Genomic DNA, 144,179 nt, shown 5'->3' with positions numbered 1-144,179 from the left:
ATGGAGGAGTCTCTTTTATGTTTTGGGGCTGGTCTGCCGCATCTGGCACAGGGTGTCTTGAATCTGTGCAGGGTACAATGTAATCTCAAGACTATCAAGGGATTCTAGAGAGAAATGTGCTGCTCAGTGTCAGAAAGCGTGGTCTCAGTCGCAGGTCATGGGTCTTGCAACAGTATTATGACCCAAAACACACAGCTAAAAACACCCAACAATGGCTAAGAGGAAAACATTGGACTATTCTGAAGTAACCTGTAACATACCTGGCGGCGTCCTTGCATAGTGGTCCATCTCCCACTGTGCAAGAGCGCGCACTTGATCTCCTGTCCAGAATGTCTCTCTGGCTTCCCTCCATGCTGTCTGTGTCTGTTTCTGCTGCTTAAGGGCGGCGCCCGATCACTTCCTGCTTTTTGTACCTGCTGTGGGTCACACCCCTTGTGCGTCCTCAGCCTATTGCTGTCTGTCACCTGGTATATAGCTCAGCTGCTACCATCTATCCCTGCCTGAGCATAGTGTTTCATTCAGTGTGTGCATGCACTCTGAAGGTGCCAGGTCCCGTTCTGTGTTCTCTTGTCTGCCTATCCTGGAGGCTGTATTTCCAGGCCTGTCTGAACACGCTCCTAGCCTGTTCCTCCTGCCTTCTAGGGGCCGATTACCTAGACCCGTTCCTGTATCTTGTCTGACCTGTCTGAACATGCTCCTAGCCTGTTCCTCCTGCCTTCTAGGGGCCGATTACCTAGACCTGCTCCTGTATCTTGTCTGTCCTGTCTGAACACGCACCTTGCCTGTTCGTCCTGCCTCTCTGGGGGCCGTATTCCCAGACCCGCTCCTGTATTCCGCTGCAGTGTCGGTCTCCTCCGTACACTCAGTTCCAGTCTGAACTCTCTCCTATCCTTTACCTGTTTTGCCTCTATGTCCGTTCCCTTCCTTTTTCTGTAGAGTCTGAACTCGTACCTAACTCCTGCTTGTCGTCTCTGTACTCCCGTTTGTGAGTTTGTGGTCCACTCGCTACTTCTCTGCTAGTACCCTGTGGGTGTCTGGCTCTGCCTTTCCCTTCCTGTCTGTTCCGTGTGAACAGAGCCCTGTCCCCCCTACTCAGCCTAGCCTGCTCTGACTCCTTTGCTCACCGCTCTGGTGGTCCTGTCCTGCCCTGCTTCTGCCTGCTGCTCTGGCAGTCCTGTCCTGCCCTGCTTCTGCCCGCTGCTCCGGCAGTCTTGTCCTGCCCTGCTTCTGCCCGCTGCTCCGGCAGTCCTGTCCTGTCCTGCCCTGCTTCTGCCCGCTGCTCCGGCAGTCCTGTCCTGCCCTGCTTCTGCCCGCTGCTCCGGCAGTCCTGTCCTGCCCTGCTTCTGCCCGCTGCTCCGGCAGTCCTGTCCTGCCCTGCTTCTGCCCGCTGCTCCGGCAGTCCTGTCCTGCCCTGCTTCTGCCCGCTGCTCCGGCAGTCCTGTCCTGCCCTGCTTCTGCCCGCTGCTCCGGCAGTCCTGTCCTGCCCTGCTTCTGCCCGCTGCTCCGGCAGTCCTGTTCTGCCCTGCTTCTGCCCGCTGCTCCGGCAGTCCTGTCCTGCCCTGCTTCTGCCCGCTGCTCCGGCAGTCCTGTCCTGCCCTGCTTCTGCCCGCTGCTCCGGCAGTCCTGTCCTGCCCTGCTTGTGCCCGCTGCTCCGGCAGCCCCGTCCTGCCCTGCTTGTGCCCGCTGCTCCGGCAGCCCCGTCCTGCTCTGTTCTTGCCCACCGCTTCGGGCGTTCCCTCTCTGCTGTGGTTGTCTACCGCATCTGCGGTTCTGTGACCCAGTCTGTACTGGGTCTTAACCTTTCTGTGCTCCAGCCCGTCCTTTCGGCCAGTACCTCCCTGCCTGCATACTCGCCTGTATCCACCCATCTGCATACCTGCCGTGTTTGCTTATATCCACCAGTCTGCGCCAGCCTAACCAGCCTGATCCAGTAATCCCTGTGTGGGTCAACCCCCGTGTCCGGAGTTTGACCTGGAGTAGCACCTGGTCCCTCTGCCCGGTTTCTCCCTGGTGCACTGGCGTCGTATGCCGTCGTGCCATCTTGGTCGGATCGGCCAGATACTTAGTCACGCCCCTCCAGGCACTCTCCGGTTCATGGTCCAGTGGAATCACTACAATCACACGCACACGCCGCTCAGCCCGGGCGTGTGCATAACAGCATGCTCAGGCCATGGTTCCCGTTGAGCCCCACGGCCTTCGCTCTCTGAGAAGTTTTCCAGCGAATACATGCATTAAAATAAATATATATTTTTTTTCCTTTAGCTGAGTTCCAGGCGAATTACGCACCCGTCCAGATGGATCTATCTGCTCTCGTTCCCGCGGATCCGCTACGTTATTATGGGGATCCTAGACAAAGTCGTGCATTTGTGGAGCAATGCATGCTACACTTCAAGTTCTACCCTCTATGTTTTCCCACCGATCGAGTTAAGGTGGCATTCATTATGTCTTACCTGGCGGGTGATGCCTTGGAATGGATCAACCCCCTATATGAAACACAGGATCCGATCCTCCTGGACCTAATGGCCTTCCTGGTGGCCTTTCTAATGGTCTTCGATGATCCTAACCCGGAGGCTCCTGCTGAAGCTTCACTTCCCAATATCCCGGAGCAGCCCCAATGGGTAATGTGTGTGGGTAGTGCAATAGTCCTCCAGCCCAATGAGACTACTGCCCACCCAGAATCCTCACAGGGTGACTACGCTTTCCGGAATACTTCTCCCAACCTCAAGAGGCAGTCCAGACGTGCTAGACGTAGAGGCAAGCCGTCACGCCAGGGTCTGTCCTCCCTGAGACCTCCTGACCCCAACCTTGAAGTTCCTACTGAAGCTTCATCTCCCTGTATCCCGGAGAAGCCCCAACGGGTAATGTGCGTGGGTAGTGCACCAGTTCTCCTGCCCGAAGAGACTTCTGCCCATCCAGACTCCACACAGGAGAACTTCCTGCACCCGGCATCAGATGCTTCACCCACTTTAACCGGTGTGCATGTCCAAGGATGCTCCAAAGCTGTGGTTACCTCAGAGTCTGTGCACCTCTACTACCTGGCGGAGGACCCCCTGTTGCCTCCTAAATCCTCCGGGATACCACTCGATGACAAATGGAGAGAGAATTCTCTACACCCGGTACTCGATACTTTGTCCGCTTCGTCCTGTGAGCCTGACAATGGGTACCCCAAAGTGGTAGTTACCCCCGAGTCTCTACACCCCTCCGACCAGGCGGAGGACCTCCAGTTGTCTCCTGAACCCTTCGGGGTGCTACCTGGTAGCGAAAGGACAGAGACTCTCCTATACTCTGTACCTGATACCTCGCTCGCTTCGTCCAGTGAGTCCAACCTAGTGTACTCTGAAGCAGTGGTTACTCCCGAGTCTCTACACTCCTCTGACCAGGCGGAGGACCTCCAGTTGTCTCCAGAACCCTTCGGGGTGCCACCTGGTGGTAAATGGACAGAGACTTTCCTATATCCTGGATCTGATACCTCGCTTGCTTCGTCCAGTGAGTCCGACCTAGTGTACTCTGAAGCAGAGGTTACCCGTGAGTCTCTACACCCCTCTGACCAGGCGGAGGACCGCCAGTTGTCTCCAGAACCCTTCGGGGTGCCACCTGGTGGAGAATGGACAGAGACTTTCCTATACTCGGTACCCGATACCTCGCCTGCTTCGTCCAGTGAGTCCGAACTAGTGTACTCTGAAGCAGATGTTTTCTCTGAGCCTCTGCACTCTTCTGACCCGGCGGAGGACCTCCAGTTGTTTCCTGAATCCTCCGGGGTACCACCAGAAAACAAAGAGACAGTGACTTTTCCTCATTATGTACCTGATAACCCGTCTATTTTTTCCTGTGAGCTTGACAAGATGTACCTCGAAGCAGAGATTACCCCCAAGTCTCTGTCCCCCTCCAACCCGGTGGAGGACTTCCAGTTGTCTCCTGTACCCTCTGGGGTGCCACCTGAAAATATGTGGAGAGAGACTTCCTTGTGTGCTGTTCCTGGTACTCCACCCGTTTCGTCTGTTGCTAAGGGTGGCTGGATGGGAGGTAGCATCCTAGCTACCCAGAGGAGACCAGTTTTTCCGGTGGACAGGGGAAGTGATCTCTTCGAAGTGAAGAATTGGCCCTCGAATTCCCTGCGGAAGATTCTGGCAGGCCTGAAGAAGAGGGGGCGTAAAGGGGGGGGTACTGTAACATACCTGGCGGCGTCCTTGCATAGTGGTCCATCTCCCACTGTGCAAGAGCGCGCACTTGATCTCCTGTCCAGAATGTCTCTCTGGCTTCCCTCCATGCTGTCTGTGTCTGTTTCTGCTGCTTAAGGGCGGCGCCCGATCACTTCCTGCTTTTTGTACCTGCTGTGGGTCACACCCCTTGTGCGTCCTCAGCCTATTGCTGTCTGTCACCTGGTATATAGCTCAGCTGCTACCATCTATCCCTGCCTGAGCATAGTGTTTCATTCAGTGTGTGCATGCACTCTGAAGGTGCCAGGTCCCGTTCTGTGTTCTCTTGTCTGCCTATCCTGGAGGCTGTATTTCCAGGCCTGTCTGAACACGCTCCTAGCCTGTTCCTCCTGCCTTCTAGGGGCCGATTACCTAGACCCGTTCCTGTATCTTGTCTGACCTGTCTGAACATGCTCCTAGCCTGTTCCTCCTGCCTTCTAGGGGCCGATTACCTAGACCTGCTCCTGTATCTTGTCTGTCCTGTCTGAACACGCACCTTGCCTGTTCGTCCTGCCTCTCTGGGGGCCGTATTCCCAGACCCGCTCCTGTATTCCGCTGCAGTGTCGGTCTCCTCCGTACACTCAGTTCCAGTCTGAACTCTCTCCTATCCTTTACCTGTTTTGCCTCTATGTCCGTTCCCTTCCTTTTTCTGTAGAGTCTGAACTCGTACCTAACTCCTGCTTGTCGTCTCTGTACTCCCGTTTGTGAGTTTGTGGTCCACTCGCTACTTCTCTGCTAGTACCCTGTGGGTGTCTGGCTCTGCCTTTCCCTTCCTGTCTGTTCCGTGTGAACAGAGCCCTGTCCCCCCTACTCAGCCTAGCCTGCTCTGACTCCTTTGCTCACCGCTCTGGTGGTCCTGTCCTGCCCTGCTTCTGCCTGCTGCTCTGGCAGTCCTGTCCTGCCCTGCTTCTGCCCGCTGCTCCGGCAGTCTTGTCCTGCCCTGCTTCTGCCCGCTGCTCCGGCAGTCCTGTCCTGTCCTGCCCTGCTTCTGCCCGCTGCTCCGGCAGTCCTGTCCTGCCCTGCTTCTGCCCGCTGCTCCGGCAGTCCTGTCCTGCCCTGCTTCTGCCCGCTGCTCCGGCAGTCCTGTCCTGCCCTGCTTCTGCCCGCTGCTCCGGCAGTCCTGTCCTGCCCTGCTTCTGCCCGCTGCTCCGGCAGTCCTGTCCTGCCCTGCTTCTGCCCGCTGCTCCGGCAGTCCTGTCCTGCCCTGCTTCTGCCCACTGCTCCGGCAGTCCTGTCCTGCCCTGCTTCTGCCCGCTGCTCCGGCAGTCCTGTCCTGCCCTGCTTCTGCCCGCTGCTCTGGCAGTCCTGTCCTGCCCTGCTTGTGCCCGCTGCTCCGGCAGTCCTGTCCTGCCCTGCTTGTGCCCGCTGCTCCGGCAGCCCCGTCCTGCCCTGCTTGTGCCCGCTGCTCCGGCAGCCCCGTCCTGCTCTGTTCTTGCCCACCGCTTCGGGCGTTCCCTCTCTGCTGTGGTTGTCTACCGCATCTGCGGTTCTGTGACCCAGTCTGTACTGGGTCTTAACCTTTCTGTGCTCCAGCCCGTCCTTTCGGCCAGTACCTCCCTGCCTGCATACTCGCCTGTATCCACCCATCTGCATACCTGCCGTGTTTGCTTATATCCACCAGTCTGCGCCAGCCTAACCAGCCTGATCCAGTAATCCCTGTGTGGGTCAACCCCCGTGTCCGGAGTTTGACCTGGAGTAGCACCTGGTCCCTCTGCCCGGTTTCTCCCTGGTGCACTGGCGTCGTATGCCGTCGTGCCATCTTGGTCGGATCGGCCAGATACTTAGTCACGCCCCTCCAGGCACTCTCCGGTTCATGGTCCAGTGGAATCACTACAATCACACGCACACGCCGCTCAGCCCGGGCGTGTGCATAACATAACCTTCTATGAGCCCTGACCTAAATCCTATTGAGCATCTTTGGAAAGAGCTGAAACATGACGTCTGGAAAAGGCAACCTTCAACCATGAGACAACTGGAGCAGTTTGCTCATGAGGAGTGGCCAAAATACCTGTGGAGAGGTGCAGAAGTCTCATTGACAGTTACAGGAGTCGTTTGATTGCAGTGATTGCCTCAAAAGGTTGTTCAGCAAAATATAAAGTTAAGAAGAACCATCATTTCTGTCCAGGCCTGTTTCATCAGTTTATTTTATTTTTTTTATTCTGTGGAAGCAGAAAAGCAATGTCTGACTTTCATTTGTTCATTTTCATAGATTTTTAATTTATTATTACTTTTGTCAGATTCAAGTTATTTCTGTGACCATTGTGGGTTTTTCTTTCATTAAACGAGGGGTACCAACAGTTTTGACCACGTGTGTAGTGTAAGTGTACATGTGTGTCACCCTGGCCTGGATGCCACAAGTGTAATTAAAGCTGTGTCTGAGAGCAGGGGGGAGGTTCTCTAGTCAGGGGAACATTAGCATGCAATGCCTCCTGTCTCAGGCCAGTAGGGGGAGCAGGCTGCCCCTATAAAAGCTGGTGCTGAGGTCAGGGTTAGAGAGAACCCAGATGACCTGTCTCAGGACTGAGACGTGTCTCAGCAGAGCAGGGACAGACAGTTGCACTGCACCTAAGAGGAAGTGTGGCAGGAGGAGAGCCACAAGCCAGAGACAAGAGGCGAAGCAAGCCTGTCTTGGCAGATAACAGACTTAATCTACCAGACTTTGGTGTCTGAGGCTGGAAGGATTCCACATCCCCCAGCAGAGAACCAGTCCGCAAGGGACTGTATATTCCTTGGCGTAAGAAGCCTAGAGGCCCTGCCACAACAGAAGGGACCAGTAAAGCCATACAAGGCTGGGAGCAGAAAGGAACCCACGTCGCAGGCCATACAGGCGAGAAAACACGGAAAGCTCGGAAACGTGGGCTGTTACCCTATCAGGAGGAGATAGCCAGAAGGAGTGCAGAAAGCACGGTAGGCCTACACCCTCACCCTGACCAGGGCCAATTTCCCCGTTGCTCTCAGACATCCAGGTCCCCTCCTAGCCGGGACTGTTTGTGGGTCAGTTTACCTGTTTAGTAAAGACCCTGGACTGCAACCTGTTGTCTGTGTGCTCCTTGCTCCTCCAGCACAATCAGCACTGGGACTCCCACTACCATCACTCCCAACATCCATTATACTGCCCTGGGGCCGCACTCTTCCCGTGGAGAGTCACACTACCCTAGCTGCACACCTCATCAGCCCCAGCGGTCTGCATGCAGCGGCGGTTCCTAATAACCGCAATCCACGGGTGGCGTAGTCGGACATTATCAGCAGAACATAGCAGACTACCATTGGCCTGACCACCCTGAGCCACAGAACCGGGTCGCCACTACTACCCCCATCGTCTCCCTATTGCACGGATCCGAGTGCCCCACGGCCCAGGGGGCGAGTCACATGTAATACACTGACTCACCAGTGACGTCTCTAGGTGAAGTCCTTCATCTTCGCTTTTCTTCTTCATCTGGCACAGACGGCCATCACTTCTTCCAGCCAGGAATCATCTCTGCAGAAAATAACACACAGTTATCAATAACTGATCTCTTCTAGGGAATATTCCCACTCCACCCCCCGACTTCCACACTACACCAGTTGAAGAAAAAAAGCGATATAGTGCCGCCCTGCACAGTAACAGGAGCCCGCTTTTGTCCTATCCCATGGAAAACAATTTCCTAAAAAGTAAATTATATTACAGAAGTAATAATGTCTCTAATTGGACTCTAAAATAATAATGTTCCTCACTGGCCACCATAAACTAATAAAGTATGTTCCTCAATCTGGCACCAAACAGTAATTAAGTCCCTTGTTCAGCCTGGCACCCCCATATATCCATCCTGGCCCCCCCTTCCCTGCATATATCCATCCTGACACCCCCCATATATCCCTTCTGGCCCCCATATGTCCAGTGTGACCCCTCCATATATTTATCCTAGCCCACGAGTATCGAGCCTGCCCCCTCCCATATACCCATCCTAGTCCCCCATGTGGCCCTCCTGTTCCCCCCATATATCCATCCTGGCCTCCATGTGTCCAGCCTGCCCCCCCACATATCCATCCTGGCCTCCATGTTTCCAGCCTGCCCCCCCATATATCTGTCCTGGCCTCCATGTGTTCAGCCTGCCCCCTCCCATATATCTGTCCTAAAGCCCCATGTGTCAAGCCTGCCCCCCCATATATCCATCCTGGCCTCCATGTGTCCAGCATGCCCCCCCTACATATCCATCCTGGCCTCCATGTGTCCAGCCTGCCCCCCCAATATATCCATCCTGGCCTCCATGTGTCCAGCCTGCCCCCCCAATATATCCATCCTGGCCTCCATGTTTCCAGCCTGCCCCCCATATATCCATCCTGGCCTCCATGTGTCCAGCCTGCCCCCTCATATATCCATCCTGCCCTTCCCCCCTGCATATATCCATCCTGACACCCCCCCATATATCCATACTGGCCCCCATATGTCCAGCGTGGCCCCTCCATATATTTATCCTAGCCCACGTGTATCGAGCCTGCCCTCCCACATACCTATCCTAGCCCCCCATGTGTCCAGCCTGCCCCCCACATATCCATCCTGGCCATCATGTGTCCAGCCTGCCCCGCCCCCCATATATCCGACCCCCCCATATATCCATCCCCCTCACATATCCATCCTGGCCTCCATGTGTCCAGCCTGCCCCACCATATAGCCATCCTGCCCACCCTTTCCCATGTGTCCAGCCAGGCTCCCCCTTATGTGTCCAGCCAGGCTCCCCCCCTTGTGTGTCCAGCCAGGGTTCCCCCTTGTGTGTCCAGCCAGGCTCACACCCTTGTGTGTCCAGCCAGGGTTCCCCCTTGTGTGTCCAGCCAGGGTTCCCCCTTGTGTGTCCAGCCAGGGTTCCCCCTTGTGTGTCCAGCCAGGGTTCCCCCTTGTGTGTCCAGCCAGGGTTCCCTCTTGTGTGTCCAGTCAGGGCTTCCCTTGTGTGTCCAGCCAGGGCTTCCCCTTGTGGGTCCAGCCAGGGTTCCCCCTTGTGTGTCCATCCAGCTCCCCCCTTGTGGGGGCCCATCCCATTCTGCATCCACTCATATACACACAGACACACACACAGACACCTCTTACCTTCCTGCTCTCCCGTGCGGTGTCCTCCTTCTCCGGCGGCTGAGTTGCGCGCCTCCTTCACTGCAGGCGCATGACGATGACGTCATACGCCGGCCGGGGAAGGGAGACGCGCAGCTTCAGCTGCTTCACTGGGACGTGTGTCGCGGCGGTTCAGGTAATGAACGCCGCGTGAGCGCGTCCCTGCATACACTGTGCCTGCGCTTTTAAAGGGCCCGTGCCCCTTAAAACCGCAGGTTTTTTTATTTTTTCATTCTCTTCTCCCCCTCTCCTCTGCAGAAGGGTACCCCGCCAGCCCAGTCCCTCCCTGTTGATGACTTATCCTAAAATCAGTCATTAATATATAAGTCCTGGACAGTCCCGTTAAGCTTGTTTTACCTAGTTATAAAAGCCCTTTAAGTCCTCATTATAAGGTAAGGTATGAATGGATCTAATTAAATTCTCCAAAGAGAACTATTTATACATTTTAGTCACTGTGAGCTTTCTACAAGATATTGCGGGCAGTATATAGCGAATATACGGACACAGAGCCATTCGCCGGCTCAGATTGCCAATAAGCACCTTGTAAATATGAGACCTTGACATCATAGGTTACTTGGCTTAATATGAAATTGTCCCTCATGTGTACCGCATTGTGGGCAGGGACTATATGTACATCACTGCAGAATATGTTGGCAATAAAAAGTCAACAGAAATGAATATCATGCAGATCCTCACCAGGACTCCAGCAGTGTCACCATCCTGCCACCATACAGCTATAGAAGGACAATAAACCTGCAGGGTTCTCCCCTCAGTTATTTTTTCCTTTAATTTTATTATCTGTTTCTTACTCACAGTGAAAGAACAGTCATCAGATATTTTATTGTTCACTTTTTATTTTACAGTCTCAGCTCTGAAGAATAGAACGTCTTATGAATAAATGACAGCTCACTTATTACAGTGGTGGCCAAAAGTATTGGCACCCCTGCAATTCTGACAGATAATACTCAGTTTCTTCCTGAAAATGATTGCAATCACAAATTCTTTGGTGTTATTATCTTCATTTAATTTGCTTGCAAGGAAAAAATACAAAAGAGAATGAAGCAAAAATCAAAACCTTGATCATTTCACACAAAACTCCAAAAATGGGCCAGACAAAAGTATTGGCACCCTCAGCCTAATACTTGGTTGCACAACCTTTAGCCAAAATAACTGCGAACAACCGCTTCCGGTAACCATCAATGAGTTTCTTACAATGCTCTGCTGGAATCGTAGACCATTCTTCTTTAGCAAACTGCTCCAGGTCCCTGATATTTGAAGGGTGCCTTCTCCAAACTGCCATTTTGTGATCTCTCCACAGGTGTTCTATGGGATTCAGGTCTGGACTCATTGCTGGCCACCTTAGAAGTCTCCAGTGCTTTCTCTAAAACCATTTTATAGTGCTTTTGGAAGTGTGTTTTGGGTCATTGTCCTGCTGGAAGACCCATGACCTCTAAGGGCGACCCAGCTTTCTCACACTGGGCCCTACATTATGCTGCAAAATTTGTTGGTAGTCTTCAGACTTCATAATGCCATGCACACGGTCAAGCAGTCCAGTGCCAGAGGCAGCAAAGCAACCCCAAAACATCAGGGAACCTCCGCCATGTTTGACTGTAGGGACCATGTTCTTTTCTTTGAATGCCTCTTTTTTTTTCCTGTACACTCTATGTTGATGGTTTTTCCCAAAAAGCTCGACTTTTATCTCATCTGACCAGAGAACATTCTTCCAAAACATAGTAACATAGTTTGTAAACATAGTTAGTAAAAGCCGAATAAAGACTTGCGTCCATCAAGTTCGACCTGTTAGTTCTGTAATTGCTAAAGTTGATCCAGAGGAGGGCAAAAACCCCAAATGATTTGGCCAATCTTCACCTGAGGAAAAATTCCCTCCTGACTCTGAAACCAGCAGTCAGAATAAATCCCTGTATCAACTTACTATTTTATTTTATTTTTAAGTATATGCTGAAATCTGCCTGGTATCTAGAAATGCATCCAGTCCCCGCTTGAACTGGTTTAGTGAATCTGACATCACCGTCTCCTCACTCAGTGAATTCCATATTCTCACTGCTCTTACCGTAAAGAACCCCTTCCTATGCTGGTGCTGAAACCTTTTCTCTTCCAGTCTTAGTGAGTGCCCTCTTGTTACCGTAATATCCCTCCTTTTGAACAAATCCCTGGCAAGGTCTCTATACTGTCCCCTAACATATTTGTACACATTTATTATGTCCCCCCTCAACCTTCTCTTTTCCAGGCTGAATAGTCCTAGTTTTGCCAACCTCTCTGGGTATTGCAGTCCCTCCATTCCTTTTATTAATTTTGTTGCCCTCCTTTGTACCTTTTCAAGCTCATTTATATCCTTTCTATATATTGGGGCCCATAACTGAGCACAGTATTCCAAGTGTGGTCTGACCAGTGCTTTGTACAGTGGAAGAACAATGTTCTCATCCTTTGCAGCTATACCTCTTCTGATACATCCCATTACCCTGTTTGCCCTTACAGCAGCGGCCTGACTTTGGGCACTCCAATTTAGTTTGCCATCAATCAAGATGCCCAAGTCCTTCTCCATCTCTGAATTCCCCAATGATTTCCCATTCAGTGAGTACTGGTGACTTCCATTTTTCCTTCCCATATGTATGACCTTACATTTCTCCTCGTTAAACCTCATTTGCCATTTAATGCTCCACCTACCCAGCTTATCCAAATCCCTCTGTAGGTCTTCACTATCCTCTTTTGTATTAATTGTTTTACATAACTTTGTGTCATCTGCAAATATTGATATTTTACTATTTATCCCGTTGACTATGTCGTTAATAAAGATATTAAATAACATTGGGCCTAGTACAGACCCCTGTGGTACCCCACTAGTGACGCTTACCCAATCTGAGTATATTCCATTTATAACCACCCTCTGCCTTCTATCCCTTAGCCAGTTAGCTACCCACTTGCAGACATTTTCCCCCAGCCCCATCATTCTCATTTTGTATACCAACCTATTATGTGGCACGCTATCGAAAGCTTTTGAGAAGTCGAGATACACGACATCCACTGGTTCCCCCTGATCTACTCGAGAGCTAACCTCCTCGTAGAAGTCAATCAGGTTTGTTTGGCAGGAGCGATTCCTCATGAATCCATGTTGGTTCGGGATTAAAAGATTATTAGCATCAAGATGCTCCATAATTGCCTCTTTAATGAAGCTTTCAAAAATTTTGCCCACAACGGACGTCAGACTCACCGGCCGATAGTTTCCGGCGTCACTTTTCGCTCCCTTTTTGAAAATTGGCACTACATTCGCCTGTCGCCAATCAAGTGGCACAGACCCAGTCTCAACAGAGTCCTTAAATATAAGATATAACGGTCTGTCTATCACATTACTTAGTTCCCTTAGTACCCGTGGGTGTATGCCATCAGGTCCTGGTGATTTGTTTATTTTAATGTTACTGAGGCGTTTCTGTACCCCTGCTTGGGTTAGATTTGTCATACTTAGTGGAGGATTAAGTTTGTCACTTCTCATTTCTCCTGTTAGTTCGATTTCCTTTGTGAAAGTTGTCGAAAAAAAATTATTTAATAGATTAGCTTTATCCTCATCTTTCTCTATGATTTTGCCTTCCTCACTTTTTATCGGTCCAATATTATCCGATTTAATCCTTTTACTATTTATATACGTAAAGAACAGTTTGGGATTTGATCTACTTTCCCTAGCAATACGTCTCTCTGTTTCCTCCTTCGCTATTTTTATTTGTTTTTTGCAGGTTCTCGTTTTTTCCTTGTAACACATTAGTGCCTCCTTACTGTTTTCCTGTTTTAATCTCTTGAATGCCTCTTTTTTGCTATTTAACGCCCCTTTTACGTTCTTGTTCAACCATATTGGTTTCCTCTTATTTCTGGCCCTTTTATTCCCATACGGTATATACCTCTCGCACTGAGTATTCAGAATTCTTTTGAAGGTTTCCCATTTACTATTCGTATTCCTTTGATTAAGAACTTTGTCCCAGTCAATAAGTTGAAGGCTTTCTTTCAGCTGATCAAACTTCGCCCTCCTAAAGTTTAATGTTTTTGTTGTTCCCTTATTGATAACCCTACTGAAGGGCATTTTGAAGTCGATAATATTATGGTCGCTATTACCTAGGTGCCCCCCTATCTGTACCTCAGTTATTCTATCAGGCCTATTAGTCAATATTAAGTCTAACATGGCCTTCCCTCTCGTTGGTTCCTGCACTAGTTGGGAGAGATAATTATCCTTAATATTTGTCAAGAACCTTTTTCCTTTCTGAGATCTACAGGTTTCTGTTTCCCAGTCAATATCCGGGTAGTTGAAATCCCCCATTACAATCACTTCATTATGTTTTGCTACTTTGTCTATTTGTCCTAATAGCAGATTCTCATTCTCCTCTGTTATATTGGGTGGCTTATAGCAGACCCCCAGTAATATTTTATTATTATTTTTAGTTCCCTCTATCTCTACCCACATGGACTCGACCCCCTCTTCTCCCTCTCCTATATCTTCCCTTAGTCTGGGTTTTAGACATGACTTTACATATAAGCAGACTCCTCCGCCTTTCCCCTGTTTCCGGTCCCTTCTAAATAAACTATAATCTAATAAATTTACCGCCCAGTCGTAGCTATCGTCTAGCCAAGTCTCTGTTATACCTACGATGTCATACCTCTCCTCCCATATAAGCGCCCGCAGCTCATCCGCCTTATTGGTCAGGCTTCTTGCGTTGGTCAGCATGCAAGATAAAACTTTGTGGTTATTTAGCATCCTATTCTTCTCTAACGATCTAACTGTACTATCCCCACCCCCCTCTCCACCTTCATTATATTCACTTCTCCCCTTCCCCCTTGCTTGCCTCACATCCCACCTATTTCCTTGGTTTCCCCCCCCCGTCTCTAGTTTAAAAACTCCTCCAACCTATTAGCCATCTTCTTCCCCAGCACCGCTGCACCCTCCCCATTGAGGTGCAGCCCGTCCCTACGGTAGAGCCTGTAGCCGACCGCGAAGTCGGCCCAGTTCTCCATGAACCCAAACCCTTCTGCCTTGCACCAACTCTTTAGCCACTTATTCACCTCCCTAACCTCCTGTTGGCGCTCCTGTGTGGCTCGCGGGATTGGTAGTATTTCTGAGAAAACTACCTTGGAGGTCCTTGCCCTAAGCTTCCTACCTAGGTCCCTGAAATAATTTTTAAGGACCCTCCATCTACCACTCACTTTGTCATTGGTGCCGATGTGGACCATGACCGCTGGGTCTTCGCCAGCCCCACCCAGTAACCTGTCAACCCGATCCGCGATGTGCCGGACTCGAGCGCCAGGGAGGCAGCACACCGTTCGGCGATCCCGGTCTTTGTGACAGATTGCCCTGTCTGTCCCCCTAATAATAGAGTCACCCACTACCAGAACCTGTCTTGCCTGCCCTACACTCCCCCCCTCCCCCTCATTACTGGAGCATACACTCCACCGGCGGTCAGAGGATCTGTCGTGCTCCAATAATGCCGGTTCTGAACCAGCCTTCCTATACTTCTTCCCTCTATCCCTCCTTACTGTTATCCAGCTCCCTGCCTGTTCAGCCTGCACTTCCCCTCTATGCTCCACCCCCAGTATTGACCCATTGAGTGTCTGCTCGGTGAGCAGCAAACTCCGTTCTATGTTGTCGATGCTCCTCAGTACCGCTATCTGAGCACTTAGATCCAGAATTTGGGCTTCCAAGTGCACGATATGCTCACATCTCTCGCAGCAGTATGGATCCTCGAGCGGGTGCTCACGGAATGCATACATTGCGCAAGATGTACACTGCACGGCTCCGTCCAACATGGACGTCATTCTAAATATGGGGATACAGTCAGTATATATATACAAGTACAAAACACAATTATTTATATATAGGTGTATGGACGGGGATCAATTAGGGATGTGCAAGTGTATCAATTAGATATCGGCGGGGGATCAGTTAAGTATGGACGGGGGATCAATTAAGTATCAAGTATGGACGGGGGAATCAGCTAAGTAGGTCAGGTGGATTAATTAAGTAAAAAGTAAAGTAAAGAAAGAATGAAATACAGTCAGCAATTCAGTCCTAAGTCCTCCCTTCCAAACTCCCTGAATCCAAAGTCACTGAAAAACAAGTCACACACTTACTTTCGTTCGCACTTACGCTCCGGACACACGCAGCTCGTTCACACTCGCAAACTAAGAGATTTAAAGTGTTTTTTTTTGTTTTGTTTTTTTTTTCCTTTTCCAGCAATGTACCCTTCACCTCAATGCACTTCCAAAGGACTTGATGCCCAACCAGCTGCCCCTTATAAACCCTTAATTATGACCCCTTCCCCTTAATTAACCCCTTGTGAGTAAATCTACACCTCAGGATTTTAGTGCAATGTAGTTAACCCTTAAATACACAGGTAGTAAACTAAAAAACTAAAACTGTAGTGAGAAAATAGATTTTTAATAGCCCAATAAATCTAAACAGGTAGAAAAGCACTCAGCAGATCACAATGCAGCACTCACCGCAATTCACACAGGTATTTTCTGCAGGATTCCCAATACCTCTTCACTGAAAAACAAGTCACACACTTACTTTCGTTCGCACTTACGCTCCGGACACACGCAGCTCGTTCACACTCGCAAACTAAGAGATTTAAAGTGTTTTTTTTTTTTTTCCTTTTCCAGCAATGTACCCTTCACCTCAATGCACTTCCAAAGGACTTTATGCCCAACCAGCTGCCCCTTATAAACCCTTAATTATGACCCCTTCCCCTTAATTAACCCCTTGTGAGTAAATCTACACCTCAGGATTTTAGTGCAATGTAGTTAACCCTTAAATACACAGGTAGTAAACTAAGAAACTAAAACTGTAGTGAGAAAATAGATTTTAAAAAGCCCAATAAATCTAAACAGGTAGAAAAGCACTCAGCAGATCACAATGCAGCACTCACCGCAATTCACACAGGTATTTTCTGCAGGATTCCCAATACCTCTTCACGCAATTCACACAGGTATTTTCTGCAGGATTCCCAATACCTCTTCACGCAATTCACACAGGTATTTTCTGCAGGATTCCCAATACCTCTTCACCTTCACCTCAATGCACTTCCAGTTTTAGGCTTTATCAGGTAAGTTTTGGCAAACTCCAGCCTGGCTTTTTTATGTCTCGGGGTAAGAAGTGGGGTCTTCCTGGGTATCCTACCATACAGTCCCTTTTCATTCAGACGCCGACGGATAGTACGGGTTGACACTGTTGTAGCCTCGGACTGCAGGGCAGCTTGAACTTGTTTGGATGTTAGTCGAGGTTCTTTATCCACCATCCGCACAATCTTGCGTTGAAATCTGTCGTCAATTTTTCTTTTCCGTCCACATGTAGGGAGGTTAGCCACAGTGCCATGGGCTTTAAACTTCTTGATGACACTGCGCATGGAAGACACAGGAACATTCAGGTCTTTGGAGACGGACTTGTAGCCTTCAGATTGCTCATGCTTCCTCACAATTTGGTTTCACAAGTCCGCAAACAGTTCTTTGGTCTTCTTTCTTTTCTCCATGCTCAATGTGGTACACACAAGGACACAGGACAGAAGTTGAGTCAACTTTAATCCATGTTAACTGGCTGCAAGTGTGATTTAGTTATTGCCAACACCTGTTAGGTGCCACAGGTGCTCTTTCAGCTGCTCATAAAACCCGGCCCTGTAATCCGGACCCATTAAATTCCTCTCAGCACTATGTGTGCTGGAGCCTGCTTCTCCGGATCCTACATCACCGAAGCATGGCACTTCGAGGACACATACCTCCCGTCCACGATCTGTCCGGCAGCAACCTTACATACACCCCCCCTCTGTCCAAAGCCGTAGGGCTTGGCACCTTCTGTCACCATACAATAAACCCTTGACAAGGCAGCGGCATTCCCATGTTGTTTCCCAGGCCTATGCTCTACCCGGAAACTAAAATCTTGTAGAGCCAGGAACCACCTAGTCACTCTGGCATTGTTTCCCTTCTTTTCTCGCATCCACCTCAATGGGGCATGGTCTGACACTAACCTGAACCTTCTACCTAATAGGTAATACCTCAGAGTGTTTAACGCCCACTTAATGGTCAAACATTCTTTTTCTACAATGGAGTAGTCCTTCTCACAAGCGGAGAGCTTCAGACTGAGGTATTTTACAGGGTGTTCTTCTCCGTTAATCTCCTGGGACAAGACTGCTCCCAGCCCGACATCCGATGCATCCATCTGGACCACAAACTCCTTGGAGAAGCTGGGTGCCACCAAGACTGGTTGTTTACAGAGGACCAGTTTCAATTCCTGGCAGGTCGCTTCTGCTTCCGGGGACCACTTGGCCATAGCTGACTTCATCCCTTTCGGAAGATCCATCAGTGGGGCTGCTATCAGGGCAAAGTTAGGGACAAATCTTCGATAGTAGCCCACAATGCCTAGAAACGCCATGACCTGCTTCTTCGAGAGGGGCTGTGGCCAGTTCAAGATCGCCTCGACCTTATTTATTTGTGGTTTTATTTCCCCTCTACCAACCACGTACCCTAGGTACTTGGCTTCCTCCATCCCCATGGCACATTTCTTCGGGTTGATAGTAAAGCCCGCCTTCCTTAGGGCATCAAGTATGGCTTGAACTTTGTCCAGATGACTTTCCCAGTCCTGGCTAAATATGACGATGGCATCTAGGTAGGCCGCTGCATACTGTTTGTGGGGTGCTAAGATCCGGTCCATGGCTCTCTGGAAGGTGGCCGGAGCTCCCTTCAACCCAAACGGCATCCTGACGTATTGGCGTCGAGAAGGCTGTCTTCTCCTTAGCCTCTTTGGACAGGGGAATTTGCCAATATCCTTTGGTGAGGTCCAGAGTGGTGATGTACCGAGCGGGTCCTAGCCTTTCGATAAGCTCATCTACCCTAGGCATTGGGTAGGCGTCGAACTTTGAGACCTCGTTCAGCTTCCTATAGTCGTTGCAAAACCGCCATTCCCCATCTGGTTTCGGCACTAAGACTATAGGACTGGACCATCCACTTTTGGACTCTTCAATGACTCCCAGGTTTAGCATCCGCCTTACTTCTTTAGAGATCACCTCTCTGCGGGCTTCGGGGATCCGGTATGGTTTTAGATTGACGCGAACATGAGGCTCTGTGAGAACCTCATGCTCTATGACCTGAGTGAGTCCTGGCAACTCCGAAAACATGTCTTTATTTCGCTGTAACAACTCTTTGCACTGTTGCTTTTGGGCATGTGACAGTGACTCTGCCACCTTGACCTCTTTCACATCGGCCTCAGCCTCAGCCATTAAACAGGGAGCTTCCGCAGGCTCTCTATCTTGCCATGGCTTAATCAAGTTAACATGGTAAATTTGGTAGGGCTTCCTCTTCCCTGGTTGGTGGATCTTAAAGTTGACTTCCCCCACTTTCTCTACCACCTCATAGGGGCCCTGCCACTTGGCCATGAACTTGTCTCCACTGTGGGACTAGCACAAGCACTCGATCTCCTGGGTTGAACGATCTCACCCTGGCCGACCTATTATACACCCTGGACTGTGCCTCTTGTGCCTTAAGGAGGTGCTCCCTCACAATGGGCATCACATGGGCAATCCTCTCTTGCATCTGGGCAACGTGCTCCACCACTCTCCTATAGGGAGTGGTCTCAGCTTCCCAGGACTCTTTCTCCACCTCCAGGAGTCCTGAGGGTGTCGTCCATAGAGTGGTTCAAACGGGGAGAAACCTGTGGAAGCTTTGGGAACTTCCCTCATGGCGAACAACATATAGTCCCAGTCTCGGCCATCCTTTTCCACTGCTTTCCTCAACATTGCTTTCAAGGTTTTGTTAAACCTCTCTACCAGTCCGTCCGTCTGGGGAGAGTACACGGAGGTTCTCAGTTGTGCAATCTGCAGTGTCTTGCACAATTCCCTCATGACCTTCGACATAAATGGAGTTCCTTGGTCTGTTAGGATCTCGTTAGGCAACCCAGTTCTTGAAAACATGTGGTCTAACTCCCGGGCTATACACCTGGTGGAGGAGTTTCGTAGTGGTACAGCCTCCAGATACCATGTAGCATAATCTAATACCACCAGGATATACTGATGCACTTGGGCGGACTTGACCAGAGGCCCCACTAGATCCATTGCTATGCGTTCGAATGGAACCTCGATGACTGGTAGTGGCACTAGGGGACTGCGGAAGTGGGCCACTGGGGAGGTTATCTGGCATGTGGGGCAGGAACGACAATAACTCTATATTTCTCTATAGCAACCTGGCCAGTAGAATCTTTGGAGGATCCGTTCTTGAATCTTGTCTGCACCCAGGTGACCACCCAACACATGAGAATGAGCCATGTCTAACACCCTGCGTCTATAGGGCCCTGGCACCAGCAACTGTTCTATTACCTCACCCCTTGGCTTGGTTATTCTGTACAGCAAATCCCCATTCACAGCAAAATGAGGGAACCGAGTGTCAGCCCCCGGTTCCTGAGGCACCCCATTTAACACAGTAACATTTTCAAAGGCCCCTTTCAGAGTTAAATCCCTGAGTTGGGCAGTTCCAAAGTTTCCCTCGGACACCTAAAGCTCAGGGATATTGGACTCAGGGGATGCTACTTCAGCCTCATTGCCCACCAGCACACACATGGGAAACTCATCTACTATGTTCTGCGGGTAAGTTTCCTTAGGGGCGATCTGGCTGTCGTCCAAGCAACCAGGTGTCCCCGCTTTCCCCCACATTTCCCAGAATAATGCAAAGTAACGTCCAATTATTATGGGATGCAATAGGTCCTTAACGACCGCCACTTCATGAGATGTGGTGCCACAGTCTGTGTTTACATCCACCTGGGCCACAGGATAGTTCTTAGCGTCCCCATTGATACACCGGACACCCACCACCTTCCCAGAAACCAGCCGATGAGGGAGTGTGGCCCTTATCAGGGTCACCAAACTTCCTGAGACCAATAGTCCAGAGACTTGTGCCCCGTTAACTGACACTGAGCATGCCTGAGGGCCCTCGCCATGTTGACGAACCGCGCTGCAGGCGGGGTAGGCAAAATAAGAGCAACGCCGGCCCATGTTACAGTCCATTGGTTCAGAGGTTATGGGACACCGGGAGGCAATATGGCCAGGGGTATGACATCTCCAACACACTATATTATGGGGTGGGACCTTGGGCAGCAACTCAGACCCCTCCTGAACTCTAGGATGCCCCCCAGGTGTGGCGCTAGCTCCCTTCTTTTGGGTGTCCGCCACCTTTTGGGAACCCCAGTATTGAGAGGCTACGACCCCTTGTTTTCCCAACGGACTCTCAACCGCCTGGTATCTTTCCACCAACCCCACCAAGTCATCAGCATTATAGGGATCTCCCTGGGCAACCCAGGATTTTACCGACTTCGGGAGAGAGTGTATAAACCTGTCTATAACGACCTCTATCTCATATCATAGGACTATCTATCATCTATCTATTATCTATATGACGCGCCCCCTGGGCCATGGGGCACCCGGGACCGGACTTCAGGGCAATGCTGGGAGTAGTTGTGGCGACCTGGTCCCGTGGCTCAGGGTGGCCAGACCAATATTGTGGCAGTCTCTGTATCAGTATAATACAATGTCCGACTACGCCACCCGTGGATTGCGGTCAATAAGAACCGCCGCTGCTGAGCAGACCTCTGAGGCTGATGTTGTGAGGGCAGCAGAGTGTAGTATAACTCCCCACGGGAGGAGTATAGCCTCAGGCTAGTGAGTGTGGATGATAGGAGTGATGGTACACGAGCGCAGCAGGAACGACTCAGAGGCTTTGCAGTGCAGTTCAGGGTCTTTACTGATGGTGATAAGGCAGACCCTCACGGGAGTACTGGCTAGCATAAGAGGCCTGGTCAGTCTGTGAGCAAACTGGAGTTCCCCTGGCCAGGTGGAGTTGTAGGCCTCCCCGACTATCTGCACTCTTCCTGGCTACCTTGCTGTAAGCGAGTGGAAGTAGCCCACGTCCCTGAGTGTTCCGTGTGGTGCTCACCTGTATGGCTGGTGACTTGGGGCCTTCTGATAGCCCCCGCTCCTCGATTGCAGTGCTGGTCCCTTGCTCGTGACTGAGCCTCCGGGCTTCTATGGCCAGAGGACTTGAAATCCCCTGCCGGCGGGTTTCTGCTGCTGGGTATATATAAGTCCCCGCAACCTCGGACTCCTGTGTCCGGTTCTCAGAGTCTTCTGCCAGGACGAACTCCGCTTAGCTCAAGTCCCTGGTCTTCAGCTCCTGCTCCTACAGAGCTCCTCGCTGTTACTTTCCCTGTGTCTGGAACTAACTCCAGGCTCTGACTTCACTAACCCCGCCCCAGATCCAGTTTATATAGGGCAGGTTCCTCCCCTATCTGGTCTGGGACAGGAGGTGTTGCATGTTTAAGGGCTCCGAACCAGGAAACCTCCCACTTGCTCTCAGACATAATATTTCTATTACAGTGGTAACCAGACCCCTGGGGTGCCACATATCCATCTATCTATCTCATATCTATCTATCTATCAATCTCATATCTATCTATCTTCTCCACTTTTTATCTGGTCTCAGGTATGACTTTCATATTACCCACGACTGTTACTTGCCACAGGTGAGTTTTAACGAGCATCACATGCTTGAAGCAAAGTTGTTTTTCCACAATTTTGGAAAAGTGCCAACAATTTTGTCCGGCCCATTTTTGGAGTTTTGTGTGAAATTATGTCCAATTTGCCTTTTTTTCCCATTTTTTTGTGCTGTTTCAATACACACAAAGGAAATAAATATTATAACAAATGTATAACAAAACATGTGTAATTGTAATAATTTTCTGGGAGAAATACTTCACTTTCTGGAACAATCTCAAGGTTGCTAAACACTTCCGGCCATGACTGTGTGTATATATGGGCCCTCAATAAACCATCCCTCTCAACGAAAAGGCCACAGCAAGGGTCAGGAATCGGTGGCCTTCCCTTTCCGAATCTTAGGGAGAGACGGTTGTGCTTCCAGCATCCACCTAGGCTGCCACTCCAGTGGAACTAATAGCAGGGTAGCCAACTGTCCAGAAATTCTTGGACAGTCCATAAAAATAGGGCACTTTTTTCCCTGTCCGTAAAAAAAATGTGATGCGTCCATAATCTTTCTGAAGCTGGAGAGACTTGTTCAGATGGAGGGAGATGTAGGGGCATCATATTGTGTATAGGGAGATGTAGGGGCATCATATTGTGTATAGGTATCATATTGTGTATCTGCATGTGTGGGGACATCATACGGTGTATATGGAGCTGTGAGCACATCATACTGTATTTAGGGAACAATGAGGGAATCATACTGTATACAAGGAGCTGTGGAAACATAATGCTGTGTAAAGGGTCTGTGGGGTCATCATCTAATATACAGTACAGACCAAAAGTTTGGACACACCTTCTCATTTAAAGATTTTTCTGTATTTTCATGACTATGAAAATTGTACATTCACACTGAAGGCATCAAAACTATGAATTAACACATGTGAAATTATATACTTAACAAAAAAAGTGTGAAACAACTGAAAATATGTCTTATATTCTAGGTTCTTCAAAGTAGCCACCTTTTGCTTTGATGACTGCTTTGCACACTCTTGGCATTCTCTTGATGAGCTTCAAGAGGTAGTCACCGGAAATGGTTTTCACTTCACAGGTGTGCCCTGTCAGGTTTAATAAGTGGGAGTTCTTGCCTTATAAATGGGGTTCGGATCATCAGCTGTGTTGTGCAGAAGTCTGGTGGATACACAGCTGATAGTCCTACTAAATAGACTGTTAGAATTTGTATTATGGCAAGAAAAAAGCAGCTAAGTAAAGAAAAATGAGTGGCCATCATTACTTTAAGAAATGAAGGTCAGTCAATGCAAAAAATTGGTAAAACTTTGAAAGTGTCCCCAAGTGCAGATGCAAAAACCATCAAGCGCTGCAAGAAACTGGCTCACATGAGGACTGCCCCAGGAAAGGAAGACCAAGAGTCACCTCTGCTTCTGAGGATAAGTTTATCTGAGTCACCAGCCTCAGAAATCGCAGGTTAACAGCAGCTCAGATTAGAGACCAGGTCAATGCCACACAGAGTTCTAGCAGCAGACACATCTCTTCAACAACTGTTAAGAGGAGACTTTGTGCAGCAGGCCTTCATGGTAAAATAGCTGCTAGGAAACCACTGCTAAGGACAGGCAACAAGCAGAAGAGACTTATTTGGGCTAAAGAACACAAGGAATGGACATTAGACCAGTGGAAATCTGTGCTTTGGTCTGATGAGTCTAAATTTGAGATCTTTGATTCCAACCACCGTGTCTTTGTGCGATGCAGAAAAGGTGAACGGATGGACTCTACATGTCTGGTTCCCACCGAGAAGCATGGAGGAGGAGGTGTGATGGTGTGGGGGTGCTTTGCTGGTGACACTGTTGGGGATTTATTCAAAATTGAAGGCATACTGAACCAGCATGGCTACAACAGCATCTTGCAGCGGCATGCTATTCTATCCGGTTTGCGTTTAGTTGGACCATCATTTATTTTTCAACAGGACAATGACCCCAAACACACCTCCAGGCTGTGTAAGGGCTATTTGACCAAGAAGGAGAATGATGGGGTGCTACGCCAGATGACCTGGCCTCCACAGTCACCAGACCTGAACCCAATCGAGATGATTTGGGGTGAGCTGGACCGCAGAGTGAAGGCAAAAGGGCCAACAAGTGCTAAGCATCTCTGGGAACTCCTTCAAGATTGTTGGAAGACCATTTCCATTGACTACCTCTTGAAGCTCATCAAGAGAATGCCAAGAGTGTGCAAAGCAGTCATCAAAGCAAAAGGTGGCTACTTTGAAGAACCTAGAATATAAGACATATTTTCAGTTGTTTCACACTTTTTGGTTAAGTATATAATTCCACATGTGTTAATTCATAGTTTTGATGCCTTCAGTGTGAATGTACAATTTTCATAGTCATGAAAATACAGAAAAATCTTGAAATGAGAAGGTGTCCAAACTTTTGGTCTGTACTGTATATAATCGTCTAATCCCGTCTGTCTGTCTGTCCTTCTGTCCAGGAAATCCTGCGTCGCTGATTGGTCCAGCCGCGGCCAATCAGCGACGCGGGATTTCAGAAAAAGATGGCGGCCGTTAGCAGCTCATCTGCCGCACGGAGGTCAGCGGCGATGCAGCCGGGAGATGACCGGCGCTAGCCGCTCATCTCCCGGCTGCTCGCAGCAGAAGTTCCGCGACCGGCGGCGCTGCTGACCTCCCTGCGGCTACCGTCGGGAGATCAATGGCTAGGGCCGCTGATCTCCCGACGGCAAGTGTGAAGCGAGGACCGGGGAGCGGCGCCGCCAGTCGGGATACTTCGGCTGTGAGCAGCCGGCCATCTCCCGGTTCCTCGCAGCGGAAGTACCCGCACAGGTAGCGTCGCTGCCCGGTCCTCAGTAATACGATTCGCTGATTGGTCGGAATCAGCGATATTGGCGCCGCGACCAATCAGCGATACTGGCGCCAAATTTAAACACCGCTCTGCTGATTGCGCCTGGTCGGCCGCATACAGATTCTAGAATACCCGATGCGTTAGAATCGGGACACCATCTAGTACTGTATATAAAGAGCTGTGGGAGCCATCGCACTATATATAGAGACCTGTGAAAAGCTAATGTGTTGATCCAGAGGAAGTCAAAAAACCCCATGAGGCAGATGCTGCTTGCCCAAAATTAGGGGAAAAATTCCTTCCCGACTCCACATATGGCAATCAGACTAGTTGCTTGGATCAACGTCCCATAACAAAATCTAGTATGAATAACCTGTAATGTTATTCAAGAAAGTCACACAGGACCTCCTTGAACTTTTTTTTAGAGAATTAAGTATTACAAGGTCATGTGGTAGAGAGTTCCATACCTCACACAATAAAACATTGCCATCTAACTTCCTTTAGACAAAGCGAATTAGGAGCTTGATGCTAGAGTAGTTGAATTAAAACTGAAAAAAATTATTAACACAGCAAAAAAGAGGAACAGTATTTATTCACCTGCCCAGGTCTCAAAACTAATGCACTAATCAGGATGAAGAAAACCATATAATAAAGGCAGGGGCAGCACAGGTGCAAAATACTGATGAGACAACCAACTCATAACCTACCAATTCTTGGAGGGGGTCATTGCTTAGTATTAAAACTGCACACAAAAAATGGCTTGTATAGGTCACTGGTCACACACAGATTGTTAGGGGAATGGTTGCAAACAACTTTATTAAATAATGGAAAGCAAACGAACCCGGGGTCCGCGATGCAGCCTGGAGGACTGCGGACGAACACCTTCCGGGTAAGAAGGTAAAACAACCAACTGAAATAACAATCCCCCCTGTGTTACTGCACACCGGAACGGGAATAGGGATTCGCACTATCTCCGTTAACTGCACGAGAGATGTGCGACACATAATGTAGCTGTAGCCCTGTTAACTGCACAGAGGCTACGCAGCAGGCGCTAGGATGCGTGTGTGATTCACGCCGGCGTATACATGCTCCCAGCCGGCGTGCTACCGGACTGAGGAGTATCTCTCCACGTGGCTAACAGGCGGTGCCGGGAATACGGAGTCCGCAGTCTGCTCGGGGTGTATAGCGACCCCCTTGTTGGAGCCAGACTGTCAGACGAAGCTACCTGCCTCCCTCCATCTAAGGCTGCCTATCCCCTGCTAAACCTGCCTGTCAGAAGCTATAACAGCAAAAGTACACGTGGAGCCGAAACGACCAAGCGTCCACACAATAACACCAACTCAGCTCAATGATCAGAGCGCGCCGCCATGTTTGTGGGCGTGCTATTTAAATATTAAGCCCTGCCCATCGTCACATTATTGGTGACGTCACCCGCGACCAATCAGGCGGTGCCAGGTCACCGGATCAGCTGACTCCCAAACCACTAATCACGGTCCGCCATGTCACGGGCATGCTCAGTGCAGTGTATCCTGGACTTAGGCTGTAACAGCCCTGTTTCCCTCCGCAACCTATCCTTCATGTTGCTAGGAACAAAGACCCAAGAGACAGCTTGTACATCTCGTGCACCAGCTAGGCGTTGGGACTGATGACGATGCTGAGCAGCATCTGGACCGGAATGGGAGACCACAGAATCCACTGATGATTCTGAACCCATTTCAGATCCAGAAAACACCTGACGCCTAACACAGATAGTGCTCAATATAGGGCTTACAGCCTATTAGTGACCCTCATACTGTTAGATTAGGCAGGCTGCAAAGCACTATCTAAGTGCACCCCATGAGGACAGACCCCCTAGTTTACAAATCCAGCATTGATGGGCTTGTCTGAACTCTGAATAAAAATAACATGCAAAATCTATATATGAGGTTCTGGTAAATATTTTGGCGCTGGTCACGCACAGTGTCTGGTTTACAGCCTATTAGTGACGCCCATACTATTAGATTAGGCGGGCTATGCTCCCCTCATACACCTTACCACGGTGTGTAGTGTGACATGGAGCTAAACCCCCTGTCTTCTTAAGAAAAAGGCTGCGAAAACCCTTCTCTTTATTGATAGTAGAGAAACCTCCATACAGTAGATGCGGAAAACATACGATGAACCCCAGTATTGTACCACATAGATAGGGCTCTTACCGGCTAAGCTTGGAGCAGGCTGTGTGCACAGAGCCCAAGATACAAAACTGTAGGGATGTGGACTGTCTTACCCTGTTCCTGCCCCTGAAGACAACAAACACCTCATGTGAACACTCTCTTGCGGTTTTATATGTAAAAGTGATATGTGTCTTATGTAATGTATAATGGTGATGTAACAGCATGTGAAGTGTTAATGCATAATGTGAGTATAGCATAAGATAAGCTTAGGATACCATAAGACATAAGTATAACATAAACCCTAAAATACAAATTTTATTAAATCTCTTTAAAATCGGGACATGCGGCATAAAGATGATCCGCATCAGTATTGCACTTTATCAAGATAAGTTCCTTTTATTGTTTAGTCTTGTGATCATTTATGTCATTGATACCTCTATGGGTGATTAATTCCAGGGCTGGCTAGGGTTATCCAGGGATAGCCGCCGTGGAGCGGGGCGCCACAGTGTCAACATTAACTAGGGTGTCACCCTCCACTATAAGGCAGGTAATCAGCATCTAGGGTGTTGAACAGGGCTGATTGTAGCCTTTGTTTGGATGCCCGAATGTATCCTTTGGCTTGGAGGTCCAAAGATATTAGGAACGTTCTTGGGTGTTTTTATAAATTTGCACATTGTCACTTTATTCACTGTTGTCACTTTAATCATTTAGTACACACTGAGGATTGATTGTTTGATGTGATATCTGTACCAGTTTCTGGTAGACTGTCAGATCTTTGGTCTATGTAAGTACGAATAAGGGACTTTTAGGGTCTAGGGGCAGCTGCCGTTCAGCAAGGGTGCCATTGTCATCTATATGTAGGATGCCCATCTCCATTGACATGCAGGTTCAGGCTAGGGTATCTATAGGGTGAGTTTTATTGAAGTACAGTGGGTACGGAAAGCATTCAGACCCCTTTAAATTTTTCACTCTTTGTTTCATTGCAGCCATTTGGTAAATTCTAAAAAGTTCATTTTTTTCTCATTAAAGTCCACTCTGCACCCCATCTTGACTGAAAAAAAACAGAAATGTAGAAATTTTTGCAAATTTATTAAAAAAGGAAAACTGAAATATCACATGGTCATAAGTATTCAGACCCTTTGCTCATATTTAAGTCACATGCTGTCCATTTCCTTGTGATCCTCCTTGAGATGGTTCTACTCTTTCATTGGAGTCCAGCTGTGTTTAATTAAACTGATAGGACTTGATTTGGAAAGGCACACACCTGTCTATATAAGACCTCACAGCTCACAGTGCATGTCAGACCAAATGACCAGTATTGAGTAGAAGCCCCCTTTTGAGCTAGTGCATCCATGAGTCTTCTTGGGAATGATGCAACAAGTTTTTCACACCTGGATTTGGGGTTCCTCTGCCATTCTTCCTTGCAGATCCTCTCCAGTTCTGTCAGGTTGGATGGTGAACGTTGGTGGACAGCCATTTTCAGGTCTCTCCAGAGATGTTCAATTGGGTTTAGGTCAGGGCTCTGGCTGGGCCAGTCTAGAATGGTCACAGAGTTGTTCTGAAGCCACTCCTTTGTTATTTTAACTGTGTGCACAGGGTCATTGTCTTGTTGGAAGGTGAACCTTCGGCCAAGTCTGAGGTCCAGAGCACTCTGGAAGAGGTTTTCATCCAGGATATCTGTGTACTTGGCCACATTCATGTTTCTTTCAATTCCAACCAGTCGTCCTGTCCCTGCAGCTGAAAAACACCCCCATGATGCTGCCACCACCATGTTTCACTGTTGGGATTGTATTGGGCAGGTGATGAGCAGTGCCTGGTTTTCTCCACACATACCCCTTAGAATTATCACCAAAAAGTTCTATCTTAGTCTCATCAGACCAAAGAATCTTATTTCTCATAGACTGGGAGTCCTTCATGTGTTTTTAAGCAAACTCTGTGCAGGCTTTCATATGTCTTGCACTGAGGAGAGGCTTCCGTTGGGCCACTCTGCCATAAAGGCTCGACTTGTGGAGGGCTGCAGTGATAGTTGACTTTATGCAACTTTCTCCCATCTCCCTACTGCATCTTTGGAGCTCAGCCACAGTGATCTTGGGGTTCATCTTTACCTCTCTCACCAAGGCTCTTCTCCCACGATTGCTCAGTTGAGCTGGACGGCCAGGTCTAGGAAGACTTCTGGTGGTCCCAAACTTTTTCCACTTAAGGATTATGGAGGCCACTGTGTTCTTAGGACCCTTGACTAATGCAGAAATTCTTTTGTAAACTTGGCCAGATCTGTGCCTTGCCACAATTCTGTCTCTAAGCTCCTTTGGCAGTGTCAGGATGCCAGGTTTAATTTTACTTTGCCAGTAGTTTTTCCCTTAGCCAAGATGGCTTCCATTGCCTCACTGGGGTCATGTGTTTCCTGCCTGTGGACCTACTTAAACTGCATGTGTTGCAATCATGCCTTGCCTGAGTATTGTGTGCTTTTAGCTTTCTACTCACCTGTGCTAGCCCTCTGAATAGAGTCTTGCTGACTTTGTGTTTACTCCTAGTCATCCGCTGAAAGGATTGCTGCCTGAATCCTCTGCTAAGGGGACTTCTGCTGAAAGGAACCGCTGGCTGTTGTTCACTCACGCTGGGATCTCTGAACTTTTGTCTTCCTGAAGAAAACTTCTCCTGGATCTCTACACCTCTGGTATAGTCACCATCTTGCTCTGTGTTTAAATACCCGGCTCCAGCTCTGCTTAAGACATCGCTGTTTCCTCCGCTGCACCTCCTGCATTCTTCAATATCCAGATCCATATTCCAGTTTGTCTTCTCTTCTGCACTACGTGAGTCCACAATCAACTGAGGAATGCCTACGTCTGCTTACTATCCTTATTTCTGTTTGCATATTACTGTACCTAAGTAAACTTGGACTATCGTTAACGTTTACATACCCTAATAGTAATGAAGGCCGTGCCTTACAGATTAGGTTCTAAGAAGTGTTGTTTGGAATGAACTTACCTTCATAAACTGTTTGCTGTGATCTTTTGCACTTGAGTTTAAAATAGACTTTCACACTACTCTTGTCTTAGTCTCTGCTTTTGGCCCACGCCATTGGACTTCAGGGTATCTACTAACATCGTAACAGGCAGTTCCTTTGAGCTCATGATTCTCATTTGGTCTGACATGCACTGTGAGCTGTGAGGTCTTATATAGACAGGTGTGTGTGACGCGCCCCTGGGCCTGTGTCGCGCTGCGTTGCGCACGCGGGAGCTTACCCGGAGCCGGATCTGTTTAGGGTTGTAGTCTCGTGGCGGTGACCCGGTCCGTGCCCAGGGAGTCAAACTGGACGGCAGTCTGTTAGCGGTAGAAAATGGTTGATGACTACGCCACCCGTTGAATGCAGCCAGGGGGCTGCTGCTGCAGGGCAGACCGCTGAGGCCGGTGGAAGGATGGTGCAGCGTGATAGTATAACCCCCAACGGGAGGGGTATGGCCTCAGGGCAGCCGACGTGGATGATGGGGGTAGCAGGAACCACTCAGAGACGGTATGGTAGCGTTCAGGGTCTTTACTGGTAACAACGATAGACCCTCCCGGAATACTTGCTAGCGAACGGGGCCTGGTCAGTCCTTGAGCAGATGGGATCTCCCCTGGCCAGGCGTAGTTGTAGGCCTCCCAAGCTGACTGTACTCTTCTGGCTACCTTGCTAGAAGCTGATGTAAGTAGCCCACGTCCCTGAGTGTACCGTGTGGTGCTCACCCGTATGGCCGGTGACTCGGGGCCTTCTAATGGCTTCCGCTCCACGATGGCGGTGCTGGTCCCACGCGTGTGACCGGGCCTTCGGGCTTCTGGGCCAGGGGACCTGAAATCCCCTGCCTGACGGATTCTGCTGCTGGGTAGAAGTTAGTCCCCACAGCCTCGGACTCCGGGTCCGGTAAAGAATCTTCTTAGTCAGGGCGAGCTCTTTAGCTGCCAGCCCCTGACTCCTTGTGACTCTGCTGCTTCCTATGCTGCTCTTGTCTCTACTCTTCCTGGACTCACTCACCCTGCCTCAGCCCCGGGTTTATACAGGGGAAGTTCTTCCCCTCCCAAGGCTGGGCAGGAGGTGTGGCATGCACAGGATCCCTGACCAAAGGACCTCCCACCTGCTCTCAGACGTAATATCTCTATCACTGTGACAACCAGACCCCTGGGGTGTCACACTCCCCCCTAGTGAAATTTAGTACTCCGGGACTAAACACTTTTTAGAAAAATATAACAAGGTATATCAAAGAACAATAAAATACAATAAGGAAACACAATAAGATGGTCACGGATGTCCGCAACCGGGTGCAGTCTTTGAAGAAAAGCAAAGGTGTCCATTTCACCAACACAGGGAGACGTAACCAGGTAGGGGTCTGTCCTACCCCGAGTCCTTAACAGTCTCTAGTCCATCCTGGGTTACGCTCCAACTATATACAAAGGATTCCCGGTAAATCCACCGAAGACTCCTAAAAACAACTAGAAACACAAAATTACACACAAGCAACAATAAACAGGTAAACATTGTAAAACAACTTAAACATTTAGATCCTCCAACGTGCGGGTAACTGGCCTCTAGTGGCCCTAGTGGACCTACGGAGCTGACTGTCTGGCCCTGAACTACAGGGTGTAGGAGCTGTCAAGGGTAAACTGGGCAGCTGTCTACCGGCTCTTTGTCTCACTAGGGGTACGGCAGGCTCACTATAAGCAGAGGGTGGATTCTCCTGTTCCGCTTGGGTGGAGTCTTCTGCCTCCTGGACCGGCTGCTCTTCCAGCTCTACCCGTTGCTCCGTAGGTTCTTGGGATGATGGTTGGAGGAAGGTGAGTACGGGTACCACAACTGCACCATTGACTTGAGTCCAAGACCGAGGGAAGTCCCCGAGCACGGTACTAACCATATCTTCCCTTTCTTCCACGGGTCGATGGTCTTCCTGTTCCTCCTCAGGGTTCCTCAGTTGTTCGGGGCACTTCTTCAGGTGGTCCCGGGATACAATGGCTGTGGTTTCCCCTCCGTCTTTACTGATGGTACAGACCTTCGGGTTCTCGTGGCTTGAGGGCAGTACGGTGTACGGGTCCTTCTCCCACTGGTCGTCCAACTTGTGGAGCCGTCTCTTCCTCTTCAAGACCTGCTCTCCGGGTACCAGGGGAACAGCGGGAGCATACTGGTTGTAAGTCTTCTCTTGTCTTTCCCTAGCCTGACAGAGACTTCGCTCCACGCTCTCCTGTACTTTCCGGTACTGCTGCTGCCTCTCTGTGTCCCAGTCTGTTTCTGGTGAAGTGTCCTCGGGCGTCAGGACTCCCATTTCCAGGTCAACAGGTAACTTACCTGGTCTTGCCCTCATTAGGTAAGCCGGGGTACAGTTGGTGGAACCTACCGGGATGTGGTTGTATAGGTCCACCAGATCGGGCAACTTCTCAGGCCACAGACTGCGTTCTTCCAGGGGCAACGTTTTTAGAAGATCCATTACCACCTGGTTCATTTTCTCACAAAGTCCATTAGTTTGCGGATGGTAGGGTGTCGTCCTTATCTTCCGGCAGCCATACAGATTGCAGAATTCCTGGAAGACCTCCGCTTCAAAGGCAGGTCCCTGGTCCGTCAGCACTTGGTCCGGGTACCCGTGTGGACGGCAAAAGTGCTGCTGGAAGGCTCTAGCTGCTGTTCGAGCCGTTAAGTCCTTGACGGGGACGACAACCAGAAACCGGGAGTAATGATCCACGATGGTTAACGCGTAGACGTAGCCACTTCTGCTGGGGGTCAGTTTTACATGATCCAAGGCTACCAGTTCCAACGGTTGCCGGGTGACGATGGACTGCAGGGGAGTCTTCTGGCTGGCCCGGTCCTTCCTTCTCAGATTGCACGGGCCACAGTCTCTGCACCACTTCTCGATGGTTCCCCTCATGCCTACCCAGTGGAACCGCTCGCGCAGCAGGAACTCCAGCTTTTTCCACCCGAAGTGTCCAGCTCCGTCGTGGTATGCCTCCATCACCATGGCTGCGTCTCTTCGTGGCACCACTACTTGCCAGAGTAGTTCATGCGTCCTGGAGTTAACCATTCTGCGGCACAACTTCCCCTTGTAAAGGAACAGTCGACTCTTCTCTGCCCATAGTTGTTTGGCTTCCTCTGGAGCGTCTGATTCCAGGCTAGCCTCCGGGCGAGTCAGCATCTCCTTCACCAGTCGGACGGCAGGGTCGCTGTCTTGCGTTTCCGCCCAGTTGTAGTGAGGTAAGGGGTTCAACGTAGCAGCCTGCTTACTCCTTACCCGGTGGGAATACTGGATAGTCCCATGACGGTGGAACGCAGGGAGTTCAACTTCTTCCAGTCCCTCCGGATCTTCTCCTCCGTCCGGCAGGTTGGGCATCCTGGACAGGGCGTCCGCGTTGGTATTGGAGCGCCCTGCCCGGTATTTAATTGTGAACTCGTAGTTGGACAGACGGGCCATCCACCTCTGCTCCAGGGCACCGAGTCTTGCCGTGTCCAGGTGTGTCAGCGGGTTGTTATCCGTGTATACGGTGAACCGGGAAGAAGCGAGGTAATGCTTAAAGCGCTCGGTGACTGCCCATACCACGGCCAGGAACTCTAGCTTAAATGAGCTATAATTCTCGGGATTCCTTTCGGTGGGTCGCAGTTTTCGGCTGGCATAGGCGATTACTCGCTCTTTCCCCTGCTGAATCTGGGACAGTACGGCTCCTAGCCCGACGTTACTGGCGTCGGTGTAGAGGATGAAGGGCTGGCTATAGTCCGGATACGCCAAGATTTCATCCCCCGTGAGGGCCATCTTCAGCTGGCGGAAGGACTCTTCCTCTAGCTCTTCCCATTTGAAGGGCGGCTTCTGGTTCTTGGCCTTCCGGGACTGGCCTATCAGGAGGTCCTGCATAGGCGCCGCCTTTTTGGTGAAACCGGGAATAAACCTTCGGTAGTAGCCTACCAACCCTAGGAACTGCCGCACTTCTTTTACGCTGGAAGGGCTTGGCCATCCTTTGATTGCGGTGATCTTATCGGGGTCGGGAGCCACTCCGTCAGCGCTCACCACGTGTCCCAGGTATTGCACCTTTGGTTTCAGGAGGTGACACTTGGAGGGTTTCACCTTTAGGCCGTAACTCGCCAGAGCTTCGAACACCTCCGCCAGGTGTTTCAGGTGGTCCTCATAAGTTTTGGAGTATACGATGACATCGTCCAGGTACAACAGGACCGTCTCGAAGTTTCTGTGGCCCAGACAGCACTCCATTAATCGTTGGAAGGTTCCTGGGGCGTTGCAGAGTCCGAACGGCATGCAGGTGAACTCGCTAAGTCCCATCGGGGTGGTGAATGCGGTCTTCTCCCGGTCCGCCTCTGCTACAGGAACCTGCCAGTACCCGCTAGTGAGATCCAAGGTAGAGAAGAAGTTAGCAGATCTTAAAGCAGCCAATGACTCCTCTATCCTTGGTAAGGGGTACGCATCCTTGTGTGTGATACGGTTGATTTTCCGGTAATCTACACACATCCTCATGGTGTTGTCTTTCTTTTTGACTAAAACTAGTGGGGCTGCCCAGGGGCTACAGCTATCCCGGATTACCCCAGCCTCCTTCATGTCTCTAAGCATCCCCTTGGCGTGTTGGTAATGTGCAGGGGGTACGGGTCGATACCTCTCTTTTATGGGAGGATGATCTCCCGTGGGGATGCGGTGTTCTACCCCCTTGACTCGCCCGAAGTCTAACGGGTGTTTACTAAACACTCTCTCATACTCTTGAACCACCCGATAGACTCCTTGTTTCTGGTGTGAGGGAGTGGAGTCAGTACCCAGATGTAGTTGCTGACACCAGTCCTCCATGTCTTTCTTAGAGCCGTTACCTTCCTCCGGGTGAGATGGAGGCAAGGGTTCCACAGATTGTATAGAATTTTGATTAGTGGTATATAATTTGGCCAGCGTGGCATACCGGGGCAGGTACACTTCCCTCTCCCCGATATTTATTATGCGAACGGGCACCCTCCCATGGCGTACATTGACCACCCCCCGTGCTGTCAAAATGGTGGGCCTACTGTCTGAGTAAACTGGTTCTACCATTGCCTGGTAATCTCTACCTCTCAGACCAATAGCTGCCCGGCACCAAATCATCATTTCACTTTTTGGGGGCATGGCAATAGGAAAAGGGTCACACATTCTTACGCTACCAATCTCACCGCCGGAGAGTTCCACTTGTTGCCGTTGCATCAGTGCCCGGATCTCTTTCTGGAGCACCCGCTGCTCGCCGGAGCTGGCATTCTTGGCAACCTGCTGTAAAAGGAAAATCACCTCTGCAAGACAATTTTCAATTACATTAGTTCCTAGAGTTATTTTTGGGTGACTCTCATGTTTGTCAATATCTACAATGATCAGTCCCTGTGCGGCCAGTTCGACTCTACCAATTTTGATGGTCACCTCTTTAAATCCGATCTGTGGCACGGGCTGACCATTGCTGGCGATGATACTCAAGTCGTCGTCAGGGTAGCGGGTAATATCCGAGTCATTCCAGTACTGCTTGAAGAGCACGTACGGGATGGTGGTGACCTGTGACCCGGTGTCCAGTAGGGTACTCATGGGAATGCCATCCAGTACCACAGGCAAGACTGGACGTCCTCCCACATATCTGTCGCGCCAGTTCGATGGGCCTGGTGATCTTTTTCCTGGGGGTTGGCCCTCTACCCCAGGTTGTGCCCGTTTAAAGAACAGTACCTTTCCATATGTCCGGGTTGATTGCAGCGGCGGCAGATGGGTCGTCCGTCCTCGCTGTATCGGTCACTGGGTCTTCCTTTGGCCGGTGGGGTCCTCCTTGGTCGACGCCACGGGATGTCCTCCGGTCCGGATGCCAGCTGGATCTTCCCTGGAGTGGAAACCTGTAAAGACTGCACAGTTCGGGTTAGCGCAGCAACGCTTTTAGCTAGCTCTTGGACCTGATGGTGTAGGTCTGGAGCCGGGTCATTGTCCAAAGCCTGCGCATCAGCTCCCACAGGCCCTGCTGACAAGGGCGCCGCCTCCTGGTAGTAAGTGGTAGTGGGGCGTCTGTGGGTCACAACGCCACCTGGTGCCGGTTCTCGGAGCACCCGGATGGCTCTGTCCTTGAACTGTGCAAATTCTAGATGAGGGTCCTGTAAGGCCATTGCCCGCAACTGGGTGCGGTGGGCATTGCAATATAAACCCTCTATAAATTGTTCGGTCAACAGCCTGTCCTCGTTTCCCACTCCATTAGGGTCGGTCTGCTTAATGGCCCTCAGGGCCTCTTGTAGGTTGAGTGCATAGTCCCTTATACTCTCATGCGCTCGCTGCTTGCACCCGTAGAATCTAAGTTTAATCTCGGCTGAGGTGCGGGTATCAAAGGTGTCCTTCAGCCGGGTTAGTATCCCTGCGACAGTCTTCCTCCCAGGTGGCCAGGATTTTACTTCCCTTTTGGCTGCCCCAGTTAGTTGGGCCACCAGGATGCTCACTTTTTGCTCTTCTGTGAGGGGGTACACCTGGAAGAGGCTATCCAGCTTTTCTCTAAAGTCATGCAGGGTATGTGACTCCCCTGAGTACTGGGGTAGCCAAGCTGCTCCCGGGATATAGGGCATGGTGAAGGGCATAACTGCAACAGCGGTAGCGCTGGCGGGGGTTGAGGCAGTGGAGCTCCCCTCCGTATCCGACATCTTCCTCCCCCCTAGTGGACCGTGGCCTACCTTGCGATGATCCTGTTCCGTAGGCCGCGGCTCCGCAGTGGATCGTCAGGGTTGAGGACCTTCCGTCGCGCTCCTGTGACGTCGGCGTCTGCTGGGCTCCTTCCAGGACCTTACGCAACGTCCGGACGTGAGGCGGGGCTTCAGTTCTCGCGCGCTTTCGGAGTCCACGCCCCTCTTCTTCCCGCGCGGCGTCCTCAAGATGGCGTCCAATGGCGGGAAAACTCCACGGATGGCGGGAAGAAGGCCGAAGATGGCGCCGGATGGCGGGAATCTTCACCGATGGCGGGAATCTTCACCACTGGTAAGTTTGAACAGTCTTTGCTTTTCAGGCACGCAGTACCCGGTGGTTGCGGGCACGTGATCCTGTCGACTACGCCAAAGTTGACGCGCCCCTGGGCCTGTGTCGCGCTGCGTTGCGCACGCGGGAGCTTACCCGGAGCCGGATCTGTTTAGGGTTGTAGTCTCGTGGCGGTGACCCGGTCCGTGCCCAGGGAGTCAAACTGGACGGCAGTCTGTTAGCGGTAGAAAATGGTTGATGACTACGCCACCCGTTGAATGCAGCCAGGGGGCTGCTGCTGCAGGGCAGACCGCTGAGGCCGGTGGAAGGATGGTGCAGCGTGATAGTATAACCCCCAACGGGAGGGGTATGGCCTCAGGGCAGCCGACGTGGATGATGGGGGTAGCAGGAACCACTCAGAGACGGTATGGTAGCGTTCAGGGTCTTTACTGGTAACAACGATAGACCCTCCCGGAATACTTGCTAGCGAACGGGGCCTGGTCAGTCCTTGAGCAGATGGGATCTCCCCTGGCCAGGCGTAGTTGTAGGCCTCCCAAGCTGACTGTACTCTTCTGGCTACCTTGCTAGAAGCTGATGTAAGTAGCCCACGTCCCTGAGTGTACCGTGTGGTGCTCACCCGTATGGCCGGTGACTCGGGGCCTTCTAATGGCTTCCGCTCCACGATGGCGGTGCTGGTCCCACGCGTGTGACCGGGCCTTCGGGCTTCTGGGCCAGGGGACCTGAAATCCCCTGCCTGACGGATTCTGCTGCTGGGTAGAAGTTAGTCCCCACAGCCTCGGACTCCGGGTCCGGTAAAGAATCTTCTTAGTCAGGGCGAGCTCTTTAGCTGCCAGCCCCTGACTCCTTGTGACTCTGCTGCTTCCTATGCTGCTCTTGTCTCTACTCTTCCTGGACTCACTCACCCTGCCTCAGCCCCGGGTTTATACAGGGGAAGTTCTTCCCCTCCCAAGGCTGGGCAGGAGGTGTGGCATGCACAGGATCCCTGACCAAAGGACCTCCCACCTGCTCTCAGACGTAATATCTCTATCACTGTGACAACCAGACCCCTGGGGTGTCACATGTGCCTTTCCAAATCAAGTCCTATCAGTTTAATTAAACACAGCTGGACTCCAATGAAAGAGTAGAACCATCTCAAGGCGGATCACAAGAAATGGACAGCATGTGACTTAAATATGAGCAAAGGGTCTGAATACTTATGACCATGTGATATTTCAGTTTTCCTTTTTTAATAAATTTGCAAAAATTTCTACATTTCTGTTTTTTTTTCAGTCAAGATGGGGTGCACAGTGTACTTTAATGAGAAAAAAAAAAGAACTTTTTAGAATTTACCAAATGGCTGCAATGAAACAAAGAGTGAAAGATGTAAAGGGGTCTGAATGCTTTCCGTACCCACTGTATATAGTACTCAATGTTCCAGGCAGTGGGAGGCATTACTGGGATCCAGAGCAGTCGCTCCAGTCACGTCCAGAGCCTAAGGTCTGGCATAGGAGCTGCCGGACACTTTGTGTGCTCTGAAGTACAAAGGAAGATGGACAGGGACCTGCATAGATGGAAGTTGAAGGCCAGTCCCGGGTGCACTGCAGAGGTGGACGAGAAATACAGGATGAGCTAGCAACAGGGCTGAAGAGGAGTTATGCTAAGAAGGAGGATAATGTGAATTGCTGTGCCTTATCCCATCTGTACCCACCTGATGAACTTGAACTGTCAAGTATATGTTTGACTGTTACAAAGAACTTCGTGTCCCCTAAATTGTGTGCGGCGGCTTCTGAGGACAGAAGCCTGAAGGCAGTGGAGGCCTGCGGCCTACAAGAGAGTGTGCTGCACCCCACACCCTAGAGCACACTGGGACTGGGACACCCATTGTCTGTAAAGTGCCAGAGCGAAATCAGACCGACGTTCAGTCACGACTACCGCTCTGTGCCACTTTACAAGATGAGTGATAAGGGAACTTCTCCATCAGAAGAGAAGAGGAAATAATGGTCGCTGCCCAAACTGTGACAAGAACAGGACCACAATGCAACAAGAACTGTCTCACAATGCTCTTGGAACTTTCCCATAATGCATTGCAAATTGAAACTAGAGCAAATACATTAAATCACTAGCAGACAGTGCAGTTATCAAACAATAAAAAAGAGACAGGATTCAAATGCAAGCAACATAATGTCAGAACTGATATACACATAAAGTGACTAGATTCCCTGGATAGCTAAATTCGCTGCTGAGGCAAGAACACGGGCTGCCCAGCACTATTTAAGTGCACCCCATGAAGATAGACACTCTAATTTACAAGGCCATAACATATAGGTGCATCTCACAAAATTAGAATATCATCAAAAAGTTAATTTATTTCAGTTCTTCAATGCAAAAAGTGAACCTCATATATTATATAGAGTCATTACAAACACAGTGATCTATTTCAAGTGTTTATTTCTGTTAATGTTGATGATTATGGCTTATAGCCAATGAAAACACAAAAGTCATTAACTCAGTAAATTAAAATAATTAACAAAAAACACCTGCAAAGACTTCCTAAGCATTTAAAAAGGTCCCTTAGTCTGTTTTAGTAGGCTCCACAATCATGACAATCATGATGAAGACTGCTGGCTTGACAGATGTCCAGAGTTCCAATTTTCATTTGAAATCAAGGTCCCAGAGTCTGGAAGAAGAGTGGAGAGGCCACAATCCAAGCTGCTTGAGGTCTAGTGTGAAGTTTCCACAATCAGTGATGGTTTGGGGAGCCGTGTCATCTGCTGGTGTAGGTCCACTGTGTTTTTTCAACACCAAAGTCAGCGCAGCCGTCTACCAGGAAATTTTAGAGCACTTCATGCTTCCCTCTGCCACAGTATCAAGCTACCAGGGGGGCAAAGGGGGCGGTGGCCCCGGACCCCTCGCTCTTAGGGGGCCCATCCAGGGCTACGCCAGTGTAACTGTATCTAGCATGCCCCTGGTGCCAGCATCGGGCCCCACTGCCCGCCACCGCCGCAAGTTTACTGATGAGAGAGGGAGCGCGGATCTCTCTCCCATTAGTCCCTTCTGTGACTGACGTCTCTGACATCATCACTTGGCGCCCAGCCCGCTGTGCTGAAGATGTGTGCGTGCTGGGTGCTCTGAGCAGCGAGGGAACCAGGAGGAGAGATGAGTACTGTTTATTTATTTTTTGCCGGGTGGGGGGCGGCATTATATTACAGACTCTGCCTATGGGAAGGGGGAGGTGCATTATACTACAGACTCTGCCTATGGGGGAGCATTATCCTAAAGACTCTGCCCACAGAGAGGGGGGGCATTATACTAAAGACTCTGCCTATGGGGAGGGGGGGCATTATACTACAGACTGTCTATGGGGAGGGGGGGAGCATTATACTAAAGCCTCTGTCTATGGGGGGGCATTCTACTACAGACTCTGCCTATGGGGGGCATTATACTACAGACTCTGTTTATGAGCAGGGGAGAGCAGTAGACTACAGACTCTGCCTATGGGGGGACATTGTACTACAGACTCTGCCTATAAGAGGGGGAGCATTATACTACAGACTCTGCCTATGGGGGGTGCATTATACTATACGAAGGACTATGGGGAGTGCATTATACTATATTGAGGACTATCTGGTGCATTATACTATATGTACTCTATTTATACAGTGTGGGAGATAATGTGGGTTCTTTGAACAGTGTGGGGGCCATCATACAGTGTGGGAGATAATGTGGGATCTTTGTATGGTGTGGAGGCCATCATACAGTGTTGGAGCCATCAGCTTGTGGGCTACTAAGGGGTCAGTATACTGTGTGGGGGTACTATACAGTGAGGGGGAATTATATAGTGAATAGGAGAACATCATACTGGTTAGAGCGGAGCTCTACATGGGGGGAGACTCAGGACATTATTAAATCTTAGGTGGGCACTTATTGTTATAGGGGAACTCAGGTTATCGTGACTGTCGAAGGGGCACTATTACTTTCTAGGGGGCACAATGTGGGCACTGTTTTCTAGGACACTTGCACACGGCATTACTTTATTTTAGAGGTTTGTTTTACCATCTAGAGGACACACAGTAGGTGCAGTAATAGGGACACATTTTGCAGCAGAGGCTCAGTATTGGGGTATCAGCAGGATGAGAAGTTTGTGCAGGTTGGGGATAGATGTGGTCAGTGCCTGAAATGTAAGGAGTCAAATGTGTCTTTGTTGTGATCTCTGCATACCTGAGACTCTGAGTCCTGGCTGGAGAAGTTGTCGTGTCGGTCTGGGCCAGATGGAAAAGACGGGAAAAGTGAACAATTTAATCAGAAAGAACGTCAGCTGTAAGGTACTATATATAACTGAGCTGTGATCTCTTATATGTTCTGCAGGACTGGCATCTATCAATATATGTCACCATATGGCGGTAATATCAGTGCTGGTCTTTGTATAGAGATTATTTTTAGTCACAGCGCGGTCATCTGCTGAGGTTTTCCTACATCAACTATCTGGGTGCGCCGCTATAGTTGGAATCAGGGTTACCTGGTTAGAGGCCCACTCAGAAGTTTCGGCCCCCTGAACCAAAACCTTAGCTACGCCAAGCTTTTTGGAGATGGAAATTTCATTCTCCAGCAGGACTTGGCCCCTGTCCACACTGACAAAAGTACTAATACCTGGTTTAAAACAACAGTATCACTGTGCTTGATTGGCAGCAAACTCACCTTAACCCCATAAAGAATCTATGGGGTATTGTCAAGAGGAAAATGAGAGACACCAGACCCAACAATGCAGACGAGCTGAAGGCTTCTATCAAAGCCACCTGGGCTTCCATAACCCCTCAGCAGTGCCACAGGCTGATCCCTCCATGCCACATTGCCGCATTGATGCAGTAATTGATGTAAAAGGAGCCCCGACCAAGTATTGAGGGCATTTATTGAACATACATTTCAGTAGGATAACATTTTGGATTTTGAAAACATTTTTCAAGCTGTTGTTATAAGGTATTCTAATTAATTGAAATAATGACTTTTGAGTTTTCATTGGCTGTAAGCCATAATCATCAACATTAACAGAAATAAACACGTGAAATAGATCACTCTGTGTGTAATGGCTCTATATAATATATGAGTTTCACGTTTTGTATTGAAGAACTGAAATAAATTAACTTTTATGGTGATATTCTAATTTTGTGAGATGCACCTGTAGATGGGCTTGGCTGCACCCTGAATAAAAATAGCATGTAAAAAATATATATGATATATATGAGGTATTGGTCGATATTTTGGCCAAAATATACAAGCTCGCAACCTGCTCAAGGGTCCTCATACTTGCGAGTCCCTACACTAACATTAAAAGCAAAGTCACAAAAACAAGGAATTAAAGTTCCCACCAAAATTCAAGAATTAACACCGCAAATACAGCAACAATAATTACAAGGATGCAACAAACCCATATAATGAAGAAGTCAGCAACACAGGTGCAAAATATTGATGAGACAACCACTCACAACCTACCAATTCATGGAGGGGGTGATTGCTTAGTATTAAAACTGCACACAAATAAGCCTTGTATAGGGCACTGGTCACACACAGGTAGTGCACAATGTCTGGCTTACAGCCTATTAGTGAAGCCCAAACTATTAGATTAGGCGGGCTGCCCAGCACTTTTTAAGTACACCCCATGAAGACAGACACCCTAGTTTACAAGGCCAACATTGATGGGTCTGGCTGCACCCTGAATAAAAATAACGTGCAAAAAATATATATGATATATATGAGGTATTAGTAAATATTTTGGCCAAAATACACAAGCTCGCAACCCGCGTCAAGGGTCCTCATACTTGCGAGTCCCTACACTAACATTAAAAGCTAAGACAAATTTAAATTCCCACCAAAATTCAAGAATTAACACAGGAAAAAAGGGCAACAGTGTTTACCTGCCTAGGTCTCAGTACTAATCATACCATATAATAACGATGACAGAAATACAGGTGCAAAATACTGATGCGACAACCACTCACATATTACCAATTAATGGAGGGGGGTGATTACATAGTATTAAAACTGCACACAAAATTATATGGGATTGCTACATCCTAATAGTGCATTAGTTCTGAGATCTGGGCAGGTAAATGCTATATTAATAATTGATTTTTTGGGGAAAGTTAAATTCTCTTTTGTTGGCTTTACTTTTAATCTAACTGAAATACACATAAGCTTTTTTCCTAAACATTAGGATCTGTTTAGAGCCATCAGCTCAAAAAGGCTTCCTTTGACAGACTTGGCATAAGCAGGTCAAAAGGAACCCTGATCTTTACCATTACACCCCTTTACAGGAATGGAGACTTACCACATGCTCAGGGTTGCATCTACAGAGTAGCTGCTGGCCAGAGGAGCGAGCTTGAGGCTATAAATCTAACTAAAGCTTTTTTATTACTAAATGATGGGTTCTGTCTAAGGCCATTGGCTCAAAAAGACTTCCTCGGACAGACTTGGCGCAAGCTACTCCATTCTGCAGATCCCAAGGGAACCCTGGCCTTTACCATTACACCCCTGTACAGGGATAGATACTTACCATAGGCCCAGGGTTGCATCTACAGAGTAGCTGCTGGCCGGAGGAGCGAGCTTGAGGCTATAGTGGTTGATTCAACTCTAACTAAAGCTTTTTTTTCCTAAATACTGGGATCTGTTTAAGGCTGTTGGCTCAAACAGACTTCCTCTGACAGACTTGGCGCAAGCTACTCCATTCTGCAGATCCCAAGGGAACCCTGGTTTTTACCATTACACCCCTGTACAGGGATAGATACTTACCATAGGCCCAGGGTTGCATCTACAGAGTAGCTGCTGCCCGGAGGAGTGCGCTTGAGGCTTGAGTAGTTGAATCAATCCTAACTAAAGAAAAACCTATCTAATGACACTTTCTTGTTAGGACCTGTCTGAGGCCTATGGCTCAAAAAAGCTTCTTTGGAAAGACTTGGCAAAAGCCAGTCTATCCTACAGGTTCCAAAGGAACTCTGGCCTTCACTCTTACAGCCCTGTACAGTGATAAAGACTTATTACAGGGCCTTGATTGCATCTACATAGTAGATGCTGACTGGAGGGGCAAACTTAAAGTTAGAATGGTTCAGCCAACCCTAAGTATTGCTACTTTCTTAAATGTTAGGATATTTCTGAGGCCATTGGCTCAAACAGGCTTCCATGGACAGACTTGGCGCAAAACACACCATTTCTGATGTTTCCAAATGAACCCTGGGCTTCACCCTTGAACCTCTATACAGGGACCGTTTCATAGTTTTAAGGTTGAAAGACACAAGTCTGTCAAGTTCAACCTAAAAGCTAATGTGTTGATCCAGAGGAAGGCAAAAACCCCATGAGGCAGATGCTAATTGCCCCATATTAGGGGAAAAATTCCTTCCCGACTCCACATATGGCAATCAGACTAGTTCCCTGGATCAACGTCCCATAACAAAATCTAGTACGGATAACCTGCAATTTTATATTATTTAAGAAAGGCACACACATGCCCTCCTTGAATTTTTTTTAGAAAATTAAGTATTTCAATTTCATGTGGTAGAGAGTTTCATAACCTCATTGCTCACACAATAAAAATTTGCCAACTAACTTCCTTTAGACAAAGTGAATTAGGATCTTTATGCTAGAGTAATTGAATTAACTCTAACTGAAATAGATTAATGCTTTTTTCCTAAATGTTGAAATTTGTTTAAATCCATCAGCTCAAAAAGGCTTTCTCGGACAGACTTGGCGCAAGCTACTCCATTCTGCAGATCCCAAGGGAACCCTGGCCTTTACCATTACACCCCTGTACAGGGATAGATACTTACCATAGGTCCAGGGCTGCATCTACAGAGTAGCTGCTGGCCGGAGGAGCGAGCTTGAGGCTATAGTGGTTGATTCAACTCTAACTAAAGCTTTTTTTTCCTAAATACTGGGATCTGTTTAAGGCTGTTGGCTCAAACAGACTTCCTCGGACAGACTTGGCGCAAGCTACTCCATTCTGCAGATCCCAAGGGAACCCTGGTTTTTACCATTACACCCCTGTACAGGGATAGATACTTACCATAGGCCCAGGGTTGCATCTACAGAGTAGCTGCTGGCCGGAGGAGTGCGCTTGAGGCTTGAGTAGTTGAATCAATCCTAACTAAAGAAAAACCTATCTAATGCCACTTTCTTGTTAGGACCTGTCTGAGGCCTATGGCTCAAAAAAGCTTCTTTGGAAAGACTTGGCAAAAGCCAGTCTATCCTACAGGTTCCAAAGGAACTCTGGCCTTCACTCTTACAGCCCTGTACAGCGATAAAGACTTATTACAGGGCCTTGATTGCATCTACATAGTAGATGCTGACTGGAGGGGCAAACTTAAGGCTAGAATGGTTCAGCCAACCCTAACTATTGCTACTTTCTTAAATGTTAGGATATTTCTGAGGCCGTTGGCTCAAACAGGCTTCCTTGGACAGACTGGGCGCAAAACACACCATTTCTGATGTTTCCAAATGAACCCTGGGCTTCACCCTTGAACCTCTATACAGGGACCGTTTCATAGTTTTAAGGTTGAAAGACACAAGTCCATCAAGTTCAACCTAAAAGCTAATGTGTTGATCCAGAGGAAGGCAAAAACCCCATGAGGCAGATGCTAATTGCCCCATATTAGGGGAAAAATTCCTTCCCGACTCCACATATGGCAATCAGACTAGTTCCCTGGATCAACGTCCCATAACAAAATCTAGTACGGATAACCTGCAATTTTATATTATTCAAGAAAGGCACACACATGCCCTCCTTGAATTTTTTTTAGAAAATTAAGTATTTCAATTTCATGTGGTAGAGAGTTTCATAACCTCATTGCTCACACAATAAAAATTTGCCAACTAACTTCCTTTAGACAAAGTGAATTAGGATCTTTATGCTAGAGTAATTGAATTAACTCTAACTGAAATAGATTAATGCTTTTTTCCTAAATGTTGAAATTTGTTTAAATCCATCAGCTCAAAAAGGCTTTCTCGGACAGACTTGGCGCAAGCTACTCCATTCTGCAGATCCCAAGGGAACCCTGGCCTTTACCATTACACCCCTGTACAGGGATAGATACTTACCATAGGCCCAGGGCTGCATCTACAGAGTAGCTGCTGGCCGGAGGAGCGAGCTTGAGGCTATAGTGGTTGATTCAACTCTAACTAAAGCTTTTTTTTCCTAAATACTGGGATCTGTTTAAGGCTGTTGGCTCAAACAGACTTCCTCGGACAGACTTGGCGCAAGCTACTCCATTCTGCAGATCCCAAGGGAACCCTGGTTTTTACCATTACACCCCTGTACAGGGATAGATACTTACCATAGGCCCAGGGTTGCATCTACAGAGTAGCTGCTGGCCGGAGGAGTGCGCTTGAGGCTTGAGTAGTTGAGTCAATCCTAACTAAAGAAAAACCTATCTAATGACACTTTCTTGTTAGGACCTGTCTGAGGCCTATGGCTCAAAAAAGCAACTTTGGAAAAACTTGGCAAAAGCCAGTCTATCCTACAGGTTCCAAAGCAACTCTGACCTTCACTCTTACAGCCCTGTACAGTGATAAAGACTTATTACAGGGCCTTGATTGCATCTACATAGTAGATGCTGAATGGAGGGGCAAACTTAAGGTTAGAAAGGTTCAGCCAACCCTAACTATTGCTACTTTCTTAAATGTTAGGATATTTCTGAGGCCGTTGGCTCAAACAGGCTTCCTTGGACAGACTTGGCGCAAAACACACCATTTCTGATGTTTCCAAATGAACCCTGGGCTTCACCCTTGAACCTCTATACAGGGACCGTTTCATAGTTTTAAGGTTGAAAGACACAAGTCCATCAAGTTCAACCTAAAAGCTAATGTGTTGATCCAGAGGAAGGCAAAAACCCCATGAGGCAGATGCTAATTGCCCCATATTAGGGGAAAAATTCCTTCCCGACTCCACATATGGCAATCAGACTAGTTCCCTGGATCAACGTCCCATAACAAAATCTAGTACGGATCACCTGCAATTTTATATTATTCAAGAAAGGCACACACATGCCCTCCTTGAATTTTTTTTAGAAAATTAAGTATTTCAATTTCATGTGGTAGAGAGTTTCATAACCTCATTGCTCACACAATAAAAATTTGCCAACTAACTTCCTTTAGACAAAGTGAATTAGGATCTTTATGCTAGAGTAATTGAATTAACTCTAACTGAAATAGATTAATGCTTTTTTCCTAAATGTTGAAATTTGTTTAAATCCATCAGCTCAAAAAGGCTTTCTCGGACAGACTTGGCGCAAGCTACTCCATTCTGCAGATCCCAAGGGAACCCTGGCCTTTACCATTACACCCCTGTACAGGGATAGATACTTACCATAGGCCCAGGGCTGCATCTACAGAGTAGCTGCTGGCCGGAGGAGCGAGCTTGAGGCTATAGTGGTTGATTCAACTCTAACTAAAGCTTTTTTTTCCTAAATACTGGGATCTGTTTAAGGCTGTTGGCTCAAACAGACTTCCTCGGACAGACTTGGCGCAAGCTACTCCATTCTGCAGATCCCAAGGGAACCCTGGTTTTTACCATTACACACCTGTACAGGGATAGATACTTACCATAGGCCCAGGGTTGCATCTACAGAGTAGCTGCTGCCCGGAGGAGTACGCTTGAGGCTTGAGTAGTTGAATCAATCCTAACTAAAGAAAAACCTATCTAATGACACTTTCTTGTTAGGACCTGTCTGAGGCCTATGGCTCAAAAAAGCTTCTTTGGAAAGACTTGGCAAAAGCCAGTCTATCCTACAGGTTCCAAAGGAACTCTGGCCTTCACTCTTACAGCCCTGTACAGTGATAAAGACTTATTACAGGGCCTTGATTGCATCTACATAGTAGATGCTGACTGGAGGGGAAAACTTAAAGTTAGAGTGGTTCAGCCAACCCTAACTATTGCTACTTTCTTAAATGTTAGGATATTTCTGAGGCCATTGGCTCAAACAGGCTTCCTTGGACAGACTTGGCGCAAAACACACCATTTCTGATGTTTCCAAATGAACCCTGGGCTTCACCCTTGAACCTCTATACAGGGACCGTTTCATAGTTTTAAGGTTGAAAGACACAAGTCTGTCAAGTTCAACCTAAAAGCTAATGTGTTGATCCAGAGGAAGGCAAAAACCCCATGAGGCAGATGCTAATTGCCCCATATTAGGGGAAAAATTCCTTCCCGACTCCACATATGGCAATCAGACTAGTTCCCTGGATCAACGTCCCATAACAAAATCTAGTACGGATAACCTGCAATTTTATATTATTTAAGAAAGGCACACACATGCCCTCCTTGAATTTTTTTTAGAAAATTAAGTATTTCAATTTCATGTGGTAGAGAGTTTCATAACCTCATTGCTCACACAATAAAAATTTGCCAACTAACTTCCTTTAGACAAAGTGAATTAGGATCTTTATGCTAGAGTAATTGAATTAACTCTAACTGAAATAGATTAATGCTTTTTTCCTAAATGTTGAAATTTGTTTAAATCCATCAGCTCAAAAAGGCTTTCTCGGACAGACTTGGCGCAAGCTACTCCATTCTGCAGATCCCAAGGGAACCCTGGCCTTTACCATTACACCCCTGTACAGGGATAGATACTTACCATAGGCCCAGGGTTGCATCTACAGAGTAGCTGCTGGCCGGAGGAGCGAGCTTGAGGCTATAGTGGTTGATTCAACTCTAACTAAAGCTTTTTTTTCCTAAATACTGGGATCTGTTTAAGGCTGTTGGCTCAAACAGACTTCCTCGGACAGACTTGGCGCAAGCTACTCCATTCTGCAGATCCCAAGGGAACCCTGGTTTTTACCATTACACACCTGTACAGGGATAGATACTTACCATAGGCCCAGGGTTGCATCTACAGAGTAGCTGCTGCCCGGAGGAGTACGCTTGAGGCTTGAGTAGTTGAATCAATCCTAACTAAAGAAAAACCTATCTAATGACACTTTCTTGTTAGGACCTGTCTGAGGCCTATGGCTCAAAAAAGCTTCTTTGGAAAGACTTGGCAAAAGCCAGTCTATCCTACAGGTTCCAAAGGAACTCTGGCCTTCACTCTTACAGCCCTGTACAGTGATAAAGACTTATTACAGGGCCTTGATTGCATCTACATAGTAGATGCTGACTGGAGGGGAAAACTTAAAGTTAGAATGGTTCAGCCAACCCTAACTATTGCTACTTTCTTAAATGTTAGGATATTTCTGAGGCCATTGGCTCAAACAGGCTTCCTTGGACAGACTTGGCGCAAAACACACCATTTCTGATGTTTCCAAATGAACCCTGGGCTTCACCCTTGAACCTCTATACAGGGACCGTTTCATAGTTTTAAGGTTGAAAGACACAAGTCTGTCAAGTTCAACCTAAAAGCTAATGTGTTGATCCAGAGGAAGGCAAAAACCCCATGAGGCAGATGCTAATTGCCCCATATTAGGGGAAAAATTCCTTCCCGACTCCACATATGGCAATCAGACTAGTTCCCTGGATCAACGTCCCATAACAAAATCTAGTACGGATAACCTGCAATTTTATATTATTTAAGAAAGGCACACACATGCCCTCCTTGAATTTTTTTTAGAAAATTAAGTATTTCAATTTCATGTGGTAGAGAGTTTCATAACCTCATTGCTCACACAATAAAAATTTGCCAACTAACTTCCTTTAGACAAAGTGAATTAGGATCTTTATGCTAGAGTAATTGAATTAACTCTAACTGAAATAGATTAATGCTTTTTTCCTAAATGTTGAAATTTGTTTAAATCCATCAGCTCAAAAAGGCTTTCTCGGACAGACTTGGCGCAAGCTACTCCATTCTGCAGATCCCAAGGGAACCCTGGCCTTTACCATTACACCCCTGTACAGGGATAGATACTTACCATAGGCCCAGGGTTGCATCTACAGAGTAGCTGCTGGCCGGAGGAGCGAGCTTGAGGCTATAGTGGTTGATTCAACTCTAACTAAAGCTTTTTTTTCCTAAATACTGGGATCTGTTTAAGGCTGTTGGCTCAAACAGACTTCCTCGGACAGACTTGGCGCAAGCTACTCCATTCTGCAGATCCCAAGGGAACCCTGGTTTTTACCATTACACCCCTGTACAGGGATAGATACTTACCATAGGCCCAGGGTTGCATCTACAGAGTAGCTGCTGGCCGGAGGAGTGCGCTTGAGGCTTGAGTAGTTGAGTCAATCCTAACTAAAGAAAAACCTATCTAATGACACTTTCTTGTTAGGACCTGTCTGAGGCCTATGGCTCAAAAAAGCTTCTTTGGAAAAACTTGGCAAAAGCCAGTCTATCCTACAGGTTCCAAAGGAACTCTGACCTTCACTCTTACATTCCTGTACAGTGATAAAGACTTATTACAGGGCCTTGATTGCATCTACATAGTAGATGCTGACTGGAGGGGCAAACTTAAGGTTAGAATGGTTCAGCCAACCCTAACTATTGCTACTTTCTTAAATGTTAGGATATTTCTGAGGCCGTTGGCTCAAACAGGCTTCCTTGGACAGACTTGGCGCAAAACACACCATTTCTGATGTTTCCAAATGAACCCTGGGCTTCACCCTTGAACCTCTATACAGGGACCGTTTCATAGTTTTAAGGTTGAAAGACACAAGTCTGTCAAGTTCAACCTAAAAGCTAATGTGTTGATCCAGAGGAAGGCAAAAACCCCATGAGGCAGATGCTAATTGCCCCATATTAGGGGAAAAATTCCTTCCCGACTCCACATATGGCAATCAGACTAGTTCCCTGGATCAACGTCCCATAACAAAATCTAGTACGGATAACCTGCAATTTTATATTATTCAAGAAAGGCACACACATGCCCTCCTTGAATTTTTTTTAGAAAATTAAGTATTTCAATTTCATGTGGTAGAGAGTTTCATAACCTCATTGCTCACACAATAAAAATTTGCCAACTAACTTCCTTTAGACAAAGTGAATTAGGATCTTTATGCTAGAGTAATTGAATTAACTCTAACTGAAATAGATTAATGCTTTTTTCCTAAATGTTGAAATTTGTTTAAATCCATCAGCTCAAAAAGGCTTTCTCGGACAGACTTGGCGCAAGCTACTCCATTCTGCAAATCCCAAGGGAACCCTGGCCTTTACCATTACACCCCTGTACAGGGATAGATACTTACCATAGGCCCAGGGCTGCATCTACAGAGTAGCTGCTGGCCGGAGGAGCGAGCTTGAGGCTATAGTGGTTGATTCAACTCTAACTAAAGCTTTTTTTTCCTAAATACTGGGATCTGTTTAAGGCTGTTGGCTCAAACAGACTTCCTCGGACAGACTTGGCGCAAGCTACTCCATTCTGCAGATCCCAAGGGAACCCTGGTTTTTACCATTACACACCTGTACAGGGATAGATACTTACCATAGGTCCAGGGTTGCATCTACAGAGTAGCTGCTGCCCGGAGGAGTGCGCTTGAGGCTTGAGTAGTTGAATCAATCCTAACTAAAGAAAAACCTATCTAATGCCACTTTCTTGTTAGGACCTGTCTGAGGCCTATGGCTCAAAAAAGCTTCTTTGGAAAGACTTGGCAAAAGCCAGTCTATCCTACAGGTTCCAAAGGAACTCTGGCCTTCACTCTTACAGCCCTGTACAGTGATAAAGACTTATTACAGGGCCTTGATTGCATCTACATAGTAGATGCTGACTGGAGGGGCAAACTTAAAGTTAGAATGGTTCAGCCAACCCTAACTATTGCTACTTTCTTAAATGTTAGGATATTTCTGAGGCCATTGGCTCAAACAGGCTTCCTTGGACAGACTTGGCGCAAAACACACCATTTCTGATGTTTCCAAATGAACCCTGGGCTTCACCCTTGAACCTCTATACAGGGACCGTTTCATAGTTTTAAGGTTGAAAGACACAAGTCTGTCAAGTTCAACCTAAAAGCTAATGTGTTGATCCAGAGGAAGGCAAAAACCCCATGAGGCAGATGCTAATTGCCCCATATTAGGGGAAAAATTCCTTCCCGACTCCACATATGGCAATCAGACTAGTTCCCTGGATCAACGTCCCATAACAAAATCTAGTACGGATAACCTGCAATTTTATATTATTTAAGAAAGGCACACACATGCCCTCCTTGAATTTTTTTTGGAAAATTAAGTATTTCAATTTCATGTGGTAGAGAGTTTCATAACCTCATTGCTCACACAATAAAAATTTGCCAACTAACTTCCTTTAGACAAAGTGAATTAGGATCTTTATGCTAGAGTAATTGAATTAACTCTAACTGAAATAGATTAATGCTTTTTTCCTAAATGTTGAAATTTGTTTAAATCCATCAGCTCAAAAAGGCTTTCTCGGACAGACTTGGCGCAAGCTACTCCATTCTGCAGATCCCAAGGGAACCCTGGCCTTTACCATTACACCCCTGTACAGGGATAGATACTTACCATAGGCCCAGGGCTGCATCTACAGAGTAGCTGCTGGCCGGAGGAGCGAGCTTGAGGCTATAGTGGTTGATTCAACTCTAACTAAAGCTTTTTTTTCCTAAATACTGGGATCTGTTTAAGACTGTTGGCTCAAACAGACTTCCTCGGACAGACTTGGCGCAAGCTACTCCATTCTGCAGATCCCAAGGGAACCCTGGTTTTTACCATTACACCCCTGTACAGGGATAGATACTTACCATAGGCCCAGGGTTGCATCTACAGAGTAGCTGCTGGCCGGAGGAGTGCACGTGAGGCTTGAGTAGTTGAATCAATCCTAACTAAAGAAAAACCTATCTAATGCCACTTTCTTGTTAGGACCTGTCTGAGGCCTATGGCTCAAAAAAGCTTCTTTGGAAAGACTTGGCAAAAGCCAGTCTATCCTACAGGTTCCAAAGGAACACTGCCCTTCACTCTTACAGCCCTGTACAGCGATAAACACTTATTACAGGGCCTTGATTGCATCTACATAGTAGATGCTGACTGGAGGGGCAAACTTAAGGCTAGAATGGTTCAGCCAACCCTAACTATTGCTACTTTCTTAAATGTTAAGATATTTCTGAGGCCGTTGGCTCAAACAGGCTTCCTTGGACAGACTGGGCGCAAAACACACCATTTCTGATGTTTCCAAATGAACCCTGGGCTTCACCCTTGAACCTCTATACAGGGACCGTTTCATAGTTTTAAGGTTGAAAGACACAAGTCCATCAAGTTCAACCTAAAAGCTAATGTGTTGATCCAGAGGAAGGCAAAAACCCCATGAGGCAGATGCTAATTGCCCCATATTAGGGGAAAAATTCCTTCCCGACTCCACATATGGCAATCAGACTAGTTCCCTGGATCAACGTCCCATAACAAAATCTAGTACGGATAACCTGCAATTTTATATTATTCAAGAAAGGCACACATATGCCCTCCTTGAATTTTTTTTAGAAAATTAAGTATTTCAAGTTCATGTGGTAGAGAGTTCCATAACCTCATTGCTCACACAATAAAAATTTGCCAACTAACTTCCTTTAGACAAAGTGAATTAGGATCTTTATGCTAGAGTAATTGAATTAACTCTAACTGAAATAGATTAATGCTTTTTTCCTAAATGTTGAAATTTGTTTAAATCCATCAGCTCAAAAAGGCTTTCTCGGACAGACTTGGCGCAAGCTACTCCATTCTGCAGATCCCAAGGGAACCCTGGCCTTTACCATTACACGCCTGTACATGGATAGATACTTACCATAGGCCCAGGGCTGCATCTACAGAGTAGCTGCTGGCCGGAGGAGCGAGCTTGAGGCTATAGTGGTTGATTCAACTCTAACTGAAGCTTTTTTTTTTCCTAAATACTGGGATCTGTTTAAGGCTGTTGGCTCAAACAGACTTCCTCGGACAGACTTGGCGCAAGCTACTCCATTCTGCAGATCCCAAGGGAACCCAGGTTTTTACCATTACACCCCTGTACAGGGATAGATACTTACCATAGGCCCAGGGTTGCATCTACAGAGTAGCTGCTGGCCGGAGGAGTGCGCTTGAGGCTTGAGTAGTTGAATCAATCCTAACTAAAGAAAAACCTATCTAATGCCACTTTCTTGTTAGGACCTGTCTGAGGCCTATGGCTCAAAAAAGCTTCTTTGGAAAGACTTGGCAAAAGCCAGTCTATCCTACAGGTTCCAAAGGAACTCTGGCCTTCACTCTTACAGCCCTGTACAGCGATAAAGACTTATTACATGGCCTTGATTGCATCTACATAGTAGATGCTGACTGGAGGGGCAAACTTAAGGCTAGAATGGTTCAGCCACCCTAACTATTGCTACTTTCTGAAATGTTAGGATATTTCTGAGGCCGTTGGCTCAAACAGGCTTCCTTGGACAGACTGGGCGCAAAACACACCATTTCTGATGGTTCCAAATGAACCCTGGGCTTCACCCTTGAACCTCAATACAGGGACAGTTTCATAGTTTTAAGGTTGAAAGACACAAGTCCATCAAGTTCAACCTAAAAGCTAATGTGTTGATCCAGAGGAAGGCAAAAACCCCATGAGGCAGATGCTAATTGCCCCATTTTAGGGGAAAAATTCCTTCCCGACTCCACATATGGCAATCAGACTAGTTCCCTGGATCAACGTCCCATAATAAAATCTATTACCACTAACCTGAAATGTTATATTATTCAAGGAACATTTTTCATCGAGCAGTTTTCACCGGAAATGTGTTGCACAACTGTTTGAATCTCAGTAAATTCCTGCGCAACTTACATTTAAATACTCTGACCTTTTTACACCCACTCTTTTAACTTCTTAAATAGTGAACAGAGCTTATCTGGACCGCTTGTGGCTTAGCTTTACCTGAAAACTTATTACAAATTAGGCTGGAAAAGTGGTGTAAAATAGGACTGAAATTGACTCCATCTTTTGACTGGAGTACATTTCTTGAGGTGTAGTACGTCAGCTTTAAGGGGATATTTCAATAAATGAATGACCCTGGCTGCAGGTATAAAGAATCAAACTGTGCTGTCCTGACCCATTCCTGGGATTGTGTATGGCACTGACATCACCTCAATACTGCCGCAGCCAACAAATGTAATCAGACGGACTGCCCAGCTGAGCGCACTGAGCTGCTGCAGCTCTGAGATGGTGGAACCTCTTTTTTTTAATTAAATGACCTGCAGCTAGGGACATTCATTTATTGAAAGGGAACAACCCCTTTAAGGATGAGTCAAGTTCATTAAGAGGTTTAGTCTTTTTAATGAATTTGGTGCACGTTCCTCCAATAGGCGCTTCATGAATGCTGGTATAGAAATCCACCAGCCTTGGTGAATCGGCCACCATAGGTTTACATGGCATGAGCATATACAGAACAGTTGTGTAGTATACGTTACCAGGCCCTCATGATGCTCTTGGTCCTGGATGGCCTTCCACAGTCTGCTTTCTTGCTTCATCATCTTGAAGGGCTCCACTTTCTTTTCTTCTGGCTGGCATGGTGCGGCTCTATCATCCTGCTCCTTTAACACGAAGGGACGAATGACTGTAAAGCTGCCAGGAGCGTTTTTTTATCCCCTTAGATCATTGTGACACCACAAAGTGATGACATAGACAAGTGGGTGAGGCGCCTTTATTCAGTCATCGGGTGTGGTCAGAAGAAATTAGCATATTCCGTGATGTTACTACAATGAGAACAGACATGAACATTCTATTCGGAACCCGACCGCCATTATCAGCGGAACCTTCACTGCTGTCAGATTGGCACTAAAAACAAAAAGAGACAGCGGTGAACCTGGACAGTAACAATCTACAGGGACAGTGACTGCTAAGCGGACTTCATGTCAGATGTTATGCAGTTTTGTCAGAAAAAAAAACAATAAAATATATAAAAGACAGGCTCCAATAAACCTTAAATACTGGGCTGTAGTCACAGATTCTCCTTCCACCTGCAGCACATTGCTCCCCTGCCTAACCCTCCCCGTCCTGCAGCATGTTTCTCACCGCTTAATTCTCCCACTCCTGCAGCACATCACTCCCCTGTCTAAACCTCCCCCTCTTGCGGCACATTGCTCCCGTCTAATCTTCCCCTCCTTGCAGCACATTGTGCCCTTTCTAAATCTCCCGCTTCCTGCACCACATCACCCACTGCCAAATCCCCTCTTGCACTACATCGCCCACTGCCAAATCCTGCACTTCCTGCAGCATATCGCTCCCTGCCTAATCCTCTCCTATTGCATTACATCACTCCCCTGCATAAGCCACCTCTTCCTGCAGCACATCGCTTCCCTGCCTAAGCCTCCCCCTCCTGCATTACATCACTCCCCTGCCTAATCCTCCTCTTCCTGCAGCACAGCGCTCCCTGCCTAATCCTACTCTTCCTGCAGCACATCGCTCCCCTGACCCCCTCTTACGTGACATCTTTTCTATCAGTTACATTTGTGAAGTAACTGCTGTCTCCTGTGAGCAGTGGAGAGCGAAGCTGAGAGCCAGGAGGCTCTGCCCCTCTGCCCCTTCTTGCCACATCATCATCCATCTACATCAGGGCTGTCAAACTCAAATATATAGAGGGCCAAAAGGAAGAGTTTAACCCAGAAAAATAAGTCAACACTTTATCAGATGTTTCTGTGAAAACTTGAGTACAACAAATAAGATTTTGTTATTTTCCCTCAGTTATAAAAAAAATAGTTATGAGAAAAGTGTGACAAAAAGGAGTCATAAAATGCACCAAAATGAAATATCACAATTTATGGCTCAAATTGAGGTGAAGCAAGGAAGAGGTTGAGCTTAGCTAATGAGATGCATCAAACATACAGGTGCTTCTCACAAAATTAGAATATCATCAAAAAGTTTATTTATTTCAGTTCTTCAATCCAATAAGTGAAACTCATATATTATACAGAGTCATTACAGAGTGATCTATTTCAAGTGTTTATTTCTGTTAATGTTGATAATGATGGCTTACAGCCAATGAAAACACAAAAGTCATTATCTCAGTAAATTAGAATAATTAACAAAAAACACCTGCAAAGGCTTCTTACGCATTTAAAAAGGTCCCTTTGTCTGTTTCAGTAGGCTCCACAATCATGGGGAAGACTGATGACTTGACAGATGTCCAGAAGGCAGTCATTGACACACTCCACAAGGAGTGTAAACCACAAAAGGTCATTGCTAAAGAAGCTGGCTGTTAACAGAGTGCTGTATCCAAGCATATTTATGGAAAGTTGAGTGGAAAGAAAAAGTGTGGTAGGAAGAGGTGCACAAGCAACCGGGATAACCGCAGCCTTGAAAAGATTGTTAAGGAAAGGACATTCAAACATTTGGGGAAGATTCACAAGGAGTGGACTGCTGCTGGAGTCATTGCTTCAAGAGCCATCACACACAGACGTATCCAGGACATGGGCTACAAGTGTCACATTCCTTGTGTCGAGCCACTCATGACCAATAGACAACGCCAGAAGCATCTTACCTGGGCCAAGGAGAAAAACACCTGGACTGTTGCTCAGTGGTCCAAGGTGTTGTTTTCCGATGAAAGTAAATTTTGCATTTAATTTGGAAATCAAGGTCCCAGAGTCTGGAGGAAGAGTGGAGAGGCCACAATCCAAGCTGCTGGAGGTCTCGTGTGAAGTTTCCACAATCGGTGATGGTTTGGGGAGCCATGTCATCTGCTGGTGTAGGTCCACTGTGTTTTATCAAGACCAAAGTCAGCGCACCCGTCTACCAGGACATTGTAGAGCCCTTCATGCTTCCCTCTGCCCACAAGCTTTTTGGAGATGGAAATGTCATTTTCCAGCAGGACTTGGCCCCTGTCCACACTGCCAAAAGTACCAATACCTGGTTTACACAACAGTATCACTGTGCTTGATTGGCAGCAAACTCACCTGACCTTAACCCCATAGAGAATCTATTATAGAGAATCTATGGGGTATTGTCAAGAGAAAGATGAGAGACACCAGACCCAACAATGCAGACGAGCTGAAGGCTTCTATCAAAGCCACCTGGGCTTCCATAACACCTCAGCAGTGTCACAGGCTGATCGCCTCCATGCCACATTGCCGCATTGATGCAGTAATTGATGCAAAAGGAGCCTGGCCAAGTATTGAGGACATTTACTGAACATACATTTCAGATTTTAAAAACATTTTTCAAGCTGGTGTTATAAAGTATTCTAATTTACTGAGATAATAACATTAACAGAAATAAACACTTGAAATAGATCACTCTGTCTGTAATGACTCTATATAATATGAGTTTTACTATTTGTATTGAAGAACTTAAATAAATTAACTTTTTGATGATATTCTAATTTTGTGAGAAGCACCTATAGTATGCTATATGCCCAATTTTAACAAATATACTGCAATTTTTGCTGAATGTGTTCAGAAATGTACAGATGTGTAAGCAGACAAATGCAGAGACTTAGGCTATGTGCCCACGATGCAGAAATGCTCCGGATTTTTCCTGAGCGTTTCTGCATCTCGCTGGCAGAAAAAACGCATGCGGATTGTACATGCGGATTGTACATGCGGATTGTACATGCGGATTGTACACGCGGATTGTACACGCGGATTGTACACGCGGATTGTACATGCGGATTGTATATGCGGATTGTACACGCGGATTGTACATGCGGATTGTATATGCGGATTGTACACGCGGATTGTACATGCGGATTGTACACGCGGATTGTACATGCGGATTGTATATGCGGATTGTACATGCGGATTGTACATGCGGATTGTACATGCGGATTGTACATGCGGATTGTATATGCGGATTGTACACGCGGATTGTACACGCGGATTGTACATGCGGATTGTACATGCGGATTGTATATGCGGATTGTACACGCGGATTGTACATGCGGATTGTATATGCGGATTGTACATGCGGATTGTATATGCGGATTGTACATGCGTTTTTCCTGCCAGGGACATGCAGAAGTGAAGCGTTCTTCACATGCATTTCCGCATGCGGGTTGACAAGCGCTTTACAAGCGATTTTAGCATCACTTGGAAAGTGCTTGTCAACTTGGTCACACTATAGAAATCCATGAAAGCGGCTTGGATTTATATAGTGTGACCCCAACGACTGGTTAAAAATAAAAAAATAAATCTATACTTACCTTCCGATGGCCCCCGCAGTCTCGCTTCGCTCCGTCCTGGCTGCCGGCAGATCGCGGTACACTGAAGGACCTGCCGTCACATGACTATGACGTCAGCGCTGGTCCTTCAGTCCATCGCGAGCTGCCGACATGGGAGGACGAGCGCAGCGGGGGCCGTCAGAAGGTAAATATAACATTTATTTTTTATTTTATTCTTTATTTTGACAGGTTCTATGGTACCCGGGTCCGGAGGAGAGTCTCCCATCCTCCACACCCGGGTACCATCCGCACATTGAACGCATGTATTCCGCATGTGCTTATCTAGTGAAGCGGAATCCATGCGTTCCAATGCAAGTCAATGGCCAGGAAAACGCTGCGCTTCCGCAAAATAATTGGTAGTGCTGCGTTTTTTTCCAAAATGATAATCCGCAGCGGAAATTTCCGCAGCATGTGCACAGCACATGCGGACTATCAGTGGGGAACATGGCAGACCTTCTAACATGCGTCTTTAAGCGTTTCTGCAGCGTTTTTGCCATGCGGAAACGCTTAAAATACGCGTCGTGGGCACACAGCCTTAGGCCATGTGCCCACGTAGCGTTTTTGTAGCGTTTTTGCGGCGTTTTTACGGCCGCGAAAACGCTTGTAAAACAGTCTGCCATGCAAAGCCATGTGAATTCGGATGTGCTGTGCACATGATGCGCTAATTTGCGCGCCGAATTCGCATTACTTTGCAAAACGCAGCATGACCATTTCTACTGCGATTACGCTGAAGCTTATTCGCGATGCGTGTGGTATCTGGGAGGAAGACGAGACTACAACTCCTCTTCATCCCGGCTACCACGCGGTGAAAAAAAGAAATAAAAAAGTTAAAAACAAACAAAACCTGTATATTCACCTCTCCGGCGGCCCCCGGTCTGCTCTCCGGTCTCCTCCGGTCTGCTGTCTGTACTGTCAGGACCTGCGGTGACGTCATTTAGTCAGGTGATGGTCGCATGACCGCTGACGTCGGCATCAGGTGATGGTCGCGTGGCCATCAGCTGACTAAATGACGTCACCGCAGGTCCTGACCATACACTGCGGGACGCTGAAGAGAGAAGACGCGGCCGGGAGCAGACCGGAGGAGACCGGAGAGCAGACCGGGGGCCGCCGGAGAGGTGAATATACCGTTGTTTTTTTTTATTTATTAACGTTTTGATTCTTTTTTTTACTATAGATGCTGCATTTAAAGCATCTAAGTTGTTCACACATTATAGATCCATTTCGGTTGCATGGATTTATATTGTGTGATCAACTTGTCAAGCACTTTTCCAAGTGATGCTCAAAATCGCTTGGAAAATTGCTTGAAAAAACGCATGTGAAAACGCTTCTCTCTAGCAGAAAAAACGCATGTAAATCTGCATCAAATCTGCTAGGTGTGCACACAGCCTTATAGCTGGTTTTGCTCTGAGCTGAGATGTCCGGGCTGAATAATGCTCTGGGAGCAGAACCCATCAGCAGAATCTGTCTGTTTCCTGCCTTGTAGCAGTGGATCCCGGCTATTTAGCTCACAGAGCATTGTCTACACAAGATACAATTGTATCCAATTTTCAGCTGGGAACAGGACTATGGACAAGTTTTGCAGCAACTGCATTTGTGATAGGAAATGTTGATCAATCTAGATTTTCTTCAGTGTTCTTATTCATTGCAGAAAATCTTAAAAAAGCCGAGGAATGTGGGCAACATGGTGGGTCAATGATTAACGCTGTAGGGCTGGGTTCATATAATAGCAAGGACAACATCTGCAAGGAGTTTGTATGTTCTCCCCGTGTTTGTGTGGGTTTCCTCCGGGTTCTCCGGTTTCCTCCCACACTCCAAAGACATACTGATAGGGAATTCATATTGTGAGCCCCAATGGGGACAGTGATGATAATGTCTGTAAGGTGCTACAAAATCTAACGGCGCTATATAAGAGAGTAAAATAAATATATAACTAAATAAAATGAATGTATTAAAAGGCTAAGATTGCAAAGAGCTTGTAAAAACAAGAAACTTTGCAATTTCCTTCTTATTCAAAATCTTCTCTGTTCTCAAGAAGGAAAAGATTTTTAATTCTGCAGTGTACAGCTCATTGCTATGGTTACTGACCACCTGAGAAGTGGCCGGTCTCCTTGGCAAGAAGCGCTCACTTGCAGACTGGTGGACTTCAGCGCCCCTGTGCCTGTCCCATTCTGCAGAGGCAAAGCCGCCTCTGCCCGCAGAATGCAAGAGGGCACAATTCAGACAAGCGGCTCAGCCAAGCCACCGGCCAGAACTGTAAATCTTCAGCTTCTGATGAGAGCAACACAAGACCACCCCTTTAATAAAGGAGTAGAGCAGAACTCATACAGTGATTAGTGGGGGTCTGACACCTGAAATCCCCAGACATCAGCTACTTCTGCAAGATGATGTACACAGTGTTAAGAGCTGGAATAGCACAGCTCCGCACACTGTGCAATGGCTGGTTTCAGGTACTACAGCTCAGATCACAATCATTTCAATAGGAGCTGCAGTACCAAGATCGGCCACTACACAGTGTACAGCGCTGTGCTGTTTGGTCTCTACGCTGAGTATTTCCAGCTGCTGTCTTATTGGTGAGGGGGCCGTGTGTTGGAACCTCACTGATCTGATATTGATGACCAGGGTCGGACTGCGGTGTCTGGGGCCCACAGGGGAAATTAACTCTAGGGGCCCACCTACAGCAAGATGCAAATATCTGTTATCCGCTCTCCCTGTTATAGTGGAGCATTGACTGGCGGCTCCTGCACATCTACTGGGCGACACTCTAACTGGGATGGACATGTTTGCATTAAAGGGCTTCTTTGGTTAAAACTAGTGTTGAGCGAGTATGTTCTGTTAACCCTTTCGGCGAGTATGCTCGGGCCGAGCTCCGAGTATTTATAGCTGCTCGGTGATATGGTTGAATCGCTCCCGTGTGCATGATTTGCGACTGTTTGACGGTTTTAATACATGTGAGGAATGTGTAAGAAATAGACATTCCTCACATGTATTAACCCCTTAAGCCGCGGAGCATTTTCCGTTTTTGCATTTTCGCTTTTTGCTCCACTTGTTCCCAGAGCCATAGCGTTTTTATTTTTTAGTCAATATTGCCATGTTAGGGCTTATTTTTTGCGGGACGAGTTGTACTTTTTAACGCCATTACTAGTTTTACCATGCCGTGTACGGGAAAACGGGAAAAAAATTCCAAGCGCCGTGAAATTGCAAAAAAAGTGCAATACCACTGAGGTTTTTTTTTAATTTTTTTACCACGTTCACTGAATGCTAAAACTGACCTGCCATTATTATTCTCCAGGTCATTACGAGTTCGTAGACACCAAACATGTATAGATTCTTTTTTCTTTAAGTGATGAAAAAAAATTCCAAAGTTTGGTAAAAAAAAAAATGGTGCCATTTTCCGAGACCCGTAACGTCTCCATTTTTCGGGATCTGGGGCAGGGTGAGGGCTTATTTTTTGTGAACCGAGCTGAAGTTTTTATAGATGCTATTTTGGGGTAGATCCGATGTTTTGATCGTCCGTTATTGCATTTTATTGCAATTTTACGGTGACCAAAAAACGTAATTCTGGCGTTTAGAATTTTTTTCTCATTACGCCATTTACCGATCACATTAATTCTATTTTTATATTGATAGATCAGGCGATTCTGAACGCGGCAATACCAAATATGTGTATGTGGGGTTTATTTTATGATTTTATTTTGAATGGGGCGAAAGGGGGGTGATTTAAACTTTTAAATTTTTTTATTTTTTTTCATATTTTTTAAAACTTTTTTTTTCACTTTTTGCTTGCTTCTGTACTCTACATAGGAGACTTGAAGCAGCAACTGTCCGATCACCTCTGCTACATACAGGGAACCAGCAGATCCCCTGTATGCAGCAGAAATGGTCCTGTCCTATGAGCACCGACCACTAGATGGCGCTCATAGCAATTCCACCCGCGCCTGTTGCGGGCACATGTCAGCTGTAAGAATCAGCTGACATGTGCTTGGTTCAGTGCGGGCTCAGCGCCGGAGCCCTCACTCAACCGGAGGATAACGACATGCGCGTACTAATACGTGACATGTCGTTAAGGGGTTAAAGCTGTCAAACAGTTGCAAATCATGCACACGGGAGCGATTCAACCATATCACCGAGCAGCTGTAAATACTCGGAGCTCGGCCCGAGCATACTCGGACAGAACATACTCGCTCAACACTAGTTAAAACAAGTTATCACCGATCCATGGGCTCTACAGGATAGGTGATCACTTATTGAGCATTTGTGTCCGAACATTGGAAAACGCACCTATCGGAAGAATGGGGAAGTTTTATCCCTGACAGAACACTTATCCCTATTTTAAAATGCTGCGGCAGGTGGGACGTCTGACCGCAGCTCTATTCATTCTCTTAGAGACTTGCAAAAAAGAGCAGCGCTCACAGCCACTGAGAGAATGAATGGATCAGTGGTCGCATCTCACATGCCGCTCCAGTCTAATGGGGAGAAAAGCTCCACATTCTGCCGGTGTGTGCAAGCAGTCAGACCCCCACCAATCAATATTATCAATGATCCTGTGGAGAGGTGATTACTTGTTTTCACCGGAGAACTCCTGTAAGTGCATCTCTGCCGCTCTGGTCCAAGTATTTAATCGCTAAGGCCACGGCCCTACTATCAGTATTCGGTCAGTATCCAGTCAGTATTTTTTCTCAGGAGTGGGAGCCAAAACAGGTGATGAACAATCAGAGAAAAGGTATAATAGAAACAAGTCACCAATTCTGCATTTATCAACCATTCCTGGTTTCGGCACCCACTCCTGAGAAAAATACTGACCAAATACTGATGGTGGGGCTGTGGCCTAATGGAAAAAAATCTTTTCCTAGTTAAGATCAGCGAGAACAAAATGACCGCCATACACAGCACAGTCCACTATATCAACACCAATAATACCACATACAAAAGGGACAAATATCGCCACACCTTGACTAGATCACATATTACCACTACATAGTGACTGAATAATACCACATACAAGGAACAAATATGGCCAAACTATGACCAGACCATATATTACCACCCCAAGGTGACCAAATACTACAATACTGATCATGAATACAAAACCACAATACTAACAACACTGTTATTACCACCAGCGACATTATACACAGGAGCTCTGTATATAGTGCCAGTGTACAGGTAACACAGTGATCACCAGTGACATTATAGACAGGAGCTCTGTATATAGTGTATAGGTAATACAGTGATCACCAGTGACATACACAGGAGCTCTGTATATACTATATACACACGTGGTCAAAATTGTTGGTACCCCTCGTTTAATGAAAGAAAAACCCACAATGGTCACAGAAAAAACTTGAATCTGACAAAAGTAATAATAAATTAAAAATCGATGAAAATGAACAAATGAAAGACAGACATTGCTTTTCAACCCTGCTTCCACAGAATTTAAAAAAAATTAAACTCTTGAAATAGGCCTGGACAGAAATGATGGTACCCCTGAAAATAATGTGACAAAAGGGACATGTTAAATCAAGTTGTGTCCACTAATTAGCATCACAGGTGTCTACAATCTTGTAATCAGTCAGTGGGCCTGTATATAGGGCTACAGATACTCACTGTGCTGTTTGGTGACATGGTGTGTACCACACTCAACATGGACCAAAGGAAGCAAAGGAAAGAGTTGTCTCAGGAGATTAGAAAGAAAATTATAGACAAGCATGTTAAAGGTAAAGGTTATAAGACCATCTCCAAGCAGCTTGATGTTCCTGTAACTACAGTTGCACATATTATTCAGAAATTTAAGTTCCATGGGACTGTAGCCAACCTCCCTGGACGTGGCCGCAGGAGGAAAATTGATAACAAATCAAAGAGACGAATAATATGAATGGTAACAAAAGAGCCCAGGAAAACTTCTAAAGAGATTAAAGGTGAACTTCAAGCTCAAGGAACATCAGTGTCAGATCGCACCATCCGTCGTTGTTTGATCTAAAGTGGACTTCATGGGAGACGACCAAGGAGTACACCATTGTTGAAAAAAAATCATAAAAAAGCCAGACTGGAATTTGCCAAACTACATGTTCACAAGTCACAAAGCTTTTAGGAGAATGCCCTATGGACAGATGAGACAAAAATGGAAGTTTTTGGCAAGGCACATCAGATCTATGTTCACAGATGGAAAAATGAAGCATATCAAGATAAGAACACTGTCCCTACTGTGAAACATGGAGGAGTCTCTTTTATGTTTTGGGGCTGGTCTGCCGCATCTGGCACAGGGTGTCTTGAATCTGTGCAGGGTACAATGAAATCTCAAGACTATCAAGGGATTCTAGAGAGAAATGTGCTGCCCAGTGTCAGAAAGCGTGGTCTCAGTCGCAGGTCATGGGTCTTGCAACAGTATTATGACCCAAAACACACAGCTAAAAACACCCAACAATGGCTAAGAGGAAAACATTGGACTATTCTGAAGTGGCTTCTATGAGCCCTGACCTAAATCCTATTGAGCATCTTTGGAAAGAGCTGAAACATGACGTCTGGAAAAGGCAACCTTCAACCATGAGACAACTGGAGCAGTTTGCTCATGAGGAGTGGCCAAAATACCTGTGGAGAGGTGCAGAAGTCTCATTGACAGTTACAAGAGTCGTTTGATTGCAGTGATTGCCTCAAAAGGTTGTTCAGCAAAATATAAAGTTAAGAAGAACCATCATTTCTGTCCAGGCCTGTTTCATCAGTTTATTTTATTTTTTTTATTCTGTGGAAGCAGAAAAGCAATGTCTGACTTTCATTTGTTCATTTTCATAGATTTTTAATTTATTATTACTTTTGTCAGATTCAAGTTATTTCTGTGACCATTGTGGGTTTTTCTTTCATTAAACGAGGGGTACCAACAGTTTTGACCACGTGTGTAGTGTAAGTGTACATGTGTGTCACCCTGGCCTGGATGCCACAAGTGTAATTAAAGCTGTGTCTGAGAGCAGGGGGGAGGTTCTCTAGTCAGGGGAACATTAGCATGCAATGCCTCCTGTCTCAGGCCAGTAGGGGGAGCAGGCTGCCCCTATAAAAGCTGGTGCTGAGGGCAGGGTTAGAGAGAACCCAGATGACCTGTCTCAGGACTGAGACGTGTCTCAGCAGAGCAGGGACAGACAGTTGCACTGCACCTAAGAGGAAGTGTGGCAGGAGGAGAGCCACAAGCCAGAGACAAAAGGCGAAGAGAGCCTGTCTTGGCAGATAACAGACTTAATCTACCAGACTTTGGTGTCTGAGGCTGGAAGGATTCCACATCCCCCAGCAGAGAACCAGTCCGCAAGGGACTGTATATTCCTTGGCCTAAGAAGCCTGGAGGCTCTGCAACAACAGAAGGGACCAGTAAAGCCATACAAGGCTGGGAGCAGAAAGGAACCCACGTCGCAGGCCATACAGGCGAGAAAACACGGAAAGCTCGGAAACGTGGGCTGTTACCCTATCAGGAGGAGATAGCCAGAAGGAGCGCAGAAAGCACGGTAGGCCTACACCCTCACCCTGACCAGGGCCAATTTCCCCGTTGCTCTCAGACATCCAGGTCCCCTCCTAGCCGGGACTGTTTGTGGGTCAGTTTACCTGTTTAGTAAAGACCCTGGACTGCAACCTGTTGTCTGTGTGCTCCTTGCTCCTCCAGCACTATCAGCACTGGGACTCCCACTACCATCACTCCCAACATCCATTATACTGCCCTGGGGCCGCACTCTTCCCGTGGAGAGTCACACTACCCTAGATGCACACCTCATCAGCCCCAGCGGTCTGCATGCAGCGGCGGTTCCTAATAACCGCAATCCACGGGTGGCGTAGTCGGACATTATCAGCAGAACATAGCAGACTACCATTGGCCTGACCACCCTGAGCCACGGAACCGGGTCGCCACTACTACCCCCATCGTCTCCCTATTGCCCGGATCCGAGTGCCCCACGGCCCAGGGGGCGAGTCAGCTTTGGCGTAGTCGGCAGGATTTCGTGCCCGCAACCACCGGGTACTGCGTGCCTGAAAAAGACTTTTGTAACTTACCTGTGGCAAAGTTTCCCGCCGTCCGGAGTCGTTTCCCGCCATCCGGAGCCGATTCCCGCCATCGGACGCCATCTTGGACCGTTTCCCGCCATCTTCTGCCGCCTTCCCACCATCCGCAGCTGCTTCCCGCCATCGGACGCCATCTTCAGGAGGCCGCGCGGGAAGAAGATGGGCGTGGACGTCAAAACCGCGCGAGATCCGAAGCTCCGCCCCACGCACCGACGCTGCGCAAGGTCCTGGAAGGGAGGAGAGAGCGACACTGACGTCATCAGGACGCGACGCCAGGTCCTCGTCCATAGCAGCAGCAGCGGAGCCGCGGCCTACAGAAGAGGATCGTCGGAAGGTAGGCCACGCGTAATTAGGGGGGGAGGAAGATGACGGACACAGAGGCGCCCACTACCACCAACGCAGCTGCAGCAGCGGTGATGCCCTTTTCCTTGCCCTACATCCCTGGAGCGGCCTGGCTGCCCAAATACTCAGGGGAGCCCCATGCCCTAACTGACTTCAAGGAAAGGCTATACAGTTTGTTCCACGTTTACCCCCTGACAGAGGAACAGAAGGTCAGCATATTAACAGGGCAGTTAACTGGCGCAGCCCAGCGGGAGGTAAAATCATGGCCCACTGAGGAGAAAAGGACTGTGAAGGGTATTCTGGCCCAGCTGCGGGGTACCTTTGACACACGTACCTCCGCTGAGATTAAAATGAGGTTCTATGGATGTAAGCAGCGGGCACAGGACAGCATCAGAGACTATGCCCTAAATCTGCAGGAAGCCTTGAGGGCTATTCAACAAACTGACCCTGGCAGTGTGCAGGAAACGGATAAGCTGCTAACAGAACAATTCATAGAAGGTCTGCTGTCTAGCGCCCACAGGGCCCAACTGCGCCTCATGTTCTTTCAGAACCCCGACCTGACCTTTGCCCAATTTAAGGACAGGGCCATAAGGGTGCTCCGTGAATCTGCAACCAGTAGCGCTATAAACCCCCGGCGCCCTGCTATCACTTACCACCAGGAGGCGGCGCCCTCCTCTATGGACTCCGTGGAGGCTGATGCACAGGCCCTGAACCAAGCCCCGTCGAAAGATCTGCACCACCAAGTCCAGGAGCTGACCAGGAGCGTCGCGGCGTTGACCAGGACCGTCCAGGCGTTGCAAGTGGACCCGTCAAGACCCATCGAGCTGGCTTCAAGTCCGGAGAATGTCCCATGGCGTCGACAGAGGAGGATCCCGTCGTTCCGAGGGAGGCCCACAGACCGCTACGCAGAGGATGGACAGCCCATTTGCCGTCGATGCAACCAGCCCGGACACATTTCCAGGTACTGTAATTTAAACGGGTCTAACCTGGGGCAGAGGGCCAACCCCCAGGCATAAGATCACCAGGCCCTTACAATTGGCGTAATAAGTACGTTGGGGGGCGCCCGGTTTTACCCGTGGTGCTGGACGGTATCCCCATGAGCGCCTTGCTGGATACTGGGTCACAAGTAACCACTATCCCTTATGTACTTTTTAAGCAGTATTGGACTGATGCTGATATCACACGGTATCCAGACGGTAACTTGAGCATCATCGCCAGTAATGGCTTACCCGTGCCGCAGATGGGGTTCAAGGAGATGACCATTAAGATTGGTAAAGTTGAACTACCGGCACAGGGAGTGATTATTGTGGACATTGACCATCATGAAAGTCACCCTAAAATAACTGTGGGTACTAACGTGATTGAAAATTGTCTTTCAGAGGTAATTGTAATCTTACAACAGGTGGCGGTGAATGCTAGTTCCAGCCAACAGAGAATCCTCAACAAGGAGATAAAGGCCCTGATGAGACGGCAGCAGGTAGAACTGTCTGGTGGTGAGATCGGTAGCGTAAGACTGAGTGACCCATTCCCCATTTCCATGCCTCCCAAAAGTGAAATGATGATCTGGTGTCGGACTGCAATCGGGTTGAGAGGTAGAGACTACCAAGACATGGTAGAACTCGTGTACTCAGACAGCAGGCCCACCATTTTGACAGCCCGGGGGGTGGTTGATGTCCGTCATGGGAGGGTGCCCGTCCGCATCCTCAACATTGGGGAGAGGAAGGTACACTTACCCAGGTGCGCTACACTTGCCAAGCTGTTTGTGGTCGAACACAAAGCTATCAGGGCCGTGGAACCTTTGCCTCCATCTCCACAGGCGGAGAGTAATGGCTCCCAGAAACAAAAGGAGGACTGGTGCCAGAAACTCCACGTGGGTGCTGACTCCACTCCCCTGCACCAAAAACAAGGAGTCTACTGGGTGGTACAGGAGTACGAGAGAGTCTTTAGTAAGCACCCGCTAGACTTCGGCAGAGTAAAGGGGATAGAACACCACATCCCCACAGGGAGCCACCCACCGATAAAAGAGAGGCACAGACCTGTACCCCCTGCACATTATCAGAACGCAAGGGGCATGCTAAGAGAGATGAAAGAAGCTGGGGTTATTAGAGACAGCTGTAGCCCCTGGGCAGCCCCCTTGGTTCTGGTCAAAAAGAAAGACGGCACCATGAGAATGTGCGTCGACTATAGACAAATCAACCGTATCACTCACAAAGACGCATATCTGCTGCCTAGAATAGAGGAGTCTTTAGCCGCACTAAAATCAGCTAACTTCTTTTCTACTTTGGACCTTACTAGCGGGTACTGGCAGGTTCCTGTGGCAGAGGCTGACAAGGAGAAGACCGCCTTCACCACCCCGATGGGACTGAGCGAATTCAACTGCATGCCTTTCGGGCTCTGCAACGCACCAGGGACCTTCCAGCGGCTGATGGAATGCTGTCTAGGGCACCGAAACTTCGAGACGGTCCTCCTTTACCTGGACGACGTGATCGTCTATTCGAAGACCTACGAGGACCATCTGAAGCACCTGGCCGAGGTGTTCGAAGCCCTGGCAGGCTATGGCCTGAAGGTGAAACCATCGAAGTGTCACCTGCTGAAACCAAAGGTCCAGTACCTAGGGCACGTGGTAAGCGCGGAAGGAGTGGCCCCCGACCCTGACAAGGTCATGGCAATCAAGAGCTGGCCAAGCCCCTCGAACATCAAAGAGGTGAGACAGTTTCTCGGGTTGGTAGGCTACTACCGAAGATTCATCCCCGGGTTCACCAAGATGGCAGCTCCTATGCAGGACCTCCTGATCGGACAGTCTAAGTCCAGGAGCCAAAAGCCGCCCTTCAAATGGGATAAACCGGAAGAGGAGTCCTTCCGCCAGCTAAAGATGGCCCTCACAGGGGATGAGATCCTGGCCTACCCTGATTATGGCCAGCCTTTCATTCTCCACACAGATGCCAGTAATGTGGGACTGGGAGCCGTATTGTCCCAAAACCAACAGGGCAGATAACAGGTGATCGCATACGCCAGCCGGAAGCTGAGGCCCACCGAAAGGAACCCGGAGAATTACAGCTCCTTCAAGCTAGAATTCTTGGCGGTGGTGTGGGCCGTGACGGAACGCTTCAAGCATTACCTGGCCTCCGCAAAGTTCACCGTGTACACGGACAACAACCCGTTGACACACCTGGACAATGCAAGACTGGGTGCCCTGGAACAGCGGTGGATGGCCCGTCTCTCCAACTATGACTTCGTGATCAAGTACCGGGCAGGCAAAACCAACGCCAACGCGGACGCCCTATCAAGGATGCCTCACTTACCTGAAGGTGACGAAGACCCAGGAGAGCTGGAGGAGGTAGAACTCCCCGCGTTTCACTGGTATGGAGCCGCTCAACACTCTCACCGCGTGAAGGAGGAGGATCTAACAACTGTGATGATGAATCCCCTACCTCACCACAGCTTGGCCGAGACCCAAGATAGTGACCCTGCAGTCCGCCTGGTGAAAGATCTGCTGACCCGGGAAGACGCCAGCTTAGATCCAGATGCCCCAGAGGAAGCCAAGCAGCTATGTAAGGAGAAGAGCAAGCTGTTCCTCTACGAAGGCAAGTTGTGCAGAAGGATTGTCAACCACCGGACGCACGAGCTGACCTGGCAAGTCGTGGTCCCAAGGAGGGATGCAGCTATGGTCCTGGGGGCTTACCATGACAGAGCGGGACACTTCGGTTGGAAGAAACTGGAGTTCCTACTAAGAGGAAGATTCTTTTGGGTCGGCATGAGAGGAGCTGTAGAAAAATGGTGCAGAGACTGTGGCCCTTGTCACCTAAGGAGGAAGGACCGTGCCAGCCAGAAGACACCCTTGAGGCCCATCGTCACCACGCAGCCTCTTGAGCTGGTAGCTCTGGACCACGTCAAATTGGCTCCCAGCCGGTCAGGATACATCTATGCCCTGACAATCGTGGACCACTATTCCCGTTTTCTAGTGGTGGTCCCGGTAAAGGACTTGACAGCCCAAACAGTGGCCAGAGCCTTCCAGCAATATTTCTGCCGTCCACACGGGTATCCGGAACAGGTCCTGACAGACCAGGGTCCAGCGTTCGAGGCTGAAATCTTCCAGGAGTTCTGCAACCTCTATGGCTGTAAGAAGATTCGTACAACGCCTTACCACCCCCAAACCAACGGGATGTGTGAGAAGATGAACAATATAGTCATTGATCTCCTGAAGACGTTGCCCCTGGAGGAACGCAGCCTGTGGCCAGAAAAACTGCCGGACCTGATAGACCTATACAACAATATCCCGGTGAATGCTACAAACTGCACCCCGGCTTACCTGATGCGAGCTAGACCAGGAAAGCTGCCCGTAGACCTGGAGATGGGAGTCCTAATACCTGAGGACACCTCCCCGGATGCGGACTGGGATACGGAAAGGCAACTGCAGTACAAGAAGGTACAGGAGAGTGTGGAGAAGAGCCTGGCCCAGGTGAGAGAGAAGCAAGAAAGACTCTTCAATCAACACGCCCCTGCTAGTCCCCTAGAACCTGGTGAGCAAGTCCTAAAGCGAAAAAGAAGGCTACATAAGTTGGACGACCAGTGGGAAAGGGAACCCTACACCGTACTGCAGTCTGACCACGACAACCCAAAGGTGTGCGTAATCACCAAGGACGGAGGAGAAACCACTAGTGTCGTCTCCAGAGACCATCTCAAAAGGTGCCCTGAGCAACTCCGTAGTGCAGAAGAGGATCAGAGTGACCTTGAACCCGCAGAGGACAAAGAAGAAATGATCAGCACCGTTCTCGGAGAGTTCCCTCAGTCCTGGACTCGCATAAATGATGCCATAGTGGTACCTGTCCTGCATTTCCTGCAACCGGCACAGCAACAACCAACACCAGAGCCGGAAGGTGAAGAGGAGCAAGCAGTTCCAGAGGCAGAAGAGCCTGTACCAGCAGCCCAGGAGAGTCAACCCTCTGCTGACAGTGAGCCTGCCATGCCTGCGGTAAGCCAAAGGACCCGCAGACAGCTGCCTGCCCTACCTGTACACCCAGCTGGTAGCTGCACCCCTAACGCTAGTGGGGAAAGCCAAGTCAGTCCACCACCAGACAGTGGGCTACGTAGGTCAACCAGGAGCACAAAGGGACAGATACCCGCTCGCTGGAGAATATAGAGTGTACTAAAATTGTAAATAACCCTGTTGCCAAATGTTGAATTGTTTGCAAAGTTACATGCATGTTTGGTAACACTCTGTTTCAGTTTCTTGCAGCTACCGTAAGGACTCACAGGTTATGGACTTTTTATAACCGGGACCTTGTATGGACTGCGTTCAGAGCCTAACCCAGGAATGAACTAAGACTGTGAAGGACTTGGGGTAGGACAGACCCCCACCTGGTTAAGGCTCCCCGTTGTGCTGGTGATATGGACACCCGGTCACAGGCCACACTGTGACCTTAAGAACTCAATTTGTGCGTTGTCTGTCTATTAATGTTTTATTGTTATGCATATTGTCTTTGTTTACTGTTTAGTCCCGGAGTACTAAATTTCACTAGGGGGGAATGTGTCACCCTGGCCTGGATGCCACAAGTGTAATTAAAGCTGTGTCTGAGAGCAGGGGGGAGGTTCTCTAGTCAGGGGAACATTAGCATGCAATGCCTCCTGTCTCAGGCCAGTAGGGGGAGCAGGCTGCCCCTATAAAAGCTGGTGCTGGGGGCAGGGTTAGAGAGAACCCAGATGACCTGTCTCAGGACTGAGACGTGTCTCAGCAGAGCAGGGACAGACAGTTGCACTGCACCTAAGAGGAAGTGTGGCAGGAGGAGAGCCACAAGCCAGAGACAAGAGGCGAAGCAAGCCTGTCTTGGCAGATAACAGACTTAATCTACCAGACTTTGGTGTCTGAGGCTGGAAGGATTCCACATCCCCCAGCAGAGAACCAGTCCGCAAGGGACTGTATATTCCTTGGCCTAAGAAGCCTGGAGGCCCTGCCACAACAGAAGGGACCAGTAAAGCCATACAAGGCTGGGAGCAGAAAGGAACCCACGTCGCAGGCCATACAGGCGAGAAAACACGGAAAGCTCAGAAACGTGGGCTGTTACCCTATCAGGAGGAGATAGCCAGAAGGAGTGCAGAAAGCACGGTAGGCCTACACCCTCACCCTGACCAGGGCCAATTTCCCCGTTGCTCTCAGACATCCAGGTCCCCTCCTAGCCGGGACTGTTTGTGGGTCAGTTTACCTGTTTAGTAAAGACCCTGGACTGCAACCTGTTGTCTGTGTGCTCCTTGCTCCTCCAGCACAATCAGCACTGGGACTCCCACTACCATCACTCCCAACATCCATTATACTGCCCTGGGGCCGCACTCTTCCCGTGGAGAGTCACACTACCCTAGCTGCACACCTCATCAGCCCCAGCGGTCTGCATGCAGCGGCGGTTCCTAATAACCGCAATCCACGGGTGGCGTAGTCGGACATTATCAGCAGAACATAGCAGACTACCATTGGCCTGACCACCCTGAGCCACAGAACCGGGTCGCCACTACCACCCCCATCGTCTCCCTATTGCACGGATCCGAATGCCCCACGGCCCAGGGGGCGAGTCACATGTAATACACTGACTCACCAGTGACGTCTCAAGGTGAAGTCCTTCATCTTCGCTTTTCTTCTTCATCTGGCACAGACGGCCATCACTTCTTCCAGCCAGGAATCATCTCTGCAGAAAATAACACACAGTTATCAATAACTGATCTCTTCTAGGGAATATTCCCACTCCACCCCCCGACTTCTACACTACACCAGTTGAAGAAAAAAAGCGATATAGTGCCGCCCTGCACAGTAACAGGAGCCCGCTTTTGTCCTATCCCATGGAAAACAATTTCCTAAAAAGTAAATTATATTACAGAAGTAATAATGTCTCTAATTGGACTCTAAAATAATAATGTTCCTCACTGGCCACCATAAACTAATAAAGTATGTTCCTCAATCTGGCACCAAACAGTAATTAAGTCCCTTGTTCAGCCTGGCACCCCCATATATCCATCCTGGCCCCCCCTTCCCTGCATATATCCATCCTGACACCCCCCATATATCCCTTCTGGCCCCCATATGTCCAGTGTGACCCCTCCATATATTTATCCTAGCCCACGTGTATCGAGCCTGCCCCCTCCCATATACCCATCCTAGTCCCCCATGTGGCCCTCCTGTTCCCCCCATATATCCATCCTGGCCTCCATGTGTCCAGCCTGCCCCCCCACATATCCATCCTGGCCTCCATGTTTCCAGCCTGCCCCCCCATATATCTGTCCTGGCCTCCATGTGTCCAGCCTGCCCCCTCCCATATATCTGTCCTAAAGCCCCATGTGTCAAGCCTGCCCCCCCATATATCCATCCTGGCCTCCATGTGTCCAGCATACCCCCCCTACATATCCATCCTGGCCTCCATGTGTCCAGCCTGCCCCCCCCAATATATCCATCCTGGCCTCCATGTTTCCAGCCTGCCCCCCATATATCCATCCTGGCCTCCATGTGTCCAGCCTGCCCCCTCATATATCCATCCTGCCCTTCCCCCCTGCATATATCCATCCTGACACCCCCCCCATATATCCATACTCGCCCCCATATGTCCAGCGTGGCCCCTCCATATATTTATCCTAGCCCACGTGTATCGAGCCTGCCCCCCACATACCTATCCTAGCCCCCCATGTGTCCAGCCTGCCCCCCACATATCCATCCTGGCCATCATGTGTCCAGCCTGCCCCGCCCCCCATATATCCGGCCCCCCATATATCCATCCCCCTCACATATCCATCCTGGCCTCCATGTGTCCAGCCTGCCCCACCATATAGCCATCCTGCCCACCCTTTCCCATGTGTCCAGCCAGGCTCCCCCTTATGTGTCCAGCCAGGCTCCCCCCCTTGTGTGTCCAGCCAGGGTTCCCCCTTGTGTGTCCAGCCAGGCTCTCACCCTTGTGTGTCCAGCCAGTGTTCCCCCTTGTGTGTCCAGCCAGGGTTCCCTCTTGTGTGTCCAGTCAGGGCTTCCCCTTGTGTGTCCAGCCAGGGCTCCCACTTGTGGGTCCAGCCAGGGTTCCACCTTGTGTGTCCATCCAGCTCCCCCCTTGTGTGTCCAGCCAGGGCTCCCCCTTGTGTGTCCAGTCAGGGCTCCCCCTTGTGTGTCCAGCCAGGGCTTCTCCTTGTGTGTCCAGCCAGGGCTCCCCCTTGTGTGTCCAGCCAGGGTTCCCCCTTGTGTGTCCAGCCAGGGCTCCCCCTTGTGTGTCCAGCAAGGCCCCCCTTGTGTGTCCAGTCCGGTCCCCCCCTTGTGTGTCCAGCCAGGGTCCCCCCTTGTGTGTCTAGCCGGGCCCCCCCTTGTGTGTCCAGCCAGGGGCCCATCCCATTCTGCATCCACTCATATACACACAGACACACACACAGACACCTCTTACCTTCCTGCTCTCCCGTGCGGTGTCCTCCTTCTCCGGCGGCTGAGTTGCGCGCCTCCTTCACTGCAGGCGCATGACGATGACGTCATACGCCGGCCGGGGAAGGGAGACGCGCAGCTTCAGCTGCTTCACTGGGACGTGTGTCACGGCGGTTCAGGTAATGAACGCCGCGTGAGCGCGTCCCTGCATACACTGTGCCTGTGCTTTTAAAGGGCCCGTGCCCCTTAAAACCGCAGTTTTTTTTATTTTTTCATTCTCTTCTCCCCCTCTCCTCTGCAGAAGGGTACCCCGCCAGCCCAGTCCCTCCCTGTTGATGACTTATCCTAAAATCGGTCATTAATATATAAGTCCTGGACAGTCCCGTTAAGCTTGTTTTACCTAGTTATAAAAGCCCTTTAAGTCCTCATTATAAGGTAAGGTATGAATGGATCTAATTAAATTCTCCAAAGAGAACTATTTATACATTTTAGTCACTGTGAGCTTTCTACAAGATATTGCGGGCAGTATATAGCGAATATACGGACACAGAGCCATTCGCCGGCTCAGATTGCCAATAAGCACCTTGTAAATATGAGACCTTGACATCATAGGTTACTTGGCTTAATATGAAATTGTCCCTCATGTGTTCCGCATTGTGGGCAGGGACTATATGTACATCACTGCAGAATATGTTGGCAATAAAAAGTCAACAGAAATGAATATCATGCAGATCCTCACCAGGACTCCAGCAGTGTCACCATCCTGCCACCATACAGCTATAGAAGGACAATAAACCTGCAGGGTTCTCCCCTCAGTTATTTTTTCCTTAATTTTATTATCTGTTTCTTACTCACAGTGAAAGAACAGTCATCAGATATTTTATTGTTCACTTTTTATTTTACAGTCTCAGCTCTGAAGAATAGAACGTCTTATGAATAAATGACAGCTCACTTATTACAGTGGTGGCCAAAAGTATTGGCACCCCTGCAATTCTGACAGATAATACTCAGTTTCTTCCTGAAAATGATTGCAATCACAAATTCTTTGGTGTTATTATCTTCATTTAATTTGCTTGCAAGGAAAAAATACAAAAGAGAATGAAGCAAAAATCAAAACCTTGATCATTTCACACAAAACTCCAAAAATGGGCCAGACAAAAGTATTGGCACCCTCAGCCTAATACTTGGTTGCACAACCTTTAGCCAAAATAACTGCGAACAACCGCTTCCGGTAACCATCAATGAGTTTCTTACAATGCTCTGCTGGAATCGTAGACCATTCTTCTTTGGCAAACTGCTCCAGGTCCCTGATATTTGAAGGGTGCCTTCTCCAAACTGCCATTTTGTGATCTCTCCACAGGTGTTCTATGGGATTCAGGTCTGGACTCATTGCTGGCCACCTTAGAAGTCTCCAGTGCTTTCTCTAAAACCATTTTATAGTGCTTTTGGAAGTGTGTTTTGGGTCATTGTCCTGCTGGAAGACCCATGACCTCTAAGGGCGACCCAGCTTTCTCACACTGGGCCCTACATTATGCTGCAAAATTTGTTGGTAGTCTTCAGACTTCATAATGCCATGCACACGGTCAAGCAGTCCAGTGCCAGAGGAAGCAAAGCAACCCCAAAACATCAGGGAACCTCCGCCATGTTTGACTGTAGGGACCATGTTCTTTTCTTTGAATGCCTCTTTTTTTTTCCTGTACACTCTATGTTGATGGTTTTTCCCAAAAAGCTCGACTTTTGTCTCATCTGACCAGAGAACATTCTTCCAAAACATAGTAACATAGTTTGTAAACATAGTTAGTAAAGCCGAATAAAGACTTGCGTCCATCAAGTTCGACCTGTTAGTTCTGTAATTGCTAAAGTTGATCCAGAGGAGGGCAAAAACCCCAAATGATTTGGCCAATCTTCACCTGAGGAAAAATTCCCTCCTGACTCTGAAACCAGCAGTCAGAATAAATCCCTGTATCAACTTACTATTTTATTTTATTTTTAAGTATATGCTGAAATCTGCCTGGTATCTAGAAATGCATCCAGTCCCCGCTTGAACTGGTGTAGTGAATCTGACATCACCGTCTCCTCACTCTGTGAAATCCATATTCTCACTGCTCTTACCGTAAAGAACCCCTTCCTATGCTGGTGCTGAAACCTTTTCTCTTCCAGTCTTAGTGAATGCCCTCTTGTTACCGTAATATCCCTCCTTTTGAACAAATCCCTGGCAAGGTCTCTATACTGTCCCCTAACATATTTGTACACATTTATTATGTCCCCCCTCAACCTTCTCTTTTCCAGGCTGAATAGTCCTAGTTTTGCCAACCTCTCTGGGTATTGCAGTCCCTCCATTCCCTTTATTAATTTTGTTGCCCTCCTTTGTACCTTTTCAAGCTCATTTATATCCTTTCTATATATTGGGGCCCATAACTGAGCACAGTATTCCAAGTGTGGTCTGACCAGTGCTTTGTACAGTGGAAGAACAATGTTCTCATCCTTTGCAGCTATACCTCTTCTGATACATCCCATTACCCTGTTTGCCCTTACAGCAGCGGCCTGACTTTGGGCACTCCAATTTAGTTTGCCATCAATCAAGATGCCCAAGTCCTTCTCCATCTCTGAATTCCCCAATGATTTCCCATTCAGTGAGTACTGGTGACTTCCATTTTTCCTTCCCATATGTATGACCTTACATTTCTCCTCGTTAAACCTCATTTGCCATTTAATGCTCCACCTACCCAGCTTATCCAAATCCCTCTGTAGGTCTGCACTGTCCTCTTTTGTATTAATTGTTTTACATAACTTTGTGTCATCTGCAAATATTGATATTTTACTATTTATCCCGTTGACTATGTCGTTAATAAAGATATTAAATAACATTGGGCCTAGTACAGACCCCTGTGGTACCCCACTAGTGACGCTTACCCAATCTGAGTATATTCCATTTATAACCACCCTCTGCCTTCTATCCCTTAGCCAGTTAGCTACCCACTTGCAGACATTTTCCCCCAGCCCCATCATTCTCATTTTGTATACCAACCTATTATGTGGCACGCTATCGAAAGCTTTTGAGAAGTCGAGATACACGACATCCACTGGTTCCCCCTGATCTACTCGAGAGCTAACCTCCTCGTAGAAGTCAATCAGGTTTGTTTGGCAGGAGCGATTCCTCATGAATCCATGTTGGTTCGGGATTAAAAGATTATTAGCATCAAGATGCTCCATAATTGCCTCTTTAATGAAGCTTTCAAAAATTTTGCCCACAACGGACGTCAGACTCACCGGCCGATAGTTTCCGGCGTCACTTTTCGCTCCCTTTTTGAATATTGGCACTACATTCGCCTGTCGCCAATCAAGTGGCACAGACCCAGTCTCAACAGAGTCCTTAAATATAAGATATAACGGTCTGTCTATCACATTACTTAGTTCCCTTAGTACCCGTGGGTGTATGCCATCAGGTCCTGGTGATTTGTTTATTTTAATGTTACTGAGGCGTTTCTGTACCCCAGCTTGGGTTAGATTTGTCATACTTAGTGGAGGATTAAGTTTGTCACTTCTCATTTCTCCTGTTAGTTCGATTTCCTTTGTGAAAGTTGTCTAAAAAAAATTATTTAATAGATTAGCTTTATCCTCATCTTTCTCTATGATTTTGCCTTCCTCACTATTTATCGGTCCAATATTATCCGATTTAATCCTTTTACTATTTATATACGTAAAGAACAGTTTGGGATTTGATCTACTTTCCCTAGCAATACGTCTCTCTGTTTCCTCCTTCGCTATTTTTATTTGTTTTTTGCAGGTTCTCGTTTTTTCCTTGTAACACATTAGTGCCTCCTTACTGTTTTCCTGTTTTAATCTCTTGAATGCCTCTTTTTTGCTATTTAACGCCCCATTTACGTTCTTGTTCAACCATATTGGTTTCCTCTTATTTCTGGCCCTTTTATTCCCATACGGTATATACCTCTCGCACTGAGTATTCAGAATTCTTTTGAAGGTTTCCCATTTACTATTCGTATTCCTTTGATTAAGAACTTTGTCCCAGTCAATAAGTTGAAGGCTTTCTTTCAGCTGATCAAACTTCGCCCTCCTAAAGTTTAATGTTTTTGTTGTTCCCTTATTGATAACCCTACTGAAGGGCATTTTGAAGTCGATAATATTATGGTCGCTATTACCTAGGTGCCCCCCTATCTGTACCTCAGTTATTCTATCAGGCCTATTAGTCAATATTAAGTCTAACACGGCCTTCCCTCTCGTTGGTTCCTGCACTAGTTGGGAGAGATAATTATCCTTAATATTTGTCAAGAACCTTTTTCCTTTCTGAGATCTACAGGTTTCTGTTTCCCAGTCAATATCCGGGTAGTTGAAATCCCCCATTACAATCACTTCATTATGTTTTGCTACTTTGTCTATTTGTCCTAATAGCAGTTTCTCATTCTCCTCTGTTATATTGGGTGGCTTATAGCAGACCCCCAGTAATATTTTATTATTATTTTTAGTTCCCTCTATCTCTACCCACATGGACTCGACCCCCTCTTCTCCCTCTCCTATATCTTCCCTTAGTCTGGGTTTTAGACATGACTTTACATATAAGCAGACTCCTCCGCCTTTCCCCTGTTTCCGGTCCCTTCTAAATAAACTATAATCTAATAAATTTACCGCCCAGTCGTAGCTATCGTCTAGCCAAGTCTCTGTTATACCTACGATGTCATACCTCTCCTCCCATATAAGCGCCCGCAGCTCATCCGCCTTATTGGTCAGGCTTCTTGCGTTGGTCAGCATGCAAGATAAAACTTTGTGGTTATTTAGCATCCTATTCTTCTCTAACGATCTAACTGTACTATCCCCACCCCCCTCTCCACCCTCATTATATTCACTTCTCCCCTTCCCCCTTGCTTGCCTCACATCCCACCTATTTCCTTGGTTTCCCCCCCCTCGTCTCTAGTTTAAAAACTCCTCCAACCTATTAGCCATCTTCTTCCCCAGCACCGCTGCACCCTCCCCATTGAGGTGCAGCCCGTCCCTACGGTAGAGCCTGTAGCCGACCGCGAAGTCGGCCCAGTTCTCCATGAACCCAAACCCTTCTGCCTTGCACCAACTCTTTAGCCACTTATTCACCTCCCTAACCTCCTGTTGGCGCTCCTGTGTGGCTCGCGGGATTGGTAGTATTTCTGAGAAAACTACCTTGGAGGTCCTTGCCCTAAGCTTCCTACCTAGGTCCCTGAAATAATTTTTAAGGACCCTCCATCTACCACTCACTTTGTCATTGGTGCCGATGTGGACCATGACCGCTGGGTCTTCGCCAGCCCCACCCAGTAACCTGTCAACCCGATCCGCGATGTGAGGGACTCGAGCGCCAGGGAGGCAGCACACCGTTCGGCGATCCCTGTCTTTGTGACAGATTGCCCTGTCTGTCCCCCTAATAATAGAGTCACCCACTACCAGAACCTGTCTTGCCTGCCCTACACTTCCCCCCTCCCCCTCATTACTGGAGCATACACTCCCCCGGCGGTCAGAGGATCTGTCGTGCTCCAATAATGCCGGTTGTGAACCAGCCTTCCTATACTTTTTCCCTCTATCCCTCCTTACTGTTATCCAGCTCCCTGCCTGTTCAGCCTGCACTTCCCCTCTATGCTCCACCCCCAGTATTGACCCATTGAGTGTCTGCTCGGTGAGCAGCAAACTCCTTTCTATGTTGTCGATGCTCCTCAGTACCGCTATCTGAGCACTTAGATCCAGAATTTGGGCTTCCAAGTGCACGATATGCTCACATCTCTCGCAGCAGTATGGATCCTCGAGCGGGTGCTCACGGAATGCATACATTGCGCAAGATGTACACTGCACGGCTCCGTCCAACATGGACGTCATTCTAAATATGGGGATACAGTCAGTATATATATACAAGTACAAAACACAATTATTTATATATAGGTGTATGGACGGGGATCAATTAGGGATGTGCAAGTGTATCAATTAGATATCGGCGGGGGATCAGTTAAGTATGGACGGGGGATCAATTAAGTATCAAGTATGGACGGGGGAATCAGCTAAGTAGGTCAGGTGGATTAATTAAGTAAAAAGTAAAGTAAAGAAAGAATGAAATACAGTCAGCAATTCAGTCCTAAGTCCTCCCTTCCAAACTCCCTGAATCCAAAGTCACTGAAAAACAAGTCACACACTTACTTTCGTTCGCACTTACGCTCCGGACACACGCAGCTCGTTCACACTCGCAAACTAAGAGATTTAAAGTGGTTTTTTTTGTTTGTTTTTTTTTCCTTTTCCAGCAATGTACCCTTCACCTCAATGCACTTCCAAAGGACTTGATGCCCAACCAGCTGCCCCTTATAAACCCTTAATTATGACCCCTTCCCCTTAATTAACCCCTTGTGAGTAAATCTACACCTCAGTATTTTAGTGCAATGTAGTTAACCCTTAAATACACAGGTAGTAAACTAAGAAACTAAAACTGTAGTGAGAAAATAGATTTTTAATAGCCCAATAAATCTAAACAGGTAGAAAAGCACTCAGCAGATCACAATGCAGCACTCACCGCAATTCACACAGGTATTTTCTGCAGGATTCCCAATACCTCTTCACTGAAAAACAAGTCACACACTTACTTTCGTTCACACTTACGCTCCGGACACACGCAGCTCGTTCACACTCGCAAACTAAGAGATTTAAAGTGTTTTTTTTTTTTTTTTTTTCCTTTTCCAGCAATGTACCCTTCACCTCAATGCACTTCCAAAGGACTTTATGCCCAACCAGCTGCCCCTTATAAACCCTTAATTATGACCCCTTCCCCTTAATTAACCCCTTGTGAGTAAATCTACACCTCAGGATTTTAGTGCAATGTAGTTAACCCTTAAATACACAGGTAGTAAACTAAGAAACTAAAACTGTAGTGAGAAAATAGATTTTAAAAAGCCCAATAAATCTAAACAGGTAGAAAAGCACTCAGCAGATCACAATGCAGCACTCACCGCAATTCACACAGGTATTTTCTGCAGGATTCCCAATACCTCTTCACGCAATTCACACAGGTATTTTCTGCAGGATTCCCAATACCTCTTCACGCAATTCACACAGGTATTTTCTGCAGGATTCCCAATACCTCTTCACCTTCACCTCAATGCACTTCCAGTTTTAGGCTTTATCAGGTAAGTTTTGGCAAACTCCAGCCTGGCTTTTTTATGTCTCGGGGTAAGAAGTGGGGTCTTCCTGGGTATCCTACCATACAGTCCCTTTTCATTCAGACGCCGACGGATAGTACGGGTTGACACTGTTGTAGCCTCGGACTGCAGGGCAGCTTGAACTTGTTTGGATGTTAGTCGAGGTTCTTTATCCACCATCCGCACAATCTTGCGTTGAAATCTCTCGTCAATTTTTCTTTTCCGTCCACATGTAGGGAGGTTAGCCACAGTGCCATGGGCTTTAAACTTCTTGATGACACTGCGTACAGAAGACACAGGAACATTCAGGTCTTTGGAGACGGACTTGTAGCCTTCAGATTGCTCATGCTTCCTCACAATTTGGTTTCACAAGTCCGCAAACAGTTCTTTGGTCTTTTTTCTTTTCTCCATGCTCAATGTTGTACACACAAGGACACAGGACAGAAGTTGAGTCAACTTTAATCCATGTTAACTGGCTGCAAGTGTGATTTAGTTATTGCCAACACCTGTTAGGTGCCACAGGTGCTCTTTCAGCTGCTCATAAAACCCGGCCCTGTAATCCGGACCCATTAAATTCCTCTCAGCACTATGTGTGCTGGAGCCTGCTTCTCCGGATCCTACATCACCGAAGCATGGCACTTCGAGGACACATACCTCCCGTCCACGATCTGTCCGGCAGCAACCTTACATACACCCCCCCTCTGTCCAAAGCCGTAGGGCTTGGCACCTTCTGTCACCATACAATAAACCCTTGACAAGGCAGCGGCATTCCCATGTTGTTTCCCAGGCCTATGCTCTACCCGGAAACTAAAATCTTGTAGAGCCAGGAACCACCTAGTCACTCTGGCATTGTTTCCCTTCTTTTCTCGCATCCACCTCAATGGGGCATGGTCTGACACTAACCTGAACCTTCTACCTAATAGGTAATACCTCAGAGTGTTTAACGCCCACTTAATGGCCAAACATTCTTTTTCTACAATGGAGTAGTCCTTCTCACAAGCGGAGAGCTTCAGACTGAGGTATTTTACAGGGTGTTCTTCTCCGTTAATCTCCTGGGACAAGACTGCTCCCAGCCCGACATCCGATGCATCCATCTGGACCACAAACTCCTTGGAGAAGCTGGGTGCCACCAAGACTGGTTGTTTACAGAGGACCAGTTTCAATTCCTGGCAGGTCGCTTCTGCTTCCGGGGACCACTTGGCCATAGCTGACTTCATCCCTTTCAGAAGATCCATCAGTGGGGCTGCTATCAGGGCAAAGTTAGGGACAAATGTTCGATAGTAGCCCACAATGCCTAGAAACGCCATGACCTGCTTCTTCGAGAGGGGCTGTGGCCAGTTCAAGATCGCCTCGACCTTATTTATTTGTGGTTTTATTTCCCCTCTACCAACCACGTACCCTAGATACTTGGCTTCCTCCATCCCCATGGCACATTTCTTCGGGTTGATAGTAAAGCCCGCCTTCCTTAGGGCATCAAGTATGGCTTGAACTTTGTCCAGATGACTTTCCCAGTCCTGGCTAAATATGACGATGGCATCTAGGTAGGCCGCTGCATACTGTTTGTGGGGTGCTAAGATCCGGTCCATGGCTCTCTGGAAGGTGGCCAGAGCTCCCTTCAACCCAAACGGCATCCTGACATATTGGCGTTGAGAAGGCTGTCTTCTCCTTAGCCTCTTTGGACAGGGGAATTTGCCAATATCCTTTGGTGAGGTCCAGAGTGGTGATGTACCGAGCGGGTCCTAGCCTTTCGATAAGCTCATCTACCCTAGGCATTGGGTAGGCGTCGAACTTTGAGACCTCGTTCAGCTTCCTATAGTCGTTGCAAAACCGCCATTCCCCATCTGGTTTCGGCACTAAGACTATAGGACTGGACCATCCACTTTTGGACTCTTCAATGACTCCCAGGTTTAGCATCCACCTTACTTCTTTAGAGATCACCTCTCTGCGGGCTTCGGGGATCCGGTATGGTTTTAGATTGACGCGAACATGAGGCTCTGTGAGAACCTCATGCTCTATGACCTGAGTGAGTCCTGGCAACTCCGAAAACATGTCTTTATTTCGCTGTAACAACTCTTTGCACTGTTGCTTTTGGGCATGTGACAGTGACTCTGCCACCTTGACCTCTTTCACATCGGCCTCAGCCATTAAACAGGGAGCTTCCGCAGGCTCTCTATCTTGCCATGGCTTAATCAAGTTAACATGGTAAATTTGGTAGGGCTTCCTCTTCCCTGGTTGGTGGATCTTAAAGTTGACTTCCCCCACTTTCTCTACCACCTCATAGGGGCCCTGCCACTTGGCCATGAACTTGTCTCCACTGTGGGACTAGCACAAGCACTCGATCTCCTGGGTTGAACGATCTCACCCTGGCCGACCTATTATACACCCTGGACTGTGCCTCTTGTGCCTTAAGGAGGTGCTCCCTCACAATGGGCATCACATGGGCAATCCTCTCTTGCATCTGGGCAACGTGCTCCACCACTCTCCTATAGGGAGTGGTCTCAGCTTCCCAGGACTCTTTCTCCACCTCCAGGAGTCCTGAGGGTGTCGTCCATAGAGTGGTTCAAACGGGGAGAAACCTGTGGAAGCTTTGGGAACTTCCCTCATGGCGAACAACATATAGTCCCAGTCTCGGCCATCCTTTTCCACTGCTTTCCTCAACATTGCTTTCAAGGTTTTGTTAAACCTCTCTACCAGTCCGTCCGTCTGGGGAGAGTACACGGAGGTTCTCAGTTGTGCAATCTGCAGTGTCTTGCACAATTCCCTCATGACCTTCGACATAAATGGAGTTCCTTGGTCTGTTAGGATCTCGTTAGGCAACCCAGTTCTTGAAAACATGTGGACTAACTCCCGGGCTATACACCTGGTGGAGGAGTTTCGTAGTGGTACGGCCTCCAGATACCATGTAGCATAATCTAATACCACCAGGATATACTGATGCACTTGGGCGGACTTGACCAGAGGCCCCACTAGATCCATTGCTATGCGTTCGAATGGAACCTCGATGACTGGTAGTGGCACTAGGGGACTGCGGAAGTGGGCCACTGGGGAGGTTATCTGGCATGTGGGGCAGGAACGACAATAACTCTATATTTCTCTATAGCAACCTGGCCAGTAGAATCTTTGGAGGATCCGTTCTTGAATCTTGTCTGCACCCAGGTGACCACCCAACACATGAGAATGAGCCATGTCTAACACCCTGCGTCTATAGGGCCCTGGCACCAGCAACTGTTCTATTACCTCGCCCCTTGGCTTGGTTATTCTGTACAGCAAATCCCCATTCACAGCAAAATGAGGGAACCGAGTGTCAGCCCCCGGTTCCTGAGGCACCCCATTTAACACAGTAACATTTTCAAAGGCCCCTTTCAGAGTTAAATCCCTGAGTTGGGCAGTTCCAAAGTTTCCCTCGGACACCTAAAGCTCAGGGATATTGGACTCAGGGGATGCTACTTCAGCCTCATTGCCCACCAGCACACACATGGGAAACTCATCTACTATGTTCTGCGGGTAAGTTTCCTTAGGGGCGATCTGGCTGTCGTCCAAGCAACCAGGTGTCCCCGCTTTCCCCCACATTTCCCAGAATAATGCAAAGTAACGTCCAATTATTATGGGATGCAATAGGTCCTTAACGACCGCCACTTCATGAGATGTGGTGCCACAGTCTGTGTTTACATCCACCTGGGCCACAGGATAGTTCTTAGCGTCCCCATTGATACACCGGACACCCACCACCTTCCCAGAAACCAGCCGATGAGGGAGTGTGGCCCTTATCAGGGTCACCAAACTTCCTGAGACCAATAGTCCAGAGACTTGTGCCCCGTTAACTGACACTGAGCATCCCTGAGGGCCCTCGCCATGTTGACGAACCGCGCTGCAGGCGGAGTAGGCAAAATAAGAGCAACGCCGGCCCATGTTACAGTCCATTGGTTCAGAGGTTATGGGACACCGGGAGGCAATATGGCCAGGGGTATGACATCTCCAACACACTATATTATGGGGTGGGACCTTGGGCAGCAACTCAGACCCCTCCTGAACTCTAGGATGCCCCCCAGGTGTGGCGCTAGCTCCCTTCTTTTGGGTGTCCGCCACCTTTTGGGAACCCCAGTATTGAGAGGCTACGACCCCTTGTTTTCCCAACGGACTCTCAACCGCCTGGTATCTTTCCACCAACCCCACCAAGTCATCAGCATTATAGGGATCTCCCTGGGCAACCCAGGATTTTACCGACTTCGGGAGAGAGTGTATAAACCTGTCTATAACGACCTCTATCTCATATCATAGGACTATCTATCATCTATCTATTATCTATATGACGCGCCCCCTGGGCCATGGGGCACCCGGGACCGGACTTCAGGGCAATGCTGGGAGTAGTTGTGGCGACCTGGTCCCGTAGCTCAGGGTGGCCAGACCAATATTGTGGCAGTCTCTGTATCAGTATAATGCAATGTCCGACTACGCCACCCGTGGATTGCGGTCAATAAGAACGGCCGCTGCTGAGCAGACCTCTGAGGCTGATGTTGTGAGGGCAGCAGAGTGTAGTATAACTCCCCACGGGAGGAGTATAGCCTCAGGCTAGTGAGTGTGGATGATAGGAGTGATGGTACACGAGCGCAGCAGGAACGACTCAGAGGCTTTGCAGTGCAGTTCAGGGTCTTTACTGATGGTAATAAGGCAGACCCTCCCGGGAGTACTGGCTAGCATAAGAGGCCTGGTCAGTCTGTGAGCAAACTGGAGTTCCCCTGGCCAGGTGGAGTTGTAGGCCTCCCCGACTATCTGCACTCTTCCTGGCTACCTTGCTGTAAGCGAGTGGAAGTAGCCCACGTCCCTGAGTGTTCCGTGTGGTGCTCACCTGTATGGCTGGTGACTTGGGGCCTTCTGATAGCCCCCGCTCCTCGATTGCAGTGCTGGTCCCTTGCTCGTGACTGAGCCTCCGGGCTTCTATGGCCAGAGGACTTGAAATCCCCTGCCGGCGGGTTTCTGCTGCTGGGTATATATAAGTCCCCGCAACCTCGGACTCCTGTGTCCGGTTCTCAGAGTCTTCTGCCAGGACGAACTCCGCTTAGCTCAAGTCCCTGGTCTTCAGCTCCTGCTCCTACAGAGCTCCTCGCTGTTACTTTCCCTGTGTCTGGAACTAACTCCAGGCTCTGACTTCACTAACCCCGCCCCAGATCCAGTTTATATAGGGCAGGTTCCTCCCCTATCTGGTCTGGGACAGGAGGTGTTGCATGTTTAAGGGCTCCGAACCAGGAAACCTCCCACTTGCTCTCAGACATAATATTTCTATTACAGTGGTAACCAGACCCCTGGGGTGCCACATATCCATCTATCTATCTCATATCTATCTATCTATCTATCAATCTCATATCTATCTATCTTCTCCACTTTTTATCTGGTCTCAGGTATGACTTTCATATTACCCACGACTGTTACTTGCCACAGGTGAGTTTTAACGAGCATCACATGCTTGAAGCAAAGTTGTTTTTCCACAATTTTGGAAAAGTGCCAACAATTTTGTCCGGCCCATTTTTGGAGTTTTGTGTGAAATTATGTCCAATTTGCCTTTTTTTCCCATTTTTTTGTGCTGTTTCAATACACACAAAGGAAATAAATATTATAACAAATGTATAACAAAACATGTGTAATTGTAATAATTTTATGGGAGAAATACTTCACTTTCTGGAACAATCTCAAGGTTGCTAAACACTTCCGGCCATGACTGTGTGTATATATGGGCCCTCAATAAACCATCCCTCTCAACGAAAAGGCCACAGCAAGGGTCAGGAATCGGTGGCCTTCCCTCTCCGAATCTTAGGGAGAGACGGTTGTGCTTCCAGCATCCACCTAGGCTGCCACCCCAGTGGAACTAATAGCAGGGTAGCCAACTGTCCAGAAATTCTTGGACAGTCCATAAAAATAGGGCACTTTTTTCCCTGTCCGTAAAAAAAAATGTGATGCGTCCATAATCTTTCTGAAGTTGGAGAGACTTGTTCAGATGGAGGGAGATGTAGGGGCATCATATTGTGTATAGGGAGATGTAGGGGCATCATATTGTGTATAGGTATCATATTGTGTATCTGCATGTGTGGGGACATCATACGGTGTATATGGAGCTGTGAGCACATCATACTGTATTTAGGGAACAATGAGGGAATCATACTGTATACAAGGAGCTGTGGAAACATAATGCTGTGTAAAGGGTCTGTGGGGTCATCATCTAATATACAGTACAGACCAAAAGTTTGGACACACCTTCTCATTTAAAGATTTTTCTGTATTTTCATGACTATGAAAATTGTACATTCACACTGAAGGCATCAAAACTATGAATTAACACATGTGAAATTATATACTTAACAAAAAAAGTGTGAAACAACTGAAAATATGTCTTATATTCTAGGTTCTTCAAAGTAGCCACCTTTTGCTTTGATGACTGCTTTGCACACTCTTGGCATTCTCTTGATGAGCTTCAAGAGCTAGTCACCGGAAATGGTTTTCACTTCACAGGTGTGCCCTGTCAGGTTTAATAAGTGGGAGTTCTTGCCTTATAAATGGGGTTCGGATCATCAGCTGTGTTGTGCAGAAGTCTGGTGGATACACAGCTGATAGTCCTACTAAATAGACTGTTAGAATTTGTATTATGGCAAGAAAAAAGCAGCTAAGTAAAGAAAAATGAGTGGCCATCATTACTTTAAGAAATGAAGGTCAGTCAATGCAAAAAATTGGTAAAACTTTGAAAGTGTCCCCAAGTGCAGATGCAAAAACCATCAAGCGCTGCAAGAAACTGGCTCACATGAGGACTGCCCCAGGAAAGGAAGACCAAGAGTCACCTCTGCTTCTGAGGATAAGTTTATCCGAGTCACCAGCCTCAGAAATCGCAGGTTAACAGCAGCTCAGATTAGAGACCAGGTCAATGCCACACAGAGTTCTAGCAGCAGACACATCTCTTCAACAACTGTTAAGAGGAGACTTTGTGCAGCAGGCCTTCATGGTAAAATAGCTGCTAGGAAACCACTGCTAAGGACAGGCAACAAGCAGAAGAGACTTATTTGGGCTAAAGAACACAAGGAATGGACATTAGACCAGTGGAAATCTGTGCTTTGGTCTGATGAGTCTAAATTTGAGATCTTTGGTTCCAACCACCGTGTCTTTGTGCGATGCAGAAAAGGTGAATGGATGGACTCTACATGTCTGGTTCCCACCGAGAAGCATGGAGGAGGAGGTGTGATGGTGTGGGGGTGCTTTGCTGGTGACACTGTTGGGGATTTATTCAAAATTGAAGGCATACTGAACCAGCATGGCTACAACAGCATCTTGCAGCGGCATGCTATTCCATCCGGTTTGCGTTTAGTTGGACCATCATTTATTTTTCAACAGGACAATGACCCCAAACACACCTCCAGGCTGTGTAAGGGCTATTTGACCAAGAAGGAGAATGATGGGGTGCTACGCCAGATGACCTGGCCTCCACAGTCACCAGACCTGAACCCAATCGAGATGATTTGGGGTGAGCTGGACCGCAGAGTGAAGGCAAAAGGGCCAACAAGTGCTAAGCATCTCTGGGAACTCCTTCAAGATTGTTGGAAGACCATTTCCATTGACTACCTCTTGAAGCTCATCAAGAGAATGCCAAGAGTGTGCAAAGCAGTCATCAAAGCAAAAGGTGGCTACTTTGAAGAACCTAGAATATAAGACATATTTTCAGTTGTTTCACACTTTTTTGTTAAGTATATAATTCCACATGTGTTAATTCATAGTTTTGATGCCTTCAGTGTGAATGTACAATTTTCATAGTCATGAAAATACAGAAAAATCTTGAAATGAGAAGGTGTGTCCAAACTTTTGGTCTGTACTGTATATAATCGTCTAATCCCGTCTGTCTGTCTGTCCTTCTGTCCAGGAAATCCTGCGTCGCTGATTGGTCCAGCCGCGGCCAATCAGCGACGCGGGATTTCAGAAAAAGATGGCGGCCGTTAGCAGCTCATCTGCCGCACGGAGGTCAGCGGCGATGCAGCCGGGAGATGACCGGCGCTAGCCGCTCATCTCCCGGCTGCTCGCAGCAGAAGTACCGCGACTGGCGGCGCTGCTGACCTCCATGCGGCTACCGTCGGGAGATCAATGGCTAGGGCCGCTGATCTCCCGACGGCAAGTGTGAAGCGAGGACCGGGGAGCGGCGCCGCCAGTCGGGATACTTCGGCTGTGAGCAGCCGGCCATCTCCCGGTTCCTCGCAGCGGAAGTACCCGCACAGGTAGCGTCGCTGCCCGGTCCTCAGTAATACGATTCGCTGATTGGTCGGAATCAGCGATATTGGCGCCGCGACCAATCAGCGATTTTGGCGCCACATTTAAACACCACTCTGTTGATTGCGCCTGGTCGGCCGCATACAGATTCTAGAATACCCGATGCGTTAGAATCGGGACACCATCTAGTACTGTATATAAAGAGCTGTGGGAGCCATCACACTATATATAGAGACCTGTGAAAAGCTAATGTGTTGATCCAGAGGAAGTCAAAAAACCCCATGAGGCAGATGCTGCTTGCCCAAAATTAGGGGAAAAATTCCTTCCCGACTCCACATATGGCAATCAGACTAGTTGCTTGGATCAACGTCCCATAACAAAATCTAGTATGAATAACCTGTAATGTTATTCAAGAAAGTCACACAGGACCTCCTTGAACTTTTTTTTAGAGAATTAAGTATTACAAGGTCATGTGGTAGAGAGTTCCATACCTCACACAATAAAACATTGCCATCTAACTTCCTTTAGACAAAGCGAATTAGGAGCTTGATGCTAGAGTAGTTGAATTAAAACTGAAAAAAATTATTAACACAGCAAAAAAGAGGAACAGTATTTATTCACCTGCCCAGGTCTCAAAAGGAATGCACTAATCAGGATGAAGCAAACCATATAATAAAGGCAGGGGCAGCACAGGTGCAAAATACTGATGAGACAACCAACTCATAACCTACCAATTCTTGGAGGGGGTCATTGCTTAGTATTAAAACTGCACACAAAAAATGGCTTGTATAGGTCACTGGTCACACACAGATTGTTAGGGGAATGGTTGCAAACAACTTTATTAAATAATGGAAAGCAAACGAACCCGGGGTCCGCGATGCAGCCTGGAGGACTGCGGACGAACACCTTCCGGGTAAGAAGGTAAAACAACCAACTGAAATAACAATCCCCCCCGTGTTACTGCACACCGGAACGGGAATAGGGATTCGCACTATCTCCGTTAACTGCACGAGAGATGTGCGACACATAATGTAGCCGTAGCCCTGTTAACTGCACAGAGGCTACGCAGCAGGCGCTCGGATGCGTGTGTGATTCACGCAGGCGTATACATGCTCCCAGCCGGCTTGCTACCGGACTGAGGAGTATCTCTCCACGTGGCTAACAGGCGGTGCCGGGAATACGGAGTCCGCAGTCTGCTCGGGGTGTATAGCGACCCCCTTGTTGGAGCCAGACTGTCAGACGAAGCTACCTGCCTCCCTCCATCTAAGGCTGTCTATCCCCTGCTAAACCTGCCTGTCAGAAGCTATAACAGCAAAAGCACACGTGGAGCCGAAACGACCAAGCGTCCACACAATAACACCAACTCAGCTCAATGATCAGAGTGCGCCGCCATGTTTGTGGGCGTGCTATTTAAATATTAAGCCCTGCCCACCGTCACATTATTGGTGACGTCACCCGCGACCAATCAGGCGGTGCCAGGTCACCGGATCAGCTGACTCCCAAACCACTAATCACGGTCCGCCATGTCACGGGCATGCTCAGTGCAGTGTATCCTGGACTTAGGCTGTAACAGCCCTGTTTCCCTCCGCAACCTATCCTTCATGTTGCTAGGAACAAAGACCCAAGAGACAGCTTGTACATCTCGTGCACCAGCTAGGCGTTGGGACCAATGACGATGCTGAGCAGCATCTGGACCGGAATGGGAGACCACAGAATCCACTGATGATTCTGAACCCATTTCAGATCCAGAAAACACTTAACACAGATAGTGCTCAATATAGGGCTTACAGCCTATTAGTGACACTCATACTATTAGATTAGGCAGGCTGCAAAGCACTATCTAAGTGCACCCCACCCCATGAGGACAGACCCCCTAGTTTACAAATCCAGCATTGATGGGCTTGTCTGAACCCTGAATAAAAATAACATGCAAAATCTATATATGAGGTTCTGGTAGATATTTTGGCGCTGGTCACGCACAGTGTCTGGTTTACAGCCTATTAGTGACGCCCATACTATTAGATTAGGCGGGCTATGCTCCCCTCATACACCTTACCACGGTGTGTAGTGTGACATGGAGCTAAACCCCCTGTCTTCTTAAGAATAAGGCTGCGAAAAACCTTCTCTTTATTGATAGTAGAGAAACCTCCATACAGTAGATGCGGAAAACATACGATGAACCCCAGTATTGTACCACATAGATAGGGCTCTTACCGGCTAAGCTTGGAGCAGGCTGTGTGCACAGAGCCCAAGATACAAAACTGTAGGGATGTGGACTGTCTTACCCTGTTCCTGCCCCTGAAGACAACAAACACCTCATGTGAACACTCTCTTGCGGTTTTATATGTAAAAGTGATATGTGTCTTATGTAATGTATAATGGTGATGTAACAGCATGTGAAGTGTTAATGCATAATGTGAGTATAGCATAAGATAAGCTTAGGATACCATAAGACATAAGTATAACATAAACCCTAAAATACAAATTTTATTAAATCTCTTTAAAATCGGGACATGCAGCATAAAGATGATCCGCATCAGTATTGCACTTTATCAAGATAAGTTCCTTTTATTGTTTAGTCTTGTGATCATTTATGTCATTGATACCTCTATGGGTGATTAATTCCAGGGCTGGCTAGGGTTATCCAGGGATAGCCGCCGTGGAGCGGGGCACCACAGTGTCAACATTAACTAGGGTGTCACCCTCCACTATAAGGCAGGTAATCAGCATCTAGGGTGTTGAACAGGGCTGATTGTAGCCTTTGTTTGGATGCCCGAATGTATCCTTTGGCTTGGAGGTCCAAAGATATTAGGAACGTTCTTGGGTGTTTTTATAAATTTGCACATTGTCACTTTATTCACTGTTGTCACTTTAATCATTTAGTACACACTGAGGATTGATTGTTTGATGTGATATCTGTACCAGTTTCTGGTAGACAGACAGATCTTTGGTCTATGTAAGTACGAATAAGGGACTTTTAGGGTCTAGGGGCAGCTGCCGTTCAGCAAGGGTGCCATTGTCATCTATATGTAGGATGCCCATCTCCGTTGACATGCAGGTTCAGGCTAGGGTATCTATAGGGTGAGTTTTATTGAAGTACAGTGGGTACGGAAAGTATTCAGACCCCTTTAAATTTTTCACTCTTTGTTTCATTGCAGCCATTTGGTAAATTCTAAAAAGTTCATTTTTTTTCTCATTAAAGTACACTCTGCACCCCATCTTGACTGAAAAAAACAGAAATGTAGAAATTTTTGCAAATTTATTAAAAAAGGAAAACTGAAATATCACATGGTCATAAGTATTCAGACCCTTTGCTCATATTTAAGTCACATGCTGTCCATTTCCTTGTGATCCTCCTTGAGATGGTTCTACTCTTTCATTGGAGTCCAGCTGTGTTTAATTAAACTGATAGGACTTGATTTGGAAAGGCACACACCTGTCTATATAAGACCTCACAGCTCACAGTGCATGTCAGACCAAATGACCAGTATTGAGTAGAAGCCCCCTTTTGAGCTAGTGCATCCATGAGTCTTCTTGGGAATGATGCAACAAGTTTTTCACACCTGGATTTGGGGTTCCTCTGCCATTCTTCCTTGCAGATCCTCTCCAGTTCTGTCAGGTTGGATGGTGAACGTTGGTGGACAGCCATTTTCAGGTCTCTCCAGAGATGTTCAATTGGGTTTAGGTCAGGGCTCTGGCTGGGCCAGTCTAGAATGGTCACAGAGTTGTTCTGAAGCCACTCCTTTGTTATTTTAACTGTGTGCATAGGGTCATTGTCTTGTTGGAAGGTGAACCTTCGGCCAAGTCTGAGGTCCAGAGCACTCTGGAAGAGGTTTTCATCCAGGATATCTGTGTACTTGGCCGCATTCATGTTTCTTTCAATTCCAACCAGTCGTCCTGTCCCTGCAGCTGAAAAACACCCCCATGATGCTGCCACCACCATGTTTCACTGTTGGGATTGTATTGGGCAGGTGATGAGCAGTGCCTGGTTTTTTCCACACATACCCCTTAGAATTATCACCAAAAAGTTCTATCTTAGTCTCATCAGACCAAAGAATCTTATTTCTCATAGACTGGGAGTCCTTCATGTGTTTTTAAGCAAACTCTGTGCAGGCTTTCATATGTCTTGCACTGAGGAGAGGCTTCCGTTGGGCCACTCTGCCATAAAGGCTCGACTTGTGGAGGGCTGCAGTGATAGTTGACTTTATGCAACTTTCTCCCATCTCCCTACTGCATCTTTGGAGCTCAGCCACAGTGATCTTGGGGTTCATCTTTACCTCTCTCACCAAGGCTTTTCTCCCACGATTGCTCAGTTGAGCTGGACGGCCAGGTCTAGGAAGACTTCTGATGGTCCCAAACTTTTTCCACTTAAGGATTATGGAGGCCACTGTGTTCTTAGGACCCTTGACTAATGCAGAAATTCTTTTGTAAACTTGGCCAGATCTGTGCCTTGCCACAATTCTGTCTCTAAGCTCCTTTGGCAGTGTCAGGATGCCAGGTTTAATTTTACTTTGCCAGTAGTTTTTCCCTTAGCCAAGATGGCTTCCATTGCCTCACTGGGGTCATGTGTTTCCTGCCTGTGGACCTACTAAAACTGCATGTGTTGCAATCATGCCTTGCCTGAGTATTGTGTGCTTTTAGCTTTCTACTCACCTGTGCTAGCCCTCTGAATAGAGTCTTGCTGACTTTGTGTTTACTCCTAGTCATCCGCTGAAAGGATTTCTGCCTGAATCCTCTGCTAAGGGGACTTCTGCTGAAAGGAACCACTGGCTGTTGTTCACTCACGCTGGGATCTCTGAACTTTTGTCTTCCTGAAGAAAACTTCTCCTGGATCTCTACACCTCTGGTATAGTCACCATCTTGCTCTGTGTTTAAATACCCGGCTCCAGCTCTGCTTAAGACATCGCTGTTTCCTCCGCTGCACCTCCTGCATTCTTCAATATCCAGATCCATATTCCAGTTTGTCTTCTCTTCTGCACTACGTGAGTCCACAATCAACTGAGGAATACCTACGTCTGCTTACTATCCTTATTTCTGTTTGCATATTACTGTACCTAAGTAAACTTGAACTATGGTTAACGTTTACATACCCTAATAGTAATGAAGGCCGTGCCTTACAGATTAGGTTCTAAGAAGTATTGTTTGGAATGAACTTACCTTCATAAACTGTTTGCTGTGATCTTTTGCACTTGAGTTTAAAATAGACTTTCACACTACTCTTGTCTCAGTCTCTGCTTTTGGCCCACGCCATTGGACTTCAGGGTATCTACTAACATCGTAACAGGCAGTTCCTTTGAGCTCATGATTCTCATTTGGTCTGACATGCACTGTGAGCTGTGAGGTCTTATATAGACAGGTGTGTGCCTTTCCAAATCAAGTCCTATCAGTTTAATTAAACACAGCTGGACTCCAATGAAAGAGTAGAACCATCTCAAGGAGGATCACAAGAAATGGACAGCATGTGACTTAAATATGAGCAAAGGGTCTGAATACTTATGACCATGTGATATTTCAGTTTTCCTTTTTTAATAAATTTGCAAAAATTTTTACATTTCTGTTTTTTTTTCAGTCAAGATGGGGTGCACAGTGTACTTTAATGAGAAAAAAAATGAACTTTTTAGAATTTACCAAATGGCTGCAATGAAACAAAGAGTGAAAGATGTAAAGGGGTCTGAATGTTTCCGTACCCACTGTATATAGTACTCAATGTTCCAGGCAGTGGGAGGCATTACTGGGATCCAGAGCAGTCGCTCCAGTCACGTCCAGAGCCTAAGGTCTGGCATAGGAGCTGCCGGACACTTTGTGTGCTCTGAAGTACAAAGGAAGATGGACAGGGACCTGCATAGATGGAAGTTGAAGGCCAGTCCCGGGTGCACTGCAGAGGTGGACGAGAAATACAGGATGAGCTAGCAACAGGGCTGAAGAGGAGTTATGCTAAGAAGGAGGATAATGTGAATTGCTGTGCCTTATCCCATCTGTACCCACCTGATGAACTTGAACTGTCAAGTATATGTTTGACTGTTACAAAGAACTTTGTGTCCCCTAAATTGTGTGCGGCGGCTTCTGAGGACAGAAGCCTGAAGGCAGTGGAGGCCTGCGGCCTACAAGAGAGTGTGCTGCACCCCACACCCTAGAGCACACTGGGACTGGGACACCCATTGTCTGTAAAGTGCCAGAGCGAAATCAGACCGACGTTCAGTCACGACTACCGCTCTGTGCCACTTTACAAGATGAGTGATAAGGGAACTTCTCCATCAGAAGAGAAGAGGAAATAATGGTCGCTGCCCAAACTGTGACAAGAACAGGACCACAATGCAACAAGAACTGTCTCACAATGCTCTTGGAACTTTCCCATAATGCATTGCAAATTGAAACTAGAGCAAATACATTAAATCACTAGCAGACAGTGCAGTTATCAAACAATAAAAAAGAGACAGGATTCAAATGCAAGCAACATAATGTCAGAACTGATATACACATAAAGTGACTAGATTCCCTGGATAGCTAAATTCGCTGCTGAGGCAAGAACACGGGCTGCCCAGCACTATTTAAGTGCACCCCATGAAGATAGACACTCTAATTTACAAGGCCATAACATATAGGTGCATCTCACAAAATTAGAATATCATCAAAAAGTTAATTTATTTCAGTTCTTCAATGCAAAAAGTGAACCTCATATATTATATAGAGTCATTACAAACACAGTGATCTATTTCAAGTGTTTATTTCTGTTAATGTTGATGATTATGGCTTATAGCCAATGAAAACACAAAAGTCATTAACTCAGTAAATTAAAATAATTAACAAAAAACACCTGCAAAGACTTCCTAAGCATTTAAAAAGGTCCCTTAGTCTGTTTTAGTAGGCTCCACAATCATGACAATCATGATGAAGACTGCTGGCTTGACAGATGTCCAGAGTTCCAATTTTCATTTGAAATCAAGGTCCCAGAGTCTGGAAGAAGAGTGGAGAGGCCACAATCCAAGCTGCTTGAGGTCTAGTGTGAAGTTTCCACAATCAGTGATGGTTTGGGGAGCCGTGTCATCTGCTGGTGTAGGTCCACTGTGTTTTTTCAACACAAAAGTCAGCGCAGCCGTCTACCAGGAAATTTTAGAGCACTTCATGCTTCCCTCTGCCACAGTATCAAGCTACCAGGGGGGCAAAGGGGGCGGTGGCCCCGGGCCCCTCGCTCTTAGGGGGCCCATCCAGGGCTACGCCAGTGTAACTGTATCTAGCATGCCCCTGGTGCCAGCATCGGGCCCCACTGCCCGCCACCGCCGCAAGTTTACTGATGAGAGAGGGAGCGCGGATCTCTCTCCCATTAGTCCCTTCTGTGACTGACGTCTCTGACATCATCACTTGGCGCCCAGCCCGCTGTGCTGAAGATGTGTGCGTGCTGGGTGCTCTGAGCAGCGAGGGAACCAGGAGGAGAGATGAGTACTGTTTATTTATTTTTTGCCGGGTGGGGGGCGGCATTATATTACAGACTCTGCCTATGGGAAGGGGGAGGTGCATTATACTACAGACTCTGCCTATGGGGGAGCATTATCCTAAAGACTCTGCCCACAGAGAGGGGGGGCATTATACTAAAGACTCTGCCTATGGGGAGGGGGGGCATTATACTACAGACTGTCTATGGGGAGGGGGGGAGCATTATACTAAAGCCTCTGTCTATGGGGGGGCATTCTACTACAGACTCTGCCTATGGGGGGCATTATACTACAGACTCTGTTTATGAGCAGGGGAGAGCAGTAGACTACAGACTCTGCCTATGGGGGGACATTGTACTACAGACTCTGCCTATAAGAGGGGGAGCATTATACTACAGGCTCTGCCTATGGGGGGTGCATTTTACTACAGACTCTGCCTATAGGTGGGGCATTATACTACAGACGCTGCCTATGAGATGGGGGGGGCATTATATCACAGACTCTGCCTATGAGGAGGGGGGGCACATTATACTACAGACTCTGCCTATGGGGGCGCATTATACTATACGAAGGACTATGGGGAGTGCATTATACTATATTGAGGACTATCTGGTGCATTATACTATATGTAGGCTATTTATACAGTGTGGGAGATAATGTGGGTTCTTTGAACAGTGTGGGGGCCATCATACAGTGTGGGAGATAATGTGGGGTCTTTGTATAGTGTGGAGGCCATCATACAGTGTTGGAGCCATCAGCTTGTGGGCTACTAAGGGGTCAGTATACTGTGTGGGGGTACTATACAGTGAGGGGGAATTATATAGTGAATAGGAGAACATCATACTGGTTAGAGCGGAGCTCTACATGGGGGGAGACTCAGGACATTATTAAATCTTAGGTGGGCACTTATTGTTATAGGGGAACTCAGGTTATCGTGACTGTCGAAGGGGCACTATTACTTTCTAGGGGGCACAATGTGGGCACTGTTTTCTAGGACACTTGCACACGGCATTACTTTATTTTAGAGGTTTGTTTTACCATCTAGAGGGCACACAGTAGGTGCAGTAATAGGGACACATTTTGCAGCAGAGGCTCAGTATTGGGGTATCAGCAGGATGAGAAGTTTGTGCAGGTTGGGGATAGATGTGGTCAGTGCCTGAAATGTAAGGAGTCAAATGTGTCTTTGTTGTGATCTCTGCATACCTGAGACTCTGAGTCCTGGCTGGAGAAGTTGTTGTGTCGGTCTGGGCCAGATGGAAAAGACGGGAAAAGTGAACAATTTAATCAGAAAGAACGTCCGCTGTAAGGTACTATATATAACTGAGCTGTGATCTCTTATATGTTCTGCAGGACTGGCATCTATCAATATATGTCACCATATGGCGGTAATATCAGTGCTGGTCTTTGTATAGAGATTATTTTTAGTAACAGCGCGGTCATCTGCTGAGGTTTTCCTACATCAACTATGTGGGTGCGCCGCTATAGTTGGAATCAGGGTTACCTGGTTAGAGGCCCACTCAGAAGTTTCGGCCCCCTGAACCAAAACCTTAGCTACGCCAAGCTTTTTGGAGATGGAAATTTCATTCTCCAGCAGGACTTGGCCCCTGTCCACACTGACAAAAGTACTAATACCTGGTTTAAAACAACAGTATCACTGTGCTTGATTGGCAGCAAACTCACCTGACCTTAACCCCATAAAGAATCTATGGGGTATTGTCAAGAGGAAAATGAGAGACACCAGACCCAACAATGCAGACGACCTGAAGGCTTCTATCAAAGCCACCTGGGCTTCCATAACCCCTCAGCAGTGCCACAGGCTGATCCCTCCATGCCACATTGCCGCATTGATGCAGTAATTGATGTAAAAGGAGCCCCGACCAAGTATTGAGGGCATTTATTGAACATACATTTCAGTAGGATAACATTTTGGATTTTGAAAACATTTTTCAAGCTGTTGTTATAAGGTATTCTAATTAATTGAAATAATGACTTTTGAGTTTTCATTGGCTGTAAGCCATAATCATCAATATTAACAGAAATAAACACGTGAAATAGATCACTCTGTGTGTAATGGCTCTATATAATATATGAGTTTCACGTTTTGTATTGAAGAACTGAAATAAATTAACTTTTATGGTGATATTCTAATTTTGTGAGATGCACCTGTAGATGGGCTTGGCTGCACCCTGAATAAAAATAGCATGTAAAAAATATATATGATATATATGAGGTATTGGTCGATATTTTGGCCAAAATATACAAGCTCGCAACCTGCTCAAGGGTCCTCATACTTGCGAGTCCCTACACTAACATTAAAAGCAAAGTCACAAAAACAAGGAATTAAAGTTCCCACCAAAATTCAAGAATTAACACAGCAAATACAGCAACAATAATTACAAGGATGCAGCAAACCCATATAATGAAGAAGTCAGCAACACAGGTGCAAAATATTGATGAGACAACCACTCACAACCTACCAATTCATGGAGGGGGTGATAGCTTAGTATTAAAACTGCACACAAATAAGCCTTGTATAGGGCACTGGTCACACATAGGTAGTGCACAATGTCTGGCTTACAGCCTATTAGTGAAGCCCAAACTATTAGATTAGGCGGGCTGCCCAGCACTTTTTAAGTACACCCCATGAAGACAGACACCCTAGTTTACAAGGCCAACATTGATGGGTCTGGCTGCACCCTGAATAAAAATAACGTGCAAAAAATATATATGATATATATGAGGTATTAGTAAATATTTTGGCCAAAATACACAAGCTCGCAACCCGCGTCAAGGGTCCTCATACTTGCGAGTCCCTACACTAACATTAAAAGCAAAGACAAATTTAAATTCCCACCAAAATTCAAGAATTAACACAGGAAAAAAGGGCAACAGTGTTTACCTGCCTAGGTCTCAGTACTAATCATACCATATAATAACGATGACAGCAACACAGGTGCAAAATACTGATGTGACAACCACTCACATATTACCAATTAATGGAGGGGGGTGATTACATAGTATTAAAACTGCACACAAAATTATATGGGATTGCTACATCCTAATAGTGCATTAGTTCTGAGATCTGGGCAGGTAAATGCTATATTAATAATTGATTTTTTGGGGAAAGTTAAATTCTCTTTTGTTGGCTTTACTTTTAATCTAAATGAAATACACATAAGCTTTTTTCCTAAACATTAGGATCTGTTTAGAGCCATCAGCTCAAAAAGGCTTCCTTTGACAGACTTGGCATAAGCAGGTCAAAAGGAACCCTGAACTTTACCATTACACCCCTTTACAGGAATGGAGACTTACCACATGCTCAGGGTTGCATCTACAGAGTAGCTGCTGGCCAGAGGAGCGAGCTTGAGGCTATAACTCTAACTAAAGCTTTTTTATTACTAAATGATGGGTTCTGTCTAAGGCCATTGGCTCAAAAAGACTTCCTCGGACAGACTTGGCGCAAGCTACTCCATTCTGCAGATCCCAAGGGAACCCTGGCCTTTACCATTACACCCCTGTACAGGGATAGATACTTACCATAGGCCCAGGGTTGCATCTACAGAGTAGCTGCTGGCCGGAGGAGTGCGCTTGAGGCTTGAGTAGTTGAGTCAATCCTAACTAAAGAAAAACCTATCTAATGACACTTTCTTGTTAGGACCTGTCTTAGGCCTATGGCTCAAAAAAGCAACTTTGGAAAAACTTGGCAAAAGCCAGTCTATCCTACAGGTTCCAAAGGAACTCTGACCTTCACTCTTACAGCCCTGTACAGTGATAAAGACTTATTACAGGGCCTTGATTGCATCTACATAGTAGATGCTGACTGGAGGGGCAAACTTAAGGTTAGAATGGTTCAGCCAACCCTAACTATTGCTACTTTCTTAAATGTTAGGATATTTCTGAGGCCGTTGGCTCAAACAGGCTTCCTTGGACAGACTTGGCGCAAAACACACCATTTCTGATGTTTCCAAATGAACCCTGGGCTTCACCCTTGAACCTCTATACAGGGACCGTTTCATAGTTTTAAGGTTGAAAGACACAAGTCCATCAAGTTCAACCTAAAAGCTAATGTGTTGATCCAGAGGAAGGCAAAAACCCCATGAGGCAGATGCTAATTGCCCCATATTAGGGGAAAAATTCCTTCCCGACTCCACATATGGCAATCAGACTAGTTCCCTGGATCAACGTCCCATAACAAAATCTAGTACGGATAACCTGCAATTTTATATTATTTAAGAAAGGCACACACATGCCCTCCTTGAATTTTTTTTAGAAAATTAAGTATTTCAATTTCATGTGGTAGAGAGTTTCATAACCTCATTGCTCACACAATAAAAATTTGCCAACTAACTTCCTTTAGACAAAGTGAATTAGGATCTTTATGCTAGAGTAATTGAATTAACTCTAACTGAAATAGATTAATGCTTTTTTCCTAAATGTTGAAATTTGTTTAAATCCATCAGCTCAAAAAGGCTTTCTCGGACAGACTTGGCGCAAGCTACTCCATTCTGCAGATCCCAAGGGAACCCTGGCCTTTACCATTACACCCCTGTACAGGGATAGATACTTACCATAGGCCCAGGGCTGCATCTACAGAGTAGCTGCTGGCCGGAGGAGCGAGCTTGAGGCTATAGTGGTTGATTCAACTCTAACTAAAGCTTTTTTTTCCTAAATACTGGGATCTGTTTAAGGCTGTTGGCTCAAACAGACTTCCTCGGACAGACTTGGCGCAAGCTACTCCATTCTGCAGATCCCAAGGGAACCCTGGTTTTTACCATTACACCCCTGTACAGGGATAGATACTTACCATAGGCCCAGGGTTGCATCTACAGAGTAGCTGCTGGCCGGAGGAGTGCGCTTGAGGCTTGAGTAGTTGAATCAATCCTAACTAAAGAAAAACCTATCTAATGCCACTTTCTTGTTAGGACCTGTCTGAGGCCTATGGCTCAAAAAAGCTTCTTTGGAAAGACTTGGCAAAAGCCAGTCTATCCTACAGGTTCCAAAGGAACTCTGGCCTTCACTCTTACAGCCCTGTACAGCGATAAAGACTTATTACAGGGCCTTGATTGCATCTACATAGTAGATGCTGACTGGAGGGGCAAACTTAAGGCTAGAATGGTTCAGCCAACCCTAACTATTGCTACTTTCTTAAATGTTAGGATATTTCTGAGGCCGTTGGCTCAAACAGGCTTCCTTGGACAGACTGGGCGCAAAACACACCATTTCTGATGTTTCCAAATGAACCCTGGGCTTCACCCTTGAACCTCTATACAGGGACCGTTTCATAGTTTTAAGGTTGAAAGACACAAGTCCATCAAGTTCAACCTAAAAGCTAATGTGTTGATCCAGAGGAAGGCAAAAACCCCATGAGGCAGATGCTAATTGCCCCATATTAGGGGAAAAATTCCTTCCCGACTCCACATATGGCAATCAGACTAGTTCCCTGGATCAACGTCCCATAACAAAATCTAGTACGGATAACCTGCAATTTTATATTATTTAAGAAAGGCACACACATGCCCTCCTTGAATTTTTTTTAGAAAATTAAGTATTTCAATTTCATGTGGTAGAGAGTTTCATAACCTCATTGCTCACACAATAAAAATTTGCCAACTAACTTCCTTTAGACAAAGTGAATTAGGATCTTTATGCTAGAGTAATTGAATTAACTCTAACTGAAATAGATTAATGCTTTTTTCCTAAATGTTGAAATTTGTTTAAATCCATCAGCTCAAAAAGGCTTTCTCGGACAGACTTGGCGCAAGCTACTCCATTCTGCAGATCCCAAGGGAACCCTGGCCTTTACCATTACACCCCTGTACAGGGATAGATACTTACCATAGGCCCAGGGCTGCATCTACAGAGTAGCTGCTGGCCGGAGGAGCGAGCTTGAGGCTATAGTGGTTGATTCAACTCTAACTAAAGCTTTTTTTTCCTAAATACTGGGATCTGTTTAAGGCTGTTGGCTCAAACAGACTTCCTCGGACAGACTTGGCGCAAGCTACTCCATTCTGCAGATCCCAAGGGAACCCTGGTTTTTACCATTACACCCCTGTACAGGGATAGATACTTACCATAGGCCCAGGGTTGCATCTACAGAGTAGCTGCTGGCCGGAGGAGTGCGCTTGAGGCTTGAGTAGTTGAATCAATCCTAACTAAAGAAAAACCTATCTAATGCCACTTTCTTGTTAGGACCTGTCTGAGGCCTATGGCTCAAAAAAGCTTCTTTGGAAAGACTTGGCAAAAGCCAGTCTATCCTACAGGTTCCAAAGGAACTCTGGCCTTCACTCTTACAGCCCTGTACAGCGATAAAGACTTATTACAGGGCCTTGATTGCATCTACATAGTAGATGCTGACTGGAGGGGCAAACTTAAGGCTAGAATGGTTCAGCCAACCCTAACTATTGCTACTTTCTTAAATGTTAGGATATTTCTGAGGCCGTTGGCTCAAACAGGCTTCCTTGGACAGACTGGGCGCAAAACACACCATTTCTGATGTTTCCAAATGAACCCTGGGCTTCACCCTTGAACCTCTATACAGGGACCGTTTCATAGTTTTAAGGTTGAAAGACACAAGTCCATCAAGTTCAACCTAAAAGCTAATGTGTTGATCCAGAGGAAGGCAAAAACCCCATGAGGCAGATGCTAATTGCCCCATATTAGGGGAAAAATTCCTTCCCGACTCCACATATGGCAATCAGACTAGTTCCCTGGATCAACGTCCCATAACAAAATCTAGTACGGATAACCTGCAATTTTATATTATTTAAGAAAGGCACACACATGCCCTCCTTGAATTTTTTTTAGAAAATTAAGTATTTCAATTTCATGTGGTAGAGAGTTTCATAACCTCATTGCTCACACAATAAAAATTTGCCAACTAACTTCCTTTAGACAAAGTGAATTAGGATCTTTATGCTAGAGTAATTGAATTAACTCTAACTGAAATAGATTAATGCTTTTTTCCTAAATGTTGAAATTTGTTTAAATCCATCAGCTCAAAAAGGCTTTCTCGGACAGACTTGGCGCAAGCTACTCCATTCTGCAGATCCCAAGGGAACCCTGGCCTTTACCATTACACCCCTGTACAGGGATAGATACTTACCATAGGCCCAGGGCTGCATCTACAGAGTAGCTGCTGGCCGGAGGAGCGAGCTTGAGGCTATAGTGGTTGATTCAACTCTAACTAAAGCTTTTTTTTCCTAAATACTGGGATCTGTTTAAGGCTGTTGGCTCAAACAGACTTCCTCGGACAGACTTGGCGCAAGCTACTCCATTCTGCAGATCCCAAGGGAACCCTGGTTTTTACCATTACACCCCTGTACAGGGATAGATACTTACCATAGGCCCAGGGTTGCATCTACAGAGTAGCTGCTGGCCGGAGGAGTGCGCTTGAGGCTTGAGTAGTTGAATCAATCCTAACTAAAGAAAAACCTATCTAATGCCACTTTCTTGTTAGGACCTGTCTGAGGCCTATGGCTCAAAAAAGCTTCTTTGGAAAGACTTGGCAAAAGCCAGTCTATCCTACAGGTTCCAAAGGAACTCTGGCCTTCACTCTTACAGCCCTGTACAGCGATAAAGACTTATTACAGGGCCTTGATTGCATCTACATAGTAGATGCTGACTGGAGGGGCAAACTTAAGGCTAGAATGGTTCAGCCAACCCTAACTATTGCTACTTTCTTAAATGTTAGGATATTTCTGAGGCCGTTGGCTCAAACAGGCTTCCTTGGACAGACTGGGCGCAAAACACACCATTTCTGATGTTTCCAAATGAACCCTGGGCTTCACCCTTGAACCTCTATACAGGGACCGTTTCATAGTTTTAAGGTTGAAAGACACAAGTCCATCAAGTTCAACCTAAAAGCTAATGTGTTGATCCAGAGGAAGGCAAAAACCCCATGAGGCAGATGCTAATTGCCCCATATTAGGGGAAAAATTCCTTCCCGACTCCACATATGGCAATCAGACTAGTTCCCTGGATCAACGTCCCATAACAAAATCTAGTACGGATAACCTGCAATTTTATATTATTTAAGAAAGGCACACACATGCCCTCCTTGAATTTTTTTTAGAAAATTAAGTATTTCAATTTCATGTGGTAGAGAGTTTCATAACCTCATTGCTCACACAATAAAAATTTGCCAACTAACTTCCTTTAGACAAAGTGAATTAGGATCTTTATGCTAGAGTAATTGAATTAACTCTAACTGAAATAGATTAATGCTTTTTTCCTAAATGTTGAAATTTGTTTAAATCCATCAGCTCAAAAAGGCTTTCTCGGACAGACTTGGCGCAAGCTACTCCATTCTGCAGATCCCAAGGGAACCCTGGCCTTTACCATTACACCCCTGTACAGGGATAGATACTTACCATAGGCCCAGGGCTGCATCTACAGAGTAGCTGCTGGCCGGAGGAGCGAGCTTGAGGCTATAGTGGTTGATTCAACTCTAACTAAAGCTTTTTTTTCCTAAATACTGGGATCTGTTTAAGGCTGTTGGCTCAAACAGACTTCCTCGGACAGACTTGGCGCAAGCTACTCCATTCTGCAGATCCCAAGGGAACCCTGGTTTTTACCATTACACCCCTGTACAGGGATAGATACTTACCATAGGCCCAGGGTTGCATCTACAGAGTAGCTGCTGGCCGGAGGAGTGCGCTTGAGGCTTGAGTAGTTGAATCAATCCTAACTAAAGAAAAACCTATCTAATGCCACTTTCTTGTTAGGACCTGTCTGAGGCCTATGGCTCAAAAAAGCTTCTTTGGAAAGACTTGGCAAAAGCCAGTCTATCCTACAGGTTCCAAAGGAACTCTGGCCTTCACTCTTACAGCCCTGTACAGCGATAAAGACTTATTACAGGGCCTTGATTGCATCTACATAGTAGATGCTGACTGGAGGGGCAAACTTAAGGCTAGAATGGTTCAGCCAACCCTAACTATTGCTACTTTCTTAAATGTTAGGATATTTCTGAGGCCGTTGGCTCAAACAGGCTTCCTTGGACAGACTGGGCGCAAAACACACCATTTCTGATGTTTCCAAATGAACCCTGGGCTTCACCCTTGAACCTCTATACAGGGACCGTTTCATAGTTTTAAGGTTGAAAGACACAAGTCCATCAAGTTCAACCTAAAAGCTAATGTGTTGATCCAGAGGAAGGCAAAAACCCCATGAGGCAGATGCTAATTGCCCCATATTAGGGGAAAAATTCCTTCCCGACTCCACATATGGCAATCAGACTAGTTCCCTGGATCAACGTCCCATAACAAAATCTAGTACGGATAACCTGCAATTTTATATTATTTAAGAAAGGTACACACATGCCCTCCTTGAATTTTTTTTAGAAAATTAAGTATTTCAATTTCATGTGGTAGAGAGTTTCATAACCTCATTGCTCACACAATAAAAATTTGCCAACTAACTTCCTTTAGACAAAGTGAATTAGGATCTTTATGCTAGAGTAATTGAATTAACTCTAACTGAAATAGATTAATGCTTTTTTCCTAAATGTTGAAATTTGTTTAAATCCATCAGCTCAAAAAGGCTTTCTCGGACAGACTTGGCGCAAGCTACTCCATTCTGCAGATCCCAAGGGAACCCTGGCCTTTACCATTACACCCCTGTACAGGGATAGATACTTACCATAGGCCCAGGGCTGCATCTACAGAGTAGCTGCTGGCCGGAGGAGCGAGCTTGAGGCTATAGTGGTTGATTCAACTCTAACTAAAGCTTTTTTTTCCTAAATACTGGGATCTGTTTAAGGCTGTTGGCTCAAACAGACTTCCTCGGACAGACTTGGCGCAAGCTACTCCATTCTGCAGATCCCAAGGGAACCCTGGTTTTTACCATTACACCCCTGTACAGGGATAGATACTTACCATAGGCCCAGGGTTGCATCTACAGAGTAGCTGCTGGCCGGAGGAGTGCGCTTGAGGCTTGAGTAGTTGAATCAATCCTAACTAAAGAAAAACCTATCTAATGCCACTTTCTTGTTAGGACCTGTCTGAGGCCTATGGCTCAAAAAAGCTTCTTTGGAAAGACTTGGCAAAAGCCAGTCTATCCTACAGGTTCCAAAGGAACTCTGGCCTTCACTCTTACAGCCCTGTACAGCGATAAAGACTTATTACAGGGCCTTGATTGCATCTACATAGTAGATGCTGACTGGAGGGGCAAACTTAAGGCTAGAATGGTTCAGCCAACCCTAACTATTGCTACTTTCTTAAATGTTAGGATATTTCTGAGGCCGTTGGCTCAAACAGGCTTCCTTGGACAGACTGGGCGCAAAACACACCATTTCTGATGTTTCCAAATGAACCCTGGGCTTCACCCTTGAACCTCTATACAGGGACCGTTTCATAGTTTTAAGGTTGAAAGACACAAGTCCATCAAGTTCAACCTAAAAGCTAATGTGTTGATCCAGAGGAAGGCAAAAACCCCATGAGGCAGATGCTAATTGCCCCATATTAGGGGAAAAATTCCTTCCCGACTCCACATATGGCAATCAGACTAGTTCCCTGGATCAACGTCCCATAACAAAATCTAGTACGGATAACCTGCAATTTTATATTATTTAAGAAAGGCACACACATGCCCTCCTTGAATTTTTTTTAGAAAATTAAGTATTTCAATTTCATGTGGTAGAGAGTTTCATAACCTCATTGCTCACACAATAAAAATTTGCCAACTAACTTCCTTTAGACAAAGTGAATTAGGATCTTTATGCTAGAGTAATTGAATTAACTCTAACTGAAATAGATTAATGCTTTTTTCCTAAATGTTGAAATTTGTTTAAATCCATCAGCTCAAAAAGGCTTTCTCGGACAGACTTGGCGCAAGCTACTCCATTCTGCAGATCCCAAGGGAACCCTGGCCTTTACCATTACACCCCTGTACAGGGATAGATACTTACCATAGGCCCAGGGCTGCATCTACAGAGTAGCTGCTGGCCGGAGGAGCGAGCTTGAGGCTATAGTGGTTGATTCAACTCTAACTAAAGCTTTTTTTTCCTAAATACTGGGATCTGTTTAAGGCTGTTGGCTCAAACAGACTTCCTCGGACAGACTTGGCGCAAGCTACTCCATTCTGCAGATCCCAAGGGAACCCTGGTTTTTACCATTACACCCCTGTACAGGGATAGATACTTACCATAGGCCCAGGGTTGCATCTACAGAGTAGCTGCTGGCCGGAGGAGTGCGCTTGAGGCTTGAGTAGTTGAATCAATCCTAACTAAAGAAAAACCTATCTAATGCCACTTTCTTGTTAGGACCTGTCTGAGGCCTATGGCTCAAAAAAGCTTCTTTGGAAAGACTTGGCAAAAGCCAGTCTATCCTACAGGTTCCAAAGGAACTCTGGCCTTCACTCTTACAGCCCTGTACAGCGATAAAGACTTATTACAGGGCCTTGATTGCATCTACATAGTAGATGCTGACTGGAGGGGCAAACTTAAGGCTAGAATGGTTCAGCCAACCCTAACTATTGCTACTTTCTTAAATGTTAGGATATTTCTGAGGCCGTTGGCTCAAACAGGCTTCCTTGGACAGACTGGGCGCAAAACACACCATTTCTGATGTTTCCAAATGAACCCTGGGCTTCACCCTTGAACCTCTATACAGGGACCGTTTCATAGTTTTAAGGTTGAAAGACACAAGTCCATCAAGTTCAACCTAAAAGCTAATGTGTTGATCCAGAGGAAGGCAAAAACCCCATGAGGCAGATGCTAATTGCCCCATATTAGGGGAAAAATTCCTTCCCGACTCCACATATGGCAATCAGACTAGTTCCCTGGATCAACGTCCCATAACAAAATCTAGTACGGATAACCTGCAATTTTATATTATTCAAGAAAGGCACACACATGCCCTCCTTGAATTTTTTTTAGGAAATTAAGTATTTCAATTTCATGTGGTAGAGAGTTTCATAACCTCATTGCTCACACAATAAAAATTTGCCAACTAACTTCCTTTAGACAAAGTGAATTAGGATCTTTATGCTAGAGTAATTGAATTAACTCTAACTGAAATAGATTAATGCTTTTTTCCTAAATGTTGAAATTTGTTTAAATCCATCAGCTCAAAAAGGCTTTCTCGGACAGACTTGGCGCAAGCTACTCCATTCTGCAGATCCAAGGGAACCCTGGCCTTTACCATTACACCCCTGTACAGGGATAGATACTTACCATAGGCCCAGGGCTGCATCTACAGAGTAGCTGCTGGCCGGAGGAGCGAGCTTGAGGCTATAGTGGTTGATTCAACTCTAACTAAAGCTTTTTTTCCTAAATACTGGGATCTGTTTAAGGCTGTTGGCTCAAACAGACTTCCTCGGACAGACTTGGCGCAAGCTACTCCATTCTGCAGATCCCAAGGGAACCCTGGTTTTTACCATTACACACCTGTACAGGGATAGATACTTACCATAGGCCCAGGGTTGGATGTACAGAGTAGCTGCTGCCCGGAGGAGTGCGCTTGAGGCTTGAGTAGTTGAATCAATCCTAACTAAAGAAAAACCTATCTAATGCCACTTTCTTGTTAGGACCTGTCTGAGGCCTATGGCTCAAAAAAGCTTCTTTGGAAAGACTTGGCAAAAGCCAGTCTATCCTACAGGTTCCAAAGGAACTCTGGCCTTCACTCTTACAGCCCTGTACAGTGATAAAGACTTATTACAGGGCCTTGATTGCATCTACATAGTAGATGCTGACTGGAGGGGCAAACTTAAGGCTAGAATGGTTCAGCCAACCCTAACTATTGCTACTTTCTTAAATGTTAAGATATTTCTGAGGCCGTTGGCTCAAACAGGCTTCCTTGGACAGACTGGGCGCAAAACACACCATTTCTGATGTTTCCAAATGAACCCTGGGCTTCACCCTTGAACCTCTATACAGGGACCGTTTCATAGTTTTAAGGTTGAAAGACACAAGTCCATCAAGTTCAACCTAAAAGCTAATGTATTGATCCAGAGGAAGGCAAAAACCCCATGAGGCAGATGCTAATTGCCCCATATTAGGGGAAAAATTCCTTCCCGACTCCACATATGGCAATCAGACTAGTTCCCTGGATCAACGTCCCATAACAAAATCTAGTACGGATAACCTGCAATTTTATATTATTCAAGAAAGGCACACATATGCCCTCCTTGAATTTTTTTTAGAAAATTAAGTATTTCAATTTCATGTGGTAGAGAGTTCCATAACCTCATTGCTCACACAATAAAAATTTGCCAACTAACTTCCTTTAGACAAAGTGAATTAGGATCTTTATGCTAGAGTAATTGAATTAACTCTAACTGAAATAGATTAATGCTTTTTTCCTAAATGTTGAAATTTGTTTAAATCCATCAGCTCAAAAAGGCTTTCTCGGACAGACTTGGCGCAAGCTACTCCATTCTGCAGATCCCAAGGGAACCCTGGCCTTTACCATTACACGCCTGTACATGGATAGATACTTACCATAGGCCCAGGGCTGCATCTACAGAGTAGCTGCTGGCCGGAGGAGCGAGCTTGAGGCTATAGTGGTTGATTCAACTCTAACTGAAGCTTTTTTTTTTCCTAAATACTGGGATCTGTTTAAGGCTGTTGGCTCAAACAGACTTCCTCGGACAGACTTGGCGCAAGCTACTCCATTCTGCAGATCCCAAGGGAACCCAGGTTTTTACCATTACACCCCTGTACAGGGATAGATACTTACCATAGGCCCAGGGTTGCATCTACAGAGTAGCTGCTGGCCGGAGGAGTGTGCTTGAGGCTTGAGTAGTTGAATCAATCCTAACTAAAGAAAAACCTATCTAATGCCACTTTCTTGTTAGGACCTGTCTGAGGCCTATGGCTCAAAAAAGCTTCTTTGGAAAGACTTGGCAAAAGCCAGTCTATCCTACAGGTTCCAAAGGAACTCTGGCCTTCACTCTTACAGCCCTGTACAGCGATAAAGACTTATTACAGGGCCTTGATTGCATCTACATAGTAGATGCTGACTGGAGGGGCAAACTTAAGGCTAGAATGGTTCAGCCAACCCTAACTATTGCTACTTTCTTAAATGTTAGGATATTTCTGAGGCCGTTGGCTCAAACAGGCTTCCTTGGACAGACTGGGCGCAAAACACACCATTTCTGATGTTTCCAAATGAACCCTGGGCTTCACCCTTGAACCTCTATACAGGGACCGTTTCATAGTTTTAAGGTTGAAAGACACAAGTCCATCAAGTTCAACCTAAAAGCTAATGTGTTGATCCAGAGGAAGTCAAAAACCTCATGAGGCAGATGCTAATTGCCCCATTTTAGGGGAAAAATTCCTTCCCGACTCCACATATGGCAATCAGACTAGTTCCCTGGATCAACGTCCCATAATAAAATCTATTACCACTAACCTGAAATGTTATATTATTCAAGGAACATTTTTCATCAAGCAGTTTTCACCGGAAATGTGTTGCACAACTGTTTGAATCTCAGTAAATTCCTGCGCAACTTACATTTAAATACTCTGACCTTTTTACACCCACTCTTTTAACTTCTTAAATAGTGAACAGAGCTTATCTGGACCGCTTGTGGCTTAGCTTTACCTGAAAACTTATTACAAATTAGGCTGGAAAAGTGGTGTAAAATAGGACTGAAATTGACTCCATCTTTTGACTGGAGTACATTTCTTGAGGTGTAGTACGTCAGCTTTAAGGGGATATTTCAATAAATGAATGACCCTGGCTGCAGGTATAAAGAATCAAACTGTGCTGTCCTGACCCATTCCTGGGATTGTGTATGGCACTGCCATCACCTCAATACTGCCGCAGCCAACAAATGTAATCAGACGGACTGCCCAGCTGAGCGCACTGAGCTGCTGCAGCTCTGAGATGGTGGAACCTCTTTTTTTTAATTAAATGACCTGCAGCTAGGGACATTCATTTATTGAAAGGGAACAACCCCTTTAAGGATGAGTCAAGTTCATTAAGAGGTTTAGTCTTTTTAATGAATTTGGTGCACGTTCCTCCAATAGGCGCTTCATGAATGCTGGTATAGAAATCCACCAGCCTTGGTGAATCGGCCACCATAGGTTTACATGGCATGAGCATATACAGAACAGTTGTGTAGTATACGTTACCAGGCCCTCATGATGCTCTTGGTCCTGGATGGCCTTCCACAGTCTGCTTTCTTGCTTCATCATCTTGAAGGGCTCCACTTTCTTTTCTTCTGGCTGGCATGGTGCGGCTCTATCATCCTGCTCCTTTAACACGAAGGGACGAATGACTGTAAAGCTGCCAGGAGCGTTTTTTTATCCCCTTAGATCATTGTGACACCACAAAGTGATGACATAGACAAGTGGGTGAGGTGCCTTTATTCAGTCATCGGGTGTGGTCAGAAGAAATTAGCATATTCCGTGATGTTACTACAATGAGAACAGACATGAACATTCTATTCGGAACCCGACCGCCATTATCAGCGGAACCTTCACTGCTGTCAGATTGGCACTAAAAACAAAAAGAGACAGCGGTGAACCTGGACAGTAACAATCTACAGGGACAGTGACTGCTAAGCGGACTTCATGTCAGATGTTATGCAGTTTTGTCAGAAAAAAAAACAATAAAATATATAAAAGACAGGCTCCAATAAACCTTAAACACTGGGCTGTAGTCACAGATTCTCCTTCCACCTGCAGCACATTGCTCCCCTGCCTAACCCTCCCCGTCCTGCAGCATATTTCTCACCGCTTAATTCTCCCCCTCCTGCAGCACATCGCTCCCCTGACCCCCTCTTACGTGACATCTTTTCTATCAGTTACATTTGTGAAGTAACTGCTGTCTCCTGTGAGCAGTGGAGAGCGAAGCTGAGAGCCAGGAGGCTCTGCCCCTCTGCCCCTTCTTGCCACATCATCATCCATCTACATCAGGGCTGTCAAACTCAAATATATAGAGGGCCAAAAGGAAGAGTTTAACTCAGAAAAATAAGTCAACACTTTATCAGATGTTTCTGTGAAAACTTGAGTACAACAAATAAGATTTTGTTATTTTCCCTCAGTTATAAAAAAAATAGTTATGAGAAAAGTGTGACAAAAAGGAGTCATAAAATGCACCAAAATGAAATATCACAATTTATGGCTCAAATTGAGGTGAAGCAAGGAAGAGGTTGAGCTTAGCTAATGAGATGCATCAAACATACAGGTGCTTCTCACAAAATTAGAATATCATCAAAAAGTTAATTTATTTCAGTTCTTCAATCCAAAAAGTGAAACTCATATATTATACAGAGTCATTACAGAGTGATCTATTTCAAGTGTTTATTTCTGTTAATGTTGATAATGATGGCTTACAGCCAATGAAAACACAAAAGTCATTATCTCAGTAAATTAGAATAATTAACAAAAAACACCTGCAAAGGCTTCTTACGCATTTAAAAAGGTCCCTTTGTCTGTTTCAGTAGGCTCCACAATCATGGGGAAGGCTGATGACTTGACAGATGTCCAGAAGGCAGTCATTAACACACTCCACAAGGAGTGTAAACCACAAAAGGTCATTGCTAAAGAAGCTGGCTGTTAACAGAGTGCTGTATCCAAGCATATTTATGGAAAGTTGAGTGGAAAGAAAAAGTGTGGTAGGAAGAGGTGCACAAGCAACCGGGATAACCGCAGCCTTGAAAAGATTGTTAAGGAAGGGCCATTCAAACATTTGGGGAAGATTCACAAGGAGTGGACTGCTGCTGGAGTCATTGCTTCAAGAGCCACCACACACAGACGTATCCAAGACATGGGCTACAAGTGTCACATTCCTTGTGTCGAGCCACTCATGACCAATAGACAACGCCAGAAGCATCTTACCTGGGCCAAGGAGAAAAACACCTGGACTGTTGCTCAGTGGTCCAAGGTGTTGTTTTCCCATGAAAGTAAATTTTGCATTTAATTTGGAAATCAAGGTCCCAGAGTCTGGAGGAAGAGTGGAGAGGCCACAATCCAAGCTGCTTGAGGTCTCATGTGAAGTTTCCACAATCGGTGATGGTTTGGGGAGCCATGTCATCTGCTGGTGTAGGTCCACTGTGTTTTATCAAGACCAAAGTCAGCGCACCCGTCTACCAGGACATTGTAGAGCCCTTCATGCTTCCCTCTGCCCACAAGCTTTTTGGAGATGGAAATGTCATTTTCCAGCAGGACTTGGCCCCTGTCCACACGGCCAAAAGTACCAATACCTGGTTTACACAACAGTATCACTGTGCTTGATTGGCAGCAAACTCACCTGACCTTAACCCCATAGAGAATCTATTATAGAGAATCTATGGGGTATTGTCAAGAGAAAGATGAGAGACACCAGACCCAACAATGCAGACGAGCTGAAGGCTGCTATCAAAGCCACCTGGGCTTCCATAACACCTCAGCAGTGTCACAGGCTGATCGCCTCCATGCCACATTGCCGCATTGATGCAGTAATTGATGCAAAAGGAGCCTGGCCAAGTATTGAGGACATTTACTGAACATACATTTCAGTAGGACAACATTTCAGATTTTAAAAACATTTTTCAAGCTGGTGTTATAAAGTATTCTAATTTACTGAGATAATAACATTAACAGAAATAAACACTTGAAATAGATCACTCTGTCTGTAATGACTCTATATAATATGAGCTTTACTATTTGTATTGAAGAACTGAAATAAATTAACTTTTGGATGATATTCTAATTTTGTGAGAAGCACCTATAGTATGCTATATGCCCAATTTTAACAAATATACTGCAATTTTTGCTGAATGTGTTCAGAAATGTACAGATGTGTAAGCAGACAAATGCAGAGACTTAGGCTATGTGCCCACGATGCAGAAATGCTCCGGATTTTTCCTGAGCGTTTCTGCATCTCCCTGGCAGAAAAAACGCATGCGGATTGTACATGCGGATTGTACATGCGGATTGTACATGCGGATTGTACACGCGGATTGTACACGCGGATTGTAAACGCGGATTGTACATGCGGATTGTGTATGCGGATTGTACACGCGGATTGTACATGCGGATTGTATATGCGGATTGTACACGCGGATTGTACACGCGGATTGTACATGCGGATTGTATATGCGGATTGTACATGCGGATTGTATATGCGGATTGTACATGTGTTTTTCCTGCCAGGGACATGCAGAAGTGGAGCGTTCTTCACATGCATTTCCGCATGCGGGTTGACAAGCGCTTTACAAGCGATTTTAGCATCACTTGGAAAGTGCTTGTCAACTTGGTCACACTATAGAAATCCATGAAAACGGCATGGATTTATATAGTGTGACCCCAACGACTGGTTAAAAATAAAAAAATAAATCTATACTTACCTTCCGATGGCCCCCGCAGTCTCGCTTCGCTCCGTCCTGGCTGCCGGCAGATCGCGGTACACTGAAGGACCTGCCGTCACATGACTATGACGTCAGCGCTGGTCCTTCAGTCCATCGCGAGCTGCCGACATGGGAGGACGAGCGCAGCGGGGGCCGTCAGAAGGTAAATATAACATTTATTTTATATTTTATTCTTTTTTTTGACAGGTTCTATGGTACCCGGGTCCGGAGGAGAGTCTCCCATCCTCCACACCCGGGTACCATCCGCACATTGAACGCATGTATTCCGCATGTGCTTATCTAGTGAAGCGGAATCCATGCGTTCCAATGCAAGTCAATGGCCAGGAAAACGCTGCGCTTCCGCAAAATAATTGGTAGTGCTGCGTTTTTTTCCGCAATGATAATCCGCAGTGGAAATTTCCGCAGCATGTGCACAGCACATGCGGACTATCATTGGGGAACATGGCAGACCTTCTAACATGCGTCTTTAAGCGTTTCTGCAGCGTTTTTGCCATGCGGAAACACTTAAAATACGCGTCGTGGGCACACAGCCTTAGGCTATGTGCCCACGTAGCGTTTTTGTAGCGTTTTTGCGGCATTTTTACGGCCGCGAAAACGCTTGTAAAACAGTCTGCCATGCAAAGCCATGTGAATTCGGATGTGCTGTGCACATGATGCGCTAATTTGCGCGCCGAATTCGCATTACTTTGCAAAACGCAGCATGACCATTTCTACTGCGATTACGCTGAAGCTTATTCGCGATGCGTGTGGTATCTGGGAGGAAGACGAGACTACAACTCCTCTTCATCCCGGCTACCACGCGGTGAAAAAAAGAAATAAAAAAGTTAAAAACAAACAAAACCTGTATATTCACCTCTCCGGCGGCCCCCGGTCTGCTCTCCGGTCTCCTCCGGTCTGCTGTCTGTACTGTCAGGACCTGCGGTGACGTCATTTAGTCAGGTGATGGTCGCATGACCGCTGACGTCGGCATCAGGTGATGGTCGCGTGACCATCAGCTGACTAAATGACGTCACCGCAGGTCCTGACCGTACACTGCAGGACGCTGAAGAGAGAAGACGCGGCCGGGAGCAGACCGGAGGAGACCGGAGAGCAGACCGGGGGCCGCCGGAGAGGTGAATATACCGTTGTTTTTTTTTATTCATTAACGTTTTCTTTTTTTTACTATAGATGCTGCATTTAAAACATCTAAGTTGTTCACACATTATAGATCCATTTCGGTTGCATGGATTTATATTGTGTGATCAACTTGTCAAGCACTTTTCCAAGTGATGCTCAAAATTGCTTGGAAAATTGCTTGAAAAAATGCATGTGAAAACGCTTCTCTCTAGCAGAAAAAACGCATGTAAATCTGCATCAAATCTGCTAGGTGTGCACACAGCCTTATAGCTGGTTTTGCTCTGAGCTGAGATGTCCGGGCTGAATAATGCTCTGGGAGCAGAACCCATCAGCAGAATCTGTCTGTTTCCTGCCTTGTAGCAGTGGATCCCGGCTATTTAGCTCACAGAGCATTGTCTACACAAGATACAATTGTATCCAATTTTCAGCTGGGAACAGGACTATGGACAAGTTTTGCAGCAACTGCATTTGTGATAGGAAATGTTGATCAATCTAGATTTTCTTCAGTGTTCTTATTCATTGCAGAAAATCTTAAAAAAGCCGAGGAATGTGGGCAACATGGTGGGTCAATGATTAACGCTGTGGGGCTGGGTTCATATAATAGCAAGGACAACATCTGCAAGGAGTTTGTATGTTCTCCCCGTGTTTGTGTGGGTTTCCTCCGGGTTCTCCGGTTTCCTCCCACACTCCAAAGACATACTGATAGGGAATTCATATTGTGAGCCCCAATGGGGACAGTGATGATAATGTCTGTAAGGTGCTACAAAATCTAACGGCGCTATATAAGAGAGTAAAATAAATATATAACTAAATAAAATGAATGTATTAAAAGGCTAAGATTGCAAAGAGCTTGTAAAAACAAGAAACTTTGCAATTTCCTTCTTATTCAAAATCTTCTCTGTTTTCAAGAAGGAAAAGATTTTTAATTCTGCAGTGTACAGTTCATTGCTATGGTTACTGACCACCTGAGAAGTGGCCGGTCTCCTTGGCAAGAAGCGCTCACTTGCAGACTGGTGGACTTCAGTGCCCCTGTGCCTGTCCCATTCTGCAGAGGCAAAGCCGCCTCTGCCCGCAGAATGCAAGAGGGCACAATTCAGACAAGCGGCTCAGCCAAGCCACCGGCCAGAACTGTAAATCTTCAGCTTCTGATGAGAGGAACACAAGACCACCCCTTTAATAAAGGAGTAGAGCAGAACTCATACAGTGATTAGTGGGGGTCTGACACCTGAAATCCCCAGACATCAGCTACTTCTGCAAGATGATGTACACAGTGTTAAGAGCTGGAATAGCACAGCTCCGCACACTGTGCAATGGCTGGTTTCAGGTACTACAGCTCAGATCACAATCATTTCAATAGGAGCTGCAGTACCAAGATCGGCCACTACACAGTGTACAGCGCTGTGCTGTTTGGGCTCTACGCTGAGTATTTCCAGCTGCTGTCTTATTGGTGAGGGGGCCGTGTGTTGGAACCTCACTGATCTGATATTGATGACCAGGGTCGGACTGCGGTGTCTGGGGCCCACAGGAGAAATTAACTCTAGGGGCCCACCTACAGCAAGATGCAAATATCTGTTATCCGCTCTCCCTGTTATAGTGGAGCATTGACTGGCGGCTCCTGCACATCTACTGGGCGACACTCTAACTGGGATGGACATGTTTGCATTAAAGGGCTTCTTTGGTTAAAACTAGTGTTGAGCGAGTATGTTCTGTTAACCCTTTCGGCGAGTATGCTCGGGCCGAGCTCCGAGTATTTATAGCTGCTCGGTGATATGGTTGAATCGCTCCCGTGTGCATGATTTGCGACTGTTTGACGGTTTTAATACATGTGAGGAATGTGTAAGAAATAGACATTCCTCACATGTATTAACCCCTTAAGCCACGGAGCATTTTCCGTTTTTGCATTTTCGCTTTTTGCTCCACTTGTTCCCAGAGCCATAGCGTTTTTATTTTTTGGTCAATATGGCCATGTTAGGGCTTATTTTTTGCGGGACGAGTTGTACTTTTCAACGCCATTACTAGTTTTACCATGCCGTGTACGGGAAAACGGGAAAAAAATTCCAAGCGCCGTGAAATTGCAAAAAAAGTGCAATACCACTGAGGTTTTTTTTATTTTTTTTACCACGTTCACTGAATGCTAAAACTGACCTGCCATTATTATTCTCCATGTCATTAAGAGCTCGTAGACACCAAACATGTATAGGTTCTTTTTTATTTAAGTGATGAAAAAAAAATCCAAAGTTTGGTAAAAAAAAAAAAAAAAAATGGTGCCATTTTCCGAGACCCGTAGCGTCTCCATTTTTCGGGATCTGGGGCAGGGTGAGGGCTTATTTTTTGTGAACCGAGCTGAAGTTTTTATAGATGCTATTTTGGGGTAGATCCGATGTTTTGATCGTCCGTTATTGCATTTTATTGCAATTTTACGGTGACCAAGAAACGTAATTCTGGCGTTTAGAATTTTTTTCTCATTACGCCATTTACCGATCGCATTAATTCTATTTTTATATTGATAGATCAGGCGATTCTGAGCGCGGCAATACCAAATATGTGTATGTGGGGTTTATTTTATGATTTTATTTTGAATGGAGCGAAAGGGGGGTGATTTAAACTTTTAAATTTTTTTATTTTTTTTCATATTTTTTAAAACTTTTTTTTTCACTTTTTGCTTGCTTCTGTACTCTACATAGGAGACTTGAAGCAGCAACTGTCCGATCACCTCTGCTACATACAGGGAACCAGCAGATCCCCTGTATGCAGCAGAAATGGTCCTGTCCTATGAGCACCGACCACTAGATGGCGCTCATAGCAATTCCACCCGCGCCTGTTGCGGGCACATGTCAGCTGTAATAATCAGCTGACATGTGCTTGGTTCAGTGCGGGCTCAGCGCCGGAGCCCTCACTGAACCGGAGGATAACGACATGCGCGTACTAATACGTGACATGTCGTTAAGGGGTTAAAGCTGTCAAACAGTTGCAAATCATGCACACGGGAGCGATTCAACCATATCACCGAGCAGCTGTAAATACTTGGAGCTCGGCCCGAGCATACTCGGACAGAACATACTCGCTCAACACTAGTTAAAACAAGTTATCACCGATCCATGGGCTCTACAGGATAGGTGATCACTTATTGAGCATTTGTTTCCGAACATTGGAAAACGCACCTATCGGAAGAATGGGGAAGTTTTATCCCTGACAGAACACTTATCCCTATTTTAAAATGCTGCGGCAGGTGGGACGTCTGACCGCAGCTCTATTCATTCTCTTAGAGACTTGCAAAAAAGAGCAGCGCTCACAGCCACTGAGAGAATGAATGGATCAGTGGTCGCATCTCACATGCCGCTCCAGTCTAATGGGGAGAAAAGCTCCACATTCTGCCGGTGTGTGCAAGCAGTCAGACCCCCACCAATCAATATTATCACTGATCCTGTGGAGAGGTGATTACTTGTTTTCACCGGAGAACCCCTGTAAGTGCATCTCTGCCGCTCTGGTCCAAGTATTTAATCGCTAAGGCCACGGCCCTACTATCAGTATTCGGTCAGTATCCAGTCAGTATTTTTTCTCAGGAGTGGGAGCCAAAACAGGTGATGAACAATCAGAGAAAAGGTATAATAGAAACAAGTCACCAATTCTGCATTTATCAACCATTCCTGGTTTTGGCAGCCACTCCTGAGAAAAATACTGAACAAATACTGATGGTGGGGCTGTGGCCTAATGGAAAAAAATCTTTTCCTAGTTAAGATCAGCGAGAACAGAATGACCGCCATACACAACACAGTCCACTATATCAACACCAATAATACCACATACAAAAGGGACAAATATCGTCACACCATGACTAGATCACATATTACCACTACATAGTGACCGAATAATACCACATACAAGGAACAAATATGGCCACACTATGACCAGACCATATATTACCACCCCAAAGTGACCAAATACTACAATACTGATCATGAATACAAAACCACTAATACTAACTAAGCTTTGTATATAGTGTCAGTGTACAGGTAACACAGTGATCACCAGTGACATTATAGACAGGAGCTCTGTATATAGTGTATAGGTAATACAGTGATCACCAGTGACATACACAGGAGCTCTGTATATACTATATACACACGTGGTCAAAATTGTTGGTACCCCTCGTTTAATGAAAGGAAAACCCACAATGGTCACAGAAAAAACTTGAATCTGACAAAAGTAATAATAAATTAAAAATCGATGAAAATGAACAAATGAAAGACAGACATTGCTTTTCAACCCTGCTTCCACAGAATTTAAAAAAAATTAAACTCTTGAAATAGGCCTGGACAGAAATGATGGTACCCCTGAAAATAATGTGACAAAAGGGACATGTTAAATCAAGTTGTGTCCACTAATTAGCATCACAGGTGTCTACAATCTTGTAATCAGTCAGTGGGCCTGTATATAGGGCTACAGATACTCACTGTGCTGTTTGGTGACATGGTGTGTACCACACTCAACATGGACCAAAGGAAGCAAAGGAAAGAGTTGTCTCAGGAGATTAGAAAGAAAATTATAGACAAGCATGTTAAAGGTAAAGGTTATAAGACCACCTCCAAGCAGCTTGATGTTCCTGTAACTACAGTTGCACATATTATTCAGAAATTTAAGATCCATGGGACTGTAGCCAACCTCCCTGGACGTGGCCGCAGGAGGAAAATTGATAACAAATCAAAGAGACGAATAATATGAATGGTAACAAAAGAGCCCAGGAAAACTTCTAAAGAGATTAAAGGTGAACTTCAAGCTCAAGGAACATCAGTGTCAGATCGCACCATCCGTCGTTGTTTGATCTAAAGTGGACTTCATGGGAGACGACCAAGGAGTACACCATTGTTGAAAAAAAATCATAAAAAAGCCAGACTGGAATTTGCCAAACTACATGTTCACAAGTCACAAAGCTTTTAGGAGAATGCCCTATGGACAGATGAGACAAAAATGGAAGTTTTTGGCAAGGCACATCAGATCTATGTTCACAGATGGAAAAATGAAGCATATCAAGATAAGAACACTGTCCCTACTGTGAAACATGGAGGAGTCTCTTTTATGTTTTGGGGCTGGTCTGCCGCATCTGGCACAGGGTGTCTTGAATCTGTGCAGGGCACAATGAAATCTCAAGACTATCAAGGGATTCTAGAGAGAAATGTGCTGCACAGTGTCAGAAAGCGTGGTCTCAGTCGCAGGTCATGGGTCTTGCAACAGGATAATGACCCAAAACACACAGCTAGAAACACCCAACAATGGCTAAGAGGAAAACATTGGACTATTCTGAAGTGACCTTCTATGAGCCCTGACCTAAATCCTATTGAGCATCTTTGGAAAGAGCTGAAACATGACGTCTGGAAAAGGCAACCTTCAACCATGAGACAACTGGAGCAGTTTGCTCATGAGGAGTGGCCAAAATACCTGTGGAGAGGTGCAGAAGTCTCATTGACAGTTACAGGAGTCGTTTGATTGCAGTGATTGCGTCAAAAGGTTGTTCAGCAAAATATTAAGTTAAGAAGAACCATCATTTCTGTCCAGGCCTGTTTCATCAGTTTATTATTTTTTTTTTATTCTGTGGAAGCAGAAAAGCAATGTCTGACTTTCATTTGTTCATTTTCATAGATTTTTAATTTATTATTACTTTTGTCAGATTCAAGTTATTTCTGTGACCATTGTGGGTTTTTCTTTCATTAAACGAGGGGTACCAACAGTTTTGACCACGTGTGTAGTGTAAGTGTACATGTGTGTCACCCTGGCCTGGATGCCACAAGTGTAATTAAAGCTGTGTCTGAGAGCAGGGGGGAGGTTCTCTAGTCAGGGGAACATTAGCATGCAATGCCTCCTGTCTCAGGCCAGTAGGGGGAGCAGGCTGCCCCTATAAAAGCTGGTGCTGAGGGCAGGGTTAGAGAGAACCCAGATGACCTGTCTCAGGACTGAGACGTGTCTCAGCAGAGCAGGGACAGACAGTTGCACTGCACCTAAGAGGAAGTGTGGCAGGAGGAGAGCCACAAGCCAGAGACAAGAGGCGAAGAGAGCCTGTCTTGGCAGATAACAGACTTAATCTACCAGAGTTTGGTGTCTGAGGCTGGAAGGATTCCACATCCCCCAGCAGAGAACCAGTCCACAAGGGACTGTATATTCCTTGGCCTAAGAAGCCTGGAGGCCCTGCCACAACAGAAGGGACCAGTAAAGCCATACAAGGCTGGGAGCAGAAAGGAACCCACGTCGCAGGCCATACAGGCGAGAAAACATGGAAAGCTCGGAAACGTGGGCTGTTACCCTATCAGGAGGAGATAGCCAGAAGGAGCGCAGAAAGCACGGTAGGCCTACACCCTCACCCTGACCAGGGCCAATTTCCCCGTTGCTCTCAGACATCCAGGTCCCCTCCTAGCCGGGACTGTTTGTGGGTCAGTTTACCTGTTTAGTAAAGACCCTAGACTGCAACCTGTTGTCTGTGTGCTCCTTGCTCCTCCAGCACTATCAGCACTGGGACTCCCACTACCATCACTCCCAACATCCATTATACTGCCCTGGGGCCGCACTCTTCCCGTGGAGAGTCACACTACCCTAGCTGCACACCTCATCAGCCCCAGCGGTCTGCATGCAGCGGCGGTTCCTAATAACCGCAATCCATGGGTGGCGTAGTCGGACATTATCAGCAGAACATAGCAGACTACCATTGGCCTGACCACCCTGAGCCACGGAACCGGGTCGCCACTACTACCCCCATCGTCTCCCTATTGCCCGGATCCGAGTGACGCACGGCCCAGGGGGCGAGTCAGCTTTGGCGTAGTCGGCAGGATTTCGTGCCCGCAACCACCGGGTACTGCGTGCCTGAAAAAGACTTTTGTAACTTACCTGTGGCAAAGTTTCCCGCCGTCCGGAGTCTTTTCCCGCCATCCGGAGCCGATTCCCGCCATCGGACGCCATCTTGGACCGTTTCCAGCCATCTTCTGCCGCCTTCCCGCCATCCGCAGCTGCTTCCCGCCATCGGACGCCATCTTCAGGATGCCGCGCGGGAAGAAGAGGGGCGTGGACGTCAAAACCGCGCGAGATCCGAAGCTCCGCCCCATGCACCGACGCTGCGCAAGGTCCTGGAAGGGAGAGAGAGCGACGCTGACGTCATCAGGACGCGACGCCAGGTCCTCGTCCATAGCAGCAGCAGCGGAGCCGCGGCCTACAGAAGACGATCGTCGGAAGGTAGGCCACGCGTAACTAGGGGGGGAGGAAGATGACGGACACAGAGGCGCCCACTACCACCAACGCAACTGCAGCAGCGGTGATGCCCTTTTCCTTGCCCTACATCCCTGGAGCGGCCTGGCTGCCCAAATACTCAGGGGAGCCCCATGCCCTAACTGACTTCAAGGAAAGGCTATACAGTTTGTTCCACGTTTACCCCCTGACAGAGGAACAGAAGGTCAGCATATTAACAGGGCAGTTAACTGGCGCAGCCCAGCGGGAGGTAAAATCATGGCCCACTGAGGAGAAAAGGACTGTGAAGGGTATTCTGGCCCGGCTGCGGGGTACCTTTGACACACGTACCTCCGCTGAGATTAAAATGAGGTTCTATGGATGTAAGCAGCGGGCACAGGACAGCATCAGAGACTATGCCCTAAATCTGCAGGAAGCCTTGAGGGCTATTCAACAAACTGACCCTGGCAGTGTGCAGGAAACGGATAAGCTGCTAACAGAACAATTCATAGAAGGTCTGCTGTCTAGCGCCCACAGGGCCCAACTGCGCCTCATGTTCTTTCAGAACCTCGACCTGACCTTTGCCCAATTTAAGGACAGGGCCATAAGGGTGCTCCGTGAATCTGCAACCAGTGGCGCTATAAACCCCCGGCGCCCTGCTATCACTTACCACCAGGAGGCGGCGCCCTCCTCTATGGACTCCGTGGAGGCTGATGCACAGGCCCTGAACCAAGCCCCGTCGAAAGATCTGCACCAACAAGTCCAGGAGCTGACCAGGAGCGTCGCGGCGTTGACCAGGACCGTCCAGGCGTTGCAAGTGGACCCGTCAAGACCCATCGAGCTGGCTTCAAGTCCGGAGGATGTCCCATGGCGTCGACAGAGGAGGATCCCGTCGTTCCGAGGGAGGCCCACAGACCGCTACGCAGAGGATGGACAGCCCATTTGCCGTCGATGCAACCAGCCCGGACACATTTCCAGGTACTGTAATTTAAACGGGTCCAACCTGGGGCAGAGGGCCAACCCCCAGGCATAAGATCACCAGGCCCTTACAATTGGCGTAATAAGTACGTTGGGGGGCACCCGGTTTTACCCGTGGTGCTGGACGGTATCCCCATGAGCGCCTTGCTGGATACTGGGTCACAAGTAACCACTATCCCTTATGTACTTTTTAAGCAGTATTGGACTGATGCTGATATCACACGGTATCCAGACGGTAACTTGAGCATCATCGCCAGTAATGGCTTACCCGTGCCGCAGATGGGGTTCAAGGAGATGACCATTAAGATTGGTAAAGTTGAACTACCGGCACAGGGAGTGATTATTGTGGACATTGACCGTCGTGAAAGTCACCCTAAAATAACTGTGGGTACTAATGTAATTGAAAATTGTCTTTCAGAGGTAATTGTAATCTTACAACAGGTGGCGGTGAATGCTAGTTCCAGCCAACAGAGAGTTCTCAACAAGGAGATAAAGGCCCTGATGAGACGGCAGCAGGTAGAACTGTCTGGTGGTGAGATCGGTAGCGTAAGACTGAGTGACCCATTCCCCATTTCCATGCCTCCCAAAAGTGAAATGATGATCTGGTGTCGGACTGCAATCGGGTTGAGAGGTAGAGACTACCAAGCCATGGTAGAACCCGTGTACTCAGACAGCAGGCCCACCATTTTGACAGCCCGGGGGGTGGTTGATGTCCGTCATGGGAGGGTGCCCGTCCACATCCTCAACATTGGGGAGAGGGAGGTACACTTACCCAGGTACGCTACACTCGCCAAGCTGTTTGTTGTCGAACACAAAGCTATCAGGGCCGTGGAACCCTTGCCTCCATCTCCTCAGGCGGAGGGTAATGGCTCCCAGAAACAAAAGGAGGACTGGTGCCAGAAACTCCACGTGGGTGCTGACTCCACTCCCCTGCACCAAAAACAAGGAGTCTACCGGGTGGTACAGGAGTACGAGAGAGTCTTTAGTAAGCACCCGCTAGACTTCGGCAGAGTAAAGGGGATAGAACACCACATCCCCACAGGGAGCCACCCACCGATAAAAGAGAGGCACAGACCTGTACCCCCTGCACATTATCAGAACGCAAGGGGCATGCTAAGAGAGATGAAAGAAGCTGGGGTTATTAGAGACAGCTGTAGCCCCTGGGCAGCCCCCTTGGTTCTGGTCAAAAAGAAAGACGGCACCATGAGAATGTGCGTCGACTATAGACAAATCAACCGTATCACTCACAAAGACGTATATCCGCTGCCTAGAATAGAGGAGTCTTTAGCCGCACTAAAATCAGCTAACTTCTTTTCTACTTTGGACCTTACTAGCGGGTACTGGCAGGTTCCTGTGGCAGAGGCTGACAAGGAGAAGACCGCCTTCACCACCCCGATGGGACTGAGCGAATTCAACTGCATGCCTTTCGGGCTCTGCAACGCACCAGGGACCTTCCAGCGGCTGATGGAATGCTGTCTAGGGCACCGAAACTTCGAGACGGTCCTCCTTTACCTGGACGACGTGATCGTCTATTCGAAGACCTACGAGGACCATCTGAAGCACCTGGCCGAGGTGTTCGAAGCCCTGGCAGGCTATGGCCTGAAGGTGAAACCATCGAAGTGTCACCTGCTGAAACCAAAGGTCCAGTACCTAGGGCACGTGGTAAGCGCGGAAGGAGTGGCCCCCGACCCTGACAAGGTCACGGCAATCAAGAGCTGGCCAAGCCCCTCGAACATCAAAGAGGTGAGACAGTTTCTCGGGTTGGTAGGCTACTACCGAAGATTCATCCCCGGGTTCACCAAGATGGCAGCTCCTATGCAGGACCTCCTGATCGGACAGTCTAAGTCCAGGAGGCAAAAGCCGCCCTTCAAGTGGGATAAACCGGAAGAGGAGTCCTTCCGCCAGCTAAAGATGGCCCTCACAGGGGATGAGATCCTGGCCTACCCTGATTATGGCCAGCCTTTCATTCTCCACACAGATGCCAGTAATGTGGGACTGGGAGCCGTATTGTCCCAAAACCAACAGGGCAGAGAACGGGTGATCGCATACGCCAGCCGGAAGCTGAGGCCCACCGAGAGGAACCCGGAGAATTACAGCTCCTTCAAGCTAGAATTCTTGGCGGTGGTGTGGGCCGTGACGGAACGCTTCAAGCATTACCTGGCCTCCGCAAAGTTCACCGTGTACACGGACAACAACCCGTTGACACACCTGGACAATGCAAGACTGGGTGCCCTGGAACAGCGGTGGATGGCCCGTCTCTCCAACTATGACTTCGTGATCAAGTACCGGGCAGGCAAAACCAACTCCAACGCGGACGCCCTATCAAGGATGCCTCACTTACCTGAAGGTGACGAAGACCCAGAAGAGCTGGAGGAGGTAGAACTCCCCGCGTTTCACCGGTATGGAGCCGCTCAACACTCTCACCGCGTGAAGGAGGAGGATCTAACAACTGTGATGATGAATCCCCTACCTCACCACAGCTGGGCCGAGACCCAAGATAGTGACCCTGCAGTCCGCCTGGTGAAAGATCTGCTGACCCGGGAAGACGCCCGCTTAGATCCAGATGCCCCAGAGGAAGCCAAGCAGCTATGGAAGGAGAAGAGCAAGCTGTTCCTCTACGAAGGCAAGTTGTGCAGAAGGATTGTCAACCACCGGACGCACGAGCTGACCTGGCAAGTCGTGGTCCCAAGGAGGGATGCAGCTATGGTCCTGGGGGCTTACCATGACAGAGCGGGACACTTCGGTTGGAAGAAACTGGAGTTCCTACTAAGAGGAAGATTCTTTTGGGTCGGCATGAGAGGAGCTGTAGAAAAATGGTGCAGAGACTGTGGCCCTTGTCACCTAAGGAGGAAGGACCGTGCCAGCCAGAAGACACCCTTGAGGCCCATCATCACCACGCAGCCTCTTGAGCTGGTAGCTCTGGACCATGTCAAATTGGCTCCCAGCCGGTCAGGATACATCTATGCCCTGACAATCGTGGACCACTATTCCCGTTTTCTAGTGGTGGTCCCGGTAAAGGACTTGACAGCCCAAACAGCGGCCAGAGCCTTCCAGCAATATTTCTGCCGTCCACACGGGTATCCGGAACAGGTCCTGACAGACCAGGGTCCAGCGTTCGAGGCTGAAATCTTCCAGGAGTTCTGCAACCTCTATGGCTGTAAGAAGATTCGTACAACGCCTTACCACCCCCAAACCAACGGGATGTGTGAGAAGATGAACAATATAGTCATTGATCTCCTGAAGACGTTGCCCCTGGAGGAACGCAGCCTGTGGCCAGAAAAACTGCCGGACCTGATAGACCTATACAACAATATCCCGGTGAATGCTACAAACTGCACCCCGGCTTACCTGATGCGAGCTAGACCAGGAAAGCTGCCCGTAGACCTGGAGATGGGAGTCCTAATACCTGAGGACACCTCCCCGGATGCGGACTGGGATACGGAAAGGCAACTGCAGTACAAGAAGGTACAGGAGAGTGTGGAGAAGAGCCTGGCCCAGGTGAGAGAGAAGCAAGAAAGACTCTTCAATCAACACGCCCCTGCTAGTCCCCTAGAACCTGGTGAGCAAGTCCTAAAGCAAAAAAGAAGGCTACATAAGTTGGACGACCAGTGGGAAAGGGAACCCTACACCGTACTGCAGTCTGACCACGACAACCCAAAGGTGTGCGTAATCACCAAGGACGGAGGAGAAACCACTAGTGTCGTCTCCAGAGACCATCTCAAAAGGTGCCCCGAGCAACTCCGTAGTGTAGAAGAGGATCAGAGTGACCTTGAACCCGCAGAGGACAAGGAAGAAATGATCAGCACCGTTCTCGGAGAGTTTCCTCAGTCCTGGACTCGCATAAATGATGCCATAGTGGTACCTGTCCTGCATTTCCTGCAACCGGCACAGCAACAACCAACACCAGAGCCGGAAGGTGAAGAGGAGCAAGCAGTTCCAGAGGCAGAAGAGCCTGTACCAGCAGCCCAGGAGAGTCAACCCTCTGCTGACAGTGAGCCTGCCATGCCTGCGGTAAGCCAAAGGACCCGCAGACAGCTGCCTGCCCTACCTGTACACCCAGCTGGTAGCTGCACCCCTAACGCTAGTGGGGAAAGCCAAGTAGGTCCACCACCAGACAGTGGGCTACGTAGGTCAACCAGGAGCACAAAGGGACAGATACCCGCTCACTGGAGAATATAGAGTGTACTAAAATTGTAAATAACCCTGTTGCCAAATGTTGAATTGTTTGCAAAGTTACATGCATGTTTGGTAATACTCTGTTTCAGTTTCTTGCAGCTACCGTAAGGACTCACAGGTTATGGACTTTTTATAACCGGGACCTTGTATGGACTGCGTTCAGAGCCTAACCCAGGAATGAACTAAGACTGTGAAGGACTTGGGGTAGGACAGACCCCCACCTGGTTAAGGCTCCCCGTTGTGCTGGTGATATGGACACCCGGTCACAGGCCACACTGTGACCTTAAGAACTCAATTTGTGCGTCGTCTGTCTATTAATGTTTTATTGTTATGCATATTGTCTTTGTTTACTGTTTAGTCCCGGAGTACTAAATTTCACTAGGGGGGAATGTGTCACCCTGGCCTGGATGCCACAAGTGTAATTAAAGCTGTGTCTGAGAGCAGGGGGGAGGTTCTCTAGTCAGGGGAACATTAGCATGCAATGCCTCCTGTCTCAGGCCAGTAGGGGGAGCAGGCTGCCCCTATAAAAGCTGGTGCTGGGGGCAGGGTTAGAGAGAACCCAGATGACCTGTCTCAGGACTGAGACGTGTCTCAGCAGAGCAGGGACAGACAGTTGCACTGCACCTAAGAGGAAGTGTGGCAGGAGGAGAGCCACAAGCCAGAGACAAGAGGCGAAGCAAGCCTGTCTTGGCAGATAACAGACTTAATCTACCAGACTTTGGTGTCTGAGGCTGGAAGGATTCCACATCCCCCAGCAGAGAACCAGTCCGCAAGGGACTGTATATTCCTTGGCCTAAGAAGCCTGGAGGCCCTGCCACAACAGAAGGGACCAGTAAAGCCATACAAGGCTGGGAGCAGAAAGGAACCCACGTCGCAGGCCATACAGGCGAGAAAACACGGAAAGCTCGGAAACGTGGGCTGTTACCCTATCAGGAGGAGATAGCCAGAAGGAGCGCAGAAAGCACGGTAGGCCTACACCCTCACCCTGACCAGGGCCAATTTCCCCGTTGCTCTCAGACATCCAGGTCCCCTCCTAGCCGGGACTGTTTGTGGGTCAGTTTACCTGTTTAGTAAAGACCCTGGACTGCAACCTGTTGTCTGTGTGCTCCTTGCTCTTCCAGCACTATCAGCACTGGGACTCCCACTACCATCACTCCCAACATCCATTATACTGCCCTGGGGCCGCACTCTTCCCGTGGAGAGTCACACTACCCTAGCTGCACACCTCATCAGCCCCAGCGGTCTGCATGCAGCGGCGGTTCCTAATAACCGCAATCCACGGGTGGCGTAGTCGGACATTATCAGCAGAACATAGCAGACTACCATTGGCCTGACCACCCTGAGCCACGGAACCGGGTCGCCACTACTACCCCCATCGTCTCCCTATTGCCCGGATCCGAGTGCCCCACGGCCCAGGGGGCGAGTCACATGTAATACACTGACTCACCAGTGACGTCTCTAGGTGAAGTCCTTCATCTTCGCTTTTCTTCTTCATCTGGCACAGACGGCCATCACTTCTTCCAGCCAGGAATCATCTCTGCAGAAAATAACACACAGTTATCAATAACTGATCTCTTCTAGGGAATATTCCCTCTCCACCCCCCGACTTCTACACTACACCAGTTGAAGAAAAAAAGCGATATAGTGCCGCCCTGCACAGTAACAGGAGCCCGCTTTTGTCCTATCCCATGGAAAACAATTTCCTAAAAAGTAAATTATATTACAGAAGTAATAATGTCTCTAATTGGACTCTAAAATAATAATGTTCCTCACTGGCCACCATAAACTAATAAAGTATGTTCCTCAATCTGGCCCCAAACAGTAATTAAGTCCCTTGTTCAGCCTGGCACCCCCATATATCCATCCTGGCCCCCCCTTCCCTGCATATATCCATCCTGACACCCCCCATATATCCCTTCTGGCCCCCATATGTCCAGTGTGACCCCTCCATATATTTATCCTAGCCCACGTGTATCGAGCCCGCCCCCTCCCATATACCCATCCTAGTCCCCCATGTGGCCCTCCTGTTCCCCCATATATCCATCCTGGCCTCCATGTGTCCAGCCTGCCCCCCCACATATCCATCCTGGCCTCCATGTTTCCAGCCTGCCCCCCCATATATCTGTCCTGGCCTCCATGTGTCCAGCCTGCCCCCTCCCATATATCTGTCCTAAAGCCCCATGTGTCAAGCCTGCCCCCCATATATCCATCCTGGCCTCCATGTGTCCAGCATGCCCCCCCTACATATCCTTCCTGGCCTCCATGTGTCCAGCCTGCCCCCCACAATATATCCATCCTGGCCTCCATGTTTCCAGCCTGCCCCCCATATATCCATCCTGGCCTCCATGTGTCCAGCCTGCTCCCTCATATATCCATCCTGCCCTTCCCCCCTGCATATATCCATCCTGACACCCCCCCATATATCCATACTGGCCCCCATATGTCCAGCGTGGCCCCTCCATATATTTATCCTAGCCCACGTGTATCGAGCCTGCCCCTCCACATATCTATCCTAGCCTCCCATGTGTCCAGCCTGCCCCCCACATATCCATCCTGGCCATCATGTGTCCAGCCTGCCCCGCCCCCCATATATCTGGCCCCCCCATATATCCATCCCCCTCACATATCCATCCTGGCCTCCATGTGTCCAGCCTGCCCCACCATATAGCCATCCTGCCCACCCTTTCCCATGTGTCCAGCCAGGCTCCCCCTTATGTGTCCAGCCAGGCTCCCCCCTTGTGTGTCCAGCCAGGGTTCCCCCTTGTGTGTCCAGCCAGGCTCTCACCCTTGTGTGTCCAGCCAGTGTTCCCCCTTGTGTGTCTAGCCAGGGTTCCCCCTTGTGTGTCCAGCCAGGGTTCCCTCTTGTGTGTCCAGTCAGGGCTTCCCCTTGTGTGTCCAGCCAGGGCTCCCCCTTGTGGGTCCAGCCAGGGTTCCCCCTTGTGTGTCCATCCAGCTCCCCCCTTGTGTGTCCAGCCAGGGCTCCCCCTTGTGTGTCCAGTCAGGGCTCCCCCTTGTGTGTCCAGCCAGGGCTCCCCCTTGTGTGTCCAGCCAGGGTTCCCTCTTGTGTGTCCAGTCAGGGCTCCCCGTTGTGTGTCCAGTCAGGGCTCCCCCTTGTGTGTCCAGTCAGAGCTCCCCCTTGTGTGTCCAGCCAGGGTTTCCCCTTGTGTGTCCAGCCAGGGCTCCCCCTTGTGTGTCCAGCCAGGGCTCCCCCTTGTGTGTCCAGCAAGGCCCCCCTTGTGTGTCCATCCGGGCCCCCCCTTGTGTGTCCAGCCAGGGTCCCCCCTTGTGTGTCTAGCCGGGCCCCCCCTTGTGTGTCCAGCCAGGGGCCCATCCCATTCTGCATCCACTCATATACACACAGACACACACACAGACACCTCTTACCTTCCTGCTCTCCCGTGCGGTGTCCTCCTTCTCCGGTGACGTCATACGCCGGCCGGGAAAGGGAGACGCGCAGCTTCAGCTGCTTCACTGGGATGTGTGTCGCGGCGGTTCAGGTAATGAATGCCGCGTGCGCGCGTCCCTGCATACACTGTGCCTGCGCTTTTAAAGGGCCCGTGCCCCTTAAAACCGCAGGTTTTTTTATTTTTTCATTCTCTTCTCCCCCTCTCCTCTGCAGAAGGGTACCCCGCCAGCCCAGTCCCACCCTGTTGATGACTTATCCTAAAATCGGTCATTAATATATAAGTCCTGGACAGTCCCGTTAAGCTTGTTTTACCTAGTTATAAAAGCCCTTTAAGTCCTCATTATAAGGTAAGGTATGAATGGATCTAATTAAATTCTCCAAAGAGAACTATTTATACATTTTAGTCACTGTGAGCTTTCTACAAGATATTGCGGGCAGTATATAGCGAATATACGGACACAGAGCCATTCGCCGGCTCAGATTGCCAATAAGCACCTTGTAAATATGAGACCTTGACATCATAGGTTACTTGGCTTAATATGAAATTGTCCCTCATGTGTACCGCATTGTGGGCAGGGACTATATGTACATCACTGCAGAATATGTTGGCAATAAAAAGTCAACAGAAATGAATATCATGCAGATCCTCACCAGGACTCCAGCAGTGTCACCATCCTGCCACCATACAGCTATAGAAGGACAATAAACCTGCAGGGTTCTCCCCTCAGTTATTTTTCCTTTAATTTTATTATCTGTTTCTTACTCACAGTGAAAGAACAGTCATCAGATATTTTATTGTTCACTTTTTATTTTACAGTCTCAGCTCTGAAGAATAGAACGTCTTATGAATAAATGACAGCTCACTTATTACAGTGGTGGCCAAAAGTATTGGCACCCCTGCAATTCTATCAGATAATACTCAGTTTCTTCCTGAAAATGATTGCAATCACAAATTCTTTGGTATTATTATCTTCATTTAATTTGCTTGCAAGGAAAAAACACAAAAGAGAATGAAGCAAAAATCAAATCATTGATCATTTCACACAAAACTCCAAAAATGGGCCAGACAAAAGTATTGGCACCCTCAGCCTAATACTTGGTTGCACAACCTTTAGCCAAAATAACTGCGAACAGCCACTTCCGGTAACCATCAATGAGTTTCTTACAATGCTCTGCTGGAATTGTAGACCATTCTTCTTTGGCAAACTGCTCCAGGTCCCTGATATTTGAAGGGTGCCTTCTCCAAACTGCCATTTTGTGATCTCTCCACAGGTGTTCTATGGGATTCAGGTCTGGACTCATTGCTGGCCACCTTAGAAGTCTCCAGTGCTTTCTCTAAAACCATTTTATAGTGCTTTTGGAAGTGTGTTTTGGGTCATTGTCCTGCTGGAAGACCCATGACCTCTAAGGGCGACCCAGCTTTCTCACACTGGGCCCTACATTATGCTGCAAAATTTGTTGGTAGTCTTCAGACTTCATAATGCCATGCACACTGTCAAGCAGTCCAGTGCCAGAGGCAGCAAAGCAACCCCAAAACATCAGGGAACCTCCGCCATGTTTGACTGTAGGGACCATGTTCTTTTCTTTGAATGCCTCTTTTTTTTTCCTGTACACTCTATGTTGATGGTTTTTCCCAAAAAGCTCGACTTTTGTCTCATCTGACCAGAGAACATTCTTCCAAAACATAGTAACATAGTTTGTAAACATAGTTAGTAAAGCCGAATAAAGACTTGCGTCCATCAAGTTCGACCTGTTAGTTCTGTAATTGGTAAAGTTGATCCAGAGGAGGGCAAAAACCCCAAATGATTTGGCCAATCTTCACCTGAGGAAAAATTCCCTCCTGACTCTGAAACCAGCAGTCAGAATAAATCCCTGTATCAACTTACTATTTTATTTTATTTTTAAGTATATGCTGAAATCTGCCTGGTATCTAGAAATGCATCCAGTCCCCGCTTGAACTGGTGTAGTGAATCTGACATCACCGTCTCCTCACTCTGTGAATTCCATATTCTCACTGCTCTTACCGTAAAGAACCCCTCTAGTGACGCTTACCCAATCTGAGTATATTCCATTTATAACCACCCTCTGCCTTCTATCCCTTAGCCAGTTAGCTACCCACTTGCAGACATTTTCCCCCAGCCCCATCATTCTCATTTTGTATACCAACCTATTATGTGGCACGCTATCGAAAGCTTTTGAGAAGTCGAGATACACGACATCCACTGGTTCCCCCTGATCTACTCGAGAGCTAATCTCCTCGTAGAAGTCAATCAGGTTTGTTTGGCAGGAGCGATTCCTCATGAATCCATGTTGGTTCGGGATTAAAAGATTATTAGCATCAAGATGCTCCGTAATTGCCTCTTTAATGAAGCTTTCAAAAATTTTGCCCACAACGGACGTCAGACTCACCGGCCGATAGTTTCCGGCGTCACTTTTCGCTCCCTTTTTGAATATTGGCACTACATTCGCCTGTCGCCAATCAAGTGGCACAGACCCAGTCTCAACAGAGTCCTTAAATATAAGATATAACGGTCTGTCTATCACATTACTTAGTTCCCTTAGTACCCGTGGGTGTATGCCATCAGGTTCTGGTGATTTGTTTATTTTAATGTTACTGAGGCGTTTCTGTACCCCAGCTTGGGTTAGATTTGTCATACTTAGTGGAGGATTAAGCTTGTCACTTCTCATTTCTCCTGTTAGTTTGATTTCCTTTGTGAAAGTTGTCGAAAAAAAATTATTTAATAGATTAGCTTTATCCTCATCTTTCTCTATGATTTTGCCTTCCTCACTTTTTATTGGTCCAATATTATCCGATTTAATCCTTTTACTATTTATATACGTAAAGAACAGTTTGGGATTTGATCTACTTTCCCTAGCAATACGTCTCTCTGTTTCCTCCTTCGCTATTTTTATTTGTTTTTTGCAGGTTCTCGTTTTTTCCTTGTAACACATTAGTGCCTCCTTACTGTTTTCCTGTTTTAATCTCTTGAATGCCTCTTTTTTGCTATTTAACGCCCCTTTTACGTTCTTGTTCAACCATATTGGTTTCCTCTTATTTCTGGCCCTTTTATTCCCATACGGTATATACCTCTCGCACTGAGTATTCAGAATTCTTTTGAAGGTTTCCCATTTACTATTCGTATTCCTTTGATTAAGAACTTTGTCCCAGTCAATAAGTTGAAGGCTTTCTTTCAGCTGATCAAACTTCGCCCTCCTAAAGTTTAATGTTTTTGTTGTTCCCTTATTGATAACCCTACTGAAGGGCATTTTGAAGTCGATAATATTATGGTCGCTATTACCTAGGTGCCCCCCTATCTGTACCTCAGTTATTCTATCAGGCCTATTAGTCAATATTAAGTCTAACACGGCCTTCCCTCTCGTTGGTTCCTGCACTAGTTGGGAGAGATAATTATCCTTAATATTTGTCAAGAACCTTTTTCCTTTCTGAGATCTACAGGTTTCTGTTTCCCAGTCAATATCCGGGTAGTTGAAATCCCCCATTACAATCACTTCATTATGTTTTGCTACTTTGTTTATTTGTCCTAATAGCAGTTTCTCATTCTCCTCTGTTATATTGGGTGGCTTATAGCAGACCCCCAGTAATATTTTATTATTATTTTTAGTTCCCTCTATCTCTACCCACATGGACTCGACCCCCTCTTCTCCCTCTCCTATATCTTCCCTTAGTCTGGGTTTTAGACATGACTTTACATATAAGCAGACTCCTCCGCCTTTCCCCTGTTTCCGGTCCCTTCTAAATAAACTATAATCTAATAAATTTACCGCCCAGTCGTAGCTATCGTCTAGCCAAGTCTCTGTTATACCTACGATGTCATACCTCTCCTCCCATATAAGCGCCCGCAGCTCATCCGCCTTATTGGTCAGGCTTCTTGCGTTGGTCAGCATGCAAGATAAAACTTTGGGGTTATTTAGCATCCTATTCTTCTCTAACGATCTAACTGTACTATCCCCACCCCCCTCTCCACCCTCATTATATTCACTTTTCCCCTTCCCCCTTGCTTGCCTCACATCCCACCTATTTCCTTGGTTTCCCCCCCCGTCTCTAGTTTAAAAACTCCTCCAACCTATTAGCTATCTTCTTCCCCAGCACCGCTGCACCCTCCCCATTGAGGTGCAGCCCGTCCCTACGGTAGAGCCTGTATATGACCGCGAAGTCGGCCCAGTTCTCCATGAACCCAAACCCTTCTGCCTTGCACCAACTCTTTAGCCACTTATTCACCTCCCTAGCTTCCTGTTGGCGCTCCTGTGTGGCTCGCGGGATTGGTAGTATTTCTGAGAAAACTACCTTGGAGGTCCTTGCCCTAAGCTTCCTACCTAGGTCCCTGAAATCATTTTTAAGGACCCTCCATCTACCACTCACTTTGTCATTGGTGCCGATGTGAACCATGACCGCTGGGTCTTCGCCAGCCCCACCCAGTAACCTGTCAACCCGATCCGCGATGTGCCGGACTCGAGCGCCAGGGAGGCAGCACACCGTTCGGCGATCCCGGTCTTTGTGACAGATTGCCCTGTCTGTCCCCCTAATAATAGAGTCACCCACTACCAGAACCTGTCTTGCCTGCCCTACACTTCCCCCCTCCCCCTCATTACTGGAGCATACACTCCCCCGGCGGTCAGAGGATCTGTCATGCTCCAATAATGCCGGTTCTGAACCAGCCTTCCTATACTTCTTCCCTCTATCCCTCCTTACTGTTATCCAGCTCCCTGCCTGTTCAGCCTGCATTTCCCCTCTATGCTCCACCCCCAGTATTGACCCATTGAGTGTCTGCTCGGTGAGCAGCAAACTCCGTTCTATGTTGTCGATGCTCCTCAGTACCGCTATCTGAGCACTTAGATCCAGAATTTGGGCTTCCAAGTGCACGATATGCTCACATCTCTCGCAGCAGTATGGATCCTCGAGTGGGTGCTCACGGAATGCATACATTGCGCAAGATGTACACTGCACGGCTCCGTCCAACATGGACGTCATTCTAAATATGGGGATACAGTCAGTATATATATACAAGTACAAAACACAATTATTTATATATAGGTGTATGGACGGGGATCAATTAGGGATGTGCAAGTGTATCAATTAGATATTGGCAGGGGATCAGTTAAGTATGGACGGGGGATCAATTAAGTATCAAGTATGGACGGGGGAATCAGCTAAGTAGGTCAGGTGGATTAATTAAGTAAAAAGTAAAGTAAAGAAAGAATGAAATACAGTCAGCAATTCAGTCCTAAGTCCTCCCTTCCAAACTCCCTGAATCCAAAGTCACTGAAAAACAAGTCACACACTTACTTTCGTTCGCACTTACGCTCCGGACACACGCAGCTCGTTCACACTCGCAAACTAAGAGATTTAAAGTGTTTTTTTTTTTTTTTTTTTCCTTTTCCAGCAATGTACCCTTCACCTCAATGCACTTCCAAAGGACTTTATGCCCAACCAGCTGCCCCTTATAAACCCTTAATTATGACCCCTTCCCCTTAATTAACCCCTTGTGAGTAAATCTACACCTCAGGATTTTAGTGCAATGTAGTTAACCTTTAAATACACAGGTAGTAAACTAAGAAACTAAAACTGTAGTGAGAAAATAGATTTTAAAAAGCCCAATAAATCTAAACAGGTAGAAAAGCACTCAGCAGATCACAATGCAGCACTCACCGCAATTCACACAGGTATTTTCTGCAGGATTCCCAATACCTCTTCACGCAATTCACACAGGTATTTTCTGCAGGATTCCCAATACCTCTTCACGCAATTCACACAGGTATTTTCTGCAGGATTCCCAATACCTCTTCACCTTCACCTCAATGCACTTCCAGTTCTAGGCTTTATCAGGTAAGTTTTGGCAAACTCCAGCCTGGCTTTTTTATGTCTCGGGGTAAGAAGTGGGGTCTTCCTGGGTATCCTACCATACAGTCCCTTTTCATTCAGACGCCGACGGATAGTACGGGTTGACACTGTTGTACCCTCAGACTGCAGGGCAGCTTGAACTTGTTTGGATGTTAGTCGAGGTTCTTTATCCACCATCCGCACAATCTTGCGTTGAAATCTCTCGTCAATTTTTCTTTTCCGTCCACATCTAGGGAGGTTATCCACAGTGCCATGGGCTTTAAACTTCTTGAAGACACTGCGCACGGAAGACACAGGAACATTCAGGTCTTTGGAGACGGACTTGTAGCCTTCAGATTGCTCATGCTTCCTCACAATTTGGTTTCACAAGTCCTCAGACAATTCTTTGGTCTTCTTTCTTTTCTCCATGCTCAATGTGGTATACACAAGGACACAGGACAGAGGTTGAGTCAACTTTAATCCATGTTAACTGGCTGCAAGTGTGATTTAGTTATTGCCAACACCTGTTAGGTGCCACAGGTAAGTTACAGGTGCTGTTAATTACACGAATTAGAGAAGCATTACATGATTTTTCAAACAGTGCCAATACTTTTGTCCACCCCCTTTTTTAGGTTTGGTGTGGAATTATATCCAATCTGGCTTTAGGACAATTCTATTTGTGTTTTTTCATTGAAGACAAATTAAATGAAGATAATAATACCAAAGAATTTGTGATTGCAATCATATTCAGGAAGAAACTGAGTATTATCTGACAGAATTGCCGGGGTGCCAATACTTTTGGCCACCACTGTATTTCATGCGGCAGAAGTTAGCCTCCAGCAATGGAAGAGGGAACCGAGAAAGTGTAGAAAATGCTCTATCATGGCAGCAGTGGTAAGAGACATTGGAAATGCACGATCAAACCTATCATATCATAGGATTATCTATCATCTATCTATCCTTATATTCTCTATTTCATATCTATCTATCCATCTATCTATCCATATATGTATCTATCTATCTTTCTATCTATCCATGTATGATGGATGGATAGATAGATGGATAGATGAATAAATAGATGGATAGATAGATGGATAGATAGATAAATAGATAGATAGATAGTGTAGGGATTTGTACTCACTGAGCCGCGTTGGAGGTAGGCACAGGTTCACACAGTGATGCAGTCCACGGGTTCAAACAAACTGGTGGCTTATTTTAGTGTCCATACACCAGTTAAGAAACAAAAGTTACAGCCTTTTCCTGGCACAAAAAGGAATAACAGAACAAAGCTCAAAATAACAAGTCCATGCAGCACGGCTTCAGCCGTTTAAACAAGGTGCTTTTCTCTGCCTCCTGCAGAGTCTAAGAAGCACCTGCAAGGTCTGCTCACCTTGCCCAGCAAACACAGACAGACAGAGACAGGCGCAGCTGTCTTAAATTAGCCTTCCAAGACCTGGACTGGAGGTAAGTGAGCAGCTGTTCCCCCCAGCTCTTTCAGCTGCTCATAAAACCCGGCCCTGTAATCCGGACCCATTAAATTCCTCTCAGCACTATGTGTGCTGGAGCCTGCTTCTCCGGATCCTACATCACCGAAGCATGGCACTTCGAGGACACATACCTCCCGTCCACGATCTGTCCGGCAGCAACCTTACATACACCCCCCCTCTGTCCAAAGCCGTAGGGCTTGGCACCTTCTGTCACCATACAATAAATCCTTGACAAGGCAGCGGCATTCCCATGTTGTTTCCCAGGCCTATGCTCTACCCGGAAACTAAAATCTTGTAGAGCCAGGAACCACCTAGTCACTCTGGCATTGTTTCCCTTCTTTTCTCGCATCCACCTCAATGGGGCATGGTCTGACACTAACCTGAACCTTCTACCTAATAGGTAATACCTCAGAGTGTCTAACGCCCACTTAATGGCCAAACATTCTTTTTCTACAATGGAGTAGTCCTTCTCACAAGCGGAGAGCTTCAGACTGAGGTATTTTACAGGGTGTTCTTCTCCGTTAATCTCCTGGGACAAGACTGCTCCCAGCCCGACATCCGATGCATCCATCTGGACCACAAACTCCTTGGAGAAGCTGGGTGCCACCAAGACTGGTTGTTTACAGAGGACCAGTTTCAATTCCTGGCAGGTCGCTTCTGCTTCCGGGGACCACTTGGCCATAGCTGACTTCATCCCTTTCAGAAGATCCATCAGTGGGGCTGCTATCAGGGCAAAGTTAGGGACAAATCTTCGATAGTAGCCCACAATGCCTAGAAACGCCCTGACCTGCTTCTTCGAGAGGGGCTGTGGCCAGTTCAAGATCGCCTCGACCTTATTTATTTGTGGTTTTATTTCCCCTCTACCAACCACGTACCCTAGGTACTTGGCTTCCTCCATCCCCATGGCACATTTCTTCGGGTTGATAGTAAAGCCCGCCTTCCTTAGGGCATCAAGTATGGCTTGAACTTTGTCCAGATGACTTTCCCAGTCCTGGCTAAATATGACGATAGCATCTAGGTAGGCCGCTGCATACTGTTTGTGGGGTGCTAAGATCCGGTCCATGGCTCTCTGGAAGGTGGCTGGAGCTCCCTTCAACCCAAACGGCATCCTGACGTATTGGCGTCGAGAAGGCTGTCTTCTCCTTAGCCTCTTTGGACAGGGGAATTTGCCAATATCCTTTGGTGAGGTCCAGAGTGGTGATGTACCGAGTGGGTCCTAGCCTTTCGATAAGCTCAGCTACCCTAGGCATTGGGTAGGCGTCGAACTTTGAGACCTCCTTCAGCTTCCTATAGTCGTTGCAAAACCGCCATTCCCCATCTGGTTTCGGCACTAAGACTATAGGACTGGACCATCCACTTTTGGACTCTTCAATGACTCCCAGGTTTAGCATCCGCCTTACTTCTTTAGAGATCACCTCTCTGCGGGCTTCGGGGATCTGGTATGGTTTTAGATTGACGCGAACATGAGGCTCTGTGAGAACCTCATGCTCTATGACCTGAGTGAGTCCTGGCAACTCGGAAACATGTCTTTATTTCGCTGTAACAACTCTTTGCACTGTTGCTTTTGGGCATGTGACAGTGACTCTGCCACCTTGACCTCTTTCACATCAGCCTCAGCCTCAGCCACTAAACAGGGAGCTTCCGCAGGCTCTCTATCTTGCCATGGCTTAATCAAGTTAACATGGTAAATTTGGTAGGGCTTCCTCTTCCCTGGTTGGTGGATCTTAAAGTTGACTTCCCCCACTTTCTCTACCACCTCATAGGGGCCCTGCCACTTGGCCATGAACTTGCTCTCCACTGTGGGACTAGCACAAGCACTCGATCTCCTGGGTTGAACGATCTCACCCTGGCCGACCTATTATACACCCTGGACTGTGCCTCTTGAGGAGGTGCTCCCTCACAATGGGCATCACATGGGCAATCCTCTCTTGCATCTGGGCAACGTGCTCCACCACTCTCCTATAGGGAGTGGTCTCAGCTTCCCAGGACTCTTTCTCCACCTCCAGGAGTCCTGAGGTTGTCGTCCATAGAGTGGTTCAAACGGGGAGAAACCTGTGGAAGCTTTGGGAACTTCCCTCATGGCGAACAACATATAGTCCCAGTCTCGGCCATCCTTTTCCACTGCTTTCCTCAACATTGCTTTCAAGGATTTGTTAAACCTCTCTACCAGTCCGTCCGTCTGGGGAGAGTACACGGAGGTTCTCAGTTGTGCAATCTGCAGTGTCTTGCACAATTCTCTCATGACCTTCGACATAAATGGAGTTCCTTGGTCTGTTAGGATCTCGTTAGGCAACCCGGTTCTTGAAAACATGTGGACTAACTCCCGGGCTATACACCTGGTGGAGGAGTTTCGTAGTGGTACGGCCTCCAGATACCATGTAGCATAATCTAATACCACCAGGATATACTGATGCCCTTGGGCGGACTTGACCAGAGGCCCCACTAGATCCATTGCTATGCGTTCGAATGGAACCTCGATGACTGGTAGTGGCACTAGGGGACTGCGGAAGTGGGCCACTGGGGAGGTTATCTGGCATGTGGGGCAGGAACGACAATAACTCTATATTTCTCTATAGCAACCTGGCCAGTAGAATCTTTGGAGGATCCGTTCTTGAATCTTGTCTGCACCCAGGTGACCACCCAACACATGAGAATGAGCCATGTCTAACACCCTGCGTCTATAGGGCCCTGGCACCAGCAACTGTTCTATTACCTCACCCCTTGGCTTGGTTATTCTGTACAGCAAATCCCCATTCACAGCAAAATGAGGGAACCGAGTGTCAGCCCCCGGTTCCTGAGGCACCCCATTTAACACAGTAACATTTTCAAAGGCCCCTTTCAGAGTTAAATCCCTGAGTTGGGCAGTTCCAAAGTTTCCCTCGGACACCTCCAGCTCAGGGATATTGGACTCAGGGGATGCTACTTCATCCTCATTGCCCACCAGCACACACATGGGAAACTCATCTACTATGTTCTGTGGGTAAGTTTCCTTAGGGGCGATCTGGCTGTCGTCCAAGCAACCAGGTGTCCCCGCTTTCCGCCACATTTCCCAGAATAATGCAAAGTAACGTCCAATTATTATGGGATGCAATAGGTCCTTAACGACCGCCACTTCATGAGATGTGGTGCCACAGTCTGTGTTTACATCCACCTGGGCCACAGGATAGTTCTTAGCGTCCCCATGGATACACCGGACATCCACCACCTTCCCAGAAACCAGCCGATGAGGGAGTGTGGCCCTTATCAGGGTCACCAAACTTCCTGAGACCAATAGTCCAGAGACTTGTGCCCCGTTAACTGACACTGAGCATGCCTGAGGG

This window comes from Phyllobates terribilis, unplaced genomic scaffold (assembly GCF_046119375.1).
Source record: "Phyllobates terribilis strain yellow unplaced genomic scaffold, ASM4611937v1 Scaffold_62__1_contigs__length_8034531, whole genome shotgun sequence".
NCBI classification, from domain to species: Eukaryota; Metazoa; Chordata; class Amphibia; order Anura; family Dendrobatidae; genus Phyllobates; species Phyllobates terribilis.
Note: the sequence above shows the minus strand (reverse complement) of the source record.